The 125,908-nt window shown below is 37.8% G+C and overlaps 6 protein-coding genes across 7 annotated transcripts; 4 read left to right on the forward strand and 2 right to left on the reverse strand.

The window, feature by feature from the left end:
• Positions 1-10,427: 10,427 nt before the first annotated feature.
• Positions 10,428-12,465, reverse strand: LOC5572789 (zinc finger protein 391). Its single transcript, XM_001654138.2, has 3 exons — positions 12,240-12,465; positions 11,817-12,006; positions 10,428-11,732 (listed from the first exon to the last, which is right to left on the reverse strand). The coding sequence occupies exons 2-3, from the start codon at positions 11,949-11,951 to the stop codon at positions 10,467-10,469; spliced, it is 1,401 nt and encodes a 466-aa protein (XP_001654188.2). The 5' UTR covers positions 11,952-12,006; positions 12,240-12,465; the 3' UTR covers positions 10,428-10,466.
• Positions 12,466-21,527: 9,062 nt separating this feature from the next.
• Positions 21,528-22,205, forward strand: LOC5572788. Its single transcript, XM_001654139.2, has 2 exons — positions 21,528-21,740; positions 21,800-22,205. Exons 1-2 carry the CDS (start codon positions 21,612-21,614, stop codon positions 22,082-22,084), a joined length of 414 nt encoding a protein of 137 aa, XP_001654189.1. The 5' UTR covers positions 21,528-21,611; the 3' UTR covers positions 22,085-22,205.
• Positions 22,206-24,446: 2,241 nt separating this feature from the next.
• On the forward strand, positions 24,447-33,151 carry LOC5572790. The gene is made up of 8 exons (XM_001654140.2): positions 24,447-24,660; positions 24,743-24,884; positions 24,972-25,446; positions 30,986-31,143; positions 31,207-31,372; positions 32,047-32,147; positions 32,210-32,217; positions 32,278-33,151. Exons 1-8 carry the CDS (start codon positions 24,635-24,637, stop codon positions 32,291-32,293), a joined length of 1,092 nt encoding a protein of 363 aa, XP_001654190.2. The 5' UTR covers positions 24,447-24,634; the 3' UTR covers positions 32,294-33,151.
• A 2,104-nt stretch (positions 33,152-35,255) lies between these two features.
• On the reverse strand, positions 35,256-87,095 carry LOC5572791 (dnaJ homolog subfamily C member 7). Of its 2 annotated transcripts, none has more exons than XM_001654143.2 (4): positions 86,672-87,095; positions 42,554-42,804; positions 35,845-36,894; positions 35,256-35,780 (listed from the first exon to the last, which is right to left on the reverse strand). In XM_001654143.2, the coding sequence occupies exons 1-4, from the start codon at positions 86,899-86,901 to the stop codon at positions 35,668-35,670; spliced, it is 1,644 nt and encodes a 547-aa protein (XP_001654193.2). In that variant the 5' UTR covers positions 86,902-87,095; the 3' UTR covers positions 35,256-35,667. The 2 variants fall into 2 exon arrangements, with proteins under 2 accessions (XP_001654193.2, XP_001654192.2); XM_001654142.2 differs by lacking the exon at positions 86,672-87,095 and adding an exon at positions 43,726-44,010.
• LOC5572792 (zinc finger protein 836) lies at positions 49,047-60,530 on the forward strand. Its single transcript, XM_001654141.2, has 4 exons — positions 49,047-49,529; positions 56,256-56,975; positions 57,038-58,349; positions 58,593-60,530. Exons 2-4 carry the CDS (start codon positions 56,264-56,266, stop codon positions 60,310-60,312), a joined length of 3,744 nt encoding a protein of 1,247 aa, XP_001654191.2. The 5' UTR covers positions 49,047-49,529; positions 56,256-56,263; the 3' UTR covers positions 60,313-60,530.
• Positions 87,096-93,160: 6,065 nt separating the features above from the next.
• Positions 93,161-121,655, forward strand: LOC5572793 (dentin sialophosphoprotein). The gene is made up of 6 exons (XM_001654144.2): positions 93,161-93,713; positions 94,349-94,570; positions 95,446-95,543; positions 95,615-95,889; positions 104,675-106,261; positions 119,524-121,655. The coding sequence occupies exons 2-6, from the start codon at positions 94,568-94,570 to the stop codon at positions 121,320-121,322; spliced, it is 3,762 nt and encodes a 1,253-aa protein (XP_001654194.2). The 5' UTR covers positions 93,161-93,713; positions 94,349-94,567; the 3' UTR covers positions 121,323-121,655.
• Positions 121,656-125,908: the final 4,253 nt, after the last annotated feature.

Here is a 125,908-nt window from a genome sequence, read left to right on the forward strand (position 1 = left end):
AGTATTACTTTAGAAATGATTACAGAAATTCTTCCAAAAATCGTTCAGATTTATGCTAAGAATACCTTTCAGAACTTTTCGTAGTAATCTCTACGTGAAAGCTTCCTTACAGTAAACGTTCAGGAATCTTTCGAAAATTTGTGCTGTTTCGTCCAGGGTTGACCAGGCCCTACGTTGTGTAATTTTTGGTCCCGGAGGGGCAGACGAATAACGAAACTCTTTTACTTCAATCTCACGATAATTTATTGCCACCACCGAGAGGCAGTGCTCCTGCTCGGTGGGGAATACTATGCGTAACGATAACAACTTACAACTAACATTCGACAGAAAGGGTGCCTCTTTTATCTTAAATGTGTGTCAAACGGATTTAAAAAGACTGTCAGGGATTACAGCAAGTGGCTTAATATCCGGACATCATTTCAAAGTACTATGTTTAACATTTGTAAGTGTATATTTGAGAAGGAAATCTAATCAAAAACTGGTAAACCCTGTAGTTGAAGTGCTGTGAGTGATTTGAAGGTAGTTTTATACTAAGAAAAACTGTGTGAGTAATTCATAATGAAGTACAATGAACAAGTGCCAAATCGCATATGTTTGAATTGAGTTGAGGAAATTGAACCACCAATTTGGAAATGTTTCTTTCTCTAAAGTATCATAAAGCAAATGTCTGCATCGAAGGTTAATAAGTGTTACACACGATTTAATCTAAACGGACTTTTTATAGATTTTTTTTTCAATCATTCTTTTTATAATAGCGCTGTCCGGATTTTGATTCAATAGTGTCCGGAAATATAGACAAGAAATGTTACAAGTGTCCAGATTTAAAGACAAGACAACTTGATTGTTTCGATGATTTTCATAATTTTATCATAAAATTTTAGTTAATATTTGTTATTTTCGTCAATTTTAAGTACAAAACTGTGTGTTGCTAAATTGAATTTTGTTCTCATTTACCACCAACTTGTTTAAAGTGAGATTGAACATTTTCCTCTTCTCAAGCGTCCGGGTATTGATGCAGCACGGTATTTCAGATTTGAGATAAAACGATAAACTACGATCCAATGCATGTCCGGAATAATTCCCGTTGAGGTACAATTATTTTTTTTCAAAAAAAATTGATTATTTCAATGAATCGTAAGTTGAACGTTGGAACAGCTATTTTAATAGCTCATAAACATTCTGTGTAAAGATTGTCTTAAAAAGCACACGCATCATGAAACATTTGATTATTCTAGCGAGACAATTAAAATTGTAATAATTAGATAAAACTCCCCGATAAAAATCGCATAGACTTATCAGTTACGGCCACACTTTCTGCCTTATCTCTCCATGCGAGAATCCGATTGCTCAGCATTTTTGCTCTTCTTGGCAATCTCATCGTTTAGATTAGCACGCAGCTGCCATCGCAAGAAAAAGCCTCAATGCAAACGAAATTAAGCCGAAACATAAATTTCAATTATCACCCACTTGAATTGGTCACGTCTAAGTTCGCACTCCCTCGAAGACTCCACACAGACACCCATTCTCCATGCCAACCATACAGTTTAATAACCGGGTAAATATGTTGGGATAGGCTTCTGAACTTAGTACTTTTGGAAAAGCTGCAACCAAAGCTCTCAAACAAATTTTACCAGTAATTATCAACCCTTTCTAACTTATCTTCTTCTAATGCAATGCCACAAAAGAATGATGATGAATTGAATAAAGTAGTAGAGAACAGAAAACCACCGCAGGCGTCCACAACTTTTTGTAGCTGAACAAATAGGGCAATTGGTGGTAAAATGAACACCTTAAGGATTTCATCTCTTTACTTCAATATCATTTGATCTGCATCCTTCAACTAGGGTAACTTATATACTTTGGACATGCATATAATTTGGACTAGCCTCGTTCTATGCTCATTTCCAATGAGATGGCGAGGAATATATGTACGGGAAATCGAGTATTACATTATTAATACACTATGCTACTTATTAATGATGACCATTTCCATAACAATTACAAATTGGCTTCAAAAATATCAAAATTTTAAATTGTATCAATAGAACATCTGTGAAACCTACGAATTCAAGAGTATATGCATGTCAAGAACATACATTAAATGCAATGATAGAGCTCGGAATTGGCATTAATAAAAGTTTAAAAGTGGCAACATGATAAAATATGTCTAAAATTTAAGTTAATTTCATCTAAAATCTTAACATGAGTATATAAAAGGCATGAATCAGGTGATGTCCAAAATAGATTATGGCGTTTTTTCGTGGATCTGATGATATTTGCTTGCATTAAATGAAATTATTGATTATCACTAATATATACATCCAATAAGCGAAAAAAATGCACAAGTCACATGTAAACTCTTAACATTTTATGATAAGGATCGTCTTTTTAAGAAACCATTGTATGGATATTGAGATAACGCCCATGTCCAAATTATATTTACATGAGGGTATCCAAAATGGTATATTTGGTGTCCGAAATGTATAACAGACAGGCCGCCAAAACACGCAATTTTTGAAGCTAATACTATAGTTTGTAAGCTTTTTCTCCCCAGAAACTCAAAGTACATTGGGACATTAAGCAAATAAGTAACATTACTTAATGAAATATTAGTATCTAATGCAGTTATTCGGCTAATACTTAGCCTGTCCAAAATACATTGTTTACCCTACATATATGAAAGTCATTCTAATGGTATCTGATGAGTAATAATATCGTTTACATATTTACCTCATTGAAACCTTTATTGCTGCGAGTTAAGAATTACATTAGATCAAATTTTTAAACGTGGTTTTATAAATTTTTATGTTTCGTTTATGTTTCCATCTCAAAGCTCCGTAGCAACATATACACCGTTCATTATGCTCTAGGATTTCCGTGCGTGATAAAAAATCACCGTAGTTTGTGATTTATCTGTAATCAGATAGGTGTTCATTTTACCACAACTTCCCCTAAATAAAAAGGCATGACCGCAGACCCAACTACCAATCATATATATATATATAGCAAACCGCGACTATGATGTCTAGGGGAAAACGTTTCGATACATACCTACCAATTATTCTTTTGTGACAATTTGTTCAATCTGAATCACGTCTCGGAGTAATTGATTGGTTCGTAACGTTGAATGTTGAAAAAAAGTTTTTTTTTTCAATTTCTCATCGTAATGTCTTAGATCGTAATAGGATAGGTGTACCAGTTATGGACATAATGGTTCCCTATTTTGCCATAAGTGATTACTTTAATGCCTCCAAATTTTGAATTTTTTTATTTGTTGTAATAGTTAGATTTAAGATATATCTGGATGTTAAAACATTCAAAAAGATTGAAAATGTGAAAGTTATCAAAATTCCACTTATGGCAAAATAGGGAACCACTATGGCCATAACTGGTTCACTTTCCCTATACAGTTTTCTATCACTCAAAATTTGATTTAATTAATGCGTCATAGAACGGCCTACTTTTCCCCAGATGGCGATAGTGCGGAACGTCAACCACGAAGAAAAACGATGCGCGCGCCTCTGGATGTGAGGTTTGAAACATAGCAAATTCATTAATCTTCTTCTTCATAAGATTTGTTAAGTTTTATTTTTATATTTGTTAAATGATTCTGATTATTTTTATGGTTTCAAATTCTCCTGAGGGGTCGTCCAAAATTATGTAGAATTTAAGGGGAAAGGGGGTATTACGAATTTTTAACGATCAGGGGGAGGGAGGTGTCCTTTGCTAGTAGACGTAGCATATTGAATTGATATCCACCTATGAAAACAGTAGCACTCAAAAGTACAGTTTTAATCAAACTTTTGCGTAAATTAAGTAGGATTTGTGAAATTACATTAATTGACTGAAAAAGATAGTAATAAGTTATTAAGAAAGTAGAAAAACAAATTAGATTTTCGAAAAGCTGATTTAAACTATAATTGATTATTTGATTATTTCTTTTGAAATCTGTTACTTCAATATGAATAATTTAAAGTGAAAGTAATTAAAACAAACGACTTACATGAAAATGTTTACTTTAAAGTAACAATATGTTGAATGAGTCCAAAACAATACTTGAATGCAATGGAAGGCCCTCACGTTATGCATTTTAGTTTTTCACTGTTACCTTAATTTACCCAATCACACTATAACTGTAATTGATTCAGTAATAATTAACTGAAAGAACGCAAAGAGTATGATTTGGAAAAATAAACATTCTGACAAAAAAAAAACCTTATTTCAGGGGTGAATATATCATCAAGGACTGTTGCTGTTTATTTTGTTTGTCAATAATGCTAAAATATGCTGACGATATAAACCTTTTTTGGAGATAGTATATTTATTAGATCTTATTTTATTTGAAAGTGAAATTATTGTATTCTAAAACTGGTTTTAGGAAAACTTGCTCGAGATTAATACAAAAAAATGTGTATCTATATCGTTCACAAGAAATCAATGCAGTAGAAATGAATCTATATTACTAAATACGAAACCGATTTACGGTGACAACATCCCATACAAAAGTTGGCCAAAATTACAGATCTTTCTCAAGCCGTTTAAACCCGCTAATGTATCGAAAAAAACGGCATGTTTGAAAATAATTTTAAAAATTCAGCTGAGAAAAAAAATCGACAGTTCCGGCACATGTGGCAAATTTTGATTTTTTGTTCTAATTCTAATGCGCAATTCTTGCATCTTATTTGAAATGAACTTATCATTCAAATAACATTACTTACAAAACGAGTAATAAGCTTGGATTTATAAAAAGATTCAGTTACCTCTTCTATTATCTGTACACGATCAAGATATTATTCATTGCCTCTCCATGAATATTGTACACAGTTTGGGCTACCGCTGAAAACTGGTTGTTTTAATAAAAAGTGGCATACATTATTTTATTTCTTTGGTCTAAACCCGTCAAATGAGACGAACAATCCAATATTTTGAATCATAGGTCACAGACAAACAGAAGTAACCCTTAAAACAAATTCCTTTGTGCAATAAAACCTACAGATGGCGATAGTGTGGAACGTCAAACACGAAGAAAAACGATGCGCGCGCCTCTGGATGTGAGGTTTGAAACATAGCGAATTTGAAATGATCGTGCAATTTTGGAGTGATCGATGAAAATTTCATCATTGTTACGTCTGTTTGTCTGTGCACATAGATTGTTGCTCAATAGATGACGTTTACAGATTTAGCGTGTGGGTATTAGTAAGTCTTGTGGTGATATCTGAAGCTTTAATATAAAGTACTGCTAAAAGTGCATTAATTTATAGCGGAAATCTCAATTTTTAGCCTAAAATTTCCTTGATTTTCTGAGTTATTAGGTATAATATTAACTGTTGCCGACATAGGGTGCAGAACCACTTGGGCACTTCCATGATTCACTTTGGCATGGGGGGTTTTCCTCGTCCGAATTGTCTGAAACTTTGCAATAAGAAGCATTTCAGTACGACGCATATTGTGGCCAAATATGAGCTTTGTAGCTTACAAAAACCCCACTGCCGAAGTGGATCAAAAGTGCCAAGAATAGGATCCAGCTCCCTATATGTGAAAAGTAACGAAATTAAATACCGTAATCCGGGGTATCATTGATCAGCGGGGTAACATTGATCGGCAAACTCATCTCATCAAAAATACGAATTATCATTTATTGATGAATTATTTCCAATTTATGAATGGTGCTTCTCTTTCTTATATTCATGAGCTAATGAAAGTTAATGTTTTTGAGAAAATTGAGTTCACCTTATACGTAAATTTATCAACTTTTTGAAATAATGATTTTAATTGTTAAAGATGACACTACCAAAGATTCATGTCTCACACAAGTTCTGCAAACGTTATAAGCAAGGAAAATGTGATTCTTACTAAAAATGGCATCGCCGAAAACGATTCCGTTGTCAAAACTTTTATAAGTATGCTCAATTAGGCAACATTACCGAATTACTGTTAAGAATGTAGAATTCCCTTAGGAAATTGCCTACCTTTAGGCGTATTCCGTGGTTCGAGGTGTTTTTAATTTTAAAATAACTCAAAAAGTAAATGACTTGTAAGCGTTTGGCCTTCATATTCGGCTTCAGGGGCCATGGTTTAAGTCAGTAACGACATTTTCAGTATTACCGAACTTTGTTTAAATATGTGATCAATGTTACCCCATATCAGATAATTCAAAAAATCGCCCAAAACATTTTTTTTAACATGCTTAAATCTTTCAATTAACAAAATACAGTATAATGTCTCGAGCTATGGGTGGCAGTACTTGTTTTAAAAATATAAAATTTGCAACATTTGCATTTTCAAACGAAATATTAAAGAAACATTCAGAAAAATGATCAATGTTACCCCGGATTACGGTACCTAAGAAGCAGACGTCGTACTAATGTGGAAGTAATGACAATACAAAAAAAATAAGAATGAAAGGACCTGATTGTTTTTTTTTTTTTTCAACGGATGCCTCATAATTCAACATGATGAGTGTTAACATGGTAAACAATTCACTCAACTGCATAAAACCAAAATGGCGTCTTAGTCCAAGAGTTTTTAAGCTCCAGATTTATCATTTCAAAATATTACATTACGGCCGAATTGGGACAAATCCAGCTATTCAATTTCCCTTTTTCACATGTTTTTTGTGCGACACATCAGAAAATAATGGAAATTCTTAGCTTTAATTTTAAATGTCCAGCACTTAAGCACTTTTTGGCAATAGTTTACATTAAGGTGAAACATCTCGGAATCCAAAGATGGCCGGTACAATGGCCGACTTGTGCCCCTACTCACGTTTTCAAAGGCACAAAACTGGAGAAATAGTTGGCAATCGTTTCTGATCTTCTTATTTTAAGCTTTCTGCTAGTGCACAAAGCCAAAATAAAAAGTGCACTGCTGTTGCATGCTTTCTTCGCGAGATTTGTGCCTTTGAAGTTTTAGCGCAATCTTAGAAGTTGATTCTAAACTGTTTCACCTTAAAGCTACAATATCACCACAACACAAGGTCTCCACGCCCAATTCATTCAATGAACAACAATGCATATGAAGCAGAAGAGAAGCTCATCCAGTTTACAGCGATAGCCTCGAAATTCAACATGTTAAGTGATATCAAGGTAAAAAACTGATTCTACTTCTTAAAACCATCTTACGAGGGTTCCACCAAAACGGCCACCCTTTAGTTTGAACATATGTTAGCGATCAGTGACATAAAACTGGAATTTTAATGATGTGGGCCGATGGCGTCCTGGTTTCAGCGAGAGTTGCTCATACAGTCAACTCTCCCTTACTCTATATTCCGTATCTCGATATCGAGTCAGACAACCATTGTAAAAGTTGATTTTCATGGCTAACCCGATGGTCCCTTGGATCGTAGTTGCACTAGTTTTGTATTCTGTAACTCTATAACTCCCTTCAAAATCGTGTCAAGGAGAGTTTACTGTATATATTTTAGGCAATTTACCTTTTTTCATGAGATAATATAGCGGTCGAAATTTTGCCCCGCTGATTCGAAGGTTTGCCCCACTATGGGCGAAAATTGGTTTCAATACATTTATCTATCTTCTATCTTCTATATAAATAAAAATGGAGTGGTGCTTGTATGTCACGAAATGGGTTCCGAACGGGTAAACGGATTTGAATGGTGTTTTCTCCTTTTTGTTCGTTAAGGGTGCCGACGTGTTTGTGTGTATAAAAATCACATTGTATTCACCGGGAAAGTAGGAAAAACAAGCGTGAACGGAACTGCCATTTTGTATGGGACGATCCATAGCGTATTTAAACAGCCTACTTGATGGCAAGACGAAGTTTGCCGAACCACTAGGGCAAAAGCTGGGAGGGAGAAACCGATACGAAATTTATGTACGTCACAGTGAGCCGAGATTCTGCTGTCACAAAATGTCACTGTGAACCCAGATCTTAAGCACTGGACTAACATGATAATAGCGCGTAATTGTTCAAAACATATTTTCGCAATTCATCAAATGTGACAAAAATCAAACGAAAATCAATTCAAAGTACTCAAAAGTAATATCACGATAATTCCTTTCATTATGATTGAATACAAAGTAATGAAATTCGCATCTTTTTTACATTTTCGAATAAAAATGAATATTGAATGCATAGAATACTGTGGCCTTTTTGTGGAAAGATCGAAGATACACTATAAAAGAAAACTAGCGATTTGCATCAAGTCTGCCTTGATTGTCGTTGGCAAACTGGAGTTATCTTGCAGTTTGAAAAAACTTTCTTCAATATTTCGTGTGTAGTATCTGTGCCTCCCTCCCAGGGCAAAACAAAAAAAAATAAAATTTTCGCGTTTGAAAACAACAAATTACTATCGCGACTCCAGTTGGAAGCTGGAATCATCGACACGCGACAATCGATTTTTCTCAAAATCTATGCGTTGAACCTAACGTCGGGCAAAGTGCGCTGGACAGCGGATCTGGTGGACTACCCAGCGCACCTTGCCCGACGTTGCTCCGGGTTTCAACTGTGTGAATAATATATACTGCTTCGCGACTAAAAATGGGTGAACCACCGTGCGAAGTTTGATTTTTGACCAACTTCGCCGCGTCGCGAGTCGCTTCGCTATAGTGCGCATCTATGCCCTCCGCAGTGTGCATTATGCGCACTATTGAGAATCGAGTTGCGACGCGGCGAAGTTGGTAAAAAATCAAACTTCGCACGGTGGGTCACCCATTTTTAGTCGCGAAGCAGTATACCTTTCCCAAATCTCAAACGTTTCTGAGTTCATTTGTACATTTTGTTTCGTCCCGAACACTCGCAAAAAGTAAATCGAATCAGCAGCTGTTAAATCAACATTTGTTAGCATAAGTGCGACTTCACCTTCCTAAGATCACCTTTGTACGTAGAAGGCCTTTGCGCGACACCTTAAACGTGAAATTTTACACATGTAAGAATCGCATAAGGGGTCGTCCATATACCACGGCCAAAGACGGTTTTAAAATTATTGTATGGACAAATGACCACGATGGGGGAGATGGGTGGTCTGGAATCCCAAAAATCTGTCCACGTGGTTAATGGGCAGGCTCTAAAGCAAAAAGGTGATTTGGTTGTACATACATTTAGGCTGTCTGGGCTTCAATCGAATGAAACACCGATGAATAATAGCAGATGTAAGTATTTTATTTTTGATTAATCGTTATTATTGTATTGTAACGTTGTGTTGTTACAGTAATATAAAGGTTTGACAGTATAATTGTGTTTATTAGTTTAATTTCAAATCAAATAATGAACATGGAAAATTTCACTTTTTTATCTAAGAAGCAATAACAGAAAAACATATTGGATGCATGATACATTATATACACAAATAAATGCAATTACTCCCCTTATATCGTTTTCCATCAGTAGTTTAAATCATTTTTGCAATTGTCACCCTTATAAAAAAAATGAATACATTTATCGAAAACCCTGCTTGAAGATTATGCATCTGTAAACTTATGGAATAATAGGGGAACAGCACCAATTTTCGACCCAGCACCAGTTTTTGACCCATGCATACAGTTTTGACCTACTTTGTATGGAAATTCTGAAATTGACGCAGAACTCTTGTAGGTAGAAAATTAATACTATTCCCCTAATGGAATTTGCATGATTTGCTTTTTTTTATCGGCAACATTTTTGACAAAGAATGACCTGTTTATACGTTTGTAGCCTGAGTGAAAATTTTGCAACTGATGGATAAATAAATAAGTCAAATTCGTGTGAACTACGTACAGGGTAAACAATCTAAATCTTGTCGAACTAAACGTTCAGTACGCAAATCGGCGTTCACTTCTGTTATACTCGATTGAATTTTCTGACAATTTCAGCCAAATAATCTATCCATTTGATAAAGGTTTCAATTTGATAGTAAACTGGGGATATTTATTATTCGTTCCATACTTTTGTCATCTACAACTCCGCTTTATGCGCTCAAAGATAAAGTGTTTGGTTTGATGGACGGTAGTGTGTATGAAATGACGTAAACACGTGGTCACTGCTATATCAACCTAGTTTTATGTTAAACTATCCGAACAAACGCTAGACTTTCTGGCTTGTCCAAGGACTGTATTATTAAGTAAAGAATACATAGCAACAACAAAGGAAAGTGCTTACGTCAACTATGCGAACATTGGAGATAGAAATAGTTCGTTCTCTGCAAAACCAACGACATAATGAATTCAAGAAAAAATATAATAAGAGTTACACACTGCAAATATGTTTTTAAACTACTGTTTTTTTATTTATCTATCATGATAAAAATTAAATTAAAAAAGATATGAGTATTTTAAATAAAATAATAAATAAAATTATATTCAAATATATGTGTTTAACGATCGTAAATAATAATTTAATAAATTAAAGCAAAAGCTTCACTGAAACGGTTTATCGTAAAATAACCTATCGAACACCGCTAACATCAAGAGTTAAAAGCAACCTTGTTTTCAATCTCTACAGAAAAATCTTCAACCACTCACTTCTTGCCTAAACTAATAATGTTGTGTTTTCTTATGAACCGACAAATTGCTAGCGTGAAGGAAAGACTTCGTACACATATTGCATTTATAGGGACGCACTTTCTGTGTGGCATGAATTCTCATGTGAACCTTCAGGTTACCACTGGTGGCAAATGCACTGGAACAAAACTTGCACTGGTAAGGTCGTTCACCGGTATGTACCCGATAATGAATGGTCAGATATGACGGATGGCTGAAGGTTTTGTTGCAAATCTTACACGTGCTGGACAGCTCGCCACCAAATGAGCCTGCAGGATCGCTCGAACTGCCGGAAATTGCCACTCCAGCCAACGGATATGAATGTGTTTCCGCGTGCGATCGAAGACGAGCCTCGGAGTTGAAGCTTTTATAACATTGCTGACACTTGTACGGTCGATCCTGCGAGTGAACAACGTTCATGTGGGTTTTCATATTACTGGAAGTGGAGAACGCTCGCCCACAAATGTTGCACGCGTAGGGTCTTTCTCCTGTGTGACTTCTACGATGGATGATCAAGTTTCCGTAGAGTTTGAAGGTCGCGTCGCATAGATCGCACTTGAAGCGACCATCCGGTAGGGTGTTTTTCATTTTATGTTGGTCCATGTGGAACTTGAGAGTCCGAGAGCATGTAAAAGTCTGAAGACAGAAGTTGCACTTCATCGAATTTGTATTGGAATGCATCGATTCATGATATTTGAGTTCTTGTAAGGTCGAGAACGTTTTGTGACAGATAAAACAGCTAAGATCGACTCGACCAACGACGTTTGAGATTTGCAGATTATAACCATCAGACTTGGGGCGGGAAGCACAGAATTGCATGTGTTGGCTGAGTTCAAAGTTTGAAGAAAATTCTCCTCCACACTCATTGCATCGCGCAGAACTAGAACTGACAGGCTCCTCCGCTGACATCGATTGATCTTCGTTGAATCCCAAACTTATCTTGAGCAAATCTTCTGGTTTCACCTCACTGGCAAACGTATTATCGAACGGAGATCCATCCATCGATACATCTTTGCCTTCCAATGCACGAAGCAATGTCTCATCCAATTTGTCCAAATTCATATCATCATTGTCTTGCTCTTCATTTCTACTCTCTTCGACAGAATCATCTGCTTTACTCGAAGTTGTCCCTTTTTGCTTCTGCTTACAATACTCTAAATTATTTTTACGACATGTTACTCGAAATTGGAAGAACTCATCCAGCTTGGTCATACATGCTTTGCAAATTTGGGCGGTCAAATCATCATCGTCAACTGGCAACTAAAAGAAGCAAAAAATCAAATAAGTGGGTCACACCTCCAATAATGCGCCATGCTTTTCCAAGCCCCTCTGAATATTCATTACCTGAAGCGAGGTACATTTGAAAATTTTTATTGCCACCTGAGATTCCCAATCTACATCATCCTCGTCGTCGTTATCCGGAAATATACGATCCATCTCCGAGCGCTCCTCAAAACACAATCTACAGCGTGACTCCATTTTGTATCAAAAATTCAATTAATTATAATTTATTATTATTGTATTCGACGCCAAACTGAAACGACAAGAATAGAGTGAGAAACGAGAAAGAAAAAAAATGAATACCAGCAAATCCAGCCAAGTCATTATTAATGGAAGTTTCTCTCCCTTCTTTGGCATGAATAACATGAATAAAGTGATTAATTATCCCACCGATTATAATATATGATGGTTCGAATACGCAGCACCCAGCAGCGCCAAGGCCCCGATAATAGTCGCAGTTCGAACTGAAAATTCAATCATACTGACCTTCTGGAACATTTAACTCCACTGTTCAGCAGTTCCCTTCACGTACATCGAGGCAAACTATTGATTTCCAGTTAAATGATAATTAAATTAATCAAATTGTAAATTATACGACCGAGGGTCTCGTCGACCAACACCACAACGATCTATATGGCTTAGGCTACGCGCTTGCAGGATGTACACACAACACTAAACCGAATCCAGTCGCGGCCAGTGACAGAATGAAGTCTCTTCTCAATGTATGGAAGAAAGCGTATAGAGAAACTTCAAACCAACCATTAAAGCACATACCTCGAATGGTTGCAGTTTTCACTTCAGTGTGGTTGAAAAATGCTATGAATGTACAGAGGCGAGTGTGCGACTCGAAAAAAGTAGGAGCTGTTAGAGGAAAAAGCAAAAAAAAAATGGATATTTCATGTAATCAGAGCCACAACGTTGCCTCATGACGAACCATCATTTGTGCACCCCTTAGTCAAAGTTGAACCTTTTTTTTTCGCTGTAGAACCTTTTTTTTTCGCTGTATCCAAGAATTTTTTTTCCCAAATTTATGGCACCTTCAATGAGAATTTGTCTCCTAAAACTTCAAAAATTGTCTTGATAAAGCCTATTTATTTTGTTCCATCTATAATACAATAAACTATTGGTAAAACTTTTACAGCAAGCTTAAATTTATTGTTATGAAATTAAATTATGTCATTAGAAAGATACAGTCGCCTCTCCACATCTCGATATCGAAGGGACCATCGAGATAGGGAGAGATCGAGACAAGGAAACAATTTCTGATGAACACTAGATTGAAAAACACTCCGTTGCCAAGAAAGTAATACACAAACAAACGTCATTTTGCGCTCCTAATTTGTTTTGAATCCCAAAACTTTGGTCTAGTAACCTTCGATAATGGTCATATCGACATACGGAGAGAAAATTGAGAACGAAAAATCAACAGAAACACATCGAGATATGGAAATATCGAGATATGGAGGATATCGAGATATGGAGAGTGAAAATGTATGCAGACTGAAGGGACTTATGAAACCATCGACATAGGGAGAGATATCGAGATGTAGAACATCGAGATGTGGAGAGTCGACTGTATTTTGAAACAATTTAAAAAAAAAAAAATCTTGATGAACCAATTATTTTTGCGAAAAGTTTTAAAACTGTTTGACCAAAATTTTTAAAGAAAATTGCATTTAAATTCAGAAAAACAAAGTCTTTCGAAAATATCAACACACATCATCAAAGAATTAAGATTTTCTCGAATAGTTTCGCCAAAGTTCGTTCATACTTGCTACAAAATTTATCAAAGTGGCTGCAAGTATTTACATTTAAAAAAATATTTATCATTTTCAGAGAGAAGAAAGATGAATCTGGAAATGCACAATGAATGAGATTGATTCATTGTGCATTTCCAGATTCATCTTTTTTCTCTCTGAAAATGATAAATATTTAAAGATAAATATTTTTGAGATAAATATTCCAAAAATTATCGTAAAGCAAAATGATTGTCAGCGTTAAACGTTCTTTCGAAGAAATTGACAAATCAATATAGTTTCCAGGATAGTAAAACACCTGGACACTTCACGAACAAACCTTTCAACTTACAAAGGATGGGTAAAATTATTGATATAGGCAAAATTTTGCCTAAGTTCAAATGCTTATAACTTTATGAAAAATGGATGAAATTGAATGCATCCGGAAGCTGTCGACGACAAATTTGGTTTAGTTTTAGGAACTTGGTTTGGCTTCGATTCATATTCACACGCTGGTGGTGACCAATCGATTAAGTTTTCAGCTTGAATGGATGTTTAGTTCTCTAGATTTGTGCTCTTGAAAATTTGATGTTTGGCTTCGATGCATCTTCACCTTAATCACTTAAGCAAAACAAATGTAAAAGTTAAGAGTATTAGTATGATTCTTCATGTCAGAGCTATTTTCGTTGGAATCGAGAACATTTGAGACTTTGTATTCGAATGTTAAAAAATGATGCTATTGTACAATTTTTGAAACGCTTACGAACAATCTGTTCTACGATCACTATTTTATGAAGTTTTAAGGAGTTCGTCACTTATCTTTGACATTCTTGAAATAGTAGAACTCGAATTCGGTGACAAATCTCTCAGCGAAGCGCATTATTATAAATATCGGCCCATTTTTGTAATCAATATAAGTAATTTACCTATAATATTAAACGCCTAGATGCATAAAACGCCCTAATTCATCGGATTTTGATCAATACTTACCTATTTATGTTATAAAAACCATTGATTCATGCTTGATACAATGTCGAAACTTGATAATCAATCGAAATTTATTCAGTAATATAATTGGTGTTTGTCATGTTTGCACGACAGTATTTTTTACGCCGAATTCTGTAGATTAATCCCTATGTAGGTTATTGGCGCACAGAAGTACGTGCATTTTCTTGTAGATCAAGCATCTGAGCAATTCTCGCTGAAACCAGGCCGTTATCGCCACCCATCGTTAGAATTCCAATTTTATGTCACTGATCGTTAGTTTTCGATAAAACTTAAGGGTGGTCCTTTCTGTTTTCTCAAATTGGTTCCCCCCGTATGCCAGCTAGCTAAACAGTTTGCGAAATAGCCATTTTTTATAAATCTTGGGTATTTCTTCACGTGATATGTCTCATACTTCCCTTTGAACACATAGCAAACTTATTACTATCATTATTATTATTATTATCTTTATTAAGGAGATTTTCAGCCCTATGGCCCAGCAAACTTAGTGACATCGTAAAGATAAAGAATATAGCTTTCATTTAAAGTTAAAAAAAAATAAATTTAGCGGCCATTTTAAATTTGGCCGTTATTTTGAATTTTGTTGGAAAAATCATTTTTTCACCTTTAGCGCACCGCTCGTTTTGAATTATGAGATCACCATCAGAAAGCTGAGGAAAAATTGCCTAAAATAGGCTACACAAACTAGGTGAGCAATGGTATTTATCTTATGAAATGAACGATTTTCTAAATCATATTCTACGATTTTGACGTATATGGCGAGTGCAATCAATGCAAACTTCATTTTTTGTACAACATAGAAACAAGTTTTCAATCGTTGGTGTATTATTCGAGTCAGATGAAGAATAGGAGTATTATTTTGAATGAAAAAATCTGGCGGCCATATTGGTTTTCGACGCCATCTTAGATTCAAGTAGTAGAATGAGTTTTCACCTTGTTAGCACTCAACATGTTGAATTTTAATGCTACCGTTACACTTACTCTTCTTCTTGTTCATATTTTTCTTGACGTTACGTCCCTACTGGGACAGAGCCAGTCCCTCAGCTTAACTAGCTTTAAAAACAAATTATCAAATAGAATTTTTAACGCTTATTTGCTAACTGAATGATTCTTCTGCATATCTTCGAGTTGAAAAAAAGCATTATTTCTTTCATTCATTTGGCCTAAAACCACTGATAGAAATGAACAATCAGTTGAACAGCTGAGATAAGATAAGAAAGAAAAAAATCTGATTGTTTTTAACAATCTGAGAATCTGATTTTTAACGGAGGCCTCATAATTCAACATGATGAGCGCTGAGATGGTAAAAAAAAAATTCAGCTGCTAAAAACCAAGATGGCGTCAAAATTCAAGATTGCCGCCAGATTTTACCTCAAAATGATACATCTGCGTTTTGGCATTACGTCCACATTAGAACAAAGCCTACTTCTCATCTTTCAATTTCGCTATTTTTCACATGTATGTTGGGCGGTAGTAAAAACGATACTTTATGGCTCAGCAAATCAAGGTTTGTTTTTGCTCAAAAACTTAAGATTTCCATTCTAAATTGCACTTTTGGCAATGTTTTACGTTAAAACTACAGATATTATCACAAGACTTACTAATGACCTAACGCGCAATCTATAAACTTCACTCAATGAACAACAATGCATATGGTTAAAAAAGTTTGTTCATTTCAATCAATGTTTTTGAACGGTTTCCATTTATTGAAATTATTTATTCATTATTCCTGAATTCAAGGATTTGTCGAAGAATTATCCGTTATCAAAAATTACATTATACTTTTAAAATTCCTATTTAATAATCTGTATATATAACTAATAAAGCTGAGTATCAGACTCGGTTCCGGTAGGGACGTAACATTAGGAAAGTGAAGAATAATAAGAAGAAGAGTATACGTAACCTTGTTTTTCTTGGTAGCCTGTAAATTCGACATGTTGAGTGCTATCAAGGTGAAAAAATCATTCTACTATTTAAATTCAAAATGGCGTCAAAATCCAAGATTTTATCACTCAAAATAATACTCTTATTCTTCAATCGACTTGAATAAAACATCAACGATTGAAAACTTGTTTCTTTGTTATACAAAAAATAATGTTTGAATTAGTTGCACTCGCCATATAGGGTGCAGAACCACTTGGGCACTTTCATGATTCACTTTGGCAGGGGGAGTTCTTCTCGGCCGAATTGTCTGAAACTTTGAAACAAGGAGCGCTTCAGTACGACGCACATTTTGGCCAAATAGGGGTCATGCACGAATTACGTCACGCTCCAAGGGGGGGAGGGGGTCGAGCCAAGCGTGAAAAGCCTTACAAAATTTTCGGAGGACTCATACAAAAAGTGTGACAAAGGGGGGGGAGGGGGTCGAAAAAGTTGAAATTTAGCGTGACATAATTTGTGTACCATCCCATATAAGCTTCGTAGCTTTCAAAAAACCCCACTGCCGAAGTGAATCAAAAGCGCCAAGAATAGGATCCGGCTCCCTACGTCAAAATTGTAAAACATGATTTAAAAAATCGTGTATTTCATAGGATAAATACCATTGCTCACCTAGTTTGTGTAGCCTATCTTAGGCAAATTTTCCTCAGCTTTCTGATGGTGGTCTCAGAATTCAAAAAAAGCGGTGCGCTAATGGTGAAAAAAAGGTTTTCCTAACAAAATTCAAGATGACCGCCAACATTTTTTTTTAACTTCAAATGAAAGCTATATCCTTCATCTCTACGATGCCACTAAGTTTGCTATGTGTCCAAAGGGAAGTATGAGAAATATCACGTGAAGAAATATCCAAAATTTATAAAAAAATGGGCTTTTTCGCAAACTGTTTAGCTAGCTGGCGTACGAGGGGGAACTAATTTGAGAAAACAGAAAGGACCACCCTTAAGTTTTATCGAAAACTAACGATCAGTGACATAAAATTGGAATTCTAACGATGGGTGCTGATGGCGGCCTGGTTTCAGTGAAAATTGCTCATCTGCAACTTTAAATTATATTTAGATTATTTTAATTTAATTTAACATACATGTAACATTTTGTATAAATATTTCACTAGATTTTAATAAAATTGAAATATATTTTTCTTCTATGTCCTCTTGTGCCATATTCTCTGCAAACCTTAGCGTCTGGTTACCAGACTCTGGTAAGTAGGGACAATGGAAATTCGCAGTGAAATTCTTAAAATTTCACGGGTGGCGATGCTGATGGAACTAAAATTTCTCGGCATTGTCGCGGTTCCATACTATTGGTCAAATTTGCACTAAAGTACATATTCTCAGTGAAAATACATTTTATACTCCAAGGACTTCATCGATGGTCTATTGATATTTTTTTTCAATATGGTTCAGTCTCTTAACCATGCATTTAAGTCATCGGAATATTTTGTTGATTTGTACGAATATTTTTGGTCCTCCAAGGACTGCATCATATATAGGCCTTGGTATCTACGACCTTAATAAGTGTTTAAAGGTATGTTTTCAAATACTCCAAAGGCCCTCATATTTAAAAAAAATGTCTGGAAATCTACCGGTCAAGCAGTATTCGGAATTCGCATGCTAAGAACAATGTCTGGTCAAATTTTCAGCTCATTTGATGAAGATTTCAGTATGCTTCAAGTTGAAAATGTGTTTTTGAGCTTATTCCAAGGTTTGAAAAATCATAACTAGCATGTGGAAAATCAAAACCACTTGCTATTACCACTATTTGAAAGCTAATTCTATTCTGTTAAAGTTTGTCGAACACGCTAACAAGATTAAATTGAGTTTTAACGTTGTTTGATCCAAATTTGTACTCCGCTGTACCCAGAAATTACAGTTTTCTCAATATACATGGTATATAAAACATACATTGGTATTATTTTTTCAGGCCCTGGTCAACGGAAATCAAACATAATACATTTATGAATTCATTGACCATCAACAGATTACATGTTGCTAAAGGCAATAAATTACAATAAATGCCCAAAGATCGAGCACCGCATCGAAACCTGATGATAGTTAAATCATGCATGACACATGTACCGGAAACGAATGAATTGAACAAGTTAGCATTGCTTTTTCTTTCCGAGTGATGATTGTTTTGATCGCATTTCACTGATCATTTAGAACGATTTGAAAACAATCATCATCATCGACTGAGAAAAGGCAGTGCTAACGTGTTCATTTTTTGTATTCATTGAAGCTCACGGTGGTGCTCTTGGCTCACCCACAGTGGATTTACAAATGTGCTTCATAATTACCTATTTTTTACAATTTATTTTCGTAAGATAAATAGTTACTTTGAACGGGATTGACTTTTAGATATGCATTGTCATCATGTCTGGAAATCAAAAATCCGAAATTTTCATGCAGGCATGCTGTTCAGTGAAAACAATTCCCGAAAAAAGAGATTTTCAAGAACCTCGAGATACAAACCTCAACCAAACTATGTTAAAACTTGCTCCAATCATAAAATTGTGTTCGGCAAAAGTTCGTAGAATTGGATAAACTACTATGTAGAAGTATTTCCGATAAATTTTGATGTTTCGTTCGGTAGTTAAGATTTTTTAAAGCTTGAAAATAGCTCAAAAACACATAATTGATTTGAAGCACAACTAAATTTACTCTAAATTGAGTGAAATTTTGCCCAGAAGTTCATTTCGCAATGAAAAATCAAAGCATTGGTTGACTGGGGAGTTTCCAGACATTTTTGAAAATATGAATAGGTCTAGCCCTCAACTATTCATGTGAGTAAATGATGTATTATATTAATTTGTGCGGATGTTCTTGGTCCTCCAAGATCTCTCTATCGTATATAAGAATTTACGTAAAAAAGTCTTTGTTAATTGAGGTTTAAAGTAAATGGATTTCAAAGTGGCGTCGGACATCGATTTCCGTCATCCCTCTGTCGTGTCCGTTCCGAAAATATCCATATTGCATGGGTTTTCAACGATTTTCCCCAATTGGAGATCATTCGATTACATAATTTCCCAAAAAGCAAAGTTAATTTTATGCTATTCTTGAAGTGTTCTCTTACACCAATTCTATAAAACCAGTCATTCTTCAAACCTACACTAACCCAACCATAAACCTCTCATAAGACTAAAGAGGCCCATACTAGAGACGGTGTTGAAGAGGAACTTCCAAGTATCTCTTAAAATTTGTAATCATGAACTATTAACAATCCTCAACACTTCAATATACCTTCCACAAGTAGTGCTCAAGATAAATTGAACTCGCATTATATTCATCTCGTTGGTTTGGTTAACGAAGTAATAAATACTATTTCGTAATATTGCATAAATAACATAACATGCCAATGAAAAAATCAGCGTTGTGTTTATACCTAATTGTAATTTGTATTATTGATTAAACATAATAAGTTCATTAACAGAGCGGCAATTTAAAATTTAAAACAAAACAAGCAATCAGAAGAAGTCCAAGTTAAACTAAAAGATATGAATATCGTTGGAGGAAGCTTGTCTCCACAATAATTAAATCATTTTCATAGGCAATAAACTGAAAATTACTGCGTTTTTCATATGAAAACGATCAAACGAATTTCGTGGGTTTTCCTCAATTTCGCGTCGTGAAACTAACAATTAACCGCGGAGGATCAATTAGAAAAACATGTATTCAAATAAATTTTTAAGAGCCAATTGCTAAAATGATTTGACAAATTAATTGTTCATTGAAAGTTTATATAAATAATTATTCATGGAAATAACTGAAAAATTCTATTTTTAAAGGCTACAATGTTGCAGTAAAAGTGGCGTAAACTTTATTCTAAAAGAAAAACTTTCAATAAAAAATCCCACGCCTATGAGCAATAACGTACATATTTAGGGCTTATAATCCAATAACACCTGTTATCTCATGTAATATCGTAGGGACGAAAAAACAATGAAAACCAACACTGAAAATAAGGCATTTTATTTATTCCCCCCTCTTAATTTCGAAAAAATTTGAAGAGATAAGGGGGGAGGTGTCAAAAGTAAAATTTCAAATTTGTTCCGGCCTAATTTGTAATAATTATTGCGATGTAAGATATTGTCATTTAAATTGCCACATACTGACTTCAAATTGTAGTTCATAATTTAATTCAGTTATCTAATACTACTCTACTGGTAGGCATTTTTCTTCATTCTCCCATATATCGCGTTGGATCTATTGGAATTAATCTCCAGGAAGTTTCTTTTGGAATTCGAGAAATTCATAGCATGGTTGCTTAAGAAATTTTAAAACAAAATTAAAAAGCTTTGCTTACAGTAACATCTGGGGTAACTTGTGGCTGAACCCATGATATATTCTTCAAAACGTTGGAACAATATTCTAAAATTTTCTACATAATGTTTCCGATTGATTCTCGATATTCTTCTTGAATACTGGTTGTAACTCTTGAAAATATCACTGGATGAATTCTAAGAGGAATACGTGGTGAAATTCATAGAGAGTATGCGTATAATAGTTCATATTCAAATTTTCGATCAATCATGAAAAATATGTTGGAACAATTTATAGGATTTTTTTTGGTGAAATTGTAAGATAAACTCTGGAATACATATTCAATATTTGGCAAATTCATGAAAATAAATCATAATGACGAAATTTCAAGACAAATTCTCTAAGGCCTCTTTGTGTTCTGGAAAAATCCGAGAAGAGACGCCTAGAAATGTTTAGAGAGAATCCATACACCTATGTTTCCCTAACCTCTAAACACAATGCGTTGAGGTTTCCTTAGTGATATTTCTAGTTGTATTCTTGAACAAATCCTGGAATGGTTCCTATATAAGTTTTGAAGAATCCTTGGAAAATTTAAGGTGGAATTTTGTAATTTCCGGGATCTCTGGTGCAATTTCTTGAAAAATTGTTGAATTCAATAGTTTTTAAAAGTACGTAACTAATAGAAAAAAAACATCAACTTTATTAAAACCATGAGAACATGGACCAAAATCCAATCTTAAATCCATTTCGGCGCAAATGCCCTATCCCACGCGTCAGAAATTATGATATGTACCTACCTAATCATAATGCCATTGGAAAAAAACTCAGAATCCCAGCATTGGATTTTCAAGTGTAGTAGGCTGATTCAAGCGTATTTTATATTTTGACGTATTATTCAACAAAGCCAACAAACATTACAAAAAATGATTCCGTGTGTTGTTCCGCCTCTCAAGTATAAATGGACCAAGGCATATTTGCTGCGACCCATTGATAACATCATATCACATCCTGATGCATTGCGTAAACGTCCGTTCAGACCTTCGTTTGAATCGGTAAGATACTTACTTTTGAAACATTCAACTAAACTTATTAAAATACAAACAATATCTAGCATGGTGCTCCCTCTCTGCCGTGTTTGCTCCGTTACGATTATTTCCGCATCTGGAAGTACGAACATTCCAACTTTCAAGCATGCAAGTGTGCAATGGCCAAAGCGCCGAAGAAGAAATACTCGCCATACCGTAAGAAACCTATCCGAGGAACGTATTGTGGGACAGGATGTGGTCAGAAAGCAGCACAAAAGCCCCGTTTTATCATGAAGAAGTTTTGTTCGGTTGCCTGCAAGGTGGACTGCCATCGGCCGCAGATTCCTATACTAGCAGCAGGGTGTTGTTAACACTGTGACTATTCAACAGAAATACAAGCTTGATGTCGTTGCTGAATAAAATTATATGTATTTAACATGGATATACAAGAGATCCATATTTCTGAGTACCAAGTTTTACTTGCACATTGAAGTACTTAGTTTTTATTTTTGTTATTGAAGAGACTTTCAACCTTAGGCTAGTTCATCTCGGTACCAACGGTTCTACTTCCCTTCCACTACAACTTTTGATCCCCGGCCCTCAAAGTTTATGTTTGTTCCTCACACGCCACGTAACTCATGAAGTCCTTTGTTCTCGATGACAGAAAGAAAAAAAGGATATATGGCAATATGGCAAAATTAAGAACAAAGATTTAAAATTCTTCTAGCTTTTTTAAATTATCGAGTTACAAAACACAAAACCAGTGCAACTTCGATTCAACGAACCATTAAGTTAGCCATGAAAACGAACTTTTACTTTGATTCTCTCGAGATAGAGAATATCGAGTAAGGGAGAGTTGAAGCATTAAATTCATCTCTTACACTCACGTGTCTTCTTGCCGCTATTAGTTTCTGTTCGTTCTAAGCGCATTTGACCAGTTTGGTCCCCTATACCAGACAGTGCAACGCCTGCCAGGGGCTTAAACTTGTTGGCAATAACAGCATACACACTCAATCTGCTCGGTAAAAATTACTGGGTTTTTGCACTACCGAGAAAGTCAGTAAACTAAGAAAATTTGTTAAAAATCGAAAAACAGGAATTTTTATTTGAAATTTTTGCGGTGGGCTTTATTTTGATACCAATTACCAATAAAAAATAAAACCTGGCGATATTTGCCATTCAATCATGCATGACGATAATTTACATTTTACTGACTTTTTCGGTAGTTCAAAAACCCAGTAAAATTTTTCCGACCCCAGTAATCTAATCTGAGTGTGTACAACATCCTCGAAAGCGCCGCAATAGCCGTCTTTGCCTTTTTATAAACATATTCAATGTTATGGTTTCAACGCCTATCTAAGATTTTTCAAGTACTTATTTGAATATAGGACTTCAGATCTAGGCGCATAACCAGCAATCTTTCTTACGTTAATCAATAAGGTGTACAGTGTACACCCTTACATGTTCACTAAAAGGTGTTATGTCAAGTTTTGACAATTTTGATTTTTCAACTTAAGAATAATTTTATATGCATTTAGTTAGCATTACCATTGGCATTAAGCAATTCGCACAAATTCGCACGGGTAGAAATCAGAATCCAAAAACAATATTATGACTCATGATATCATGATTCCAGCGTGTTTTTATCCTATGAAAATACACCATGATTTGGACTCGTGATATCATGAGTCAGATTGCCGTAACGCAACACACGCGTTAGGTTTTTATTTCTGATTGCTCGGAATCATGATTCAAATGCCAAAAATGCTGAGTCGCGCATCCGTTTATGATCGACAAAATAAAAAAAAATAGCATACACTGAGATTCAAACGAAGAACCTTCCGATTCCGACTCAATCACTTCGTAATCTTGAATTAAGAGAAATCGATATGAATGAGCTTAAGCAAAGTGCACCGCTTAGTGTTTTCACACTGGATGTTACGCTTATGAAAAATCATGATTATGACTACGGGAACTATGATTTGTGATCCTGATATTATGACCTAACCAATTTATGAATTTCATGATTTGTAAATCATGATTTGTGGATCAGATTTTTATCCGTGCGTAGGTGGTACAGTCCTAAACCGTTGTATGAGGGTTGCCTCCTTTCCGTCCTTTACTAAAGTCAAAGATTTGGGACTAACCCTTGACTCTTAGACAATATTGACGCGTCCTCCAACAGTTAAGAGCTGTTTTGGTCACGTCCTTGCGAATACTGAGGAATGGGAAGGAATGATTGATCGAACACCTACTTAAGAAAGATGCAGAGAACTCTACGACCTCTCATGGGTATTACGGGATATTGTGGAATGTTAAGGGGCATTAGTTCATATTGGAACAAACTCGCCGAATTCTGCATTTAATACCTCTCTGCAATCCAACGTTCAATCGACCGTCCAAATAAAATTGTTTACACTCGGATTGATGTAAACGACTACGATGGCTTGAGTCGCTTTAATAAACCAATGTATAACAAAATGCGTGAATCTCATTTTATATGCATTTAGTTGAGTTTTTATAAAAGATGCAAATAAAAATCATTTGATGATATAAAATTAATTTTTAACAATATGATTAGTAAAGATTACATATATAAAAATTCAAGTACAAGTATCCAACACCATGCAGATAGGTGTCATACATCCCGGTGTAATGGACTACACCCTTGCGAAAAGGACATGCGCATCCTTGGAAGAAACATTTGTTGCTACAAACACATGATATCCTTGCAATCACGTCAATCTATTGCCGTGCGTTCTGTCATTAGCATTCGAATCATACATCAAGTACCAAGTAGATTACATTTCGTAGAACTAGTAGTTGCCGTGAAAAACAAAATTCAAGTAGTTTTAGTACGATCAATTTCGACTCCAAGTAGCGGTAGCCCAATTCCGCACTCGCTAATCAACCAATGACCAATGGCCAAGATCAGAAATGTGTTCAAGTATTCGTCTTTCCCTTTAGTGCTTGTTTGAATAGTTCACTAAATACAGTTTTCATCCCTCATCTGCAAACCATTTCCGCAGAAAACATCTCATCCCCAATCTGGAGAGCAAATGTCGTCTCTGCCTTTCGGACAAAGCGATTGTCCAGTCTATCTTCGAATGCGACAGCAAAGAAACGACCGATACCCTCGTGGATAAAATTTTCGAGTGCACTGCAATTATGGTAATTACCGACCCACTTAGAGTATGCTAATTTAGAAGTCGTTCTACTTTCCTAATGCCTATTCTTTTTTTCCCACGCACTGCGCAGCTTTCCAAGGACTTTGACTTTCCGTCACCGATTTGCGAGGATTGCGCGCTCAAACTGGACGAATATCTGCTGTTTAGGGCGAAATGTTTGCGAAGTAACGAAATTTATAGATTCAACAAGTTGCACAAATCTCTACTTTTCGGTGGCGGAGGACTCAAGACGAGCAGCAATGATAATGCACCAAAAGTGAATCTAGATGAAGATAAGGATAGGAAACCACCCAATGATGAGCAAAACAAGCAATCATTAGAACCCAAGGAGGACCAAACAGACAAAGATGTGATAGTAACTAGCAGTAGCAGTGAGGGAGCAAACGTTACTGTGATCAGTAATATTGAACTGCCAGGGAATTTGCAAATTCCCGTCAAGGACGTGGAAAGCGATCGGCCACTCGAATGCAACGGTAACCATCCGGAAAGTGGCGATATCGATGATGGCAAGTCCACCGATTTGTCTGTTGTGGACGAAACGGAAGGTTTGTAACGGTTTGTAATGAGTAATTCTCGCTGAATCCAGGCCGCCTTGGCCCATATCGTTAGAATTCAATTTTTTGGCTTTTTTGACAATTGTTCGCTAGAATTTGCTTAAACTAGGAGAGAAACATTTTGGTTTACCCCTAATTAAATTTAAAGCACGCTGAACGTTCACGCAAATGTCAATTTTTTATTCTTAGCTATTCTATCTCGTGATACGTCTTATGTTTCCAATTAGCATATTTGTTCCGCTGTCCAAAAGGTTCACACAGAACATGGGACAAGTAGGTTTAGATGGGCAGTGTATAGAGCAGCAAACTTTTTAAATCGCGTACCAAATCTTACAAACAATTGGGTTTATTCTACGAGAGGCGTAAGGTGAGAATTGTCGGTTTCGTATAGCGAGGTGACAATTCTCGACTCGAGTGAAGTGGCTCTCCATTTGATTTTCACGGCGAGTCACCTCACTCGAGTCGAAAATTGTCACCTCGCTATACGACACCGACAATTGTCACCTCACGCCACTTGTATAATAAACCCAAATATTGTGCAGTGGGCTATTTTTTTTCAAATGGTCAAATTTTTGGTGAAATTAAATAAAAGCGATTTATTATTTTGGAGAAATTGAAAATGTATGTTTGATAATTATCTTGCTGATACTGTAAGAAGCTTATGATTACCAAGGATTTTTTAAATATACCAAGAATTTTGTACGAATGTTATTCAGGATTTTATAAAAATAATTCTCCGAATTCTAACAGAAATTATCATAGAATTTTTACTCGTCCCAGATCATTTGAAAAGTTTTGCGCGAATCTAGCGCAAGTTTCAATGAAAATTGGTCTAAGGATTGGTTTTTGAAACAGGAGAAGTTTGTAAGAAATTCAAAAAAAGATTGTGTAAGAACCAGAGCTGTTAAATGTCATGTCACATGATATTACTTTGACAATTTAATATTGCTAATATCATCCTTCCTCGTGGATAAAGTCATCAGAAAATGTTTTTCCCTGTGACTTTTTCCAAATTACTATCGGTTGGCAGTATTTGCTGATGCGATATTTCGCTTAGGAGGGTGCTATAAGCATTCTGAATTTTCAAAAATGTCCCCCAGGGTTGGAACTTGTTTAGATGGGTTTTATGATGCACAATAATCCCCCAGATATAAACAGACTCTCATGATGCGTAGAGGGTCATAATTGTTACAGAGAGCGATAATTGAGAGATACAGTCATCCCTCCCTTACTCGATATTGAAGGGACCATCGAGTTAGGGAGGTATCGAGTTACAGAACACAAAACCAATGCAACTGCGATCCAAGGGACCATCGAGTTAGCCATGAAAATCAACTTTCACTATGGTTCTCTAACTCGATATCGAGATACGAAATATCGAGTAAGGGAGAGTTAACTGTACTTTCAATTTTTCCAGAATTCGACACCTGATTTAGAGATACCACTGCAAATATAATAAAGATATCCTGTGGGGTGAAAGAGATGATTTAGGGACAAAATGCCGAAAAAAATTTAATAAATTATTTATTCCTTCGGAAGAAAATCATTCCTCCACGAAATTTCGTTTCCTTCATTTTGTTTACTTTTCGACGTTTTGTCCCTTCGACATTTTGTCCTTTCAACGTTTTGGCATTGGACGTTTTGGGATTTGACATTTTGTCTTTCGAAGTTTTGCGAAATGGGGGCGCCATATGAATTTGGTTAATGACTTCACGGCATTCAAGGTATCAACATTAGATTGTCGTATGAATCAAAACATGAATGTCTAAAGATTAAATAATGAAAACTGATTGCTTTACTTGTTGAATACGAATGTAGTGGCTTAAGATAGCCATATGTGACAGAGCATGAATATCGTGAGATTAAAAGAAGAATTTTAGTAGTAGAACCCTAGCTCCCTAAAATATAGATTCGAGGCACCTCTGCTGGTCACAAGCTCACTTGAATGTTTTTCACAAACAATAGAGCCAGCAACAAGCGGTACGCCGCAAATCCATAAATCTCTCAGCTTCAGTTTTTGCTTGTTCTCTTTGGAAGCATGATAGTGAATGGTGACTGTCGTTCGACCCGAGGTAGGTACAACCGTAATTTAGTTCGCTATGAGTTGATCACAGGCATTAGCAATTTTGAACACGAAAGTCGACAGCAAAGCTCATGGATTCCATCATAACAAACTTGTTGCGCAAATCAATGGATCGACCATGATGAACATGATGATCAGGACACAAGATAACCATCACTGAAAAAAATCCACACGTTTGATCCGTGTGTTCAAAATTATGGATCGATTCATGAACGTCTATATCGATTTGTTGTGATTTTCTTACAAACTTCGTGTGTTTTACACATTCAATTCTTTAGTTTTTGCTTCATGGACTGATTCAACAACCGACAACATGAATTCCATATAGTTTTCCACATCAGTTCCTGAAGCTTTCCATTTCAAATTCATATGCGTTAATCTATGGGTGCATAGATTATCACCAAACACGGATTCAATGTGTTTAACTTATGATTATCTTGTGTCATGATCATCATGTTCAAGTTGGTCGATTTGAATTCGATGAGCTTGCAGTCGATTTTCGTGTTCCAAATTTCCAAATTGTCTGTCTTCAACCCATAGCGAACTAAATTGCGGTCGGACCTCGTGTCGAACGACAGTCATCATCATATTCGAAATAAAAGAAGCAAATTCTGAAGCTGAAAGTGTTAGAGGAAAATTTGCGGATTCGTTTTTCTCTTTATTAGTAAAGATGTCCGAGTGAAGATGAGGAGTTCATTCTAATTTTCTATAAATAAAATGCATTACTTCCAGCATTGGATGATATAACGTATGGTGTTAAAGAAAAATCGGATTCCACTAACAGATTGTCCTAGCTTTCAGCTTCGAATAAAATGAAATATGCTAATCCCGGGCTTCCCAAATTATGGATTTGCGGCGCCCCGCTTGTTGCTGACATTCAGGTGAGCTTGCGACGAGCAGAGGAGACTCGAATCCATATTTTGGGGAGCAAGAGTTCTTTATCAAATTTCTTCTTTCAGTCTCATGATATTCATGTTCTATCACACTTGACTATCTAAAGCTACTACAACCAGTTGGTTTTCATGATTTAATATTTGGAAATTCATAATAAATCTTCGAGCTGTTTAGTAGAATACCTATAAGTAGATGAAAAAATCGAATTTAGTACTATACCATTTAATTCCACTAGAGTTTGTATCCTTTGACAGATTCGCGTATTTCGACCTCAACTGTAAGGCCGTCTTCAGTGTCGTGTACTAGACTCGACTTCCCGAGTCGAGTCTAGTACACGACACTGAAGACGGCCTACAAACTCTAGTGGATACAAACTCTAGTGGAATGGTATAGTACTAAATTTGGAAATTCATGTTTGTTTCACATGACAACCTTATGTTGATACACATGTTATTATACCGTGAAGTCAATGATGAAATCCATATGGCTACCACACTCAAATCATGTGATTTTCCTCATTGCACAAATCTATAAGTAAAACACACGAACTTGACGTGTAGATTTTTCTCAGTGTGATTGTACCCCGTTTGGCATAAAGTCGTTTGACATAATAGTCATTTGGCATAATGGTCGTTTGGCATAATCAGTAACATAAAATTATTATCGGCATTTTGTGAAGCCTTTACCGAGATCAACACCAACGAGCCTATAGCAAAAATTTTTGATGGGTTCTCAACAAGCGTGGTGTTCGTTCAGAGATTTTCCAAGCTATGGATGTCAAAAATTCTTGTGACATTAGAGAGCATAACTAAATAAAAGTCGTGACGGGTCTGGTGGAAGATCTTTTCGAAATAATAATTTTCTCTACATCTGAGAACATACGAGTATCTTTGAGCTTGTTCTGATTTAAACATTTGAAAATAGTGAATTGGCAAAAAAAGTTTGTAGTTAATAATAAAGGGAATGCTCATAGAACATTTCGCTACGGATCAAGCTCTGTCCCAGTTGGGAGATAACACTTGATGAAAATTACTTGAAAATTAATTTGCAAAATATTGAAAGCTCTAATCCAAAGATCGTATGAATAAACTGAGCAAAAGCTTTTACTTTACTCAAATCCACCTGTCAAATCATTTTCTTGAGCATTTACTCAAGTTAGTATGATAAAACTTACCAAAATTAATTGTATAAAAGCTTACACTATTTTTTAGTCTACTTTACATTTTTAAATTCCCAGATAGCCGGCGTGGGTTGTGAATTCCACCAGTCATCTTTTCGTAATAGTTAATTTTCTCGACTATCCAGATCACTATAGAGTCACTTCATATCTGCCACACGTTATGCTCATAAGCCCACTCGGCTAAGAAGCAGACTCTGCCAAGCTGGGACATAACGCCGAAAAGAGGAAGGAACTCTTTTTGAAATCAATTCGCAGATTTCTAACTATGTTTTCTCAAAAATTTTAGAGAGTTTCTATGGGAATTCCTGCAGAACATAATCAGAAATTCGAAGGAACATTTCCTAGAATTCTTCAATGATTTCTGCTATAGATATTGATTCTTAAGAAATTTTAAGGTATTTATTTAAGAAATATTTTATACATTTAATCGATTTTTGATAATATATCTTCTATTCACATTTTATGAACTTCTACTTTCAAGGGATTTACTTGACCCCTTAAGAGATTTATCTTTAGATGAATTCTATTACCTTCCTTGAAAAATATCTGGAAACATTTCTTCAAAATTTCTTCAGGAATCTCTTCAGACTTTCTTTTAAAAAAAAAATACAATTATAAGACGTTTTGGAGAAAAAACTGAAGGTGTGATTATTGAAATTATTAAAGGCATATTCAAAAGAACCATTGAACTTTTAGAGAAGACAAAAGATTACAAAATTCAAAGTAGAATAGAGTAGAGTCTTTTTAACCATCTTTTCAAGAACTCATGGACAGTACCTTCTGAGAAATTTCTTATCAAACATTTGTAGTATTTGAAAACTCAACAATTTGAGGAAGAAATTGTGGTGAGATTACTGACAAAATTCTTGAAAAATGTTGGTAATATCTAGAAATCTAGAAGAATTCCTGAAAGGCTCATCGAAGATAATTCTAAGTATTTATGAATAAATTTGTTTTAAGATAACCAGTAGTTTAGCTGGCAAGATTCCTTAAAAACAGCTGAGAATACTCATCACGGGGTTTCACAAAATCTGTGGCGGACTCTGGGCGAAACCAATTGATGCTGTAAATCTTCATGTTCATGGAGCAGGATAAAGTGGTGCTTTAAAAACGGTTCCAATGAATGAATTCAATATGGCGGCCAAATTCAAAATGGCCACACTTTTTCAACTTCCAACGAAAACTACATCCAACATCTATACGATTTCACTAAGTTTTTTATGTGTTATTTCAATAAACCAAAACACTTCTCTCCTTGTTTTAGCAAATTGTAGCGCACAGTGACGAAAATAATCAAGTCTAACGATTTGTGCTGCTGGCGGCCTGGTTTGAGCGAGAATTACTCAATATTGATATAAAAAATATCCTTTCAGTTACAACGATGAGTGAACCGCTGCTGACGAAGGTTGCACCCAGGTGCAAACTGCTAACGAACGCTATCGAGGGTATGAGGTTTCCGTTGGAAACTGTGGAAGAGTTAGACTGCCTAGAACGACGCCTCCGGACGTGTTCCGTTACCAAAGAGAAATTCGTACTATTTTAGAATTCAAATTTCAGTTTTATATATCTAATTTTGATGTCTTTCCCCTTTCAGATTACACTGCTCAAATCGCTGAAAACGCACGATACCTCACTGAGCGATACATATCAACGTTTGTTCACCGACGCGCTTATGATCCATTACAATTACGACGGCATCTCTCCCAAATACAACAAACGGCCATTGAAGAGTCTTTCCATTTTCTCTGAGTGCATGCCAGGTAAGAAGGAACGATTATATACACATGGACGTAGCCAGAGTGTGGCAGGGAAATGCGGCATGATAAACTTCTAGTATTTATCAAAACTTACGCCAAAAAAAAAGGAATTTATCCGTTAAATATTTATTTAATCTAAATAAATTTGTAATTATGCTCAAGAATTCTTTTACAGAGATTGTTCCTCAAATTCTTGCAAAATGTACAAAAAAAAATCACTTAAAGAATTTTCTTCCGTTTTTCAATTTGACCAGAAATTCGTTATAGGTTTATATGATTTTTTAGTGAGGGATATTGATTCACTAAAATAATTATTATATTCCATTTCAAAATGTTATTCGGGAGTCACGGGAAGAATGTTCGGGAGAACCACGGAAAAGATCCTGAGACACGGGTATTGATAACCCCTGCCCTACAGGATTTTCCATAACACTACTGGCTATCTTCCCGTTGGCCTGTATCGCGAAGGTTGGGATTGGAGTTGCTGGGCAAAGTTCCACTCAAAGGGGTCTGTTTTACTTCTACCAAGAATGCGAAGTGTCAATGGTCGCCATACCCAAACCCAGCATTCGCCAACCAACCGTTTTGAAGCAATTGTCAAGAAAATGACTGTGACGAGTCAAGTGATTCATTCACAATAAAGATACAATACATTGATCAAAAGCACTTATTTCTAGCTGCCTGGAATGACCACATGGACGGGAACATGGTACGTGAAGCAATAATCGAGGCTGTGAAGAAATCTCATAATCGCTACAATCAATGCAAGCATCGCAAAGTAAGTTAGAACTACGTTATTATAGAACAACATGTAAATTTATTTTATTAATTGTTTTACAGAGAGCCAGGTAAGCATAATTTGGATCGCAGTTGATTTTCTACAATTTCTTATAAGTTCCGTATTCTAGTTATGAATGGTTATAGCTGACGATACCGCACTAGCAAAATCGGAACACGGTCTCCGGCGTAGACCGTTCTCTAAACATGTAGCTACCGAAATTATATCACATTGCTTGAAGCAATCAGTAGTGATCAATTACTCGAGAGTAGTTAATTTAACGAAAACGATAGAAAATGTAGTCAACATATTGCAACTATTCAAATATTGCCAAACATACAAACGATACATAGCGGAAGTCGACATCGACGTTTAGTTACATTTTAAACATTTTTAACTATCAAACCAGTTAGAAGAAAAACGGATAATAAAATGCATAAATTGACGTGGAGCAACACACAGTAATTGATATGATAGCTCACACTGAGAGATAATTTAAGTAGATAAATTACTCCACTAAAAAGAATAAGGCGAACTTGCGCCACGTATCCGTGCAATAACACAAGATCATTGTTATGAGAAAAAGACAACACTTTTAGATCGAGGGCTGTATTGCAGAGAACTTTAGCTAAACTCACACTACAAAGATAGCAACGCTGTCAAAAAAAATTCTAGAATATTGTTGATGATTTACTGGTAAAGTTTATTTTTTTATTGTAGGAAATTTTTGCGAGCTATTTTAGTAGAAGTGTGTACCATCAAAAAACAGAGAGCATTTTTTAATTCAACCTAAACTGTTCAATAATAATATCAATATATCAATATAACGCTTTGCACATAATGCGGAATTATAAATATTTTATTTATAAACGTGCAGACTGCACAGAAAGTGCAATACGAAACTATCGCAAGCATAACCAATGCCATGACAGTTATCACAACCATTAAAAAGAATAAATATTTGTATCGAAGTATTTGAACAAAATAAAGATCTGATTATTGAATCCGGTGTGCTTCGCTTGATTTCTTGGAAAGAAATCGTCATTGTCGATAAGCTGTATGTATTGGAAAGCCAAATTCTTTGCAAATCATCGCATTTTACTAATTAGTTTACAAAGTAAAACTTGTATAATCCGTTTCACTGCTCACACTTTCAGTAATCTGATTAATGGGGTCGGTAAAATTTTACTGGGTTTTTGTACTACCGAAAAAGTCAGTAATAGTAGTTTACGGAACAAGTTGCAGAATGATGAATTTTTCAGCACGGGTCGTAAATTTATTCTACGAGGCTTGCCGAGTAGGATAATTACGACGAGTGCCGTAAAAATCGAATTCTGCAATGAGTTACGTACAACATTTTGTGCAATTTCGTAGAAGACCACTTGAGAGTATCAGAAATGATATCGGAATGCATTTACCATCATTTCATAATTTCTGAAAAAAAAAGTCGTGTAATGATTCATTACAGAACTCAAAACAGTTTCGTAATGAGAAAGCGTTGCGTAGTGAATCATTACAGCACTGGTTTCAGTTGCGTATTGACTATTCCCGCACTGCATACTTCAGTGCAGGAAAGTAGGCCGTTTCATGACAGATTGGCGTGATGAAAAACAGCCTATTACGATGAGAAATTGCAAAAAATTTAAATTATCACTATGAGTAGTTTAAATGGCAAACTTTATCATATTTATATAGGAATTATTAACCCTTTCTTTCTCACGACTTTGAACGACTATTTCTTTACAAAAAATGTGTTATTATGAAAAAATGCTTGGGCAAACAATGTTACAAATGGACTATTTTTTTCGAAATCACCGGCTTTCCTCTCCACGCTCAGGAATGCCATGATACGGTAAACTTAACTTAAGGGCACGTTTTCGTCTCGGCAGTGGTCTACCGTAAACTTTTTTCCATGATGACCATGCGTTTCGTAAAACCGTACAACACGCAGTTGGAGGGCCTAAACGCAAAGGGATGTAAGCGATGTTTTGGGTCGAATTTGAGTTAAGAATACTGAAAATCTACAGTTTCCAAAGGTACTGTTAGGTGCTTTTATGGCCAATAGAAAATATTCGTAGTAGGGTAACGGTCGTATTTTGGACCCCCTAAGGAAGTGATTTTAGTGTTCTGTCCTAATTAACTGATTGCACAGCGTAACCAAGTCAAAGAACATGCCAAAATGTAGAGAAAAGCTTCTTCTACGAGATAAAAATGCCCAACGGTTATGTAGGATCTTAAAAACGTCGAAAATAATTGAATTGTTAAGCACTGTTTTTCATTATTTTGGACACACCAATACATTTTGGACCCTCAAAGTATATATTTTGGACACCCGGCATTTTTTGTCGTTTGGCGACAAAGTCCACGACACTGGTTGTATAATATGTTTGCCCATAGTCTAATCATCTGATTGATAATGGAAAACCGAAGAAATTCTACGCTTTTAGTTCAGAAATTTGAAAAATGTTTTTGTTTACATTTGAAAAAATTCTGACGGCTCCAATTTCTGTGTGTAACGTGTTGTAACGGTTGCGTGGATGATCCCATTAAATTAAATTAATTTCAGATAAAATAAACACATTTTCTATGTTCAAACGGTTGATGCAAGTGCGGAATAGTCCTTTCTTTTCAAATGGCATGCGAATTGAGTTGGTCTTTCGATTTAAACTGAGAAATTTGCAGAAAAACGGCCCAGGAAGTCCAAAATATATAGGGGTCTAAAATGTATTGGTTACCCTAATTGGGCTTGTTTTTTTATTCCCATACTATTTGTAGGGAACTAAAAAAACTGAAAACACTTTAACTTTTTTTCTCAAAACCATATTTTAGTCACTTACACTCCTTTGTTTCTACCCCCCCTCAGGTGTTTTTAGTTGATTGATGAATTATTACTCCTCTGGTTATCAAGTAGACCTACCAAAAAAATATTTTAGTTTCATATAAATCTAAATTACTTGGAAATTGAGTGTTGCAAGTCACCTCAAATCGTATTTTTATTAAAAAGTTGTTTATTGAATGATCTTTTCGGATAAAATACGAATACATGCATCAAGATTTGTATCATTTATTGTTGTGGGTATTCCACATACTTCTGTTATACATTTTAAGTAAACTGAGAGTACAAGTTTTTTTCTTCAAATTTGCAGGAACAGCTAGTTAATCTGGATTATTCACTTTAACATGATTGAATCGTACTGTTATTTATGGTTTGCAAAATCGATAATCCGATGAGCTCTAACAGGAGAACATTTGGAGGGCCGCAAAGATTGCACTCAATGGAATCGCAAAAATCACTATGGAAAGCTCTGCTCTGCTGCAATTGAAAACTGAAAGAGAGACGATACCAGAACGCTCTCCTTTCCCGACATTTATTTACCCTGCTTCCGCATTTTCGTCATGCATGGTCTTAAAAATATAACTTTACACTATCGACACTAACGTACGGGAACTACTTTTGCTTAACTTGAAAATTTAGCCGATTAAGTTTCTAAAAATTACTCCTATCGGATTGTGATGCAACTTAACCGAATCGGAAGGAGAAATTGCTGCCACCGCCGCCGAAGCCTCCACCAAAGTTGGGATCACCACCGGGGAACTGGAAGAACTGTCGGAACATTTGCTGTGGGTCAACATCTGGGGACAAAATAAGAACAACCATTAGTATTGACTTTCCTAGGCAACTAAGAACTAAACAAACCTGACTGATCCAGATCTTCAATGTCATAACCGTTGTCATACCGGGATTTTTTGACCGGATCAGAGAGAACCGTGTACGCTTCGCCGACTTCCTTGAACTTGCGCTCCTGTTCTTTCTTTTCCTCATCCGTCGAGTTTGCGTGACGATCGGGATGGTGAACGAGAGCTCGTTTGCGGTATGCTTTCTTAATCTCTTCTTCGGAGGCCTGCTTGCCAATTCCCAAAATCTTATAGTAGTCCTTTCGCTTCGACTTTTTCAACTGCAGTTTAGCGTCCTTAAGAAGATTCTTTATTTCCATCGTTTTCTCAAACTTTAGTGCTTTTTCGTAATCCTTGACGCATTCTTCAAAGTTCTCCAAATTGTAATGAAGTCTTGCCCTCTGAAGCAGTGCTTTCATGTACTTTTCATTGATGTCTAACGCGCAGGTGCAATCGGTGATGGCTTCTCTAATGTTTCCGAGTTTGGAATTCACTAATGCGCGGTTGTAGTATAATTTACTGTTGATGTCCTTGTTAAGTGGGTCAAGTGCCAGCGCTTCCGTGTAGACAAGTTGAGCATCTTTAAACTTTCCACTCTTGAAAAGCTCATTACCCCTCTCCTTGCGTTCCTTCAGCTGCTTGGCCTTGATTCTCATTATTTTAGCTTTCTTGTGATCCGGATCAAGCTGTAATGCTCGCTCAAAGTGTAGCAGACCTTTATCCAAATTATCACTGTAATAGAGCGTCAATCCACGCACATAGATCGCGTCCGCATTGGTCGAATTGGATTGCATTATGCTAATGGCAATGTCGCCCGCTTCGTCGAAGCGCTCCAGCAAAGCCAAGCATTCCGCTTTCAACAGTTTGTAGTGTATGCTGGCAGGGGCGATCTTGATGGCATTATCACAGTGGTACAAGCATGTCCGGTAGTCCTGTTTGTCGTAGCAATTGGCAGCTTTCTCGTTGAGATCGCGCAGCTGCTTCAGACTAATTAGCTCTGGCTTCAGTGCTTGGTTGGATGGGTCCAACTCTAGGAATTTCTTTATCGCCTGCTCGGTACCAATAAGATCACCTGAAAAAAAAATGAAATGGATAAATTTCAGTCAACGCTGGTAGCCACTAAGTGTCTTAAGAATAGAAACTTTAGAGATCTTATGCGTGAAAGAAGGGACCAAACAGGAATCAAAAAAATACCAACCAGCAGTGCTGTTAAAATTCAAAATTTTGGAAAAAAAAATAAATGCGTATAGCGCTCTCCAATGCGGTATCCAGCATCAGCAAATGTGATAAACCGATAGTAATTAAGAAATGGTCACCAGGAAAATCATTTTCCGATGGCCTCTTTCCCGGGGATAGATGATATTAGCAATATTCAAATGTCAAAGTCACGTGATATTCATGACATTCAACAGCACTGCTAACCAGGAACAAGGAAAACCAAACGGAACAGGAGAGGAGAGTTTACGTAATGATTTATCAGAGATTCTGATCAACCGTTTCACGAACGATATTAAGAGTTTTGTTAGTTCCTTACGAGTGACAGTACGACCAGTTGGTTTATTCTACGAGTAGCGTGAGGAGACAATTGAAGTGAAGTGACTCGCCGTTTGATTTACACAGCGAGTCACTTCACTCAGACATATCATCAAATAGATATATTATTACAGTCAATAAAGTAAATATTTTAAAATTTCGAATGCCTGGGGTACATTTTCCGAAAACCATAGATGAACACTTGGTCCAGTCTGTCTGAACACCGACCATCTGAATTCCAATTGAAATCCGTTAAGTATTCATTCACTCAGGCCTATACTGGTTAACAAACATCCAGAATCTCTTTCAGCATTGTTTCCATAGAATGGTCAAGAAAATTTTTCAGAAATAATAAGAGAAATTCCACATAAAAACGGAAGGTATTTCTGAAGGAAATCCTAAATTCTTTCTTTCCCACGACTTTGATTGACTGTTTCTCTACGAAAAAGAGGTTTTAATAAAAATAAAAAAGTGTAAGTAGTCTATGATGAATAAGTAGTTAAAACAAAATTTCTGATAAAATCAGGTGAATCCTGAATGATTATTGAACTTTCCAATCACCATTTTGACTAAATTTTTGACAAATCATTAAGTTTTATGTCGCACGAACGGTTTATAAAGCATCGTGGGATTGGCCACTTCCGCCAGAACGCTCGCAACATTTCCGGTGTACCAGGTCAATCCTGAATGGTCATTTAACTTTCTAATATCCGTTTCCACTCATTATTTGACAAGTTTATTATTTTTCTTTATTAGAGAGACTTTCAGCCCAAGGCAGGTTCGTCTCTATTATTCTCATATAAAACAACATTAATTTCATTTTGTTGAACGATTTTTCGATTTACATTTTACAACACTAGGAACTGTTATACCCTCGTTCTGGCAACCCTGTGGACAACACATCTTCTTCGGGTCTTATGCCGTCAAGTTGACAATCGCCGTTTGTTTGTTTCTGTTTCTTCGCCGGTGTTGTCGTCGTCGCTTTTGTTGTCCGTATCCAATGAGAATATATACCGAGGTGTGGAAAAGACATTGAGTGTGCGTGACATCCGTGTACGGTGCAAAATGTTTCACAACTACAAGCGAGTGAGCTCCCATAAGAAGCCGTGTAAATTAGTGACGTAGTTATTTTTGTTTACGTTTTTATTTTTCACTAATACATAGCCATTGCTTCTTCTTCCACACCTTGATATATATTCTCATTGGTCCGTATCTACTTACTTAGCAATAGATTCTTTTGCACAATGCGATCCAGTTTGAGCGGCTACAATAGGTGCGACATTGTGTGTTGGTGGAGTGAATTATTTTTCGTATCTGCCGCTCCAGTCAGAACAGGCAAATCGATCTGGTTGAAGAGTGATGTTTGGATTGGTGGTAGTGACAGTATTGTTTCTGGTACCAATTCCGAATTTATTCACAGAAGAGAGGATCGATGAAGAGAAATCGATCATGCGACTTACGCCCTTATTCTAGCACACGCTTGACTTACGCTTCGGATGGGCTTCTCTTTGGCAGAACCGGCAACTCTTAACCTGATTCTCGTAAGTCACCAGGGTATGCTGGTTTTCGATTTCGATGTAGGATGTTATTGGTTTGGAGAGATGCATCCTCATCAAACGAACGCCATTCGGGACTCCTGGAAAATAATGTTTCCAACGCTATCTCCCAATCGAAAGTACCATGCCTACACAGTTACGGATCACCCACAGTAACGGATCACTTTGGCGTTCAACATCGGATAACTCGCTCAAAACATAAACGTTGACGTAAAACATATTTTTCCCATGTTATACTATTTGTCTTCTACCATTTGTAACGTTAAGCACAACATTCAACCGCTGAATAACGGTGTATTTGACAAATGTTTAGTTGGTACCACACAGCTATCATTATATGGTCGTTTTCTGTAAGAAGAGCCGTCAGCATTCATAAGCTCCCACAGGTAGAGTTACTGTGCACGTGCTGCAGCCTTAGGTGCAGGAGCCTCATTGCTTGCAAGCGCACGGGAGCGCTGTACATTGTGAGACCTTTTTTGGTGCGCCTCATTTTTCTTGAGAAGTGTCTCACTGCGGTCTCATGCGCTCCGTCACATGTGCTGTTTAAAATTCAGCACAATAATTGAAGTGATTACAAAAGTTTTCAACGTGGATCGAAATTGTAACTCTTGGATCGCGAGGCTTCGACCATATCATGTAAGCCATCTAGACACCTGCATAACGAGGCGAAAATAGCTGTAGAGGTTCTTCGTTACTAAGCAGTTGTTTCACAACTTGGATACCGATGGCGAGCCGTAGCGCCAAACAGCGCATGAGACGAGTCTCCCCGAGAGCACATCACCTAGCGCGCGCTTTTAGGATTTTCGTGAGCCTCCTTCAAGCGCAGCACACTAGGATTCCGATGAGCTGAGAGACGGATTAGTTGGAGGCTCGTCAGTACATTTATGTGCTCCTGAGAAATATGTAACTCTACCCACAGGTGGTAAAATTCAAATATTATAGAATGTTTTATGCTCGTTCGCTTCGATTTAGTATGAATTCATCTTTGGAAAACATTTTTCTTGATTGTTGATTCGAAATACCAAATATTAGCACTTCTAACTAGTGATCCATAATATGGACCAGGAAATGATCGTTTATCACGGTTATGGATCATTTCCAAAGAATGTAGATTTCTGCTATTTTATGCATTGGATTCGACATTTTCAGACAATAGCAATAAGGATAAAACTAATAAAACATCAAGGTTTGTAAATTTCATTTTTTAGCAGACAAAAATGGGTGGAAAACTTAGTTTGGAGCTAAAACAGTTCATGTCTCAGTTACTACAATGCAGTATCACAAAAAGGGCATTTCACCCTTGTTTCCAGCTCTAGCACTGCTATTTTTTGCAGTAATAAATGACACATTGTTAACTTTCGCCATACCATGCAATACAGATGCATTGAGTTGAAAATCTCTTGATTTTGCGCACTGATCCGTAATATGTCACAATGCGATTCATAATATGAAAATTGACCCATAATATGGTTTGGAACCGATATAATTTTTAATTTTTATGCAATCCTATGTAAATATTAGACTCAAAACAGTTTACTAACCGAAGTTCCAATTTGGAACGATTCGATTCGCGCTTTTAAATTACAATTTTACGTTTTCCATTTCGTTTTATTGAATTTTATAGGTTGTACTCCACACTATTTGATCCATAACTGTGCAGTCATGGTACCACACCGTATCGGTCTTCCATAAACTTTTTCACAGTTGTATGCAGTGATGTCACAAACACAGATTTATCTGTAATTACACAGATTTTTTCCTGTTCTTGCCTACAGATATCTGTGACAACAGATCACAGATTTTTAGATTAAAATATTTTGAGATGTTAGGATACTTCACGAGTTTCGGAACGGTTTTGGAAGATATAAATCAGAAATGACATTACTCTGTTTAGTTTTTCTCAAAAACTTAAGTATTTTAATATTTTCAAAACTTGTATGTACTTTTAACTTACGTTTGGAAGAATAAGTTCAAATAAAACAAATGTTGACATGCCAAAAACAGTAATAATACGTTTGAAAAAGTTCTTTATGATCAGAAAAATAAAAAAAATTTGCGACACAGATTTTTACTAAGATTTTTGGAGGTTGACTAAAGATAAACAAGATTTTTTCAGCCGAAAACACAGACGAGATTCGAAAAAATGTGGCAACACTGGTTGTATAAGGAATGTATGATGGCGGATCGTGAATCCGAACAGTGACCGCTGCATCATCAACATAAACCAGTATATTGAAATTTCTTCCATCGTGAACTATTACATGCTTTAAATTATTACCGTTCTGATACAGTTTAGCACTAGTCGGCATTATTTAGTTCGATCAAAATACAGTTGCGTATGGTATGAAACTGTATTGTTGCGACGTCCTACAGTTCAAGTTTAATATTCTCGCACAAATATTTCTCTATGTTGGCAATCTCTGGCCGCACTGGGAGAAAGCTTAAGTCTAAAAAGAGAATATTTTTGCGAACGTTCGCCATTGTAGAAAGTTCTTTAGAATCGTAAGAAGAAATAATGCACACGTCTTTAGTCTACAAGTGGTGACTATCAACTGTATTCGACAAATCCTGACGAATGAGGTGTCGCACGGCAGGTTCTGATTACATTGTGGGAATGACCACACCTCCGGAACCATACGGTGGACCGGTTAGGTTTTTTGAACCTTGTAAACTTAGACAAACCGAGATAGCAATGGTTGGACAATAATTTTCAACAGCTGATTGAAGATTTAAAACTCCTCAAAACCAGACGTTGGGTACGTGGAGGTTAAAAATGAGACCATCAATCCAAGAGAGAGAGAGCCTTTTTAGAGATTTGCACTAAAATGGTCTTAAGAAAAAGACCACGAATTACTGGGAGAATTTCTGTCCGATACCTTGAAAGAGAATTTCGAAAAAGTCTTCCGAGGGATATCTGGGAAAATTGAGAATTTACTATGTAATAAAGTGCTGATGGAATTTATCTTTAAAAATTTTGGAGAAATTGTACGAAAACCTTAAAAAATCAAACGGTCATGTACAACAAGGAACTAAGGATGACACTGGTTGTTCAACTGGCCAGGGCAAAATTTCCGGTTTTAAAGGGATCGCAGCAAATCAAACTTGAAGAATTTTTCAAGTCGTTAAATGAACCCATTTCGGACTCCACTTTGCTTGCCAATCAAACACCAATCAGATCACCTGAAAAAAAATGCTATGGATAATTTATTTACAGCTTGTCAACCAACACTACTGTGCCTATTCAAGTTCACTTCGTTGTAACTAGGTCAAGTGCCTTTTCTGATTCGATTACCGCCTTCTCATAAAAGTGCGCGGAGGCACACGTGAAAATTATAGTTAAGGTTCCCAACCACTGCTTCGCAGCTCATGCCATTCATCTCACTATACTGTAAGAATTGGGAAATAGCTGAAGTAGATGCATATCTCCTGCGCTATACCTGCTAGCATACAACCAAAAAATCGTCTATCGTGTGACTAGTAAGCAAAGCAAAGACTAACGGTTGTTTGGGTGTTTATTTTTAACCCAAATAGAAAAATAACCTGTCTGCTTGTATAAATCCTCATTCGCATATGACCACTGCCTAGTTTTCCCAGCTGTAGCACTTCACGTTTTTATTTATGGTAGGAGAAAGTGGTTCTTACCCATTAGCAGGGAGCATTTGGCGATGCGCATGTAGCCCTTCTCGAAGAAGCCATCGATCTGGACCGACTGCTTGGCATCCTTGAGGGCGGCCTTGTAGTCGCCGAGCATCATGTAGGTAGCGGCCCGGTTCCCGTAGTAAGCCGGAGTTTCCGGGCAGAGGTTGATCGCCTCCGTGTATAGCTGTAGTGCTGCATCGTACCGTTTGATCTTGTACAGGTCGTTGCCAGCGTTCTTCTTCTCCTCGGCCAGGCTGCAATGCAAAGAGTAAAATGTAAATCACATATGTATCAAAATATGTAGAGAAATCAACGAGACGCAATCGCAATAGCGATAAAACCACAAAACAGTTATCTTTTCCAATTTATACACACATGGTTCGGGCTGCTGATAAAAAGCAACAGCAGATTGTGAAACCAGTTCCAACGTAACATTTAAAATCGGCCTAACAGCAAAATGTACACAAACTTGATTTTTCATTATTAGTATTAACATCTACGTGAATGGCCTCTACATTTTTTGGCCATTTTTTATACCTCGGTCGATTACTGCTACCTCTAATACTCGCCCAGACACCCTTAATTGTGTTTTCTCATACAACCGTTAAATATTGGTTACAAATTAGTCAAAGTAAATAGTTTGAATATCTCAATAGTCACTGAGATTAACATATTGCAACAAGGCTTAACAGGAATTATTTTTATTCAAAGGGCCAAACTGGACGACTTTGGAATTATGTTCAGTCGAACTGTAGGAGCTTATCTGATTGGGGACGCATAAAAAGGCAAATCTGGCAATGATGTCTGAATTTAATTGTTTTTTACGAGTTGTGTTATATGAGATTTGAAATGTTATAGACAGTGACTGGATTTGGAATTAGATTAACAAATATTGTTCAGAATTTTTACACGCAACTTTCTCAATGTTTATGTTTTGCAGATAGGCCCTGTTCAAAAGATATGCTGCTACTATTGTTGAAATTCACGTTCAATAACATACGACGTAGGTAAAACATGTCGGTCGTCAACCGCACAAGAAAAGAAACCAGTCGTCCACAGAGTAAAATATGCAAGAGGTGTGAGGTGTTTTATGCCTCCGCCATGTACACACTTTTTACGAAGCCCCAATCATGACCTCGATTACGCAGCAAGAATATTCTTCTTTTCTCAATTACCTAATGCTTTCGATCTCCATGCTATCCGGAAGTTGTTTCACGGTCACTTCACTACTGGAAGGATGATCAATTTCACACCCGGAAAACACTCCCAATCCGCAAAAATGTGGAGTTTTAAATCTATTCACACTGAATTTCTACCAATGAAGGAAATCCACTCACAGAGTGGAGGGCTCTTTGGTAAAAAAAAAACCTAGGCAACACACGGAGCTTGCCCAGAAAGGCAGACAAACAACTACACACGCGCTCTTCACCACATGAACTGAACTGACAGACAGTGAAGTGCATTCTGCTCGCTGATGTCTCGCGGCTCGCCCACCGCGGTCGCTCACTTTGTGCTCTCCCTCTCAGTTATCAAAAGTGGTGAATATGCCACAATCCATTGAACTGGAAGTTTGGTGAACATAAAACCATCCTACCGTCGGGGTCTGAGGCTCCGCACTATGATGCATTGGTCCACACAAATTTCATGAAGCCATATGATTTCGCCCTAAAAGCCATTCACTAAGACTAAAATTAAGCATGATTTTCATAAGACCACACTAATGAATGCGTTTTTTATTATTTTTTTTCGTTGTTTCACAAGACACTTGTGTATTTCATACAATTTGATTGAAATTCATACGACTAGTGTAAACTTTTCATAACAATCAATTGTCAATGTCATAAGAACGCTTATGAACCCCATTGCTCATCATTGTAAAAACTCGCGTGAGACAAATTTCCTCAGCGCGGGCATTTCACTATCAGAAATATAATATGGCTCCGAAATCGACGTGGTTGCTGATTTGCCGCTGGCTGATTCCGTTTTTAATGCATCAAAAGGTAAATATTTTCAATCAAATCTGCATTCACTATCTCTTTCGAACAGATTGTGGAATTGGATCCGAACAGTAAGATATTTGTATGAAAATCGAAAAAAAATTGTATGACGCGTAATGAACCCTCATTTCATCCATTAATCCCTTACGTCCTGGACCTGCACCAAATGAAGCGTTCTTTACACCTAACAGGCTTACGTCCGCTTTACTCAGTGTTGGTAACCAAGTGTATAGCTCGTTGTTTACAAGCAAACCAATGGACGAAAATAAAAACTATAACCACTAGGGGACCATATAGCCGTAGCGGTAAACGCGCAGCTATTCAGCATGACCATGTTGAGGGTCGTGGGTTCGAATCCCACTGGTCGAGGATCTTTTCGTAAAGGAAATTTTCTCGATTCCCAGGGCATAGAGTATCTTCGTACCTGCCACACGATATACACATGCATAAATGGTCAATCGGCAAAGAAAGCTCTCAGTTAATAACTGTGGAAGTGCTCATAAGAACACTAATCTGAGAAGCAGGCTTTGTCCCAGTTGGGACGTAACGCTAGAAAGAAGAAGAAGAAGAACCACTAGGAGATAGAGGAGGATCTTCTTTTTATCGTACACTCAGGCAAATGGACTATCGAAATACATAGGAACCACTTATGAAAATTCGCCAAAAAAAATCTGGTTGAAATTCATAGCTTTGCCTTATGAATCCAAAATTTGAAAACAGAAAATGTTTCCGCGGCAACCTGTAAGGGCCTGTTCACAAATTTCATAACGCTGAAGGGGGTGGGTGGGTGTCCTCAAAATGTTACAGCTCATACAAAATTCGTGAATCGTTCATACAAAAAGCGTTACGAGGGGGTGGGTATCAAAAATTTCAATTTTTGGCGTTATGAAATTTGTGAATGAACCCTAATCGCACCAAGGACCTTGCGATCGATGGGCCCGTGTGTACACTACGCGCCTATCGACGTCTTGATTTGAGGTGATGCTAAAACTATACATAAAGCGTTCGTATTGCAATAATCGTTCCACTTTTCATAAGGCAAAATGTATGAATTTCGATAGTATAGTTCACAGCGTTTAGCGTTGTTGAATAATTTTTTAAATCCATTCATTAGCTCAACAATAACAAGCTACTCACTTGGTTACCAATGGCTTTTAAGGCGAGATCATAAATTAAGCAAGAAATGGTTTTGCCAAAAATGGTTACAGATCATACAAAATTTGTAAAATATTCATACAAAAAGCGTTATGTGGATGTCGAAAATGGTCATTTTTGGCGTCATGAAATTTGTGAAAGAGTGAAGTCCGTAGTTTGCTTTACGGATCACCCACAGTAATGAATCACTTTGGCGTTCAATATCGGATCACTCGCTCAAAACGTATACGTTGAAATAAAACATATTTTTGACAAGTCTTCCTAAGTAACCACTAGTTCGCTAATTCGTCTTTTTAGCTTTGTAGGGCTATCATACGGCTAATATAGGACTTGTCAGCCATATAACAGCACTATATTAGCACGCAGGACGAATTGAAGTGCTATTTGGTTACTTGGATTACTATTTGCCTTCAATCATTTGTATTGTGCTCTACAAGATAAATTCATGGAATGCGATTATCTGAAAATGTCGTATTCCGTCGCAACAAAGTATTCGGGCTCAGAATGGGTAACACTTTTAATACTGCATTCGGTCCCTTGGTACTCCAAAAAGTACCCAAGTTTGACAGATTTGCAGAACATTTTTCACCGCATTCTAGATTCTATTCTATTCTATTATTATGTAACAGAATAACTCGATCATCTCTAGTAGGATGAACCGAACGATCATTGACTCAACAATGATTCAGTGTAGGTCTGAACCGCCGCTTGTCCGGTCACCTTTTCAAAGGCACTGTTAGATAAAAATCATATATAATTTTGTTCTCTTTTGCTATATAAATAATTTCTAAGTAACTCAGTTTGTTACAACGTGGGGGCTCAACCGGGATTAGCCGATCCTAAAATTTTGGGAATGAACAATTCATCCATAGAACGTCGTTTATTGGCCATTGAAGGAAGCATAAGGCCGCACGGGACATCATCATAATCACCCTATCCATTTCAATAAGCAAATCCCAAGAACCACTCCATATATCGATGTGAAAATGTATCACTATGATTCTATGTATGTAGTGCACAACCCGATAAATTTTCAGCTTCATCGGTTCATTAAAACTCGAGATTTGCTTCCACAAAATTTTGATGATTATTGTTAGAGTGAGACGGAAGATAGGGAAAATAACACGGTCTCCCGTGTCCCCATAAGGAGATTGAAACGAATTTTCAGCACTATCTCTAATATTGCTCAGGTTAGCAACGAGCAGGAAAAACAATTGGTAGCAAAAGCATGCAACGAAAACAACCAAACAACAAGAAGAGAGATGAACGCTGTTCTACCTATCACACTGCCAAGGGTGGTCGAGACTAATCCAGCTGGTCCTCAAACAAATAACGTCACAAAACTACGGTTCGACGGTCGTTGTGTGTTTTTCACTGCTGCTGAATTTTTGAAACGCTTCAATCAATACTTGCATGGCGAGAAACGAGAGCTGAAAGATGATGATCGTATTGAAGCAGTATATGAATGCTTGCAAGGAGACGTGCCTTCAAATATCGCTTCAGCAGTTGGAAGGAATAGATCATTTCCGTCAGACCTTACGCTCTATTTTTATTTTTTTCTTCCAAAGAGGATCATTTTTTTTTTTTTTTTTCAATGATTATTGACGCTTTCAGATCTAATTTATATGCACTCCAGATTTTATTATGAATTTTTGAAAACTTGAGAATTCACCACATTTTGAATAGTGCGGCACAGTTGTTTCAACCGTGTGGGTGAACAAAGTGGAGATTTTGCCACAACCTTCAATCTCACCCCTGCGTTGAGTGTTTGTAGACATAACGAAATGTCAATATCAAATTAAACACTCGACGACCAAGCTTCTGGATCACCCCTGGCGATATGGACCAATAGGTCTGTGCCACAATAAGGGAGAGGAAAAAAAGCTTCTGGATTTACTCAGGTGGCACAGATCCAATGAGAATATATATCAAGGTGTGGAAGAAGAAGCAATGGCTATGTATTAGTAAGGAGAAAAAATATAAACACAAATAACTACGTCACTAATTTACACGGCTTCTTATGGGAGCTCACTCGCTAGTAGTTGTGAAACATTTTGCACCGTACACGAATGTCACGCACACTAAACGTCTTTTCCACACCTCGGTATATATTCTCATTGGCACAGATCATTGATGCGCGCCACTAGTTCTCTCTTTTACTCTTGCGCTGTTCTTATGCTGAGCAAATAGTGAAGTCATTTTTTGCGCTGCATAAGAACAACGCGCCCATGCACGCCAAGCACTTTTCGCTGACTTGTTATTAACCGATTTTAAAATATTAATAAATACACTTTGAGCAAGTCATGGGAGCTATAATGAATTTCAGATCTCCAGATAGAGGTCAGTGAGCGAAATTTAATAAACAGAGACGACAAACCTATTCATCACAAAACGCATGTCTTAAGATTTGCTTGAAAATAAAAAGGGATTCAGTTTGCCGTACCAGATGATGATTATGTGAAGTGGGCCGATGATCAAATCAACTTGTTCTAAGTGATACGAATGTTTGTCAATGTCAAATCGTTATATTTTTTGTATAAAATACAAAATTACTATTTTTCATTGTATGCTATTTGTAATTACAACGATGATAGCGAATCGGGTTTATTACATTTTGTTGTATGGTAAACTAGTTTGAAAATATGATACTTTCAAAATATAAAACCAATCGTAATTTTGTATCATTTTTATCCCAGATTCCAAGAGTCCAGAAGATCGTACTTCTACGGTACATTCGCACACGTGTTCCGTCTTACAAGATATCAGCCACCCTAGCAACGCATACATCCATGATTTATGCTCCTCCGCATGGTGAACCGCGATGTCCAGAAGAGAGAAAAGAGAGCAAGACTCACCACCACAAAAAATGAAGCGACGATCCGTCCGTCGCAGTGTTGCCACAAGTACAGATTTATCTGGAAAGGTACAGATTTTTTGATAGTTTTTGGTACAGATTCTGTACGGTACAGATTACAGATTTTCACGAAAATGTACAGATTGGTACAGATTTTTGGAATTGGTAATTTTGAGACACAAAATCCAAAAGATACATGGAATTTGTAACTAATTTACACAAAACCTTAATTGAAAGATACAATTTCCATAGAATAATTCCATAGAATATTCTATATTATTGAATAATAATTATATAACTAGTGAAATTATTTCAATAAAAACTATGTTAAATTTCCAAATTCATTAGGATTTTAAGGATTTTTTCAATAATTTTCATTGGATGTGGTACAGATTTTGGGTACAGATATTTAGAATCTCTGGTACAGATAAAAAAGATTTTTGAGCCTTCGGTACAGATAGAAATGTGGCAACACTGGTCCGTCGTCTGTTCGCGACCACGCTTGATGTGGTGTTGGTTCTGCATTCAGTCGTCGTCTCGTCGTCCCGTCAGTGTTTCGCGCAAGCAGAAAAGTTTTCGTGGTTATGTTCATCTAAATAAAGAAAATTTGGTTCGGACACAAAGTGCATCGTAAAGTTGAATGCGGTCTCGCCCGTGAGTGGACAAAATTCACACGGCCGGAAAAGTTAAAGTGGCCAATTTCGGAGCCATCGTCGGGTCGCCCAAAAAACGTGGTGATGTAACGTCGTTGTGTGCGGCAGTCACTGTAAAAAGACGTTCTCCTGAAGAGTGCAAAGAACAAGAAGCGATTAGTGGAAGTCTCAAAATTTGAGCTGATTTGGTTCGAGAGGTGGTCTCCGGGCACCTTCAATATTATTTCGATTCGGTTCGCCGTTCGCACTGCTGGTGGATTTTTCCTACAAATGGCGCAGCAGTAAATCTCGACATTGGTGATTTGGCGATTTTTGTTCAGGTGAGTTTTGTGCACACTCTTTTGCATCATTGTTGTTGTTTATCATCAGCTGATCGGAATTTTGCGGGTGTTTTGTTTTGATTGGGATGCAACAAAGGCTATAACCTCATTCTTGGTCCATAACCTCAGAAAAATTTATGTTTCAGGTTAGAAATTGCATTTTCACTTTGTTCGAGGTAGACATTCCTCCATGATAGCTTTTCTTGATGGTGATGGGTCTTCTTCGTGATCAGCGAAAACGCACACTTGGAAGCGGGTTCTGTTCCGACTTTTCACCACCACTGATCTGAGTACATCGTAGTTAGGACACACGCACACATGAGCAACTTTTTTTTTATCAATGGTGCGATAGTAGTGGGTTACCTGCTCGTAAACAATCGCTCGCTTTTATCAATGATCGACATTAGAATGGTTTATCATTGATTCTCGCGTAATAATTTTAAAGGGCCAATCCCCAGATCGTGATTTTAATTTTTATTTTCCATATTCAAATCAATCATTGTGATTAATCGGTGAGTGATTATTTACTGTAACTACACCTTAATAATCATATTTATTCTGAAAACTACCAAAGATGTGCAAAATATGAGTTCTAATGCTGATCTTCAGCTTTCTAATATACGGACTCCGAAGGGTTTGAAGATTCTTCTTATTTTTGACTCATTGGTTACTCCAAACATGAAAAAAACATACTTGGGATGGTACTTTTAAGTGACTTGGTCACTATTTTCGTATTCGGAAACTCTATATCTTAAATAAATATCTTTTACAAAATATTAAAGCAATAGAGTAACCCAAATAGTTCTGGGTACACCCATGATTCACTTTGGCATGGAGGGGTTTTGGGTTCATTCAAATATTACGTAACGCAAAATTTGCCAATTTTTGACCCCCTCCCACCCCCACGTAACAGCTTTTGTATGGAAAATGTTTAATTTTTGAAAGGGCCGTAACACAATGTAAGACCCCCTCCCTCCCCCTGTTGCGTTACGTAATATTTGAACGATCCCTTTCACAGCTGAATAGTCTGAAACTTTCAGATATTAAGCACATTGATACGACGCATATTGTGAAAAAAAATGTAAAAACGCATTGCCAAAGTGAATCGAAAATGCAAAAAAAAAATTGAACAAGACTAAATTAGCCTAAGCAGTAAACAGGATATAAAAGTTTGACATCTATAAGGCGCAAGTAAAAATGAAGCCAATGTCAAAAATGAAAAAGCAGTCGCCCTTGAATTCAACTAATCGGATAAAAATAAAAACACAGCCTTTTTATTTTGCAAATAACACAGCTGTGTGTGTGTGTTTTTTTTTTTTTTCAATTTGTCGATTCGAACACTTTTGACATTTGCATATCCATTTTTACTAGAGCCTTAAGAAGGTTTTGAACTTCTCGTGACATTATGGTGTTTGTTTCCATAAATTTCTTCAGTAATAATTCCGTTATTGGCTGAAGGGTACTCAGGCGTTGCTCTTCAGGAGTTCATTTTGTGACTATTTTTCGAACTTCCTACGAATTTCTCCAAGAATTTTTTTGCCCCACGACTTTATTCAACTGTTTCTATACGAAAAATCGTTTCCATTTTTCTTGAACAAATTTCTTGCAAAAAGGCTGTATGTTTCAAAATCAATTCAAAAATAAAATAGTCGTTTTTATACAGTAAATTATTTGTTTATCAATAGTTTTACGATTGTTTTACAGTTGTTGACTTTTGGATGAATCCGATGATCTAGTAACTTTTGTACAATAGTTTTCTCATTCGGTTTGTCTCATGTCGAAAATGAATGGAACTCTGTAGCTTTCATGGGAAAGGAAGGATCAAAGATTCCTACAGATATTATCCTAGAGAATCCATTGGGAATCCGCCCAGAAATTCTTTCAAAAAAAATGTCAAGAAAGTCCCAACTCCTCCAGGAATTATCAAGTGATTCTTACATTGATTTCCCTACGATTTTCTTCAAGATACCCGTTTACAACTTATCCAAAAATTCAGCCAAAAATGCTCCAGGGATAGTTAAGAATTTTCTACAAAATTTTCATTCAGGACTTCATTAAGATCTCTGCCAGCAAATTCTTTAAGGATAACTTCACTACTTCAGAGATTTCTCCTAAGGTTCCTTCACGAGTTCCTTCAGAAATTCATTGAGAGATTTCACAAGGAAGGCTTCAAAATATTTTTCTAGGTATTCTTCTAAGGGAATGTCATCCATAAGTAACCTCTAATCAAACTTATGTAGGTTCCTAAGTAAATTACTGTAATTGATATAATATTAACTGGTGTGAAACATCAAATGAAGAATCGATAAAGGTTTAATCTGAGAAATTATTCGAAAAATGTACAGAAGAATTGCTGAAGAAATTTCTGGGGGATGTTTCTCGAGCGATTCTTTGGGAAAAACTCATCAAAACAATCTGTGAATTATTTCGTGGCAAAATTTCCATAGAGAAATTCCTTTAGAAATCCCTGAACTATTTTCTTAAGGAATACTGTTGAGGTATCCCTGGAGACATTTGCATGAGGAATTCTTGGAGGAAGCCTTGGCTCATCGCAAGAGGAATCTCCGTGGGAATTTTCGGAGGAATCCCTGGATGAATCTTTGGTAGAATTTGTGAAGTAGTCTCTGGAGGAATTGCGGGTAGGTTATATTTAAATTATTTCTTGGTGATTATTTAAAAGAAAGGCTTGAAGAAATACTCGGAGAAGTTCTCGAAAATATCTCTAACTTCTGGCAAAATGATCTTAGAAAAAATCCTTCAGATATCTTTGAAGTGCATTTTGGAAAAAAAATCCTGAGGGAAATGCTGGTAAAATTGTAGGACAAATCCCTGGAATATAATGTTAAGAAATCCTTGAACAAATTAAAGAAGTAAATCTTGGATGAATGCCTGGAGAAATTATAGAGAAATTTTCAGAATTTTCAAAAGAATCCTTGAAGAAATTTAAAGAAAATATCTGAATTATGTTTAGGTGATTTCTATAAATTCATTACTGAAATCCCTGGAGGAGTTTTCGAAAAGATCTCTTAATTATTAGGCGGTAAAATTTGCCTAGAGCAAATCCTTGGAAAATCAATTAGGGAGTCCAATCAATTGGGAGAATTCCTTCAAAAAAATCTAAGCAATTAGGATTTCTTGGAAGAATTCCAGGTGAAGTTATCGGAGAGATTCCAGGAGGAAACTCTGGAGGAATTCCAAGTGGCGTTCTCCGAGAGATCCCTGGAGGAATCCGTAAAGAAATTTCTATAAGATGTCTGAACTATGTCTAGGTGAAATAATTTAAAGAATTTCTGAAATCCTTGCAAGAGATTTCCTAAAAAAACTAAATTATTTCGTGGTGGAAGTTTTCAACATAAATTCCTTGAGAAATAGCCGTGAAGAAATCCTTGAAATGAGGCATTCTTTGGATAAACAGCAGAAGGAATCCCTGGTGGGATCCGGGAGGTGTCCCTTTGATAATTCTCGGAAGAATTTCTCGAGGAATCTGTAACAGAATTCTTAGATGAGACTCTGGAGGTGTCATTGGAAGAATTTCTGGATATTCTTCTTATTATTCTTCTTGGCATTAACGTCCTCACTGGGACAGAGCCTGCTTCTCTGCTTAGTGTTCTTATGAGCACTTCCGCAGTAATTAACTGAGAGCTTTCTTTGCCAAAGTTGCCATTTTCGCATTCGTATATCGTGTGGCAGGTACGATCAAACTCTATGCCCAGGGAAGTCAAGGAAATTTCCTTTACGAAAAGATCCTGGACTGACCGGGAATCGAACCCAGACACCTTCAGCATGGCTTTGGTTTGTAGTCGCGTAGTCTAACCACTCGGCTAAGGAAGGCCCCTGGATTTCCGGAATTTCTGGATAATTGGGTTGATTCTACGAGTGGCGTGAAGTGGCAATTGTCGGTGTCGTATAGCGAGGTGACAATTCTCGACTCGAGTGAAGTGACTCTCCATTTGATTTGCACAGCGAGTTACTGCACTCGAGTCGAGAATTGTCACCTCACGCCACTCGTAGAATTAACCCAAATATCTGACATACTTGTTGATGATTTTTTTTTAAAGAAATCATTGAAGGAGTTATCGCATTCTCTAGACGATTTTTTTAATCTCTGAACTATTGCCTGTAGAATGTCTCATAAAAAATTCCCTGACAAAACCTTGAAAAAAAAATGCGTTTTTATCTGATATGGTTTATATTTACTACAGTCAACCCTCCATGAGTCGATATTGAAGGGACCATCGACTCATGGAACAGCAATGCTATGGAAAGCCGTTTGAGGGGACCATCGTAGTAACCATGAAATTTGATTTTTAATATGGTTCCATGAGTCGATATCGAGTAATGGAACATCGACTCATGGAGGTTTAACTGTACTCTTATTTATTGTTGATATGGTGGAAAAACAGAAAATCCCTGTCGCCCAATTAGTTTTCATTTAGAATATGCAAGATGCCAAACTTTGGAAGTTGGATACATCGTAAACTTGACAGATAACAAGCAGTTATCGCCGTATTCACAATCACAGATCGCCGCAATGATGTTTTTGATTTGCTTCACCGTCAGGCAGGAGAGCTGATTTTAAATTAATGACAAATTTATATGAAATGAAATTTTGATCAAACTGCGGTGGAAGCGGATGAAATTTCTTCTATTTTTCGGGACTGTTATACAGTTTGACCAAAAAATGGATCACCGGTGAAAACGACCTAAGGGCTCTATTTTATAAGTTGAGTCGATCAAAATGACTCGGCTAAAGCCAATGTCGTCCAAAAAATCGCTCAACACGATTCTGTCACTCGAATTGTTCGACAGTTGTCACTCTTATGTGACAAGATTACTATAAGAGTCGACTAGTGACTTCTAAAATGTACATGCTTACTTTAATCGATAGTGACCTACAGACGAATTACATGAATCTGCTCGTTTTGTAAAATAAGCCTCTAAGGGGCGTCCACAAATTACGTAACGCTCTAGGGGGAGGGGGGAGTAGGCTCAAGCGTTAAAACTCATACAAAATTTTGAAATTTTTCATACAAAAAGCGTTACGGACGGAGGGGAGGGGGTCGAAAATTTCCAAATTTAGCGTTACGTAATAAATGGACGCTGCCTAAGTGAAAAACGTACAGTTGTGTTCAGAATAATAGTAGTGACAGCCGATTTTCATACAAAATGCTCAACTTTGGCATGATGTAACTTTGTTTCCATATGAGCAATGAGCATGAAATTTTGGCAGTGAACTACAAATATGCTCAATTTCATTATAACAAAATTTGAAAATTTTCACACTACCGGCTAAAAAGTTAAGCACCAGGTGAAATCGCTCAAAATAATAGTAGTTTTTCTTTTGTGAATTTTCGTTCAGCAACAACTTTGTAAAAAAATGTATTGTTCATATATTCAAAGCTTGGGTGGACATGGTTGAAACGATGAGTAAATTTAAAATTTAAAAACCCAAAATACAGCAGATATTTAAATTATTAAAACTACTATTATTTTGAGCGATTTCACCTGGTGCTTAACTTTTTAGCCGGTAGTGTGAAAATTTTCAAATCTTGTGGTAATGAAATTGAGTATATTTGTAGTTTACTGCCAAAATTTCATGCCAATTGCTCATATGGAAACAAAGTTACAGCATGCCAAAGTTGAGCATTTTGTATGAAAATCGGCTTTCACTACTATTATTCTGAACACAACTGTACATCTATGCATCAGGAATGTTCTTCGAATTAATGATCTGTCTTCATTACGCAAGCCCTGACTTTTTTACTAATACAGTGATACCTCCATGAGTCGATGTTCCATGACTCGATATCGACTCATGGAACCATACTAAAAACAAAATTTCATGGTTACTATGATGGTCCCTAGAAGTAGCCTTCCAAAGGATTTCTGTTCCATGACTCGATATTTCCATGAGTCGATGGTCCCTTCAATATCGACTCATGGAGGTTTCGCTGTAGATTTATAAGCAGAATTCCTAATAAATCTAGTACTGATTTCACACAGCTTTATGGGAAGAATAAAACCAAAAACATTCGGACGGTTTCCTCGCGTGATGCTACCTAAATCATGTTTTATTTAAAATCAAATAATTTTGCCGAAAGTGTATATTTAACAATAGGGTCCTAAAGCCCTGTCTCAATTTTAGTGCCAAACGCTTAAGTTTAGGCCAAAAACACATGTTTTCTCAATTTTCTAATGTTTTCCGTTGGTTTAAACCCAAAAAACTTTTTTTTAGATTTTGTCACATCCTTTGGCTTAAACTCAAATTTTGGGGGTATTTTGTTTTCCGTGTCCCTTACGAAATGTCAGATAGGAACAACCCTAGTGGTCGAACTAAAACCCCTGTGGTGTTTTTGTCGACTAAACGAACGTCAAGCATGATCAAAAGTGTCAAGGTTCATTTATGGACCAAATTTTAAAATTAAAGTTTAAACATGATATAGCCATTATTTGAGCGGGAAAAATTGCTAAAGTAGCTACACTGCCCATAAACGCATAATTGTCCCATGTGAATAGGAAATCCAGCAGACATGGGACTGATATGCTTTTATGGGCAGTACAGTAACATGCTTTTTCGTGTTATTAAATAAAAACAAGATTTCATTAAAAATTTTAGGACCCAATTATATAAAATAATAAATAACCTGGTTGAAAATAGAAATTATATTACCCTTAAATAATGCAAACTAAAAGACGATTTCTCATCGATATGTTTATACTTTACAGAACTTATCATGGATCCTGCAACGTTCACAATCTGGGACCCCTCCCAGCCGAATGCCAAAATGAAGATTATCAATATTCCCGGGCAGGGCCCGGCTCAGTTGATAGAAACCGTATCGTCAAACAGCGGAACATCGGGCCAAGCCGAACAAATCATACTGCAAACACACGACGGTCAAGAGTACCTGGTGGACGAAAATGACATCAGCCGCATAGATCAGATACCGCCGGAAAATCTCATCTACATGGCCACCGATGATGGCTCGTTGATTCAGGGGGAAGTTGTCCACGTACAGCCGGAAGATATGCACCAGCATGTAATACAACAGGGTCAGGAATACATGGAATGTGAAGTAACGGAAGAAGTCATAACCGACGACTGGGTCCAAACCGATGGGCAGGAATGTGTCCAAGTTACGGTGGATCAGCTGGGAGCGACAACGGTGATCGGAGCAGCCGAAGATGACGTTACAGTACCGCTTCCAACGGATCAGGACGAATATACGACTTCTCGGCCTTATCCGTGCGATTTCTGCAGTCGAAGGTTCAGGAAGAAGTCCAACTTGATGAATCATATGATTGCGCACTCGAATGACAGACCCCATGTGTGTAATTTATGCGGTGCACAATATATGAGGCGAGGTGACTTACTGAATCATCTAAAATTGCACGCGTACGTTCCCGATGATCACGAAGAATCGATGCGGCATGATTCGGATGAATGTAAGTTTTCGTAAGAGTAATATATTTTATTCCATTCCTAACCATGTTTATTTCTGTCACAGTCGAATACGACCTTTCCGGATCAACGCCACCCAGTTTGAAGCGAAGGTCTTTCTCCGAAGATGAAGACGATCTTCTGATTCCGGCGCCCACACAGTATGCACCTCTGCCAGCACCAGCCACAAAAATACCCAAGAAGCCTCGGGCAAAGCCTAGTGCTTCAAAATCTAGCAAAAAATCAACCAATCGAGCGCGCCAGTCTCAAGCGCAGCGACAACAACAGGAAACCAAGTACAATGCATCGGTGGAACCTTTCGTGAACCTTCCACCACGGTATCCAGTGACCGACGACAGGAAGCCATTCGTTTGCCAAAAATGTGGCATCTCGTTTGCTCGGGAAAAGGCACTTGCCTCACACTCCCGAATTCACGGAGGAGACTCTCCGTTTGACTGCGAAACATGTGGACATCGATTCTGGGACCGCGTAATGTTACAGGAACACATCCGACAACGACATGCTTCAAATTTTCTAGCCGCTCCATTGGAATTACCGCCCGCTGAAATCGTGGTTACGCCTCCAGATGAGGTCGAAGAGGACAGCCCTGCCGAAGAAGACGTTGAAGGTCAATACTACTGCGACAACTGTGGTTTGATGTTCCAAAAGCAAGAACTATTAAAACGACACATAAAACAAGCTCACACTGTCCGAGAGCCTAAATTCGAACCAATCAGTCAAATTGTTCGCCAACGTCAGCAGCATCAACAGCAAATCCAGCAGGAAGAGGAAGAAGACGATGAAGATACGGATAATCAGATGGAAGAAACAGAACCCCAACAACCCCTCTCCTGTAATGTATGCGGAGAAACGTTCCTGGAAGCGTTGGATCTGTTGGCTCACGCCGAAGTCCATGCAAGGTTCGAACCGTACAAATGCCAGCTCTGTCGGGAATCGTTCTTAGATGAAAACACCATTAAGGAACATGTCCAGAAACAGCACAGCCATGAGCTGACGGAAACTTCTTGTGTGATTTGCGGAAAGTCGTGCAAGAATCACGCCGGTCTGTTGAAGCATGCCTTCGAGCACTCGCGTGAAAGGACTAAGTTGTTCGGTTCCCATAGTTGCTCCAAATGTGGCAAAACGTTCCACAACAAAGCCCGACTCAAGCGCCACATGGTGTCCCATCGGAACAAATCGGTTCGGTGCGAAATTTGCCAGGAAGAGTTTCCCGATGGGCGGAGTTTGATGAACCACCGGCACTCGCACACGAAAACCAAACAGTTCCCCTGCCACGAGTGTGGGAAAACATTTGGCTCGCGTTCGTCCCAGCAGATCCATCTGAGGATTCATTCCGGGGAGCGGCCGTACGGATGTCGGTGAGTATTGTTGTAGAGCTGCTACTGCTTCGACCTCCAACTCAAAATTAGGTTAACGCACGAAATTGAGTGGAATAAACTCATTTTTGAGTACTTCATTTTCTCCATGTAGGATTTTTTTTTGCTCTATTGGAGTCACTTTTTAGTTACCATTTTGATTCTTTTAGTCATTATTAATTTACTGTCTGGTCGTTACCTGCCTTGAAAACGCACAACCTAACAAGCAATATTTTTCCCTTACAGATTCTGCTGGAAAGCCTTTGCCGATGGAGGAACGCTGCGCAAACATGAGCGGGTCCACACCGGAGAGAAACCCTACGGTTGTTCGGTGTGTCCTCGGGCCTTCAACCAGCGAGTGGTGCTGAGGGAGCACATACGATCTCACCACTCCGCTCCGGACACCAAACGTGGCACTGCCACGCAACCGTATTTCTGTGCCGTTTGCAGTCAGCTGTTTGAAACATCGATGGAATTAATCCAACATCTGATCCAGCATAGCGATATGAATACGGCTATGAAACGGCAACCGCCGACCTTCCCTAGAAAGTACAAAAGACGAAGAAAGCTCAAAGCCGATGAAGGAGAAAAACCACCGCACTCTAGCAAGAGTAGGAAAAAAGAAGTCAATATCACCTACATAGAAACTGAGCAAGAACCTGCGGAGGATGAAGATTTGCTAAAGAATCCGGCAGAAGTTTTGCTAGAATACGGCGCAGGAACTTCGAACAAGAAATTAATAGCATCTCCCAAGTACATAAGTTCGTACGACCTATTAGCTTCAACTTCGGTAGACCTGAAGCCCTCAACCGTAGACGACAACGGGATAAACCTTCTTAGCAATGTAGTTCTCGTCTCCAATAGTGAGAAAAAGATCAAAACCATCAAAACAGAATCTCCAAAAGGGCGCGCGGTGAAGCAGTCGTCATCTCCTGGAGCAACGTCTACCAACTCATTAGGTACATCTTCCGGATCTAGACCCCGTATGATTCATACTCAAAAAACGCGAGTACCTGTCAACGACGGAAAGCGTAAAACCAAAACGGTCATCACCAAAGACATTAAAAGTCATCCGGAAAGCACTACCAGCCCATACACAACTCTTGAATTCAAACGTTCGAAGAATCGTACAGTGCCAACCTATCGGGAAATCCCATCTGACAAGATTTCCTCCGAAAGTTTCCCACTCCTAGACGATGGACGGGAAGATGATGGCGACGGGGATGACCAATCGGAATCAAACCAAGCCGCTCTGGACGCCTTATCCAGCAGCCAACGGCACCAGCAAGAGGTCCCCAATTACGAAGATCTCCTCAACCAAAATCTTCTCATGGAAATATCCCGAAAGGACAAATACATTGACAAATACAACAGCGACATTGTCAACGATCTGGAAGAAATTCTCCGATCTCCAATCAAAACCACTAACAATAATGTGCCACCAGCGGTCATTATGGCCACTCCCAGAACTAGTCACTACAGCAACAGCCAAGATGAACAGGACGAAGACGAATCAGAGCAGAAACCTCGCAAAGTCTCCCGCAAGCAACAGCTCAAGAAAATTAGCAAAGAAACCGCACAGAAGTCGCTCACTTCGGCGCTGCGCAGTCAACGGCTGACCAGGCGTCAACTGGAACGAGAGGTCAACTTCCTGCGGGAAGCCTACAACCCAGATCCCCACTCGACCATTAGTATCAAACAGGAGAAGGACAGCCCAGACAAACTTTCCGCAATGCTGTTGAACGACCTGCAGCAACCTTCGTCGTCGTCATCTTCTATGGCGTTGCTCAACCCCAAGCTGGAACCAATGCCGGAACCCTTGATGACCGATGAGGGCGAAACGGAGAGCACTCAACTTCAGGAGGTAGCGCCTCCACCGGTGGTGCAGATATTTCAATGCGAAATCTGCTTGGCCGTGTTCGACAGTCGCTCTCAGTTGTTGCTACACGTGCCTATCCACATCTAACTCTATTGTTGATTACCTACGATGGTTGCTTTTTTGTTGATTGATAATAACGTTATCACACTTTCTCGTTTGGGAAAATATACTCAGAAAGGCAGTATTCCAACAGAAGTGAAGTGTTGTAATAGTAAAGTTACACAGTGAAACTAACTACTTGCATTATAATTGTAGATGTTATTTTTGAAATTACAATTGAAATAAAATATGAAATTGGAAACAGACATTTTTTTCGCAGCTTACTTCCTTGTTATCCGAAAACAACCTGTGATCATTAGGCATACATTTTTTTTTAATTTGCTCTTACGAACTATTCGTGAGAAAATCTCAGTCTACTTTCAACGACCGGTTCTAGCGACAGGTTCAAATTCAGTTTTGCATTCCTATATTAGGTGATAAAGTTATGAGAGATACTTAAAAGTAGATTGGAGTACCTTTTACCTTTTAATTACGCCTACACTTTACCAGTCGGCATTGATTTCATCAAAAAATATTGTTTACTGTGCTCTCTATAATTTTTCAAATTTAACACTTCAGTCGTCGCGCTGTTGTATTTTGTACAACACTGTTGAAAAAAACCTCGCTTTTCGTTCACAACCGCAGCGTGGTGGTTCTGACGGTGGCAAACCGCGCGACGACTGGAAGGTTAAGCAGAGCCTTAAATGATTCATAATTGTGGGACCAGTGTACCTTTTAATTATGCCTAAATGCTTATCTTTGACAGATACGCGTATTTCGACTACCACTTGCAGCCTTCTTCAGTTTCAGTTACTCGTATTCACTCCACTGAAGAAGACTGCAAGCGGTAGTTGAAATATGCGTATCTGTCAAAGATAAGCATTTAGGGCAGAACTAAAATCTACTTTTAAGTTTATTTATTAAGATTCTGCTCATTCGAATACATTAAAAAGAGCGAAAGTTATGGGTTATTCCCAGGCTATGCTTATGCTTCTGCTACATGATTATGCTTCTGCCATATGTTTATGCGAAAGCTATGGGTTATACCCAGGCTCGTACCCGTGATTCTATAACATTCCTCAGAAAACCATTCCCCCGAAAACCGTTCCCCAGAATGAAACATACCCCAGAAAATTATATATCTACTTCGAAGTTTTGAAATAATCTTGTTAAAAATATTTATTTGAAATCTCATACAACTACTACTACTACTAACTAACAGTTTCACTTTTCTTGGCACTTATGAAGACTGATAAATAAGTCTAGGGGGAAGCACAATACCCAATATTTATTTAAAAGAATATACAACTCATCACTATTATATTATACGTCTCCGATCTAATTAGCTATATTACATAAATTCCGCAAAATAAAAAGGTACTATTCTGCATATCAAAATAATACGCCCTTCTTAACGTTAAATCTAAAAAATACAAATGACTTGTTTGATTTTGCACAAAATAGTGATGTATCCTTCTTTCAGTCTTATCCTGTTGACGATATAGATAAAATGTTTCGTAGGGATACCCTATGGCAAGAAGGAAGGCATTTGGCATGATTTATTGAATGATCAAGTATTATTTGACATAATGGTCATTTGGACAATGAACATCCTTTTTGAAAAGAAGGAGCATAAGTATGGCTGGATGCCAAACGATCTTTATGCCAAATAGCCACTCAGTGTTTCATGTTTTATTCGTTTATATTGTCGATAAAGCATCAAGAACATCTATTGCCTGAAAGCGTTATACTGTTCCCTCGTTCGAGCAACATTGGAATACGGGTCTGCGGTCTGGAGTCCGAACTACAACATCGAATGCGAGCGAATCGAATCAGTTCAACGGAGATTTCTTCGTTTTGCACTTCGGAGGCTACCTTGGAGTGACCCTTTACGCCTTAGGGGTCATGCACAAATTACGTCACGCTCCAAGGGGGAGGAGGGGGTCGAGCCAAGCGTATATGTTATCGGCCTTCGTCTCAAATGGCTAATGCGGACTTTTGTTCCAGGTTCCCTTTGGAACAGGGTGTACCAAAAATAATAGATAACGGATGTATAAAGACCATCAATTTTTTCAATGATTTTCCGTTAGACTATTCTTTAATTGCGAAGCAAACAAAATCTGATCCCTTTCTTCAAAAGGTTGCGGAATACATCAAGGATGGTTGGCCCAAAAAAATTGAAGGAAACTGGCAAACTATGTATTCTTTACGTTTCGATTTGGAATTGACAGAAGATTGTATTTTATACAATGATAGAGTAGTTGTTCCATCATCACTCCGAATGGCTGTTTTGAAATTGCTTCACTCAAATCACATTGACATGGTAAAAATGAAGCAGACGGCACGACGTTGTTTGTTTTGGCTCGGATTGAATGCTGATATCGATAATTTTGTTAAGCAGTGCCAAATTTGTATGAAAACAGCTGTATTGCTGTGTGCGTTTGAAATGCAAATATCAAATGCGGGAACACCAAACGCGGTAAGATTTTCCACAAGAAATGCGATGTCAAAGATACATTTTTTTTGCTAGGTCGGCGGTGATTTAGAATATCGTTGCTAGGGGTCCTTTAATTGTTTTGTGTTACCGCATTTGGAGGATGTTTAGTCAAGCTTTGCAGCTCAAATGCAAACAGCAATATTACCAAAGCCAATTTGCAATAGTTCTTGGACTCAAACGACACGCCCTTTTAGTCGTATTCACGCCGATTTCTTTTTTCTTGAATCTAAAACTTATTTGCTGGTCGTGGACAGCTACACAAAATGGCTTGAAATAGAGATTATGAAGTATGGAACGGGCGCTAGTAAGGTGATACAAAAATTTACTGTGATTTTTGCCAGATTTGGACTCCCAGATGTTCTAGTGACTGATGGTGGCCCGCCTTTCAACTCTTCCCAATTTTGTTCGTTTATGGAACGTCAAGGGATAAAGGTCATAAAAAGTCCGCCCTACAACCCTAGCAGCAATGGTCAGGCGGAAAGAATGGTGAGAGTAGTCAAGGAAATTAAAAAAAAAATATGTTAGACCCGATGTCGAGATCTCTCGATGTTGAAGATCGATTAACTTTATTTTTAAGCAGTTATAGAAATACTTGCACTTCTGACAACAGGTTTCCGTCTGAAAAAATGTTGAATTTTAAACCAAAAATTTTAATGGACCTTCTAAGCCCCAAGAATCATTACAAAGAACATCTTAAAATTCTTCCTGAAAGGGAAGTCTTTTATACACGCAAAAAAATTGTGCGGTAAAAACTACCATTTTAGGGGGTTAACTTAAGCGCTCACACCGGCAATTTTCAGCAGACCAGAAATGCGCTTAATTTTACCATGTCTGTAGTCGAAATCAGATTGTTGTAAATTATTTCTGTCAAATGTACCAGTAATGTGGTGGGATGTACCGTGAACATAGTAAATTGGTCCAAAATTCCATGGTAGTTTCAAGAATGGGCATAGTCAGCTACAATAGTAATTTTAACCACAGAATTTTTTTCCGTGTAGATGATACTAACAGACAAACTTCGGATCCGTTTCTCAAGCTGGCTACTAAACGTTTTTGAAATATCTTTTGGCAGGAATACAACCAAGGCTCATCGAAATCAATTACGAATAGTTCCACCTCGACCAACGAGCACTACTATACATATTCCAATCCAACGAGAAAAGCGACGTTACAGTGAGAGTGTTTCATGATTCATGAGAGTTTCATGATTTCCCTGATGTCCCGGCAATTCCGCATGGAGCACAGTCAGAAAATGTGGACAAACGACTCAAGTATACCCGACGAAGTCCGATTGCAACACGTAGCTCAACTCGATCGAAACTCCACCATGATTAGACAACGCCTAATAGACAGGTCTTCCAGTAACAGTGAAGTACGTTCCGTATTCTCATTGAGTCCTGGGAACCGGCCAAAAATGAAAATATTTCATGTAATCGCAATATAAAATGTGTTAAGTTATTAATTCAATGAATTGTCGAAATCAAGAAGAAATAATTACTAGTGGATAAGTTGAAAGTGAATTTTGCATAGCATAATTGAATTTTTAACATAATTTAAAAAAAATAATGTTCATGTTCTACATGATGTCGAATTAATTTATTTTTTAAGGAAATGTTCAGAGTAGTTACTTTAGGGGAAAGAATTGTACTGTTCGACCAAATATCCAAACCCTGTCAGAAACACACACATAAAGGTTTTATAGCAAGTCTGTGGATTAAATGAATAAAGCAGACCATCGAGGTCTTTAGTTCTGGACTGTGACTGAGAATAGACGTGTTTCTTTATAGTTCCGAAATATCTTAAAAGATTATACAAAAATTATAAGAGTCATCATTATGGGCAAATCGTAAAATTGAATATGGCTATTTATAAAGCACTGGATTCTAGCTAATATTGCAATACAGGTCGGACTCGGGGATCGATTATCCGGAATTTTACACTCGATTATCCGGAGTATGTTTTTTGATATCCTTGTTTTTCAGTTTTTATGCATAAATTTGAGATAATAAATAGTATTGCAATATACAATGAATGGTTTAGCAGGGAGGTAGGAAAGAAAAGGGGGGGGGGATGTAAATAAAGGTTGTTTTTTTGTATGCTGGTCAAATTTTTTTCTTCTTCCCCTAATGTTTCTAGAAATAATGTCTGGCTACGCCACTGCATGACAAATGCTCGCTTTTAAGCGGGCAGGATCCGTCATTGATTTCGGAATTTCCAAAAGCAGTTTGTTCATGAACACATTTTCATCGAATAATTTTTAGTTTTGAACAGAAAAACTGCTTTTGAAGTTTCGATAATGACGATGATTACGATGACGGAGCGTTGAGCGTTAAAACACACCACAAGCGTCAAGATGCTGACGATGTTGGAGAAAACGACCGCTCGTGAATTTATTTTCTGGTTTTCATCTAACTGACTATTGCAAGTACTCCCGCGCTGTATGTTAAAAGCGAGATTTTTTTGTAAACAGCAGCGCGAGTGCCAGACTTGAAGAAACTTCATACCGTCAGCCGCCTGAAAAATCCACCTAAGGCTGATGACATACCGAAAGAGAAGAGAAGTGAAGTGAAGTGTTGGCGAAAAGAGAAGAGAAGAGGTTAAAAATGGTATGGCATATTGGAAGAGGTTTCGAAAGAGTTTCAATGCGCTCCGTGTTTTCATTGATTTTGTGCTTCGGCAACAGCATGCTGCCTGCGACCGGAGAGAGAGCGCGCACGGCTGCTCTATTCGGTTTCTTCTCCTTTCCCATGTCCCATTCGCATCAACAGAGGCCTGTAAAGGCGACTCTGTAGAATGTATCAAGTTTGTTAAAATCATTTCTCATCAAGCAGGAAGACTGCTTCGATGGCGTGCGAAGAAATATACATTCTTTGGATGTGATCCATAACCGTAGTAAACAATCATTTCCTGGTCCATATTATGGATCACTATTTAGAAGTGCAAATATTTGGTATTTAGAATCAACAATCAAGAAAAATGTTTTCCAATGATGAATTCATACTGAATCGAAGCGAACGAGCATGTTTTATGCTATAACATTTGAATTTTACCACCTGTGGGAGCTTATGAATACTGACGGCACTTTTTACAGAAAACGACCATATAATGATAGCTATGTGGTACCAACTAAACATTTGTCAAATAAACCTTTATTTAGCGGTTGAACATTACAAATGGTAGAAGACAAATAGTATAACATGGGAAAAATATGTTTTACGTAAACGTTTATGTTTTGGGCAAGTTATTCGATGTTGAACGCCAAAGTGATCCGTCACTGTGGGTGATCCGTAACTGCGTGGGCGGAACAACATAAAAATTGGAGAAAAGTATAACAGAATAAATAAGAAATCTAGAAACGTTTTTCTCAATTAAGAAACAAAAATTTTGAAAATAAAATTTCTCAATTGTACCTTGGCTCTAAGCATTTTTGGAAATTATCTAAAATTAAAAAAAAAAACCTCAGAAGCCAATACCGGCATTGGAAGAAGAAAACTGCTATGCAGTTTGAAAGCGCGCACAATTTTAATTAAGGACTTACTAGTCAAATAGAAAATCAAGTTACTCAGGACTTCGAAAATATTCTCAATCAAGAGAACGTTTTCGAAAATTCCTGGGATACTGATTTGGAAGAAATGAGAACTATTAATAAAAAATTCAAAAATATGAAAGCTCCTGGCGATGATGGAATTTTTTACATCCTCATCAAGAAATTTCCCGAAAGTAGCTTATCATTCTTAGCTGATATTTTTAACAAATGTTTTCAATTAGCATATTTTCCTGACAAATGAAAAAATGCTAGGGTTGTACCAATTTTGAAACCAGACACAAATCCTGCAGAAGCTTCTAGCTATCGTCCAATCAGTTTGCTTTCCTCCATCAGTAAACTTTTTGAAAAAGTCATTTTGAACAGAATGATGGCCCACATCAACGAACATTCATTTTTTGCCAATAAACAGTTCGGATTCCGCCATGGACATTCGACCACTCATCAACTTTTACGTGCAACAAATTTGATTCGTTCCAACAAATCTGAAGGCTATTCTACTGGTCTTGCTTATCTAGATATAGAAAAAGCATTCGACAGTGTTTGGCACTGAAGGCTTGATCGTAAAATTAAAAAACTTTAATTTTCCAACATACATTGTTAGAATAATTCAAAGTTATCTGTCAAACCGTACATTTAAAGTTAATTATCAGAACTTCAGGTCTGAAAGACTTCCTGTAAGAGCTGGTGTTCCCCAAGGCAGCATTTTGGGACCAATATTAAACAATATTTTCACATCTGACGTACCAGAGTCAGGGATGTCAAAAATCTTTGTTTGCGGATGACACAGGCCTCTCCGCCAAAAGACGAAGCCTGCGTGTCATCTGTAGTCGATTGCAAAAAGGTTTGGATATTTTTTCTTCATACTTGCAAAAATGGAAGATTTCTCCTTATGCTTCCAAAACTCAACTAATAATATTCCTACGTAAACCAAAAGCTCTTTATTTGAAACCTTCAAGTAGACATGTTGTCACGATGAGAGGGGTTCCAATAAATTTGTCAGATGAAGGTAAGTATCTAGGGCTCATGCAAGATAAGAATTTAACTTTCAAAAATCACATTGAGGTCATTCAAGTCAAATGTAACAAATATGTAAAATGTCTCTATCCCATTATTAATAGAAAATCAAAACTTTGTCTTAAGAACAAGCTTTTGATATGCAAACAAATTTTCAGGCCAACCATGTTGTATGCTGTACCAATATGGACTAGCTGTTGTGATTGTAATCAGGAAAAAAAGCTCTTCAGAGAATTCAAAATAAAATTTTGAAAATGATTCTGAAGCTTCCTCCCTTGTATAGTACTAATGTGTTACATAGAATATCCAATGTTGAAATATTGGAACAAATGTCAAATAAAATAATAAATAATTTCAGGCAAAAACGTTACAATCTTCTATTGCCACGATTAATGCGGTATATTTTTAGGCTAAGTTAAGTTAAGTAAATTGAAAACGTGTTTTTTCTCTTATAAGCAGGTGAAATCAACTCACCTGTAAAAAATCTGAACTGCCTCAGCAAATGAAATGTAATATGTTGTTAATAAAATCTTAAATTTGTTTTACCGAATTAGGATGATAGTGTTGTCTAATAACACAGAACACACAAAAGAAATGAATGTAATGTTTGAAATGATACTAATAAAGAAATTAAAAAAATGATATCTATCAAGCCTACCGAATATTTTTTCAAAAAAAGTTATAATTTTCGAGAATTTTGAAATTGAATGCCTTTTTCCAATCAAAATTAAATTATTAAACTTCTGCTGTTATGAACGAAAAATTTCTTTAAATTCACTTAACACTTCAGTCGTCGCGCTGTTGTATTTTGTACAATACTTTTGAAAAAAAAAACTCGCTTTTCGTCCACAACAGCAGTGTGGTGGTTTTGACGGTGGTGAACCGCGCGACGACTGGAAGTTTAAACAATACACTAGTTATAGATATAATATCATGTTTGTATCTATGGAATGAAATAGTATGTTAATTGCATACCTTTTCTACGAGTACTTTAAATGGTTTATGGGAATCTTTTCTAAACTTGAATCATCGATATTATAAACAAGATCACGAATGGTTCCAATTGCAGTTAATTTTTAAGTAAATATTGATTTTCCGACTCTCTTATTTATAAGTCATGGAACATTGTGGTTTTCCTTTTTTTTCTATGGAATGGCCAAGTGATAATTTTGCTTTGGGGAATTTAATGTATAAGATCAGTTCAGTGGTACAAAGCACACATTTTTTTTTCTCAAATATAAAAAAGAACTTTTCTTTTGTGTTTGTTAATTTAGTTTACTCCCAACTGTTTTCATCAGTTCGAAATTCACGCGCAATATTAGTGCTGCCAATAATAGTTCAAATTATCTTCAAGCGTTTTCGCGCGTCGAAGCACCACACGAACTGCTTTCACGCTTGACCACACTTTCCATCCCTCTTCGCATCGCTTCAGTATGCCAGGTAAGCGCGATTTTCATACAACATGCATGGAGAGACCTTCAACGCGTACGCTCCTCTTTCACATCCTCGCTTTCTGTCTGTACTAAGTAATATAGTTTGAGATTTTATCAAACATGCCTTGTCGATTTTTTATATACCGCATTGACAAGTGATCCACAAGGAGCAAGTTTGTTTTACGTAAGCCATAGTGTTGCACAAAATATCTAGATACAGTGAAACCTCCATGAGTCGATATTGAAGGGACCATCGACTCATGGAAATATCGAGTAATGGAACAGCAATTCTTTGGATGATAGTGTTGCACACAATATTTCACAAAATTTTATTGAACTGGTGCTTGATATTGAATCGTAATCAAGAACTCTAGGAAGATTTCCTGTTTTTAGAGGCGTTTTACAAACAGTTACTTAAGGTTTATCCGATCGAATTGCCCGGAACCCATAATGGCGTTGTTTTGGTTTTGTTTCACATTGGGCTGGATAGATTATTTTAGATAGGTGAGGTTGGGACGGAGAATATTGCTTTTACCTTGAATTTCAATTTTCGATGGAAAATCCATCTGATTTTTTTTTTCTAATTTAGATGTCAGTATTATCATTCTGTATTTCTGTTTATTTGCTGTCAAATCATCTAACAGTGAACAATCTGCTCTTCAAATCAGCAAAATGGAGTCACATAAAGCCAAGAGTACTCTGAAAATTATACAAGAGTGAATATTCAAACTGATGAAAGTTTAAATCAAAGCCTGAGCTTACATGATCAACTGATCATATTCTTCGACATCTTTTTATCTCGATTTATGAGGAAAATGTATACAGGAAACAAGACAAATAGAAATAAGGAATATATGATTGACGAATTATAATTATTCATGATTGTAATAAAAATGTTGAAAAATATAGATATTTAAAAGAGACATTAGTGCTGAACAAGCAAAATATTATTCACCCCTGTTCTTGTTTATATTCAAATGCCATTTCGATCGAAAACAGTTTTTCATTTTCGCCAACAATACCAAGTAGGGATTCTTCCACCACATTTAATGATAAAAGATGTTCTGAAGTAGTTATCAACTGGAGAAAGCAATAAAATAATATAGAAAACAAAAATACTGATTACTGTGATGCATCAAAACCCAGACACCTAAGGTGATACACATACTCAAATGCTTGCATACGATTGGTTAATCGTTATTTTATTATGTATTACTTTGGGATGATAGCTTTTAGGTTAGAACTTGATAATTTTCACCAAATTTACAATGAACTTAATGAAAATTGAGTTAATTCTGCATCATGTGTCCATAAATCCAGACACATGAATCAAAATCCGGACATTCAAAAAATCTCAGTTGTTCTTAAAAAAAATAAAAACCATTAAACATACCTTGATATCACGATACAAAGATTCATGGATTTGTAAAAATAATGTTGTTCCTCTGTTGGATTATACAGAAACATCATAAAACGTAAGTTTTGAAGTCTTCAAAAGATACTTGTGATATGTGCATCGTTCCCCCAATAATTACACATAATTTACAAACATTTTCAGTTAATACTATTTAAAATCACAACGGTACAACATTCAACGAGTTTTCCAGGTTTTCGAACAATTATGATGTTGTTTTCTTTTTGAACTTTCAAAAATTGTATGCTAACACACTGTGTCAGGATTCGAAACCACACATATAAATATCCGGACAGTCTTTTTCTAGCACAGAATTACATGCATTTCATTAATTTATTCTATTCTAAACTATTGACTTTACCGAGAACAAAATACAAACAAATCACTACAGAACATGAATCACATATGATAAGCACGTAACAAACGCGTGATGAATCGCCGAAACGCGATGGCGCATTGAGTAGAATTTCTTTGGTTATCGTTAATTTTGAAAGCAAACGCGTCCTAGCGGAACCGACTTGATGTCGATTCATGTTACAATGGTCAACAATAGTTAACATTAATAGTAGGAATAATATTCTCACACTAGGAAGGATATTTAACATTGAAATTATTGAACTTCACCAGAGTGTCCGGATATTGGTCCTGTCCGGATTTTGATTCATCACGGTAACAGTTTATCAATAAATCAGTTGTAATTATGAAAAGTTACAAAAGTTAATTCATTTAATTATAAAATTCCCTATTTGTGGATATAATTTACTAGCAAACGTTCTGATCCGTGCTCCATTTACGCCAAGAACGAGCGCAGTCATATCATATTCCTCTAGCGTTCACTAGCGTTCTTGCGCGTCGAAGCAGCAAATGATTTCCACAGATCTCTTTGAACCTCTTCACTTCGCCTTCAGTATACCAGGTAAGCGCGTTTTCCATATAGTTTGCATTGAGAGAGCTTTGACTCTTTTCTCTTCTCTCCTTTTATCCCTTCTCTACTCCTGCAATATGTCATCGCCCTAAGCCTTCACACCACAAGCGTGGTGATGCTGAAAGCGCCAAGGTCAAAAGAGGGCAAGCAAAGTATCTCCCGTAGATTGGTTTCGCTCTTAACTCTCCCATCCGCACGCTCGCACCGATCCAAAGCTTTCTACCACATGTACAGAATTGCATGTACGATACAAGATAGCGCGTTTTTCGAAGAGAGTGCACGCGTTGGTCTTCATCGGCATAGCAGCGAAGTGTAGCGTGGAACAAAGTGTTGCGTAGCATGCATCGCGCTGGGCGCGTAGAGATAATTTGGTCACAGATCGCGCGTCGCACCAAATAGCTTTTGCATTAATTTGCATAGCAAAAATTTATCAACAGATATTTTGCTAGATGAAAATTGCGTTGCAAGCTATCACTAATAGAAACAACGAAATGGGCTAAATTTAATTTTATTAAGAGAATTATTGAATTGTACTTCAAAAGTAGTACATATTGTAGGTGGTTATGATGAACGAGTTGCCACCTATGCAGTGCACATGTTGCACATGTGGACGCGACGCCTCTGGTGAGACACATTTTTTTAGATCCCATGTAGCAATGTACTAGCTCATGCGATCACATCTGCACTGGCTCATGCGCCGTCTCATGAGAAAATATCAATGTGACAGTGCATTTGAGCCTCGAAGCGCAGGTTTCAGAAGCAATGAAAAGAGATTAAACTATGAATTAAACTGTTGGCAGTTTGACAGGACTGAAATGATTCGACGCGGTTGAGGTTCTAGCATTTGAATTGTGCTGGCCACCGAAGAAGCATAGGCATAGACCGAAGTCGTGTCGTATGCTTCCGTGGGGTTATTGAACTAGGCAAACATAACTGCATAAAAGTACTCCTAGTAAGCGCATGCGACGAGCCTCACGAGATGTCTCATGAGACTCGTTCACTAAGATATATTTTGTACGTATCCGTATCTCGTGTCTCACATAATCTAGGGAGTCGATGCCGGTTATGGACCCTTTGCGTATTATGGACCCCCTACAGAAAAACATAAAATTAACACTCGAAGCAACTTTATTCCTATGAAAATCCACCGGGGGAACTTCGATCACATTGTTAGTCAGCAGTTTCAGGCAAAATATTTGGTTTGAGACGCATAAATACAGATATTTGAACAGTTTTGTAAATGAAACCACACAAGAGGGTCCATAATACGCATTTCCAGGTGGGTCCATAATAGGCTCGTCGGCAGCGAGCCGGATTACATGGGAATCAAATGGAGGGTCCATAATACGCAACGTCAAATTTGTAAACAATCCTATTATGGACCCCGCGAGGGTCCATAATAGGCATTCGGACAACAGTTTCTCAAATGCATATTTCGCTGGAAAAATCGAATGATTTTGTATGTTTCATAGACGTACTAAGAAGTAAAGACATTGAATTTGTTGTTAGACTCCACAAAACGTATATGCGTCTGAGATATCATTGCGGAAAAGCGTCTAGAATGAATTTCAGCTACTAAGGGGTCCATTACTAGCATTGAAACCCTATGAGCTGCGAAATGAAGTATCGCACACTAGCTCATATAGGTATACATGAGAAACACGACACTCTGCTGCCAACTGATCGACTTGCAACCTTTGCGAATTCGAAGAGACGTTTGTAGAGCTTCAACCGTCGTCGATACTCTAAACGGAAGAATCGACTGCGAAGCTATCCTGCAACAAATGCATCTCAACGTGCAACCTCGTCCACTGCGGAATAGTTCGATGATGAGGCTTCCATTTCGTCGCACCAATTATGGATTGAGCAATGCTGTTCATGGTCTGCAACGTGTTTTATATCGTGTGGCGTCGATCTTCGATTTCCACCTGACACGAAATATGCTTCGCCGTAAATTTTCTAGTTTTTTCGCTGGCCGGAGGAACTGAAGACATATTTTAAGTTTGAAATGTTTTACGATCTTGACTTTTTTATATTCAATGTTTTGTCACGTTTGTTTTGTTATATACTATGTATTTTGTTTTTATTTCTAATATCATTGGGACTATACATAGTCTGTTGATGTAAACCTAAATAAATAAATGAAATAAATAAATAAATGTATTGCTTTATACCAGATCAAATTATGCCAAATGACCTTATGCTATATGGGCTCTCCATCGATATGTTTTGCCTAAATCATTGATAAGATAAGACTGAAAGAAGGGTTTAACACTATATACGCAAAAAAATATATCGTTTGTACATTTAATGGTGTATCATTATGTCCAAAACACGATTGATAAAAAGGTATCCGGGCAAAATGAACACTTTCGTGGAATTTAATGGAAACCTTATTATTAATGATTGTCAAACGTACATACTGATGTAAAAAAGTGCTCCGCTTTATTATTTATTAGCAAGAAGAAACTTCTCTGCGTTAGTTACTGTGCTCAAAAATTAAATTCTTCCACCGCTAATTTGAAACTGAGAAAAAAATATAGTAGAATTTCAGAGGGCAATTGAAGCAAAGCACAAACGTTCATACCGTCAAAGAGTTCATATACAATACAGATTTCCTACAGTCTATACAATGTTTATGAAATATTCATATTCCCAGAGAATAAAGGGAGTGCGGTTCGCCCCGTGTGTTAATTATGCGTCTAATCCCCCTACCTACGTGTTTGTTTTGTCACATCACATCAGACTGCCACATCAGTGACTCAAACAAAGCAAAAATTAAACAAAAATGGATATGCAAATTGGCGATCAAAAGTGAGGTTAGGTTGCGAAAGTTTATCAATTTGAAATGAATATTTACGATTTCCTATACCTTAAATTGCAAAAATCTTGTCAGATTATTGTTGTGATTTTTCTTCCAAAGTTATCACTAGATCCCTATTCTACACGAGCGCCATCTACGCATTTTAGCTTTGCGTTAGATCACCAATAGCTTTCTGGGGAATGTTATAGGATCGTCCCCGTCCTAGCATACGCTAGAATCAGTAACGGACAAGTATCCGCTCCTTTGTTACCAATGTTTCATCCAGCACGCCATTCCTTACGCCTAGTACCGTAAGAACGCCATTTACTGCTCATGCTCCATTCAACGCTCATTGAAATATTTTGGAAAGTCTGAACAAATTTTCGGAATAAAACTTATCAGCATCTATTGGTATACCAAAATGGATTGTATCAAAATGAAATGCATATGATTATGTTAAATATTTTTTATAAAAAGCGGTAAACATGAGCTTAACAATGATTTTATTATGGCAGAACGAAAAATGCTTCTTAGCTGTTGTCGTACTTTTTTTTGTCAGTAGCGATAGGGGTAGTAATGGCACTTTTAATCTGCCCTAAGCTCCTTCCCAGCATTTGCTTTTATAAGTCTCTATTGCGTTCATCACACAGACGTTCCTAAGCAATGTTGCTCAAATGGTCCTTGTGTATCCTAGTAGCAAAATGCAAACTGATCGTCGCCAATAGTATTATGGTCCACTTTGAATAGATTAATTATTTGAAATGGGCATCAATGCTATCAACGACGCAGAATATCTGTTGGATCACATCCGAGAGATTAGTGCGTCTAAGCAGGGTGTCCGTTCAAAATATGTTTTTCAATTCCCGGATTTTTCCCGATTGCGCAAAACATTAAAAAAAAAACTTATTGCTAAATGATCTTTTGACTTTATATTTTCCTTTTTTTTCATAAAAAATGTTCAAATTTAGAGGTCTTGAACTAACTTATTTATGAACTATTTTTAATTAAATTGACGAAATAACTAGGTGGCAGTAGAGAGCAAACGTCAAACTCGAGCAAAAGCGACGTGAGCGCCACGAGTGGCCCGTCGGCCAACTACCAAATATTAGCATTGGGAGCTATTCTGCCGTGCGATGAAAATAATTAGAGTGTTACGCCTGTTTGTCTGTGCTTTAACGTTTAAATTTTGCCAAATGTTTGAACAAAAAATATAAATTATTTATTGAAATATCTAAAAGGCTATCTACCCATTAGAATTCATAGGAAGTTCAGAGAGATGTTGGAAGTACATAAACAAATTTCTGCTCTGTGTATCTATATTTCGACTATATTTCCACGAAAGAGCCAATCCATTACCTTCCAAGGATGCCTTCTGAATTATGCGTTAGACATAGCCGTTGGCTGATTCCTTGAGAAACTTTTGATTTGTGAAACTAAGTTTGAATCCAAGGAGAGATGTTTCTAACAGAAACGATACCTCCAGATATATTGTAATGTTCTTCTATGGAGCTGACTAATACTTTTAACATACATAGATCTAAAATTGCCTCCGCCAAGCATTCTATCAAAGATCTATCTAAGAATCTCGTCAAGTACTTAACAAAATCAGTCCAAGAATACCTAAAAGGTCTTGATATTCATTTATCAATCATAGATCTTGCCATAAATTCATGAAAAATCTTACAAGAAACTTGTTGGGGATGGTTGGAATAATTCGCTGTAATACTTATACTGCTTAAACACGGAGAAAAATCGACCTAGTTTGATTCAACCAATATTTTTATTGAATTTCAAACTAAGAAATTTGTTGTTTTTAAATCGAATTTAGTTGTTTCAAAATGATTTTTGTTGAAACAAACTAATGGTATGAGTATTTTAACCCATTGCTTACATGGTTTAACAACTATAAAAATAGTTATTCCAAACTAATTTCTTAGTTGTTTCTAATCAATGTGTTGTTGTTTTTACTAATATTAAGGTTATTGATTTTTGGTTTGACAAGTTAAGTTCAAACTAAAAAATTAAGTTGATTCAAAATTGTTGACATTTTAAAACAAACTAAGCTTTCGTTAGAAAAAATATAAACCTAAGAAACTAGCTTAAAATAAATTGGATTTCGAAGCTGTTTCCTTCGGTTTCGTCTGTCCTTACCTTTTTCTCTGTTGAAACAGTGGCCACCATTACTCTTTATCAGAAATCGTGAAAAAGTAGCAAAGTAGCAAACGACGATTCAGGTAAAAAGTTTTCATAATTCTATTGTATGATATCTATGATAATTTTATTTTATGATTTCAGAATATTTTATCTAGAAGGAATTAAGAATTAAATGCCATTCGTAAGAGGATCCGGCCTTGAAGCGATCAATTGTTTTACAGAGGTATCACTGTTTTGAACTCTGCGAGAAATTGACGAATATTAATAAGTGTATTATTTTTAAATAGATGTATAGACCAGAAATATAGGCGTTCGCAACAAGAAAATTATCGCTAAGCTAACCGACGAAAAATGCCGAAGGAATGGAGCCTATAGATATATTTTTACTTGGAATATTAAGAAGCTTTTGAATCCAAAAATAAATAAATAATTTTTAATATAAAATGCCTTATAAAACCATACAAATATTAGTAATAAATAAAAGAAATAAAAACTACACAAGCAACTAATCCATTTTTAAATTCAATCTAGAAATTTAGTTTGTTTTCAGTCCCATCTTGATTAATCCAAACTAATTTTTCTGGTTCAAATCAACATAGAATGTTGGTTGTTTTGTTTGTTGTCAAAAAAAACAACCAATGTCATAGTTGTTTCAAGCTAGTTTCAGTTTAATTTCAATAAAAATCTGTATTAAAAACAACGTTGGAATTTAGGTTGTTTCAAACAACCTAAAATTTTGTTTGTGCAAAATTTAACCTAATATTTTGGTTGAAATAAACAAAATCTTTGTTGTGTTTACTATTTATTTTTCTCCGTGATATTTCAATCGCTTCCAACTGCTTATATGCATATATTTCAATCACTGTTTGTCATGCCCACAATTCTGATAAAATCCAATCTACAATTCAATGTGTTTGTCTTGGGCCTTTCTGAAGTAACTTTTTTTTCAAGCTTCATAGAATTTCAGTCAATCAAATAGTGAACAAAGTGTTCATATAATTCTGATAAAATTACAATCGACTCTCCACAACTCGATACAGGTATATCTAGATTTAGTGGCCATTTTGATTTAAAAATTGTCCATAAAATCGAATTATTGTCCATAAAATCAACAACAAATTTATTATTTTGTTTTTTGTTTACTGTTCAGTACAAAGTAAATAAGAATGCATTAGGCTGATCCAAATATTAATTTTCTTTTATGTCAAACAACCTCCCCCTCCCCCCAATTTTGAAGGGGAGGAAAACAGATTCATCATTTTTTTGACATCAGTTGGGTTTTAAAGTAAAAAACAGGTAAAATAGGAACCTTCCTTAGCCGAGCGGTTAGCGTCCGCGGCTACAAAGCAAAGCCATGCTGAAGGTGTCTTTTCGTAATGGAAATTTCCTTGACTTCCCTGGGCATAAAGTATCATCGTACCTGCCACAGGATATACGAATGCAAAAATGGCAATTTAGGCAAAGAAAGCTCACAGCTGTGGAAACTGTGGAAGTGCTCTTAGAACACTATGCTGAGTAGCCGGCCTTTTCCCAGTGGGGACGTTAAAGCCATGGAGAAGAAGAAGAAGGTAAAATAATGATCCAGAGGACGATTGAAAAAAGTTTAACAACTATCGTTAAAAATAAAAAAAACACTTTTTTTGTTTTTGTTCCCTATCGAAGTGCAATTCTTACCGGTTCGGATCAATCACGGAGTAGCAACCATTGACATGTACAGTCAGTCTATGCTATGCTATGCTTTATTTTTTGTTTTTGTTCTTTATTTTTTTGGGGCGCAAGTAGGTACTTTTATCTTTTTTGAACGAATGATCGTTTTTTGGAAAGAGGCTTTTCGTAAATATGAGGTACTGATCAAGGGAGGCAATTAGCTCTAATGCGTACAGCAACGTATACCTATGAATCATCCTAAGAATTAATATTGTTACTGGCTTTAATCAAGTCGATTTATGGAGCGTCGAAAGACGTTTGAGTGAAACACGCGCTGTTTGCTTTTTCCTTCCATAATTCGATTCTAGTTTGCGGCTATTTTATTCTTGGCAAATGTTTTTCATAGAAAATCTTATAAAATGTTTACCATATGAATACCATCTGTAAAAGATTTTTTTTCTTACCGTCGTGCGGGGTGACATTGGTCCATAAGGGTGACTTTGGGCCAATATTTTTACAGCAATCTAATGTAAGAATAAATAAAACAATACGTCAAGCTTCAAGAACTCGTTATAAATAGCCAATAGATGATCAAAGATTAGGTTTTTGGCGTTCCTACTAATCGTGAGATGCATCGAAACAGGCGGTCAAAGTCACCCCCTAGGCCCAATGTCACCCGCACGGCGGTATGTCAAGTTTGATCTCACCTCAACTGGTCATAAGAACAACAGTTTCCTCAGTGTATGTCGTACCGCACAAATTTCTAGAGAAATCACTTGAAAAGTATCTTCAAAAGTTGTTGAATGAATTCATTGAGGAATTCTAGAGATGTTTCTGGGAAAAACTTAGAACTGTGAAATATTTCTTGAAGAGACCTCTAATAAACTTAAAATGTATGTATCTCTGGAAGAATTCGTAGAAAAACTCAAAAACTTCTGACAAAAATGAATAATCGAGTTAATTTCAGCGGGCTTATCTTAGAAAGTTCCCGAAGAATGATGCATAGCCGTTAGAGTAATCTGTTGAGAAATCCTTGCTGGACTAGATTGAACAACACTACAGCGATTTTTCGACAAAACTCTGGAAGAGTTATTGGATCATAGATCTGAAGTCCAAAAACGATATATTCGATTCTGTGATTTTCGAACAATCATAATAGACTTAGTTGTAACAATGTTAAATGCGATACGTGGCAAGAAATTAGAACTTATTCCTCATTTTTGTAGGGGGATTAAGGGCATAGTTGAAATCATACAGAATATCAATAAAACGACATGAAAAAAATGGGTCGAAAACAAGGCTAGTAAAAAGGTCTCTCTTGCAGGAAATATATGTAGAGCTCTAATGATTAATTAAAACTCAAAAGAAAAATGTTAGAATTCAACTGCTGAGCATGAACGTATTTTCATAATTTAAAATTCAAATTTATAAAAATCGAAAAAAGGGAATAACCGCATTGAAATAGAAGCTGGAAATAAACTCAAAAGTTAAAATAATTTGCCTTGAAATGTTTTAACTCAAAGGTGGTGGTACAGTTAAACCTCCATGAGTCGATGTTCCATGACTCGATATCGACTCATGGAACCATACTAGAAACAAAATTTAATGGTTACTATGATGGTCCCTCGAAACAGCTTTCCAAAGGATTGCTGTTCCATGACTCGATATTTCCATGAGTCGATGGTCCCTTCAATATCGACTCATGGAGGTTTCACTGTAGTTCATTCAAAGGGTGATATATGAGAAGAATATTCAAACTCTTCGCGGTCCGCACAAAATGAAGGCAAGGACCGCATGCAGCCCGTGGGCCGTACGTTAGGTAGGCCTGAGTAGACAATTGACTCCCGAGACTGCTACTCAAATCAGTATAAACATGTCAAATGGTTCCATCTGCAAAAGACAAGCTCTTGTTTCAACGGATTCAACCTCAACGTTGTTTCGGTAAGAGACTTAAACTAAATATTGTTCGCTCTGTATTAATTGCCAGAAATCATATTGTAACATTGATACAAATCGAAAGAGATCATATTTAAAGACTTAGATAGAACTTTTTGACTACCTTAGTTACGTGCTATCTATGCACTAGTTTCAAGTATGCTTTTTTGTAGTGAACATTAACGAACACGATTCAGTTGGTCATTGCGAGCATTGCTGGAATTCGTTGCACTATACATATATCATAAGGTAGCTTCAAATGCCCTGCGCGACACACGACTATTCCCTAGTTCAGTCATGGTTTTGTACATGATTGCAGCGAGACAATCTGTTGTCGAATAACACTTGCACGTATGTGATTATGTGAATTCAAATTCAAACTCTACCTACAGTACTGGTCAACATAAAGTACGCATTGGCTATTTTTCAGACAAAAAATTTGGAGGTTTGAAGCTCGTCCGATTGATCTGAAATTTTCACCGCAGCTCATAAACAACCTGAACTTTACTCAGCTTCAAAACCACAAAATTTTAAATACAAACTTTTGAGTCATTAAAAATCTCCCATTTTGAGACAAGTGGCAAAATCTATTTCTGAATTATTTCAGTTTGTAGAAAAACTAGTATGTCTTATCAATTTGAACAATTTTGCAGAAGATCATTTGGCTTCAAGTGTTCCCCTAAAAAAATCTTCAAAAGTTTAATCATTCTAGCGATAAATCCAAAGCTCTGAATTTCCAGCTTAGCAAATTTGAAGTCACTTCCAAGTTGCGGTGAAAACTCAGGTCAATCAGAACACTAGAAGCCGAGATACAAATTTTCAAACCATTCCATTTTGAATGGAAAACGGCTAATGCGTACTTTATTCTGTCCAGTACTGTATGTAGGTAGCTATTTGATACGACTGAAAACTCTAGGTGTGCCAAAACTATCTGCTAGGGTTGGTACACAAATTATGTCACGCTAAATTTGGGGTTTTCCGACCACCTGACCCTCCCCTTTGTCAGGCTTTTTGAAAGGCTTGTCATACTGTGCTTGTCCACCTCTCCTTGGAGCGTGACATTATTATTATTATTATTTATTAAGGAGGTTTTAACTTCAATGTCATTCGCCTCCAGAGAAAAAAAAGAGAAATAAACAGAAAGATATGTGCTTAAATACTATCTAACAATTTACATTTTTTAAGAAAATGAACTAGTCTGTCTTCATTTGACTCGTTGTTGTTGAGGATGTTAGTGATGTCCGAGTCCAGATTGGCTTCAGATCTTTCTGTGTCGTACTTTCTGCAGTCAGCAAGGATATGCGAGACGGTTGTCTCGACCCCACACGTACTGCAAATGTTGTTTTCCCGAGTGAAAATCGTTCGGTGTGAAATATTGGTGTGTCCAATCCGCAGTCGCGTGATTGCCCGTCGTTCCTTGTTGGATTTCCTGTCCTGCCAGGAAATGGTCGTATTTTTTACCCTTCGCAAGAAACTTTGGTTTGTGTTTCTCCATTTGCCCTCCCAGCTCCATCGAATATAACGCTTCACTAGCTTTTTGGCATCCGATACTGGAATCGGAATATTGGGGACAGGGTCATTCCGTCCAGTTGCGGCTAGTCGATCTGCCTTCTCATTTCCTAATATTCCTACGTGAGCTGGCACCCAACACAGAGTGACATTTTTAGACCTGGCAAGTTGTTCAGCATGTTGTATCCAAGGATGATTTGAATTCCCGTTTTCTATTGCAGCTAAACAGCTGGCAGAATCAGAGAAGATAACGGATGAATTTGGGCCCTGTGTCCATTGGAGGGCTACCATTATTGCATGAGCTTCTGCCGAGAATATCGAACAGCCATCGGGGAGTCTTCCGTGAATTTCTTCGTTATCTGTAGATATTCCGAAGCCTACCTGGTCTTCTACAACCGATCCATCAGTGTAGATTTTTGTTCGATCTTTGTATCGTTCGGATGCTATTTCCGAGAACAGTGCTTTCCCTATTTCTGGTTGTTCACCTGCTTTAAACCGTGCTTTCAATGTCCAATCGATGTGAATCTTGGGCATTGACCATGGTCGGCTGCCCGTTCGGTGTTTCTTAGCAATAGGTGGAATGTGTAGCCCCGTTAGTTCTAAAAACTGTTCATCTGCTCTCGATACGAGCGGTGCCTCTATTTGATTTTCCTGTTGCGCCAGCCACTGGATAGTCTTGAGTACTAATGCCTGGTACCATATGTAGTGAAATGGCAGTTCACCGCATTCGGCCATCATGGATTCGATGGGACTGGTTCGAAAGGCTCCACTTATACATCTGATTATAGCGTTGTATTCCGGTTCCAGGATTTGTAGTACTTTCTTTCCTCCTCTGCTTACCAGACCTGCCCCGTGCGTTAATTTTGGAATCGTCAGACTCCTGTGGATCTTCAGTAGGGTGCTCCTTGGGCCACTGCTCCAGCGCCCACCTATTACTGCAAATAGTCGCTTGATTGATGCCATCCTTTCACGAAGCTCTCCAGCATGTTGTTTGAACGTCATCCTGTGATCCAGTACAACTCCTAACACTCTTGCATATTTCACAACCTCTAACGGTTGGCCGCGTATTTTAATGCTGCGTAGTTCGCGATGTTTCCGTCGTTTGCAGATGTGAATTAATTTCGATTTCTCGGCTGATAGGTTGAATCCTGTTTTTAAGGACCAGTTCTCGACTTCGTACACCGCATCTTGAAGTTTTTTTCCTGACGGTTGACGGTGTTTTACCGACAGAGAGCAGAAGAATGTCGTCCGCATAGACAAAAATAATGATACCTCTTGGGATTACATTGAAGATGTCGTGTAGGCTGACTAGGAAGAGGGTCACCGACAGTACAGAGCCCTGAGGAACTCCGTTCTCCTGGGTCCGGATTGTAGATGTAGTACCACCAATTGTCACTTTAAATGAGCGATTGATTAGAAAGCTTTTGATGAACTTCATTATGCGACCTCTAAAGCCCCATGAAGCTAGGGTCGTCATTATTGGGTATCTCCATGCCGAGTCGTAGGCTTTGGATAGATCCAATAGTGCAGCTTCGCAGTGTTCTCCGGATTCCAGAGGCTCGTGTATAACGTTTTCTAAATCCGCTAGATAGCTATCAATTCCTTTCCCGCTTCTGAATGCATATTGCCGCCGGTCGAGTCGTTTGTCTCCCTCTAATTGAGTACTGAGCCTACGATTAACCATGCGTTCTACTAGTTTTCCCACACAACTGAGCAGTGTTATTGGTCTGTAGCTGTCCACTTCCTTATGGTTCTTTCCGGGTTTCGGTATCGGGATTACGAGCCCCGTTTTCCATTGATCTGGTACTACTCCGTCTTTCCAAATTCGGTTGATGATGTTAAGAAGGGTACATTTTGTAGTGAAGGGTAGGCGTCGCAACATTGGATACCCAATCGAGTCCTCCCCTACCGATTTACCGTTGCCTTTGTCCAGCGCCCACATCAATTCGTCGATTTGAAAGTCTTTGTTGATGGTGTCTGTTTCTCCTTCTTCTATTTCGATTTCAGTTCTTTCCGCAACGGTTTTCCTTTTTCTGAAAGCGAGGTTGTAGTTCTCTGTTGCTGATGTTTCGTAGAAGTGGTCAGCAAACAGTTCAGCAATTTCTTGAGGATTTTCGACTGTTTTGTTGTTGACTTGTATTGGGGTGTGTCGCAGGTTCCGTTGTCCTCGGAGGGAATTAATCTTTCTCCATAGAGATGCAACAGGTTCATCTGGGTTGAAGCTCGATAGAAAGTTGTTCCACGATTGATCTTTTGCCTCTCGAATAGTTTTCCTGGCGGAATTTCTGGCCATTTGAAAATCCTCTAATGCTCTTTTCTTCCTGGGGTCATTTTCTGGGATGCGCTTTAGTGCTCGTAATGTTTTCCTACGTTTCTTGACGGCATCAGCGACGTCATTGTTCCACCAAGGCACTGATTTACGACCAGGTGTGTTGCTTGTACGTGGTATTGACCTTTCAGCTGCGTTCCTGACTATATCTACAAATTCATCCAGAGAAATGTCTTGTTGGGTTGGTGTAGATTCCTCGACGATTTTTTCAAAGGCTTGCCAGTCCGCCTCTGTGTACTTCCACCGGCGCCTAAGTGTTATTTTTGGTGTTTGAATAGCGCTAGAGAGGATTATGGGAAAATGGTCACTCCCGCATGTGTCTCCATTTACGCACCATAGAAAATTAGTTGCTATTTGATTGGAGGTAATCGTCAAGTCGATCGCTGAGGTTTTCCCTGATGCATTATCCAATCTCGTATGGTCACCATTATTCAAAAGCGAGAGATTGTGCGTGACCAGAAGTTCTTCTAATTTGATCCCTTTACGGTCAGAGATGGGACTGCCCCATATGGTGCTATGGGCATTGAAATCGCCCATCAAGATGACAGGTTGCGGTAATTCTTGCAGTAGGTTGTTGAGATGATCTTCGAACTCACTAGGCGTGGTTTGAGGCGACAAATACAAGGATACGAATGTTGCTGCAACGGGATGCTTCATGGTGATTGCGACTGCTGGTAACGGCGTTTGCAGATTTAAAAACGAGAACGATGAGTCACATCGGGCGGCGAGGGACACGATGTTTCTGTGCCGCGAGAGTTGGTCTTCCCGAAAACGCCATTCGTAGTTTTTCAGGAGATTTTGTGTTCGATCGTCGGAGCCGGAAAAGAGTGTCTCTTGGAGTGCGATGACTAGTGGTTGGTGCTTGGTGACTTCTAGCTTAAGATCGTTGTAGTTTCGCCAGAGTCCTCTTATATTCCATTGTAAAGCAATGGTACTCGTGCTTGTCGAGTGTTCATCAGGTGGTGCGCTGTAACTTAGATATCGATCAGGAAGAGAAAGTTCACTAGATTTTTTATACTTGCCGTGAAAAGCAAGCCGGAAGCCCCCTTCTCCTTGTCTGTTCTCTAGTCCGGGACGATTTTTAGCTTTGTGGTTCACTGATGATGGGACTAGATCAGAGGGTGCATCGGAGGCTTCCAGAATGCTTGATAGTTGACGTCCCATTGTTATGTGGTCCAGCGAGGAATTGCTGAATGCGCTTGTAGATTGGCACGTTCTATTTGCCATTGTAGATGTACTGGATCATGAGCTCCGAAAGAGTGAAGAACTGGTCCTCCTTAGACTTGCATCTTCGTAGGCGGAAGAAGAGGTCTCGAGCTAGTGTCATAAATTCCGCGATCGTGAAGAGGTCGGCAGAGACGGACGATGTGTTTTGCAGATGTGTGGTGCTTGTACCATTACGTACTACTTGGGAGTACAGAGCACGTTCACCACGATCGTTGGTTTGCGAGTTGGTCGTTGCTTGAGAGTTGATTGTTGTGGCTGCACGGTTCTCATTTGATTGAGATGCTGTTTTCTGGGAGGTGGTCAGAAAAGGTTTGCTTACTGCTTTACGTTTCGTCTTGATATCCAGTCGATGTTGCAAATAGGTTTTCCTTGATTTGCAACCCTTGTAGCTGGCGGTATGGTTTCCTCCACAGTTAGCGCACTTGAGCTGCTCCCGTGTTTGTTGTGCGTTGCCGTCCTTTACGGATACATTGCAGTTTTCAGTGAGATGGGTCTGACCACATTTGACGCACATTGGTGTTAAATTGCAATGTTTTGAGCCGTGTCCGTATCGTTGGCATCGATAACACTGTATGGCCATTCCAGGCGTTTTGACAAATTTTTTCCATCTGACCACTGAATTGTAGACAAACCTAATTTTCTGCAAGTCGTGGAGCCTTACGGTTCCATTAGCAAAATGCAATAGGTACGGTGCAAAGTCTTTGCTTGTTGTAGGTATTGCTTTGATTTCGGTTGGTTTTACGCCAACTAGATCAAGCTCCTCTTTCAAATCTGTTACATCCATTGGGGGTAGCCCGGATAAGACGATTTTGAGTGGCACTTCACTGCTCAATTGATGTGTGAAAAACTCTAGCGAATTTGCCCTCATTATCTCCGTTATTTTCTTGTGGGTGTCAATAAGCTTCGTGACGACTAAAAGGCCACCTCTTATACCTTTCGTGTGATATTCGTCCTCAGGGATATTGTTTTGCCTGAGTAAATTGCGAATTTGTCTTGCATCTTGCTTCATCACAGTGATGGGTGGACAGTGTACCCTCTTGTTGCTTGGGTTTTTATTATTGCGGCTGTTTGTGGCTTGTGCATTGTCATTTTGGTCGACCGGTTCGTGTTCGAGCGTAGCAAAGCGATTGCTTGTGGGAACGTTTACTATCGGCGTATGGTTGGCATCAGGTACATTGTTGAGACAAGGCATTGTCTCTTCATCCATATCGTTTCGTTTGCTGTCTCGCTTGCTTCGTTTAGCTTTTTGCCCTCCACTAATGGAACCTTCACTGTCGGACGAGTAATCATTTCGATTTTTGTTGTAGATTCTCCGGATGAGAATCTGCGATGACCCGCATGGTCCCGGTGTGTTTTGGTCGGATATTTCGACCTCCAGCCTTGGAAATGTTTAGGGAGACTTCGATCGGCCGCGAAAATTGGAAAGTGAGAATAACTATCGACGTAATATATCTGCAGCAGAAAAAACACGCATGCGTTCGCTACGAGATACTGATTGAGACTGTTGGAGCGTGACATAATTAGTACATGACCCCCTAGCATACAATTATTCATTGTGAGATGAACCAGCCTAGGGCTAAAAAATAAAGCTACTTCTCGATGTACATGTTTTTCTTATTTCTTAGTTAGAAGATACCGTATAGATAAGAACAGAAAAGTGTAGTGTTGGAAATAATTTAATATATTTGGAAGTTATTCAGGCTGGTTCTTCTTCACCGAAAAGGTTATCAGGCTACGAAAGCAAGATTGCCATCAGTATTTATAGGTTAATCTAAAATTGCGTGGGCGCTTAGGATGCTTGTGAAACATTTTGAGCATCTTTGATATAAAATACGCTAAGCAGTTCGGAAAGAAACATTATTGAGTTATGACCCATTTCATATACCTATGTTTACCACATATTGCGTCATAAGTTACAATATCCTTTTTGTGCTGAAAAGGTACCATTTCCAACTAACCCATAAATTACTCACGTTTGGTTGCTGATCGGGATCGGAATGACTTCCTCAATGTCCATGTCCACTGAGATGGGTTCCTGCGAAGCGAATGGTTTCTGTTCCACCGGTGGTTCGGCCATCCGTTCTGTGCTGGCAGCATCCATCGAACAATCTTCCGAGATGCTGGACTTGGGACTATCGTCGTCAATCACAATCACATCGTCGTTTTCGTCAGTCACCAAATCGATCACTTGTTCGGCCGACATGCTTTTTGCAACTATTGCTCCGAGAACAGAAATAATGCAAATTCGATTAAAATTTTCCGATTTCTCCTGGAATTCGAATTCTTTTTTGTTCTCCGGACCGCGACCACAGGAAATCGGACTACGGGGGGAAGATAACCACTACCGAACGATTTCGACGACTGCTCTCGGTCTCACCTTTTGGTTTTAGTCTGGAAGAAAAAACATCCACAAACGATAGGGAGCTTTTGAATCTTCTTTTGAAAGTGTTGGTGTGAAGTGTTGCTGCGATGGAAAAAAGGGGAAAAAGTTTGTTGCTTTTGACAGTTCGATAGAGCTGTCCGATATTTGGTTATAAATCCCGCCTTCTTCTTCTTCTTCTTCTTCTTCTTTCTGGCATTACGTCCCCACTGGGACAAAGCCTGCTTCTCAGCTTAGTGTTCTTATGATCACTTCCACAGTTATTAGCTGAGAGCTTACTGTGCCAATGACCATTTTTGCATGCGTATATCGTGTGGCAGGTACGAAGATACTCTATGTCCTGGGAAGTCGAGTAAATTTCCAACCCGAAAAGATCCTCGACCGGTGGGATTCGAACCCACGACCCTCAGCTTGGTCTTGCTGAATAGCTGCGCTACGGCTATTGTGTCGCCAGCACTAAATTGAAGTTCGGAAGTCCAGACTTCCGAACTTACTTCCGAAGTTTATTGACATTTGAATTTGGCAGCTACGTTATGATGAGAAATAAACTTGTTTTGGTTATTGTATATCCACTTGAATGTTGGATTATCCCGGCTATTTATGAGACTGTTCGAAACAGTCTTCGGGAATCGAGGGGAATCTCAATGTATTCCATCCAGATCAAAAAATGTTGCCAATGTTGTTGAAACACATACTTATGATAACCAGACATACCTTACGCGTAATAAATTATTGCCACTTATTGAATTGTTTGATTGAACCTGAGTTTTGAGCATTAGAAACATTTATAACAAGATGAATTTTGTTTAGTGAAAGATACTTTCACAGACAAACAGACGTCACACTCTCACCGATGTCCATCAACCACCTTTTTAACGGCCGATTCAAATATATGGTAGGTGCACACTTAGAATAAAACGCAGAATTCGGTGAAATACTTCACAGATTCTAAACTGTGAAATATTATTTTACGGAATTTTCTGTGAAACGCAAATATTTACAGCTGACCTGTCAAAAAACTCACCGAATGTTTTGTAAAGGCGGAAGAATCACAAAATTCTGTGAAATCAGTGTAGATAGTTCAGTGAAGCTTGAGCATTTCACCACATTCACCAAAAATCGGTGAAACCAGTAATCGGCCATATTGACAACTGCAGTGCTGCTCCAGAATTAATACTTGTTCCATTCAGACAAAAACAGTGTTATAGTTTAAAATTCAAGTGTCAAGACAAGGGTTAGGATTTCCACAACAAGTCTGAAGAGGTTGGTATTGCCGTAATTATGAACTTCATATTTTTTGAATTCAAATAAAAATGAAAAGTAGAAAATAGAGTTTTTTTTTTTTAAATTTTCCAACATGTTATCGTGATGGGGCGTACATTCGCATCATTCATTATTTCGAATGATGGTGCTGCTTCGAAATTATAGAAATAAGGGGCAGATCACGGAAAATCCGAAAGAAATCCTTTTACATTTTCACAGGACCTCTGTAAACATACAACAAAACGTCCGGTGAAATGCCAATTAAACAACCACTAAATCACCGAAAAATTTGTGGAACCGTACCGAATCGTTCAGTGAAACATCCAAAAGTAATCACCACTTTCACAGAACATTTGTATAAAATCACCGAACACTTCGGTACTTTTGACAGATGGACTTCTTCAAGGTTTACAGATCGTTCGGTGAAATAAAAAATCACCGAACGGTTCACCGAAGTATCTGCTGTTGAGAATTCGATGAAATTTCACAGAAATCTGTGATAAATTCTAAGTGTGTGGCCAATCCACCACCCGCAGCGCTCGCATCGTTTTTTTTTTCGCGTTTGACGTTTACACACTACCGCCATCTGTTGTTCCATCGGCCAAACACACCGATTTTAGCATTGGGCGTACATGTCATCGTGACTATGATTTTGATCGGGATTTGTTCTAAGTGTTACGTCTGTTTGTCTGTGATACTTTTATAAATATTTCATCCAACCACCCCTCATTTTTCGAGCCGTGCAGTCGGCAGCTGAGTGTCAACAACAGCTGTTTTGGAAATCTGATCCGACGCCCACTCTGCTGTCCTTGTTGCTCTACTTGAAAGAGTAGCGGTGCACGTTTGCGCGCGAAAATTTTCTCGCTCATTGTTGCTGCCAAATCTGACAGCGACTGTTTCACCGACCATTTCAGACGACGACTGTTTCAAAGGGTCGTGAACAGTTAGGAACTGAACGGTCAATAGCAGAAAAGGAAAGTAAAGTTCGATAACAGTGTGCCGCCAACATGCCTACGAATATAACGGATTTTTTAGGAAAAAAAAAACAGCGAAAGCATGTGTTTGAGAAACTTAGTGACGGTATGAGGGAATGACTGGTGGACATTCACCGCCGTGAACCTGTCCTGTTCCTTGAAAACGCAAGGCAAAAGTTCCACAGGAGATTTTTCACAATCATAAGTATATCATCTTGCACGATGTTTTTGTTTCGATTTACTAGGTGCAGTGTTGCGAGATCGTATGATTTGAACAGAAAAAAGTTTCGGAAGTAAGCAAAGTTGCCAATTTGCCAGCGACCTCCCGACAATTTATGTCTAAATGCACAATACTTTGGTAAACATTCCATCCAACCACCCCTCATTTTCCGAGCCGTGCAGTCGGCAGCCGAGTGTCAACAACATCTGTTTTGGAAATCTGACTCGACGCCCACTCTGCTGTCCTTGTCCGCGAAAATCTTCTCGCTCGTTGATGCTGCCAAATCTGACAGTGACTGTTTCACCAACCGTTTAGAAGGACGACTGTTTCAAACGGTCGCGAACAGTTAGGAACGCCCGCATAAATCCAAACCACAATAAAACTTCATTAAACACGGTTTACATTCCATTTTTTACCATACGCAGAATGGTCCTCACGACCATAAGCAAACCAATACCGGGTAATGTTTTGACCATAACGTTTATTGTTTTTGGCACTTCGACCATATCAGCAATGGATTGTTAAGAATGTTTACCGTTTCGAAATCGTTTTTCGTCATGTAAATTTTGAACGTTGACTGCAAAGGAAACATATCGTAAGGTTAACCAGCCTGTCATAAGGAAATTACAATAATGGTTTAATTATGGTAGAAGCATAATATTAGGGCCCATTCACAAATTTCATAACGCTAAAGGGGGTGGGTGGGTGTCCTCGTGATGTTACGGCTTATACAAAATGTATAAAACATTCATACAAAAAGTGTTACGAGGGTGTGGGTGGGTGTCAAAAATGGCCATTTTTGGCGTTATGAAATTTGTGAATAATCCCTTAAACCACTGACAGTATGGTACAAATAAAAATACTCTTTTATTGTTTTTCTATATTTTCTCGAAAAGGCAATACAAAACAACGTTATTTTCGTTTCTACATTTTTTATTACAACACTATGCAGGATTTCATTTAAGCACTTCTTATCATAAGACAGAGGCAAGGGGCGGATCACTTCTTGAATGCACATCAAATGTACATCAATTTGCATCAAATGCATTTTTTCGACATTCACATCAACTTAGCCCTGGTTTGAATACCATCGTAAAATGCTATAGCAACACGTCATTGTTTATTGTGATTGATTTGAAATTGGTTTATTCTACACTTATTTTCTTCAACTAAATACAAACTTTATTTGTTTCAGTGAAGCAAGCAACACCAGAAAATTTAAATGCCTGATAGATACCGACCTTTGAGACATCAAGCATCTGAATACTTTTACTTATATACGTCAAGAATGGTCCATGCATTTTTAGATGCACAGCGGAGAAAAGATGAATGGTTGATAGGTATACATTGTCCCACATCCTGTGAGCTCATCAAAAGTAATCGGAACCTCCTTCCCGAGAAACCTGCAGTCTTTGGCTTACCGGTTGTAACGGGAAATAAACATAGATTCTCAAGCTATTGATAACAAAAAAAAAACGAATTAAACAAACTTAAAATTATTTATTCAAACATCTTATTTTATTTCCTTCAATGTCGGTTTGGGATCTTGAGGACCAGTAAAGGAACGATAAACTTCATGGGTGGTTGATATTCTCCTCTACTCCTTGGTTCCATTCTCCCTTGCAGAATGAACAACATTTCTGCATCGTAACGTTAAATCTCCAGAACATTTGGATTAGATGAAGGGACATGAGTGTAGATGATTTGTGTACAAGTCGTTGAAACAACAGATTTTGTTTTCAAGACTACATATCTCACTTTAAAATTCAGTTCTGGATACCCTGTCACTACACTGTCTAACTAATAGCCCAAAACGTCGATATTCGATACTTCAATGAGTCTGAGGAGCGGCACAACCAGCTGCGAGTCCCCTTTGAAGCACATATTGATCAGCCGATAGAAAGTTAAGTTTTTTGTTTTCCTTACTGCGGATGGCAAAGGAATCAGCTGAAGCTGGTCTAAAACTTCGTTGAAGCGCCCTAAGGAAGCGCCCACAGCTGCCGGTCTGCAGTAAGATTTTTAAGAGTTTCCTTACTACGGCTGGCATCAGAAAACATCACCTTCGCACTAGCTACATGTCAGCGGATGGCTCCGCCCTTTATCCGTCTGGACGAAGGATTATTAAGACCAGTTACAACACGAGAAATTACTGGTAGTGAGTTTTTTGAAGAGCAGCAGAATTATTCCCTGAGCGTTTTGAAGAATGAGTTTGACGTTTTGAGAAGGATAACAAATAAACATTGGAGCATGCCATGAATTGCAAATTTGCTGAGTGTGCATTTAAATACATCTGAATGCATGAAATATAACAGATGCATCAGAAGTGATCCACCCCTTGGACAGAGGTCACTTCGGGGAAAACGGTTCCCTTGTGAAGTGTTCCTGAATTCACTGCCGGCATCCAAAATTCGACACTGTCTCGATAAACCTGGTGCATGCTGCTTGTGTGAATTAAATTCCGATGCATCATCTCAATCCTTTGATGAAAAAGGAACGATGATAATGTTTGCCTTTACCGGTAATCAATTATGGTAGCTGAAACTGATGCTCATCAGCACTCGTCACCCACCAGTTGCAAAGAGATAAAACTAGTTGAATCCTTTTTGATTTCTTAATCAATAAGCAAATTTACTTTGTATGAGCGTGGTACCGTTCTTATTTAACCATATCGATGGCATTTTATTTTAAATCATTCACTAAGAAACAGCTAATACTAAACCGAAAAACAGCACGGCAAAAAAAAAAAACAAACATGACTACATACTGATTTTCTCCGAATGACCAGCCAGACTGAGGTACCATACTAAGTACGGTTGAGAAACGATTACTTACGGTAGTGCTGTGCATAAACGGTTCTACTGTTTTTATACCATATTCAATATTGTCACTTCAATTATTTTTGGTAGACGTATAGTTTTACTATAACTCATGGAGTATACGGTGAACATAGAGTAAACCAGAGTCTATGAATGGAGAGTTGCGCGAAGAGGCTTCTTTGAATGGTTGTTCTTCGTCTTCGAAAATAGTCCCTATCTGTTTTGCTGGTCTGCTCGATAGGTAGATTTGGTTTCACTCTTCGCGCAACTCTTCATTCATAGACTCTGGAGTAAACTAGTAACAATATCATGTATGGTCTTATTATGTTAGTTACTATAAATATGAAGTACGGTAAATCTGTATGCGGGCGGTCAATATTGTCGCGCGCCCACCAAATCGGAACGCGCGTGTGGGACACGCGACGTGTGACTCGTTCCCGACATAACTGTCATAATGACATGTGTGGCGCTGCATTCTTACGATGTTTATGTACACAGTGCACTATTCGAATACTAGTCGCGACGCTTGGAGATTGAGAAAAAAATATTAAAAAAAAAAATGTTTGCCCTTATTTCTGTCGGATCCATATCTTTGAGGCGAGTTTTTATTGCGTCTCCTTGTGAAATGGTTTACAGCCTCAATAATATTTTCCGTGTAATTTCATTATCCCGCCTCCCCAGTGGGTACACACGCATTTCAATCGGAGATAACGAAGCCAGCGCGGCAGGTAACAAGAAACGCCCAGCCTTGTTTCCCCGGGTAGCTTTTTCTGCTTGCCCGCCTCGTTTCTTTTTGCAAAGCAAGCAGCCGACCTTTTGTTCATCAGAAAGATTTTAGCGCTTGGTGAGTTATGACGCGTTTACGACCGTGCTCTTTTGCAAAGTAGATATTTCACAAGGCTGTACTGTAGCTGAAATTGGATTTCAGGGCGATTTTCCTCCATCTTGGGCCCAGCCATCGTCATCGTTTTTCTTATTTGCCCATTTTTCGAGTGTTTCGGTTCACAATCGGAAGTATATTCGCGAACATTTTGGTGGTTTCTCGCTGGTTTACCAGAAAACCATGGAGAAAAGGTAGTAGGCGATAGTTTTTCCATGGAAAAAAAAAATATTTCCACTGGTCGCTGAGTTCATCGTCGCCGCCATCTTAGAAATCAATTACCAGAAGTACGAGAAAAATTTCACCTTTACCTTACGTGGCAGCTCAAGTTGAATATAAAAAAACGCTGTTTGAAGGAATTCGCCTTGTAAATTTGGCAAATCGGACTATTATAAATCAATATATGGACTGTTGACCGTAGTTTGGAAATGTCTGCTAATTTACTGTAGTGGACCGCCAGAGAAGAATTCTGAGGATTTCGAGTGAGTTTTAAGTATAAAATTAAGTTTTTAAATGATTCAAAGTGATATTTAGATTGTAAGCATATTTCGAAGGTTTTTTTTATGAGTAGGGATTTCCGGGTGAAGGATACGCTCAAATTTTCTCCGAATGACCTTGAAACGGGGCCCCAGGGCATAGCGCTGTATGTTGAAATGCACACGCCTCTCGAATGACATCCCTGTGGTAATTTCCATTTTGACAAACGTCATCAGTTAGTTTAGGTTAGGTATGGAAACTTGACATGACTCGAAAGCTTTATTCAGTTTCCGGTTGTCTCAGTTGGCAGCTTCACACGTCCGAATATTATTTTCATGTTTCACTTCATAAGTAGACTACTAAAGCCAGTTATCTCATAAAGTTCTTTATAAAAATCAAGTAAACAGTTGTATTTTAAAATTTTTAATATAAGTTCAAATTGTTCAACAGTTGGAATCAATACGTTTAAGGAAAACATAAGATTTTATACATAATTTTTAAGAAAAAGATGAAAAGTGAAGAAACATAGGGAGTTGTAATATGTCGGGGAAATATTCATAAAACCTTCGAAATAATGCCTTTTCACTGAGTGTAAATCAAAGAAAGTGACAAGTTTTTGAATCTGTTTACTTTTGTTTAGTGAATTGGAAAAATCCAAAATAAGACGCATAAAATGTTGAATGAATGAAGAAAAATCAACGAAGACGAAGAAGAAAACGTGAACAGGAAACAGAACAACTTCGGCAGTGACAGTTAGCCGGGGTGTAAACGTCAAACGAATGACAGCAGCTTGCACGCAAGTTGCCAGCCAGTAGAGCAGTAACATTTGTAAGGGTTCCTGATATTTTTTGCTCTCAAAATGGTAAGAATTGTTCGGTCGCAAAGTTGTTCAGTTACCCCACAGTTATGGATCAACATAGGGTCATTTTTCAGAACAAAATATGATTAAAAATCATGGTGACGCTGTATAAAACCAAATTACCTCCCTGGCACTGCAGACTATAGACGTTTTTGGAAATACACCCTAAAATTCGCGGTTACTTATGAAAAGGTGTCGATATCTATTGAAATTTCAAACTTTGTCCATGAAACAGACGGGGATCAGTGGAAGAGGAGTATCTATATTAAGGATCAAATCGACTCGTATTATGGATTATAATACTAACAGCAATTTATCTGTGAGTTAACGAATGGCGTGCCAGTTAAAGTATCCGTTTTGGCGTTTCATTCGAATTTGTCTTATCTTTGATTTACAACTGTGGTATGATCTTCATTGTCCAATAGTTAATTCAACGAAATATGGTTCGAAATGTATTCCCTAAGGACGGAAAAGATATACTTAAGGTAAAAATACATAGAAGTCAAATTTCGAATTATCAAGGACACAAAATTAGAGAACTTGACAAACGTTCGCGCCGAAAATTGAATCGATTTTTCACCAACAGCTAGTGACCTATGAGTTAAATTTTCAGCACAATCGGTTGTTTGGTTCTCTAGATTTGTGCTCTTTAATATTCAAGGTTTGGCTTCGACGCAACTTCACCTGAATTAATTGCAATGTTGTATAGATTTATGGTTCACGTAGGAAAACATAATTGAAATTTTAATGAGATATTTGCTATTTAATCCAACTCTGATTCATATTTGTGTATTATCCATAACTGTGCGGCGACAATATTTAATTACATGCTTTGTTTAGCTGTATTAATTAGGGTGTTTTTTTAATGTTTTCAACAGCCACGGATAGACCCTTTGAAACTTTTGGTGTGCCTCAGTGTGCTTTTGGCCCCGAACGGTGGTATCCGTAGTGCTAACGAAGTCAAGCGCCTTGCCAAGTGAGTATTTTTTACACGTGTGTGATCGCACAGATCCTTACAAATGTCTCTTTGTCTTGTTTCGTCCACAGCTTGATGGCGAAGTTCTCCAAAAAACTCGTATCCAAGTGTATTTACATACAAATTTTGAAATGCACTGAAACGGAACTGCTGGGCCAGTTTATGGCGGCCGGCGGGTGGTCCCTGGTGCACATGTGGCTGGCCGACGGAATCACCACGAAGAATTGGCCCCTGATCCAGGAACTGCTGGAATTGCTGCTGTGTTGTCCGGTGGACGTTGAACGGCTCAAGAGCAACACCGCTCCCAAGCTGGTCAAGACGCTGTCCAAGGATAGCACCCATGAAGGTAAGTGTAAATGAAGCTTTTGAATTCACGGTGTGAAGTATTCCCATACTAACTGCAAATTCGTTATCCATTCTCGAGTAAAGACGCGGTAAAAAATGCATCATGCTTGCAGAATGTGGTGAATATCAATAATCACCATTGTTGTATACAACATTTCTTGCAAGTGACGTGTTGCATGCCATATGCTTTAATTTTGTATTCAATTTACACCCGCTGCTGAAATATCATTACAGTGCTAGCTCGTTTATGGCAGCAATACGGTGTCTGTTGGATTTTAGCAATACAAAAAATTTGGCACGTGTTAACGTTAAACCGTGTTAAGGCCCAAACGCAATGATAACGGAACGGCAACGAAGAGCGGAATAGCGGATTATTATTGTGGTGCATTTTTTCTTGCTCAATATACAATTAACTCTCCCTTACTAGATATTCCGTATCTCGATATCGAGTTAGAGAACCATAGTAAAAGTTGGTTTGCATGGCTAACTCGATGGTCCCTTGGTTCGCAGTTGCACTGGATTTGTGTTCTGTAACTCGATACCTCCCTAACTCGATGGTCCCTTCAATATCGAGTAAGGGAGAGTTGACTGTAGTTCACATTTTGAGTACAGGTCGGACTCGATTATCCGGAGACTCGATTATCCGGGGACTCGATTGTCCGGGGTTCGGTTATCCGGAATTTGTTTTCTGATGTTCTTGTTTTTCAATTTTTCTGCATAAATCTGAGATAATTTGGTATTGCAATATACAATATGAATGGTTTTGCAGTTCAGAATGTATTTAAGAAACCACTACCGATTGAAAAGCCAGTCTCGCCGAGGTGAGGCTCCGATTCATGACATGCGATGCACAAAGCAGTACGAAAGAAAGGAGAGACTGTGCTGTGATTAAAGGAAAGGTTTCTCGGTTTGAAACGAAGCAGTAGAGTTTCAACTGAAAGACAAGCTTGAGTAAGTCAGCAGGGGACTGAACATACTTCCAATGAAATGAAATTGTACGGCCCTGATTTGTCTGTCAAAACCATAATAAATCACACCTTGCTCGGTTACTCGCGGAGTAAACGTTTCCGAACTTGTTGCAACTTCTTTTGGCATGTTCTCCCGAGCAGACGGATGCGGACTTACTCACATTTAGCCTGTTCGCGAGTCTGTCATATTTGTTATGCGTAGCTTGAGATCAATTGCAAACTAATTTTGATGTTGTGATGTCGTGAATTTTGATAACTCAGTTTGTTGTCATTTTGGTTGTTTTAACGGATAAAATGTCTAAACTGAGAGCAGAAAAATGTTCCCATGAAATCAAATTAAAATCTGTTTCTGCTATCATGGAGAGCAAATTGAGAACTCATTGAGATCATCATCAAATTATGCTATCAACTTGATACTGAAAACAAGATATGTTTTCAACTTGCTTTCTTTTTTATGTTAGACTTTGCTCAGGTAGGTTGTATTACCAGTTTTAGTCTTCTAAGTTGTGCCTTTCTTTTCGTTGGGATCTGAAGAAGTTTCATAGAAACGTAAATTTCTCACTTTGAATGATAAATTTACTTCTGGCTTTGAACGTTATGTTCGTCAAAAATACATGCAGGTATATTGGGAAATTTTTAACAGGTGGTTGATATATCAACCAAAGCTTCTATAGTGTTCTAGTCGACTCAGTATTTTGCCGAATTTTACGACCTTCAGGGCACATTAATTCTCGGAGAAACATTTTTTTTTTCTTTGATTACGAATAAAATCCTAGAAAAGCTCAAAGGGGATGACGGTTCCATTCCTAATCTGAAGAATTAAAAATATTCGTCTACAAGCTGAATGTTTTAAAATTTGCAATGCCGGCCAACTGTTTATAATAATCGCAACGTTTACTACTGCAACTTCATGCGCTGAAAGATCATTCTCATTGTTGAAAAACTTGAAAACATATTTGGGCACAAAATAGGCAAAGAGTGATCGAATGCTAATGTATGTGCATAAAAATATAACTATTATTGAAGAAAATTACAAACTTTTTAACTTTTAACTAGTGGTATAAGCTTATATTTAGATTTTTTCTCTTTCACCGCCGTTTTACCTTCCGAAACACCCCCTTGGATCAAATCCTGGTTGCACTACTGGGCTTTATATAAGAATTGTTTAAATTTATGATATTTAAGTATTTTTGAAACGTTGACAAACAATCTGTTCTACGATCGCTATTTGATGAAGTTCGTCACTAAATATTGATGACTATTTCTGTTATCAAAGTCTGAAATTTACATATAACGCCTAGAGGTATGCAACCCCCTATAGATTTTCTATTGATGTCTATTCAGAGATACAATTTTATACAATTTATTATTATTCAATAATGATGCTAGTCATGTTTGTTTTTACTGAGCTGACATTTTAATGCATTTTTTATATAAATTCTGTACTTCAATTGATAAAATATAATTTACATAATCAAATCGTTTTCATGCCTACTGCGCGATCATGCCTTGGACAATCAGAAATTATCGCGCAGAAGACACCAACATGATTTGAAGTAGCTGCGACGACTATTTTCGTTGCGATTGGTGGTGAAATATTTTTATAAATTTGTCAAATTAATGCTACCTAAATCACGTAATTTAAATTATCGATTGTTGGGAAATCGTGCCTGTTATACAACATGCAAACATGTAAAAAAAATCTATAAACTTGTATCCTTATTTGGTGAATAAGCAGTTATTCAAGCGATTGTTTTAATTTTTTTTTTCAAATCAAGGTTTTTAAATAATTATGAAAATAATCATCTCATTTTCAAAGGGATTAAGACTTTAAAATAATAATTTCATTGAAATAGTCTTAAACGAAAATATCTTGAGATCGTGATCTAATAATCAAGCTTTAAAAAACTAGAAAAACTTGTCAAGAATTAGCTTTTGGAAGTTCTAAATTAGAACAACTTCGTGAAAGGCAAAATCGCTTATCTTCTGTTGACAAGTTATTTGTAACCTCCAGGTCGTTGCTCGATTTGTTAGGCCGCCACGCCGATGCTGTGGTGTACGCCATTGAGTTTTTCACCAGTGTTAAATGAATTGAAACAGCACAACTATTGAAGTGTTAGGGTAGAAGCACCGGGTTTGGACGTAGTGCCAATTATAACTACAGTGGATTCGAATAATGTTTTGCAAAGCAAATAAGCAGACCAGTATTCAGTAGACCACATTCACATGGTAAAACTGCATTCATATAATCATCTAAATTTGTTGAAGAAATGAATGAAATAATTAATTTTCCTTATAATTTCAACTGCTATACTGCCGTTCTACGCATATTTGTCCCGCGGTCCATAGGTCTATATAGAACATGGGACAAGTAGGCGTTGAAGGGCAGTATACTGCCGTTAATCGGAAGTCTGTCCCATCAGCATTTTCGTCAAAATTGAGCGCAGTTTTCAACATATCTTCCAATGCTCTTTCAGCTGCCCTAATGAGATAGTAAGATTTGTTCGGAAAAAGTAGGAAAAACAGCAAGTTAAATTGTCCCATAATGAAAAGTAATCGCATACCAGTCCCACTACAGATTTCCGCTCAGTGAAACACAAAAAATAAACCGTGTGTCTTGATATTTTTCTCACAAAGATATCGTAGTGAAAAGCAAAAGTGAATGTTTTATTAAGAGTTGTACATGTTCCGATCCTCTGGAATTTTTTGAATATTCGTATGGAAAACGAGTTTGGAAAATTCACACCCCATTTTCTCAATGCCTACTTTTTACAGATGGGACTGACTTGCGATTCACGGCAGTATAAGTAAATGAATAACCGAATTTAGTACTATACCATTTAATTCAACTAGAGTTTGTATTCTTTGACAGATACGCGTATTTCACCCTCAACTGTAAGGCCGTCTTCAGTGTCGTGTACTAGACTCGACTCGAGATAATACAATTTGATAAAAAAAGGAAAAAAAAAACAGCAAGTCAAATTGTCCCATAATGAAAAGTAACAGCATATCAGTCCCACTACAGATTTCCGCACAGTGTAACACAAAAATTAACCGTGTTTTGATCATATGATCACTCTCATAAAAAACAAAATGTCAATGAAGATGAATCGAAACCAAACCTCCAATTTTCAAGAGCACAAATCTGAGGAAGCTACGATCCGCTTAACGCTCAACGCTCCGTCATCGTAATCATCGTCATCATCGAAACTTCAAAAGCAGTTTTTCTGTTCAAAACTGAAAATTATTCGACGAAAATGTGTTCACCGTGTTGTGGTTGGAGAATTGAATACAGTGAACACTTTTTCCTGTAAATTTTCTTGATTTTGAACGAAAAAACTGCTTTTGAAAATTCCGAAATCGATGACGGATCCTGCCCCCTTAAGGCTAAGTAGCCCGTCATTCGTTTTGGCAGCCATGTTGATTTTCCAGCTAGCTATTTCAAGGTGATTAAACTCAGTCAACATAGGTAATATTGATTCAAAAAAGAAGCACTACTTGTAATTACTTGCAGAAAGTATGCTGATACTTTTTCAGTTATTTCAGTGTAAAACCAAATGATTTTTTACAATCGTGAGATGAATTAGCCACAATCATCGATGCCTAGTACAAATTTCAATGACGGCCTACTTCGCTTTAAGCTGAAACATCCATTACGTTTTTAGTCCAATCTAATGTTCGGTTTTCCAGATTTTCCATAAAATTTGAGGCACTACACAGAATCAAAGCTTGAGCACCGTGATCTTCAATATATATTTAAAGCTTCTAATTAAATAATAAGCTGGCAGTACATGCACTATCCAACATTTTTGTGAACATTTTCTCGATATACTACCATCAGTGCCCCAGTATCCGCTCATGCTCCAGTAGCCCGCTTACACTGAAAAAAGAGAAATTTGCATAAAGTTAATTTGAAAACTTTAGTCGCTATACGGTTTAAATCGACAAATTGAATCATACTGTGGACATTTTTTTGTGTATTTACTCAAATTACTTTACTTTTTAAGCTCGTGAGCGGGCTACTGGAACATTGACTGTACTTCTTAAATGAAAACTGGTACGTTGACGGTACTTCTTAAATGAAAACGATCAAAGAGCAACAAATATAAAAACTTCGTGACACTTCAAGATTGTGTCCGGTATTGGAAGTTACTTTTCAAAGTTGACCAATTTGGTACTAAAATACAATTTCAAATCTCAATTAAATGTAGGTAATCGAATGTCTCACGAGACGCCTCTGCTTTTTTTTAAACTTGCTCTATATTTGTGATTTTGCGCAAAAATCAATTTCAGAATACCGCTTATAATTGGTGGGAGTGACTCTGAAAACTATACACGCCCTCACTCATTTTAATTCAAAGTCTCCATAATTTAAAGAACCTTAACTATACAATTTTTTTTTACCCACTTGTTCCACGGTACCTAACCTAACCTCAAAGATAAGCATTTAGGAGCGGAATTAAAAGGTATACGGTACTCCATCTACTTTTAAGTTTCCCCAATAGTTTAGAGTTATCCACACCCTCATAATTATAAGGTAACATTTGAACTAAAAAAATAATTCAAGACCTTTCGATTATGAAAATTAACCCAAATACCTACTGAATTCTTGCGGAAAAAAAATCGATTTTAATAATCTGTTGGTTCAAACATAGCGTGCCAAGCTGTCAAAACGAACGACGAATGTTTTACAACATTTTCCCTTTCTGAGTTCTGCTGACACGGATGACACGGAATATCACAGTTAATCAATTCCAAATATTGCTGTTTGCGTTCGTCGTGCAAATCTTGTCTGACGGGGCTTCAAAAGCGGTAACACAAAGTAATCAAAGATTACTTAGCACTAGGAGCCATGATACATACCATGACCCCACAGTTATGGATCAAATAGTGTGGAGTCCAACATATAAAATTCAATAAAACGACATGGAAAACGTAAAATTGTAATTTAAAAGCACGAATCGAATCGTTTCAAACTGGAACTTCGGTTAGAAAACTGTTTTGAGTGTAATATTTACAATGGATTGCATAAAAATTAAAAATTGTGTCAGTTCCTGAAAACCATATTATGGATCAATTTTCATATTATGGATCAAATTGTGACATATTACGGATCAGTTCGCAAAATCAAGAGATTTCCAACTCAATGCATCTGTATTGCATGGTATGGCGAAAGTTAACAATGTGACATATATTACTGCAAAAAATAGCAGTGTTATAGCTGGAAACAAGGCTAAAATGCCCTTTTTATTGTGATACTGCATTGTAGTAACTGAGACATGAACTGTTTCCGCTCAACACCAAATTTTCCACCGATTTTTGTCTGCTAAAATATGAAATTTACAAACCTTGAAGTTTTATTAGCTTTATCCTTAGTGCTATTGTCTGAAAATGTCGAATCCAATGCATAAAATAGCAGTAATCTACATTCGTTGGAAGTGATCCATAACCGTGGTAAACAATCATTTCCTGGTCCATATTATGGATCACTAGTTAGAAGTGCTAATATTCGGTGTTTTGAATAAAAATTCATGTAAAATGTTTTCCAAAGATGAATTCATACTAAATCGAAGCGAACGAGCATAAAACATGCTATAACATTTGAATTTTACCACCTGTGGGAGCTTATGAATGCTGACGACACTTCTTACAGAAAACAACCACATAATGATAGCTGTGTGGTACCAACTAAACATTTGTCAAAAACACCGTTATTTAGCGGTTGAATGTTGTGCTTAACATTACAAATGGTAGAAGACAAATAGTATAACATGGGAAAAATATGTTTTACGTCAACGTTTAAGTTTTGAGCGAGATATCCGATGTTGAACGCTAAAGTGATCCGTCACTGTGGGTGATCCTTAACTGTGTGGGCATGGTACCACCGCCAACCTAGTAAAGAAAATCAGTATTTGACCTCACTTTTCTTGCTAATCTTATCGCGTTTAGTGTTCTCGTATTTGATATTTGCGTTTCAAACGCACCCAACAATACATGATAACTCATGCTCGTTATGTATCGGATTGTAGTATCACGAAACCAGTGTCGTAAAATTTCAGCCGAATGATACCCAATCAGTGCGAAAACGAACAAAAACAAATTCCGCTAGCACGAAGCCAATCTGACTATGAGAGCGATAGCGACGAGGAAGAGAGTGGGTGCAATTCACGCACACATTCTGTTTCACCCACTGTTGGTGTTATTTCAAATTTCAATTTCACCTAGAGGCACTGAAATTGAAAATTGAACAATAGTAGTTTACGGAACAAGTTGCAGAATGATGATTTTTACAGCACGAGTCGTGAATTTATCTTACGAGGGTTGCCGAGTAGGATAATTACGACGAGTGCTGTAAAAATCGAGTTCTGCAACGCGTACGTACAACATTATTTGCAATTTCGTAGAAGACCACTTGAGGGTATCAGCAATTATATCGGAATGTAATCACCATTATTTTACAATTTCTGAGAAATTATTGTATAATGATTCATTACGCAACTCAAAACAGTTGCGTAATGAGAAAGCGTTGCGCAATGAATCATTACAGCACTGGTTTCAGTTGCGTAATGGCTATTCCCGCACTGCATACTTCAGTACAGGAAAGTAGGTCGTTTCATGACAGATTGGCGTGATGAAAAACAGCCTATTACGATGACAAATTGCAAAAAAAAAATACTAATGAATTTAATATTACTGGTGTAAGAAAACGGCTATGTGATGCCACCAGTTGATGAGTCATGTTTGTCTTTTAATAAATAAATACAACTTTCGCAATTTGCGGATGTTTTTGTAAGGTTTCCTGATGGAAATGTTTTTTTTTCACGAGCGAAATTAAATCTCGATTACTTTTTCAAATCGACGTAAGTAGCTTCCATACGGTTTTAAGAAAATTAATTCAGAAGAATCACAACCTGTTTTCTAAAACTGTTTTAAAATGAATCACCTTTTTGACATTTTTTCACCGTGTACATTGCTTAAATTTTGCATACAATAAGCTCGCATTAAAAAACTAGGGAGTTCCTGATGTTTTCCACAAAAAAATTATTACAAAATGATAAGCCGATTCATTCAGTTACTTTCGACGTTTTTCTACCAGTGTAAAATCGACTCAAGTAGTGTTTTGTTTCGATTCGTGGTTAAGTCACTTTGTCTCTCCATACAGCGGAGCGACGAAAGTAGTGGTTAGGTAGAGAAAGTTGAAAACCTTACTTTCGTCGTTTTGTAAATCCGGAAAGTATACGTTCTAAAAGTGAAAAATCGAGTTGGTTTAGAGCTAAATGTGTAGAATTTCATCTGTGAAACACGTAGAATCGATAAAGCAAGTTTATATACTTTTTTGACTTGAGTCTGTTTGAATAAGTTTTCGAGAAATGGATCATTGAAGGTAGTTTTTGCAAGTGCTCACCGGATCAAAACAAAGGCGCCACTATATATGGGATTTAACATTGTGACAGCATTGCTGTTCTGTCAAACACACAAGATTACGGTGGCGCTATCTATGCTTTCCATAGCGGCCGCTTTGGTTATTTTAATGATCCATTTGCTGCCACCGAATATCAGTAGGTGGATGAGAATCAATGTGAAAAAAGTAATTGAAAAACTGTCAAGGAGCTTCCGGATCAGCTGATTTGAAACGTCTCGTGAAAAGGCCTATATTATGCAAAAGTGTACTACGCTATTATCATTGTTAATTGTTTTATTATAGTGGGGTTTCCACTTGACGAGTTCACCACTCACCTATGTAACATCACATGTACTCCAAAATTGACACCGTTCCATTATTAATCGCTTTACCTTTCTTCTTTATGTTTTTCGCAGGAGTTCGCCTGCTTGCAACGAAACTTGTTGAGCAGTGGCTCAAGATAGCTCGCAACGACATTCGGTCCGGCAATCAACAGCAACAATCGTTGTCTCAGCCTTCGTCATTGCCGCCTGCCCAGCCGTCAAGCTCGGATGACAAATCGCTCAATCCGGAGCAACAACCTGAGGAGCAGATCACCATGCAGGAAGAACAGGAAGAAGTCGTTGATGGGCCGCACGAGGAAGTCCTGGATGAAACCGTTGTCGAAGAAGATGAAGAAGCCGTACCGGAGACCGATCCTCTGGCAACATCCAGTGCAGAACAGTTGGAGAACGGATCTGTGGAAGAAGATATGGATGAAAAACAAGACGAAGAAAACGTGGAGGAGACGAAGAAAGCTTTCAACGATGCAGTGACGGAAAGCAACAACAAGAAAACTCCGCTGTTGTTCAAAATTACAATGAAAAACGGTAAACAAGTGTTGGCTAAGGTCGAATCTCCGACTAAGAAAAGTGCTACTTCTGAGGTTGATCATGAAGAAGGGGCTGGAAAAATGGAAGAAGACGACAAGAAAGGTGAAGTTGAAGATGAAGCGATTACAGACAAGGATACGACAAATACAGAAGACAGTGTACCGGAAGTTGAGGAAACCGACTCGACGGAATCTGTGAACAAAAGTGACCCGGATAACGTGAATAATGATGAAAAGAAAGACACAAGTGAAGTGGATAAAGAAAAGAGTAAAGATAGAAGGAAAAGTAGCGATAAAGAGCGAAGCAAAGATCCTAAAGATAAAAGCTCCTCTAAGGATAAAGATAGGCACAGGGAAAAGGACAAGGACAAAAAATCTAGCAGCAGTGGTCATAGATCATCATCGTCTAAATCATCTTCATCGTCTTCATCTAAGCACAACAGTAGCAGTAGCAGTAATAGTAGCAGCAAACATAAATCTTCGAGCTCAAGTTCTAACAGCAAGAGCTCGAGTTCTAGCTCTAGCTCGAAAGACAAGGATAAAGATAAGCACAACAGCAGCAGCAGTAGTAGCAGTAGCAGCAAGCATCATCACAAAAGTTCATCCTCTAAATCGTCCAGCAGCTCAAAGAGCAGTAGTAGTTCGAGTGACAAACACCGCGAACATAAAGACAAGTCTAGTCATTCGAGTAAGGATAATGATCCAAAACTGTCATCTCCAAGCAGCACTAAGCTGGACAAAAGTTCTAAGAAATCCAAAGAGGAATCTGTTGAACGTGCAGCAGGCACTTCGGATGAAAACAAGCAATCACCAGCGAGCAATAGCAAGAAGGCTTCCATTTCAATTGAAGTCCGCAACTCTGACCATCGGCCGAAGACGGTGAAAACATTCAACTCTCAGTTCCGCTCGCATGGTCTGATTGAGGAAGCTCCACCGCCACCGTCGCGTAAAGGTTTGAAGAAGCCGACGACGACTCCAGCGGTAATAGGATCGACCGCCACCGGAACAGTTCATCACAGCAAACGGACATCCCCTCCTCCATCATCCAAAGAAGGACCCCCGGAGAAGAAGGCCCGCGAAGAGCCTGCAGAACGGCCTGGTGCAATAAAGCTGATTCCACCGAAAAGGCAACGTAAGTATCTGGGGAAACGTCTCGCTATTCATGGGAGTTTTTTGAGTCTCGTTTCAGATCACGGCTGGAAGTGTGCATTTAGTTTCGACGGAGGTAATGGCAGCAAAACGAATGATACGGGACAAAGTGGGGGTTATGTGGCTCAGTTTGTGATAGTTGTGCAATACATATTCAGAAATGATATCATATTGATAGGTGCTATGTTTCGGAAAAGAGAAAACGGTATATATTTTGAAAATCTTTCGCTAATCAAACGAACCAAACCGACTAGCGGAGTTTGATAGATTTCAAAATTATAGTACCGTTTTCGTGAAAACCATGCTGTTAAGTAGATTAATATCAATTATGCAGCCGGTTGGTTTGAAAGGAAAGACCGACTAATTCAAGGACAACGTGGGATTTTGCTGAGCTTGGAGACTTGCAGCAACGACCAACGATGAGTAAGATACTTTATTAATAGTCTAATTTTTACACCAAACCAAATGACAAAAGAACGCTCTGGCAGTGCGTGAGTACATGCAGCTAAAGTTTGCAACCAACCCGCGCCGAATTGGGGACTACGATGGATAAAAGGAGCGATTCTCTCATATGTGCCTTTAGTTTGTAAGCTCACGTTAAGATTTTCCCGAATTGGGAAGTTTACTAGGCTATCTGTTGTGCCGGACGATAATATTTCTCTTTCAGGTTGCAGCACGCCATTTCTCGCACTTGTATCCGATTGTAACCTTCGGTGGGGCGCGCAATTTTTCCATGACGTCCTGATTCACGAGAACCAGAGAAATCGCACTGCCACCTCCGGAAGGCACAAGGCGAGCAAATGAGCTACGTGGTAAATAAACACAAAGAGGTTGTAATTGTCAAATGAGAAAAAAAAGTCCTAACCAAATAAAAGAAACGTTGAAACGAATACAAAGCGTAACCGTACGGAGTCCCTGCGAGTCCAAGGCCGAACTAGCAAAGGGGTGCCTCTATTCTCTGTTGGTTTCGGGGAATGGGTTCTCTTTCCGTCTGCGAGCTGGTTTAAAAAGATATCTCGGTTTGTGTGTGTGCGATGAACGGGTGGTTGTTCTGATTGTAGCATGGATACAAGAACTAGGGATGATGCGCATAGTAGATGACCTTGAATGTCTGTCCAATTGGCGGTTCCTTTGACACGTTGGTCTGTTAGATAATCGATGACTACTCCAAATATGAATCTTTAAAGCAGAAGGATGCCTCCTTTACTTCGTTTTAGTTTTGAAATAAATCGAAGACATTATGTCATCCACTGTACAACGTCCAATTAAATTATGCTCAAATGTCTAATTATTTAAGCTACTGAGCAATACTGACTATAATGTTTGTAGATGTAAAAGCCATGTCAGGCATTTCACTGCAATAGCTCAACCATTCTCAAACTAACTCAGACTTCAATTGTTATCATATAAAGCATGTGCTAGAAAAAGGGCGTAAGAATAGTTAATTACTTTTCGATTATCTCTTCTGTGATTCAAGGGGCAGGGACAAAGTTGTACGAACTTTTCCATATCTGCACGCCTGCGTTTTATCACCTTCATTTACGAAAAGAGGAAATCTGGAGTGTAATCGATGCTGTTCTTATGCCCTTAATTGTAGCTCAAGCATGATAGTAATTTATTCATCAAGTTATATTATTTGAAATCTGTTGATCGATAAGACACAAAATTGGTCTCGCCGTTGTATGTATGTCGTTTGATAAGTTCAGCGTTTCATACAACTTTTCTGGAGTTCTTATATAAAAATCGTTACGTAGAAATAAGCGTGACTTACTTAGAATTGCTTATATGAGATACTATTTAAAAAAAAAACTCAAAACTAAGATAAAGGACAGGTACCCTTTTTGATGTCTGGAACGCGAAAAAAGGAATACGATAAACATAACGTAATGTATCATTGTTACAGCACAACGGAGGTTTTTAAGTAGGCATTTAGCCTTACGTCAAATAGCTCGATCCCTTCTGAAGCGCCTCGTAAAACGCGTAGCCAAAACAGTCCATGGTCAACACAATCTCTGATAAGGAAACGTCCAAAAATGACATTGCATTTCTCGTCAAATTTGTGACACATCCCTTTCTCGTCGTAGCATATTTTCCTTTCTAAGGGGTATCTCTTTTGCTTCGTCCAATGTAGGGTGAAGCACTACTTAATGACAGCAAAATTTTTCGTATATAATTTGGCTACAAGGGAAACGTCCATAGAGTACGCCACGCTAAAAATCATTTTTCAGGCAACGTCCCACTTTTGTATGGAATATTAATTTTTACTATCAAATCTAGACAGAATTGGTCGTTCAGTAGAATTTTTAAACAAAAAATAAACTAAGATATATAAAAAAAAACTACATTTCACATTCCTAATGCATTAATAAGTTGTCTATTCTTATGCATGTAAAATTGGTCAAAAGGACCGAGAGCATTGATTAATCGTTTGTTTTTGAATAGAATGGCTAAAGTAATCAATAGGTTCCTCCATTAAAATGATCATTTTAAAGCATTGCACGAAACATTTAAAATTGTCTTCCTTGATATTTATTCTACAGTAAATTAAATGTCCATGACATTGAACATCGTCTTTGTCCATGGCAAAAAATAAGTATTGAATTATTTTTGAATAGAACACCACCATAGATTCCGCACACTCCAATCGATCCGCATTCGGTTCGCACCCTCACCTGCTGGTTCGGCTTTCGATGGGGGCATTTTTATTTCCTGATACCACCAACTAGCTCCGTGTCCCTATCAGTACAAATCCCTGGGTTGGTGTGCATTCATTCACAGTTTTAGGGGCGGTCGATCATCATACAAGTTTTGTTTTCTTTTGCTGAAGTGCACACACATACGTAATGAAGTGCATTCGGATCGTTTGTTGCCTATTCCGGTAGGTAACCTTAAACCGACCCAAACGACAGTGAAGCGATGAGAATGCGAAAACACGACGTATGTGTGTTTACTTGGAAGTGTGATTTATTTTGTGCGTGTGAGGCACTGACGGTAACCGTGCGCTTCTTCATTCTCCATTTCAATGCAACGCTTAGCTAAACTACACCAAGCGAACATATGGTGAAGGAAAAAAACGCATTGCTATCCACCAGTATTAAGGAGGAGAGATAAGGAATTGTCGCGAATAAGAGTGACTCATTTCATACTGCTTGGACTATCTGAAAGAAAATATCTAATGTTAGCAAGTAGGGAGCGTTAGGTCTGTTACAAAGGTAGAAAGAAGATCCTATTAGGTGCCCTTTTTAAAGTGAAAGTTGACACTGCCTATCATTGCCTCAAGGTCACTATTTAACGTTCATTCAACAACGTTTCGCCATGGCGTAAATTAAAAAAATAAGGCTTTGCATGTTAATGCCAATCTACACACAGTTGATTTTGAATAAGGAGCCTGTACATGGCTCAGCTAGGATATGGTTTTAAACACTAGCTTGTAAAATTATTAGCCAAGCCGATGTGAAGGCATTCTTGAACTTGCCACCATTTAAATTTCTGGAAAAAGTCGTGGATAATCCACGTGATGCCCATTTTTTTAGACTTACCCCAACCTCATGCGGATTATAGTAGCTTCTGAGAAACCCACTTCCCTCCCCGTGGTTTCTTCTAAGAAAATCTATGGAAAATTCTCGCACAATTTAAAATAACGCCCTAAAAGCCATTGCTTATCAAGTGTGTAGCTCGTTGTTTCTGCGCAAATGAATGAACAATTACGACTGGGCGATAGAGGATTATTTTTTTTAACCTTGTTGCTAAATAATGGGTAAATACATTTATTTGCTAGGGAACAACGAGCTATACATACCTGATTATCGATGGCTCTCAGGCCATTGTCATAAATTATGCGAGAATTGTCAGCAACAAACCCTCTAACTTTGTTTTATATCGTGATCTTTTGATCCAGGTTTCTCGATCCCTTTAGTATCATGATTTATGAACGGCCCCAAATGCACTGGAAGAAAATGATTTTTTGTTAATAATATTTCACCGACTCTAGTTGCGAATAGTTGTGAAATTTTGAAGATAGTCGTTTAAGAATATAAGCCTCGACCTTTCATCGTATTAAGTCTGCGTTCGAATTATTGATTTTTTTGAGGGAATATCCGTAAAGCACATACAATAGTCATGGATATCCGTCCTCCTTTTCGATTTATCTTTCATGCATACATTCCTTGCAGCAGGGGCCTTAACCGAGTGGTTAGAGTCCGCGGCCACAAAGCAAAGCCATGCTGAAGGATTCCCGGTCGGTCCAGGATCGTTTCGTAATGGAAATGTCCCTGACTTCCCTGGGCATAGAGTATCATTGTACCTGTCACACAGAGAACAGAGACAGAGAAAGCTCTCAGTTTAATAACTGTGGAAGTGCTTATTGAACATTAAGCTGAAAAGCAGGCTCTCTCCTAGTGAGGACGTAATACCAAGAAGAAGAAGATTCCTTTATGAACGGCTTCTTCGAGGACCAATGACCACAAAAGTTTTAAATTGTTTATCGTTCAATGTCGGTTATCGCTCATCTCTTGAGGTACGATGATTGATAATGTCCCGTTCAAATTATCGATAAGCGACTAAATATTGAACAAACTCGTTTGGCTGTTTCATCGCTGAGATGGTGTGTGGTGGGAATGATTCATCAAATTAAAGCGATGGTTGTATAGTGAAGCTACCTATGTATATTTATGCAGCGTTGCTTCCCACTGTTCGCATACACGCAATGAGTGAAGGTAAACAGCCCGACATAATAACGAGATGGGGGAAGTGCAAATTTACGTTTTATTGTGCGCTGTTGGCATTCAATTTTTGAATTGTCTGGAAAGTTTGTAGGGTAGAGTAGGAAACAGCTGTGGAACTACAATAAGCAATAGTACTAGCCATACTAAGGCAGCGTCCGTTTATCACGTAACGCTATAATTTCAAAAATTGTGATGCCCCACCCTCCTACGATTCGCTTTTTGTATGGTAAATACGAACCTTGTGTATGAGCCGTAACGCTGTACCAAAACCGCTACCCCCTTCCAGCGTTACTTAATCTATGGACGGCGCCGGAGTTGTCGTCATATTTACGAAAACTCCTCGTTCGACTTCGTGGTCTACCGTGATATTTCGACTTAATTAACTATGTATTATATTTTTGATGAGATTGAAAATTACCTTATCCACGACGAGGGAGGAATTTTAAACCATCCCTCTCTCAATAAACCACTGCGACCCCTAACTGACCCCCTCACCTTAAATTTTCGCTGGACATCTTTTTATTCAAGAAGATTTCATTCCTATAGGGTTAAAATATATTTTAGACAGACTGTTACACGTATAGGATGGGTCTACAAATAGCCGATCAATCAAGGATAAACATTTGTATAAAATCAAATAATAAGCGATAGAATTTTAACGTCATTTGGAATTTTTTTCTGGTAGAGAACATATACAACACTTTTGATTTATATAAAAAGCATTTAAATGGATAGTTGGATAGATAGGCCTTCATGGCCAGGCCATGTGACGCTATGAGACGGGTTTTTTGCTTAGCAATGGAGAGCTCGAATGTCATTTTGCCATAGCGGTATAACATGAAAGTACACTCAGAATGATTCGCATATACACTCCCGTGCAAAATTTTGGGTTCACCCCCTCAAAAACATACAAAAGTATTCTGTCCATATCTCTGTGATTACACGTCCAGTTGAAACTCTTTAAGCCGCATTCGAAAGGCAAAGAGTGATTCTTACTTCGTATGTATTTTTCCAAAAAAAATTTAATTTTGTATAGTAATTTTTTACTTAACCCTCTAATACCCAACCCCGCCTTTAGACGGGGTACACTTTGGAATTTTGTGTATTTTTTCGTAGCTCGGAAATTAAAATGATTTTATTTTTGGCTTAAACCTTGACTCATAACACGCATATAAGAAAAGTTTTTTATGATTTTTGAAACTTTTTTGTATTATTGAAAATTGTTTGAAAAAGTGTATTCTTATATAACCTACAAATGCCTGGGATTCATTTAACGTGTATTATAAAAAATCGTACCTTTTATATTTTTCTACGATCAACCTATCACAGAAGAAGAGCCTGATGGTATTGAAATGATTTCAAATCTGTTTTTCCGTTAATTACACGGAAAATAAAAAATGTTCCAGAAAAAAAATGAAAAATTCATATTTTCAAAAGTATAGTAAAAACTCAAATTTTTATTATTGTCAAAAATCAGTAACCAGAAGAGGCTTCAAGAAAAAATTGAAAAGGATAGGGATGTTCAAAAATAAAAATAATAAAAATCAAAAACCAAAATTCATAAATTTGCGAAGAAAAATAAATCATTGCCCAAACCGTGTTTAGAATGATTTTAGATAACGAAAAATAATATTTAGATCGAAAACAAAAATTTGGGTATTAGAGGGTTAAAGTTGTGACATTTTTCAAAAAACACACTGAAAAATCATATTTTATTTTCTCAGCATTGGGTCGACCAAAATTTTAAATTAAAGTGTCATTAGAATCGTAATCTTATATTCTTTAAAGAGACCCCACGAAATTTTGACGGAAAAATCTGGAAAGTATTCAAAATCAATGAAACAGTCAGTCAAGTCATCGTGCAAAAGTTTGGGTTCACCCCTCAGTATGTTTGCATACTGCTACGTACTTGAAATTTAATAGCTTAAATCATACCATTTCCAATGTCACGAAATGTAAAAGCTTCGCATATAGTTTACAAGAGTGAAAGCACCTAGTGTGTGCGGCAGATCTATACAATATGCGCTTTTCTCGGAGGATAGTACCTATTTATTTCGTAGAAGCATCCGCAGGCGTAGGCGCCATCCACAAATTACATAACGCTCTGGGGTGAGGGAGGGGTTAGACTCAAGCGCTAGGACTCATACAACCATTCAAAGTTTTTCTGACAAAAAGCGTTAGGGGGAGAGGGACGGTTAAGGGTCGAAAATTGCCGTTGCCTAATTGTTTATGTTGCTTATGGCATCAGGAGTTTACAAACCGATGATTGAAATGAAATAGTAACAGATTAATAAAAGAAGGGAAAAGAAAAAAAAAGTCAACTAAGAGAATACACTTGGACTTACAGTTGTGTTCAGAATAATAGTAGTGAAAGCCGATTTTCATACAAAATGCTCAACTTTGGCATGCTGTAACTTTGTTTCCATATGAGCAATCGGCTATGAAATTTTGGCAGTGAACTACAAATATGCTCAATTTCATTATCACAAAATTTGAAAATGTTCACACTAACGGCTAAAAAGTTAAGCACCAGGTGAAATCGCTCAAAATAATAGTAGTTTTTCTTTTGTAATTTTTTGTTCAGCAACAATTTTGTAAAAAATTGTATTGTTTGTACATTTAAAGCTTGGGTGGAAATGGTTGAAACGATGAGTTAAGAAAAATTCAAAAACTCAAAATACAGCAGATGTTTAAATTATTAAAACTACTATTATTTTGAGCGATTTCACCTGGTGCTTAACTTTTTAGCCGGTAGTGTGAAAATTTTCAAATTTTGTGATAATGAAATTGAGCATATTTGTAGTTCACTGCCAAAATTTCATGCCGATTGCTCATATGGAAACAAAGTTACAGCATGCCAAAGTTGAGCATTTTGTATGAAAATCGGCTTTCACTACTATTATTCTGAACACAACTGTATGTACTGTAAAGTAGTAATTGATTCTTTATTAACTGAGAAATTGTATCGTCTATTTTGGTATCCTATTTTTTTTCCTTTTAACCACTGCTTCCATTATTTAAGGAATATTGTGGTATCCTATACAAACATACATCGGTAACATGTTAGAAGTCTTCTTCTTTTTAGTCAACCACATTTAAAAACATGTCGGTAATGTTTACTATGAACCTCGCCTAAATTTACGAATTCAATGTTTTCAATTCGATTTTAATTTTATCCGCCTCGCTGCTAACTACATCGCCGACGGTGACCTAACATTTATTTTGAACCGCAATTTAGACAATTGTCTTTATACAAATTTAAAGTTCGTAGCTTTTACTCAAAAGGCCTAAGTTTGTAGACAAAGGAAACATCAAACATTTGTTTAGGCCGTCATCTAAAGTGGGACGTAATTTATGAACGCTCTTTAAAAGACATACTAGGGGAAAAGCACCAATTTTCGACCCATTCATACGATTTCGGCCTACTTTGTATGGAAATCCGGAAATTGACACAGAATTCTTGTGGGTCGAAAATTGTTTTATGATTCAGTTGCCACATATATTGCTGTTTGCATTTGAGATGCAAATATCAACTAAACGTCCTTCGAATGCGGTAACACAAAACAATCAAAGGACACCTAGCAACGATTATATAAATCACCGCCGCCCTAGCAAGAAAAATCTATCCTTGACATCGCATTGCTTGTGAAAAATCTTACCGCATTTGGTGTTCCCGCATTTGATATTTGTATTTCAAACGCACACAGCAATAAATGAATACTCTTCATAAGACGTCACATGAAAAAAAGTTTACACAACCTGGAATCGAACCATGAACGTTGAAATCGGAGAGGCCTGATTTATATTACTTACGCTTATCGCGCTTATCTACTTGGTTGGCCAGTGGAGGAGTTCACTCTGGACGATAAGGATTCGTAATAAGAACATAAAATTTCCATTTTCTCTAAAAGAGGAAAATAATTAATCAGCGTTTTTCAGAAATGTGATATTCCATATCACAGCACATGAGACTACACTCAGAAATAAAAATAGTCACAGAATTACTAAAGTTTATGCATTAATGACTATTTTCTATCTGTCTCTCTTTCATTCTGCTGTGAGTTTCTACACTAAATGTTATTTCGCCTGGGTTGAAGCTTAGCGATGCTTGAACCCAGGCGAATTGACAAATAGGAATAAAATTCCCTGCAGAATGAAAGAGAGGCAGATAGAAAATAGTCATAAATTACTAAAATTTAGTCATTCTGTGACTAGCCGTATTTTTGAATGTAGACACATGCGCTTACTAGGAGTACTTTTATGCAGTTATGTTTGCCTAGTACAATTACCCCACGGAAGCATACGGCTTCGGTGGCCAGCATAAGTTTTTAAATTCAAATGCTAGGATCTCAAACAGGTTGAACCGCGTTAGTCCTTCCAAACTACCTACGGGCAGTTTAACTCATGGTTTAATCCCTTTTCATTGCTTCTGAAATCTTCGCCTACGACGCTCAAATGCACTGTCACATTGAGATTTTCTCATGAGACGACGCATGAGCCAGTGCAGATGTGATCGTTTGAGCTAGAGTACTAGAATATTGCTACATGAGATGTAAAAAATGTGTCTCACCATACCACGTGTTCAGGCGTGCGATCAAGGGGCAGGGTCCGTCATTGATTTCGGAATTTTCAAAAGAAGTTTTTTCATTCAAAATCAAGAAATTTTACAGGAAAATGTGTTCATGGACCGATGCACGAGTTCACTAATGGGGATTTTTTTTATTTCCGTACAAAGTGGGCCAAAGGGTTTCAGATTTTCATGAAACTTTTTCCACAGGCAGGTCTCATCAATATATGAATAAAAAAAATGAGAAAAATTCAGGGTCGCTTATTTTCCCGGAAAACTTAGTTGGATTTTTTTTTGTTTTCCTCTGACACTACTTACTTTGAAAAATCATAACTCAAGAACTAAGCATCGTAGAAACAAAGTTTTTTTTATTAAAATGAAAGCAAATTTTCTCAGGAATAAAAAAAAATAACTGAAAACAGTTTTCCACAAAATTTTCATCCGTTGGGAAAATTCGTAAAGAAAAGCCGGAAAAACTATGTTCCAATTAGTGGAAAACTTTAAAAAATATATTTTTGAGAAGGTAATTTCATAAGCTTTAATCGCTGAAATTTTTGAAATGTACTTTTTTTTTCGTTTTTGAGTTATGGCCAATTTTGTGGAAAATGACCATATAAGCCTTTTCTTTGAAAACCCATATTTCAATCGAAGCATCGGAAAAACAAAGACTTTTTATCAAAACAATTGCAAATTTTCTAAAACATCTGAAAAAAGATATGGGATTGGTTTTAATGAAGTATAAGTCGGAATGGATGATATTTTTCATGAAAAATTACACCGCTAAGAAAAACTGAAAAAAACTGTTTCTGCCTCAATTTTTCATTACACTGAAAAGGGATTCTTTCTTTTCTATGGAACAAATAAGAATATTATTATTATTTTTTTTTATTCAATTATTCAGTATATAACTTACATTTTCATCTTTTTTTGCAATTTCGTAGAAGATCACTTGATGGTATCATTACGCAACTCGAAGCAGTTGCGCAATGGAAAAGCCTTGCGTGATATTCATTACGCAATTGATTTCAATTACATAATGAATATTACCACACTGCATAATTTAGTGTAGCAAAGTAATCTGTTTCATGATTGGCATCATTTTTTTTGTATATTGGCGTGATTAAAAACAGCCTATTACAATTAGAAGTTATTTTTTTTCTTTTAATTTTTGGATCAAATTGGATGAAAAATGGATGTAGCTCTCATGTGAATGAGTTGTACTAAACTCGGAATATTTCATGCTAATTTTCCTCTGTGGCTACAATTGACTCTATGGCCAACAATCTCCTATCCAACGTTGGTGTTTTGCCACGTCCGTCCCACTCGGGCTCAGATTGGGTACCACTTCTAGTACTGCATTTGATCCCTCGGTGGAGAAAAAGGTACCCAAGTTCGACAGATCAAAGTACACTTTTCACGGCATTCTAGATTACCCTATGGACCATAAAATTTTAGGCAACTGCAAGGGACATTATCTTTTTTATTGTTTTTTAAAAGATGCCTGTACAGTGTCAGTTCGATTTTGGCAACACGGAAATGCATATACAAAATAATGGACCATAAGACTAACTGACGTTTAAGTAATCACCCTTCTCTTTTCCGCAACCGAGCGTAACTGGATTTTCCGTTTCGTTTCCGTATGAAAACTACAAACAAAAAATAATCCATTTGATCTTGATGCTGGAAAGAAAAGGCTGAGAGAGCCTTATGGATTGGTGACTAACCATCCTGGTGATCTCAATGTTTCTTTGGACCTTTTTGAGGCTTAAATGTTCAAAATAGGTAAATTTAATTCGTGATCAATGTTACGGTAATAAATTTTAATAAAAACAACCGTTCGAATATGGCACTGTTCGATTTAAGCAACATGAAAAATTCTGGCATGTTGCCAAAACAGAACGGGCACTGTAGTACTTGATGAGAAAATGTTATGCCAAATTACTTTCATGTCAAATGACCCCGATTCCAAAACCTTCGGGCAACATGAAATTTTAGGATCTGTTGCTAAACAAATACAATAACGTGGCCACTAAAATGTTAAATACCCATTGAGAAGCATTATTGTTTAAGATTTCGGCGAACCATTTCAGTTTAGTCATTTATATTACGCGAAAACTAGGAATTTGAAGAGCATGAGATAGGAATCTAAATTATCTTGAAAATTACCACTGGCGCCAAGTCTTGTGTTTCTCAACTGGACAGTTACGAACCACGTTCTCGAAGTAATATGGGACAGAATAAAAATCAAAGATGACCTAGATTTCTAGTCAGACACATGTTTGCTGTTTATCAATATCACCTGATTATCTCTGGCATAAACAATGAGCAGCATTATCATCACATGCGAATTATCACTGCTGAGAGATATCTTTAATGGAAAATGATTTGACACAAGATTTTACGGCATTGGCTGTACAAAACAATTAGGCTTCGAATGTATAAAGATTTACGATTAAATCGATCAAATTTCTGACAGTTGAATTTCATGAAGTTTTTAACTGTGTTTAATGTGCTTCTATATTTTTACGTAAAAAAGCAATGAGAAAAGGGCAACTGATTCACATTTTCATGTGTGAATAATTTATAATCGGATTCCACTCTGCGCCAAGACAGGAAGTATGCCCATAATCTGCTCAAGCATCTGTTCCCGATGTTATGTTCGACTATTGTTATAGGTAAGTATTGGCAGCATGAGACAAAATACCGCGCAGCATGACATGATTGATGTTACGTGAAAATAAGCGGGCTTAAGTTATCGAAGAACTATAGAACATTAGTTTAGGAATATTTCGATTTTAAATGACAGTTAATTAAAGCTCGTAAACTTGATCAATTGATACTATATACAGAGAAGTTTCATTCAACACTGTATAAGTAGGATACTTGAAGTAATTTGAACAGATTGTTACGCGTATATTGTTTGGACATGTCCATTTCAATTTGTCGTAAATTTCCAAATTATATAGGTGTAACACGCTGTCCAATATACATTTTTACCCTACAGTTGATGCGATTTTTTTTTTCTACCGCTGAATAATAGGGAATTGGCTTTTCAAATTCACCCAATGCCCTAATTTCTTAAACGAGAGCTGTTTTTTTAACCGGGATCCAATTCCAGCAAAGTTCCGTTGAGAATTTGCTTCTTTGATGTTCAATTTGACCAGAGGTACCTCCATGCTAAATTAAATGAACGTAAATCTGCCCAGATCACAAGTAAATCGTTGTGCGATGATACTATTAATTTATCGCCAGTTTTCACTGCACCACCTATTTTATCACTTCAATTAATCTTCAAGAATATTTAAATATAGCTAACATGCAGACGAATCTGCGACAGCCCTTGCTGTTTCTTCGACCTTTCTTACAAATGAAGCTAGTAATCGCAAAGACCGGTGACTCATTTATGGTTTGATCACACTGCCATTGGTCAAAGGATTATTGAATTATTAATGAAAGTTTGCCCAAATGGGGCCTTCCTTTCATGGTTCAGATAGTTTTGAAATTTCTTTGGTAAACAAATTATTTTAACTTTCATACAGAAAATCTTACTCTAGGGGTGTTAGGTTAGCAAAAATAGGAAAAGTAGTTAAAAGATAGGTAATTTTCTGGTTTCTAATGATGCTTAGTCTGTTGAAATTTTGTTTACAAGATTCATGTATTTCTCCTAGTATTCCAACCTTATTGATAGTTAATAAGACGTTCACGTGATATAATGTTATTTAAATGATAAAACAACGTGGTTTTACCCCATTGTGCTTTTATTTTGTTATTAGGTGTTTATCTCGTTTCAGGTTCTTACATACTCGTTCTTCGACATGATGCCATTACCGTTATATATGCACACTTCCGACCGTGATCTAAATACCTAAAATTTCGTTATTTATTCCTATCACTTGAAACTATCAGAACTCAGCAAATGTACTTATGTTATATTCTTAAATTATCTCATTACAGCATCCCTAATCGAGTCGGATATGTTCATGGATGCGCTATCAGCTACGCTCAAAAAGGATGTAAAGAAGCGCAAACGGAAACTCAGTGGGTCCGAGTCGGCTAAGGCAAGCGATGGCAAGACTCACGCAGCGCCAACTACTCCAACAACTCCTACGTCCGAGAAAACTCCGATCCTTGCCAAAGCAGCTTCGCCAGAAAAATCAGTCCTTCCGTCCCCTCCTACGAGTCCAACATCAACAACGGAAAAATCATTACCCACTGCAGCGGCGGCACCGGTTGTACCGGTGGCCACACCTGGCTCCCCGGTTCCAGCGCAACCTACGTCACCAACGAAGGTAGTCGCAGCGCCAATGTCGTTCTACCGAGATACACTTGCCGATAGTGAAGAAAGTGCCGAAGATAAGAAGGAACATTCCGAAGAGAAGCTCGCGAAAAGTGCAGAATCGGAAGAGAAACCGGAAATCAAGACTGAAGCGGTTCCCGACACTCCGGCGGAACCGGACGAAGAAGATGAAGAAGTGATCAAGAAGCCGAAACGACTGAAGTCGGAACTCATTGACGACGATGAGGGTGACGACAAAACTAGTTTGATCGACGCCGTAGGCAATGATGTGGCCAAACAGATGGAGGAAGAACTGCCCGAGAAGAAACTCCCTGGTCCAGGCTGTGGTCCTAACGGTCCGCCGGGAGTTTTAGTCATTCACCGTCGTAAGGGTCCGAAGAAGCAACTGAAATGGAAGCCACAGGAAGAGTTAGAGGAAGTCAGATACTTCGAGCTTGATGTTACAGAGCGATGCAACGTTACCAGGACGTTTACAGATCTGAAGCACATGGAACGCGTCGATGAACGGAACAAATACATGCTGGCACGCAAGGTTAACGTCGATGACATGATGATGGAGCGAACGCCCTGGTTGCCTCTGATTGTCATCGATAATGTCCCGCCTCATCCCGATGGTGTCAACAGCCAGGAAAGACGTATCCAACAAAATCGTGAACGAACCGTTCTGCAAGCTCTGTACTTCAACCGACACATGATTCCGGACTCCCCAGCGGAACCGGACGTCGAAGTATACTCGATATCCGAACCAACCCACATCCCCATGGATGATGTCACCGGTAATCCGGATTCTGTAAACGATTTCACCAGCATGCCTTGGCCGGAGCCAAAATCCACTCCTCCTCATGAATCGGCTGGTTTCAATTCTCCGTTCTTCCCCGGTACTGGTAACGACTTCCCGCCCTTCGGTAACAACAGCAACTGGGATCTGCCCGGAGCCAATCCCGGTCCGATGCCAGGAATGTTCCCACCCGGTCGAATGGGACCAGGAATGCCTCCAATGGCTGGCAACCAAGGATCACCTGGTGGTGGTCCTCCAATGATGCGACCAATGAACATGCCACATAACATGGCACCAAACATGGGAGGACCTCATCCGAACATGTTCCAAGATAATTTCATTCGGGGGCCTCACCCGATGCAGCACATGAATGATCGGGACGACGAGAACTTCCGTAACGGTCCACCTCCACCTCCAGCGTGGTTCAACGGTAACAATAATAGTGGTGGAATGAACCGAGGTCCTCCACCGCCACACCAGAATAACTTCAATAACCGTGGTCGCGATTTCGGCGGCGGCAATGATAGATTCGGTGGCGGTCGAAGAGGGGATGGTGGCAACTGGAACAACCGTGACCATGATCGAGCAGGCCCACGCGGTGGTAACTATCGACCTCCATGGTTGAATAATAATCGTGGTAATCCCAACAGCCATCGCGGTGGGGGCCGTAAATGGTAAAATCAGCAATCCCAAGTGATAATGTAGTTTAGCAAAACAACATGAATTATAAGTGAGCTTGTTCTAAAGCGAACTTACCTTTCTCTAGACTGGTAACTAGACACATCGACCAAAACTAATGGCAGATTACTTGGTTTGATAGCATTTTATTATTTTTTGTCGAATTAAGTCGAAAAAGCTACTTGAGTAGACCTAGAAGGTACAAATTAGTTACGCAACCTTGATTTAGTTGTAATATAATTCGTTCTTTAGGTTTATAATGAGTCATTTGAAGGATTGAACAAGCATTGAGAATTCTTTCAGAGCTGTAAATAAAATGCGAGCAGAATATTATGAATTTGTTGTATATACCCTGTTTGTTTATATTATAAGCATTGACGTTTTGTATAAAAATATCAAAATTTGAATGAACTCTGCAGAATTTTATCTGTTTCCGATGACATACCATGACCAACACTGGATTAATGTTTCCACTTTAAGAGATGAATTTTTATGAATTCCGTATTAGATTGCACTCTTCTAAATACAGTGTCTGTTGTCTCCTTGGACTGCTTTGAGCACTCGCTAACCAGTACAAATATCAGTTTCACCGGTCTGGCTGGCGCGAGTGGTCTTTGCTTTAAGACTCAAGAATCCATCATTCAATCATCAGCAATCATCAAGATCGAAAAACCAGTTTTTTCTTTCAGATTTAAAGTTATCCTTATGAAAATCTATCCCCGCATTACAGATAGCAAATAGAATGCAATGATAGATTGGTTTTGAAAATTTGTAAAACAATAATGTTTTTTCCTCTTGTAGAAGTCGTCTTTATACGATTTGGTCCCGCCATGCATACTGTAAAGAATTCGCAAATCGTCGTCAACTTAATCGATCTAACTTGCTCGCGGCGCGTCACGTCCTGTGTCGGTCGTATTGTTTCTCTGCCGTGAATCGCAAGTCAGTCCCATCTGCATTTTCGTCAAAATTGAGTTGAGTTCAGTTTTTAACATCTTTATCTTGCTCTTTCAGCTGCACTTATGAAATAATATGATTTGTTCGGAAAAATTAGGAAAAAAACAGCAAATCAAATTGTCTCATAAATGAAAAGTAACCGCATATCAGTCCCACTACAGACTTTCGCACCATGGAACACAAAAATGTAACTTGTTTTGATCATCTTTATATTTCTCTCGAAAAGATATAATCGTGATAAGCAAGTTGTGAAAGTTTTATTAAGATTGGAACATGTTCTAATCTTATGGAAAATGAGTTTGGAAACTTCACAGCTCATTTTCTCAATGCCTACTTTTTACAGATGGGACTAACTTGCGATTCACGGCAGTTCTGGTGACGTAACCTTCTATTTTTTGTGGTGGGGGCAATGATTGTTTCTCCCAGCAGCTCGTGCAATTCCTGATCAATTTGCGTACTTCATCGTAGATGGTCTGCAACATCTTCCGTTCGAGAACTCATTGCAAAGTCGTACATAGGGCAAAGTTGTGAAAAACTCAATTTCTCATAACTCACGCTTGAGATTTTTCATGCGTGAGTTGTCAATCACGCCATGATCACGTTATAGGAGATCTCAACGCTCAGGTTGGCCAGGAAGAGGAATTTAGACCGATTATAGGGAAGTTCAACGCTCACCAGATTACGAACGAAAACGGCCGTAGACTGATTGATTTCGCCGCCTCCAAGAACATGGTCATAATGTGTCTTTGGTCATACGTAATACCTACTTCCAGCACAGTCTCCCGTATCGGTTCACCTGGAGATCACCCCAACAGACTGAATCGCAAATCGACCACGTTTTGATTGATGGAAGACACATCTCGGATATTATCGACGTCAGAACCTATAACATCAATTCGGACCACTATCTTGTGGCGGTTAAAGTGCGCCGAAGACTTTCCGTTGTGAACAACATTCTGTGTTCCCCAAGGCAGCATTTTGGGACCAATATTATACAATAATTTCACATCTGAGTTACCTGAGTTACCTCAGGGATGTCAAAAATCTTTGTTTGCGGATGACGCAGGCCTCTCCGCCAAAGGACGAAGCCTGCGTGTCATCTGTAGTAGATTGCAAAAAAGTTTGGATATTTTTTCTTCATACTTGCAAAAATGGAAGATTTCTCCTAATGCTTCCAAAACTCAACTAATAATATTCCCACATAAACCAAAAGCTCTTTATTTGAAACCTTCAAGTAGACATGTTGTCACGATGAGAGGGGTTCCAATAAATTGGTCAGATGAAGTTAAGTATCTAGGACTCATGCTAGATAAGAATTTAACTTTCAAAAATCACATTGAGGGCATTCAAGCCAAATGTAACAAATATGTAAAATGTCTCTATCCCCTTATTAATAGAAAATCAAAACTTTGTCTTATGAACAAGCTTTTGATATTCAAACAAATTTTCAGGCCAGCCATGTTGTATGCAGTACCAATATGGACTAGCTGTTGTAATACCAGAAAGAAGGCTCTGCAGAGAATTCAAAATAAAATTTTGAAAATGATTCTGAGGCTTCCTCCCTGGTATAGTACCAATGAGTTACATAGGATATCCAATGTTGAAACATTGGAACAAATGTCAAATAAAATAATCAATAATTTCAGGCAAAAATCGTTACAATCTTCTATTGCCACGATTAATGCGTTATATGTTTAGGTTAAGTTAGGTTAAGTATATTAAAAACTTTTTTTTTCTCTTATAAGCAGGTGAAATCAACTCACCTGTAAAAAATCTGAACTGCTACGGCAAATGAAAAGTTAATATGTTGTTAACAAAATGTTAATAAAATCTTAGATTTGTTTTACCAAATTAGGATGATCGTGTTGTCTAATAACACAGAACACCTAGATATAAGAAATAATGAATGTAATGTTTGGAATGATACTAATAAAGAAATTAAAAAAACAAAAAAAAAAAAAAAAAAAACAACATTCTGTACCGACGCCCTCCACGGTACAATCTGCAACGACTCAAGCTACCCGAAGTCGAAACTGCTTACGCGCAAAGCCTTGAGCAGCGTTGCCGGAAGAAGGAGAGCTCATCGAGGACGTTCTTGAGGACTGCTGGAGTTGTGTCAGTCAAAGCAGCCACTGACAATGCAGTGGAAGGTGCCATTGGGTTAGTGGAAGGAAATCGACTGAACGGTTGGTTCGACGAGGAGTGTCAGACGGTTTTGGACGAGAAGAATGCAGCGCGGGTGATTATGCTGCAGCAAGGCACCCGTCAAAGCGTGGAACGATACAAACAGAAGCAAAGACAGCAAACTCATCTATTCCGGGATAAAAAGCGCCGCCTGGAAGAGTTGAAGTGTGAAAAAATAGAGCAGCTGTATCGTTCTCAAGAAACGCGTAAGTTCTAAAAGAAGCTTAATGCATCCCGCAAAGGCTTTGTACCGCGAGCCGAAATGCGCCGGGATAAGGATTGAGGTATCTTGACGGACGAACGTGAGGTGATTGAAAGGTGGAACCAGCACTACGATGAACACCTTAATGACGCAGAGGAGAATTACCAAAGCAGCAGGAGGAATGGAATTAGTACGGCGGATGAGGCAGACGTGCCGACTCCCACAATAGGTGAAGTTAAGGATGCTATCAAACAGCTCAAGAACAACAAAGCAGCTGGAAAGGATGGTATTGGAGCGGAACTTATTAAAATGGGCCCGGACAGGTTGGCCACTTGTCTGCATCGATTGATAGCCAGGAACTGGGATACAGAACAGCTTCCGGAGGAGTGAAAGGATGGAGTAATATGCCCAATATACAAACAGAGTGACAAGTTAGAATGTGAGAACTATCGAGCGATCACCATTCTTAACGCAGCCTATAAAGTACTTTCCCAGATCATCCTCCGCCGTCTATCGCCACTGGCAAGCAGATTTGTGGGAAGTTATCAAGCCGGCTTTGTGGACGGGCGATCGACGACAGATCAAATTTTTATGTTGCGGTAGATCCTCCAAAAATGTCGCGAATATCAAGTCCCTACGCACCACCTATTCATCGATTTCAAAGCGACCTATGCTACCATCGACCGCGAAGAGCTATGGAAGATTATGGACGAGAATGGTTTTCCCGGAAAACTGACTAGACTGATCAAGGCAACGATGGGTAGTGTACAGTGCTGTGTGAAGATACTTACCTTACCAGTCAGGCTAAGGCCTGAGTGGTCTCTGCTGTACGTAGGAGACGTCTCCATTGGACTCGGTCCATGGCTGCTCGTCGCCAGCCACGCATTCTGCGAAGGGTCCGCAGATCGTCCTCAACTTGATCGACCCATCTCGCTCGCTGCGCACCACGTCGTCTTGTGCCGGTCGGATTGTTTTCAAGAACCATTTTTACCGGATTGTTATCCGACATTCTGGTGACATGCCCGGCCCACCGCAGCCTCCCAATTTTTGCGAGGTGGACAATGGTTGGTGCTCCCAGCAGCTGGTGCAATTCATGGTTCATTCGCCTTCTCCACGTTCCGTCTTCCATCTGCACTCCGCCGTAGATGGTCCGCAATACCTTCCGTTCGAAAAAACCAAGGGCGCGTTGATCCTCTGCATGTAAGGTCCATGTTTCTTTCGTGCCCATAGAGGAGTACCGGTCTAA

Source organism: Aedes aegypti, chromosome 2 (assembly GCF_002204515.2).
Source record: "Aedes aegypti strain LVP_AGWG chromosome 2, AaegL5.0 Primary Assembly, whole genome shotgun sequence".
In the NCBI taxonomy this organism is placed as follows: domain Eukaryota; kingdom Metazoa; phylum Arthropoda; class Insecta; order Diptera; family Culicidae; genus Aedes; species Aedes aegypti.

What these genes read in the sequence shown, in the direction of transcription:
- LOC5572789 (XM_001654138.2), bottom strand. Translation starts at nt 11,951, where the DNA reads ATGGAGTCACGCTGTAGATTGTGTTTTGAGGAGCGCTCGGAGATGGAT. An exon ending in TCAAATGTACCTCGCTTCAG is followed by an intron (nt 11,733 to 11,816) that starts GTAATGAATATT and finishes TGCTTCTTTTAG; the next exon opens with TTGCCAGTTGACGATGATGA.
- LOC5572788 (XM_001654139.2), top strand. Translation starts at nt 21,612, where the DNA reads ATGATTCCGTGTGTTGTTCCGCCTCTCAAGTATAAATGGACCAAGGCA. An exon ending in TCAGACCTTCGTTTGAATCG is followed by an intron (nt 21,741 to 21,799) that starts GTAAGATACTTA and finishes AACAATATCTAG; the next exon opens with CATGGTGCTCCCTCTCTGCC.
- LOC5572790 (XM_001654140.2), top strand. Translation starts at nt 24,635, where the DNA reads ATGGCCAAGATCAGAAATGTGTTCAA. An exon ending in AAGATCAGAAATGTGTTCAA is followed by an intron (nt 24,661 to 24,742) that starts GTATTCGTCTTT and finishes CCATTTCCGCAG; the next exon opens with AAAACATCTCATCCCCAATC. An exon ending in TTTCTCTGAGTGCATGCCAG is followed by an intron (nt 31,373 to 32,046) that starts GTAAGAAGGAAC and finishes ACTTATTTCTAG; the next exon opens with CTGCCTGGAATGACCACATG.
- LOC5572792 (XM_001654141.2), top strand. Translation starts at nt 56,264, where the DNA reads ATGGATCCTGCAACGTTCACAATCTGGGACCCCTCCCAGCCGAATGCC. An exon ending in GCGGCATGATTCGGATGAAT is followed by an intron (nt 56,976 to 57,037) that starts GTAAGTTTTCGT and finishes TTTCTGTCACAG; the next exon opens with TCGAATACGACCTTTCCGGA. An exon ending in GAGCGGCCGTACGGATGTCG is followed by an intron (nt 58,350 to 58,592) that starts GTGAGTATTGTT and finishes TTTCCCTTACAG; the next exon opens with ATTCTGCTGGAAAGCCTTTG.
- LOC5572791 (XM_001654143.2), bottom strand. Translation starts at nt 86,901, where the DNA reads ATGTCGGCCGAACAAGTGATCGATTTGGTGACTGACGAAAACGACGAT. An exon ending in CAAATGCTCCCTGCTAATGG is followed by an intron (nt 36,895 to 42,553) that starts GTAAGAACCACT and finishes TTTTTTTTTCAG; the next exon opens with GTGATCTTATTGGTACCGAG. An exon ending in TGAAGATCTGGATCAGTCAG is followed by an intron (nt 35,781 to 35,844) that starts GTTTGTTTAGTT and finishes TTTTGTCCCCAG; the next exon opens with ATGTTGACCCACAGCAAATG.
- LOC5572793 (XM_001654144.2), top strand. An exon ending in GAAGTCAAGCGCCTTGCCAA is followed by an intron (nt 95,544 to 95,614) that starts GTGAGTATTTTT and finishes TTTCGTCCACAG; the next exon opens with CTTGATGGCGAAGTTCTCCA. An exon ending in CAAGGATAGCACCCATGAAG is followed by an intron (nt 95,890 to 104,674) that starts GTAAGTGTAAAT and finishes TGTTTTTCGCAG; the next exon opens with GAGTTCGCCTGCTTGCAACG.